The following is a 104,532-nucleotide window of genomic DNA, read 5'->3' on the forward strand; positions in this document are numbered from 1 at the left end:
TGCGCACAGGACCTGTGATGAAGTCACAGGATGGGAGGAGTCAGGGGGTCACATGATCGGGAGGACCTCCGTGTACAGGACTCTGCTGGTTGTCATGGCGTTGGAGGAGGGTAAGCGTATGTGTGAGGTCAGGAGGTGTTTACAGTGTGGATGTAGCAGAGCCGTGTGTGTAAGAGGCGTATGGATCGGAGCAGCGTGTGAAAGGTGTATGGAGCGGAGTCGTGTGTGTACAAGGTGTATGGAGCACAGCCGCGTGTGTACAAGGTGTACACAGCGGAGCAGCGTGTGAAAGGTGTATGGAGCAGAGCCGTGTGTGTACGAGGTGTACAGAGCAGAGCCACGTGTGTGCAAGGTACACGGAGCGGAGCAGCGTGTGCAATGTGTATGGAGCGGAGCCGTGTGTGTACGAGATGTATGGAGAGGAGCCGTTTTTTTGTTTATAATTATTGTTTATGAAACATTGTGATCAGAAGTGCTAAATGGGTGTGGTTGGGGGCGTGACTAGTTGTGAAATGGGTGTGGTCAGAAGTGTGGCCTAAAATTTGCCGTGGGCCGCTAACTTTGTCCCTCTTTCTCTTCCTCGAAAGTTGGGAGGTATGTTGTACACACGCGGCTCCGCTCCGTACACCTCGTACACACGGCTCCGCTCCATACACCTCATACACACGTGGCTCTGCTCTGTACACCTCGTACACACGCGGATCCGCTCCATACACCTCATTCACACACTGCTCTGCTACATCCACCCTATAAACCCCTCCTGACCCCACACAGAAACTTCCCCTCATCCAGCACCATGACAACCAGGAATGCAGAGTCCTGCATACACTGAGGCCCCTGATCATGTGACCCCTGACTCCTCCCCTCCTGTGACCTCATCACAGGTCCTGTGCGCACAGAACAGCCATATATGTGGTGTGCAGCTCTGCAAGTGGAGGTAGGTGCTGGAGATTCCCCATTACTGGGCGGGGGCAGGAGACAGTAACCCTTTCACTACCAGAAAATTTTGTTTTTGGCCTTTCGTTATTTTCTCCCATTCTTCTTGGTTATTTCCCGCCGTATCAGGGCTCGTTTTCTTTGGCGCGAGTAGTTGTATTTGTGAATGACTCCATTCATTGAACTGTAGAGCACGCTGAATAAAGAAAATTCTGACTGAGGTGAAATAGTGAAAGATATAAAATTCTGCCATTGGGCTTTGTTTTTGCGACGCTCGATGTGCTGTAAATACGACCTGGAATCCAGATTGTCCCGGTCAGTGTGATTCCACCATAATTACACCAGAACTTGCATTTTTTTCTTGTGGTGAACAAAAAAGCGCAGAAGTTTATAAAACACATTTGTTATGTGTTTCCATTTTCCCGTCACGTTTTTACTTTTCCATCCATTGAGCTGTGTCAGTGTTCGGTCTGTGTGCGGCGAGCTGACGCTTTCATTGATACCATTTTGGGGTCCATAAGATATATTGATCGCTTTTTATTGTATTTTTTAGGGAGGTGCAGTGAACGTGAAGCCAGGAGGCGGGGAGCTGTACGCTGCTGCTGAATAAGGTGAGACAACTCCTTTAAGTAATTTTGCTAATTTGGAATGCACAGATATCTTCTGAGGTGCCCGATGCGGTGTTCACAACCACTAGAATGATATTAAGGTAATTCTAAGCACAATTTTCCCAGTATGGGAACCAACTTGTGTTTCACCTCCCCTTGTATGAATTCCCTTGCTACTCCTCTGATTAACCTGATTAAGTTCTGGACAAAATACTAACATTTTTGGATTTCATTTCTGTCATTCTTGGGTACGCATAACATTGATCTGTAGTAATGAGAGAACGTGCTCAGATAAGGTGTTATCCAGCATGCCCGGGTGCTAATAGTGTCTTCGGCGTGCTCGAATAATATGTTCATCAGCCGCACAGTGGCGTAGGAAGGGGGGGCGGGGGGGGCCGTCCGCCCCGGGCGGCACAATGCGGGGGGCGGCCGGCGCTGCAGGAGAAGAGAAAAAAAAAAAAAAAAAGACGCCCCTTTAAATCTTCGGGCGGCGCCGTCCGCCGCCACGACCAGGGCCAGCTCCCCCCACCCCCGCTCCCCGCTCCCCGCTCTCCGCTCTAATACTCACCTCTCCTGGTTCCTGCGGCTTCAGCGTCCTCTGACTCTGCGACGTCTCAGAGCAGAGGGCGCGATGACGTCACTACTGTGCGCGCCGCTCAGCCTCTCTGTCCTGAGCATCGCAGAGCCGGAGAGACGCTGACTGGCTGCACCGGACCTGCGCTAGGAACGGGAGAGGTGAGGATTTTACTTTTTTTTTTTCTTTATGTCTGACTGTCTGGGGGCAATGCTGGACACACTGGGGCAATACTGGAGACCATGGGGCAGATTGCTGGACACACTGGGGCAATACTGGAGACCATGGGGCAGAATGCTGGACACACTGGGGCAATACTGGAGACCATGGGGCAGATTGCTGGACACACTGGGGCAATACTGCAGACCATGGGGCAGAATGCTGGACACACTGGGGCAATACAGGAGACCATGGGGCAGAATGCTGGACACACTGGGGCAATACAGGAGACCATGGGGCAGAATGCTGGACACACTGTGGCAATACTGGAGACCATGGGGCAGATTGCTGGACACACTGGGGCAATACTGGAGACCATGGGGCAGAATGCTGGACACACTGGGGAAATACTGGAGACCATGGGGCAGAATGCTGGACACACTGGGGCAATACAGGAGACCATGGGGCAGATTGCTGGACACACTGGGGCAATACTGGAGACCATGGGGCAGAATGCTGGACACACTGGGGCAATACAGGAGACCATGGGGCAGAATGCTGGACACACTGGGACAATACAGGAGACCATGGAGCAGATTGCTGGACACACTGGGGCAATACAGGAGACCATGGGGCAGATTGCTGGACACACTGGGGCAATACTGGAGACCATGGGGCAGAATGCTGGACACACTGGGGCAATACAGGAGACCATGGGGCAGAATGCTGGACACACTGGGGCAATACAGGAGACCATGGGGCAGAATGCTGGACACACTGGGGCAATACAGGAGACCATGGGGCAGATTGCTGGACACACTGGGGCAATACAGGAGACTATGGGGCAGATTGCTGGACACACTGGGGCAATACTGGAGACCATGGGGCAGAATGCTGGACACACTGGGGCAATACTGGAGACCATGGGGCAGAATGCTGGACACACTGAATACTGGAGACCATGGGGCAGATTTCAGGACACATTGAGGCAATGCTGGAGACCCTGGGGCAGACTTCTGGACATACTGGGGCAATACTGGAGACCATGGGGCAGATTGCTGGACACACTGGGGCAATACTGGAGACCATGGGGCAGAATGCTGGACACACTGGGGCAATACTGGAGACCATGGGGCAGAATGCTGGACACACTGGGGCAATACAGGAGACTATGGGGCAGATTGCTGGACGCACTGAATACTGGAGACCATGGGGCAGATTTCAGGACACATTGAGGCAATGCTGGAGACCCTGGGGCAGACTTCTGGACATACTGGGGCAATACTGGAGACCATGGGGCAGATTGCTGGACACACTGGGGCAATACTGGAGACCATGGGGCAGAATGCTGGACACACTGGGGCAATACTGGAGACCATGGGGCAGAATGCTGGACACACTGGGGCAATACAGGAGACTATGGGGCAGATTGCTGGACGCACTGAATACTGGAGACCATGGGGCAGATTTCAGGACACATTGAGGCAATGCTGGAGACCCTGGGGCAGACTTCTGGACACACTGGGGCAATGCTGGACACTGGGGCAGATTGCTGGACACACTGGGGGTAATATGCTGGACATACTGGGGCAATGCTGGACACTGGGGGTAATATGCTGGACACACTGGGGCAGACTGCTGGACACACTGGGGAAAGGCTGGACACTGGGGCAGATTGCTGGACACACTGGGGGCAGTGCTGGACATACTGGGGCAGATTGCTGGACACACTGGGGGTAATATGCTGGACACACTAGGGCAGATTGCTGGACACACTGGGGGTAATATGCTGGACACACTGGGGCAGATTGCTGGACAACATGGGGGTAATATGCTGGACACACTGGGGCAGATTGCTGGACAACATGGGGGTAATATGCTAGACACACTAGGGGCAGGACTTGAGGCATGGGCAGAATGTAGATACGGGGCATGATTGGTGACACGGGGCAGGATTGGATCATGGGGCAGGATTGGATCATGGGGCAGGATGGATACGATGGAGGCTGGTGGGGCAGGATGGGGAGATCATATGGGGTAGAATGGATACTCATGAGGGCAGGATGCGAGAACATATGGCTGGAGCCAGGAATGAGATAAACGGGGCCAGGGTGGGGAATAGTGTTACCATAGGCATAATAGGGGATAATTAAGGGATATTATTACTGCAGTGATGTATTTATTTTATTTTTTGAGTATACTGTTTTAAATGGGGGGGCGGTCCTGTTACTGTGCAGAGTGACACTATATCGCCTTTTTTTCTTCATGTGATGTAATGTAGAAGTTGTGAAAAATTAAGTAATGTGTTCTGCAAGCGGAGCTCGAGATAACTGTGTTATTTCCTGCAGAAACGAGTCCTGGCTGGAAGGAATGATGGCGGTCTGTGCTGGATGAAAGATGAAAGACTTCACCTAGAGACGTCACTGGTGAGTCAGTGTTACCTATACACTGACACTATACACTGTATACTATATAGAGGTCCTGTGTATAATGTCACCAGTGATCTCTGTATTACCTCTACACAGACACTGTATACTAAGTACAGATCTCCTGTGAATACTGGCACTTATGGTGATAGTATTGTGGGTTTTTTTTTTATTACTGATCAGTATTGTAGTATTCAGTCACTATGTGGTGGTAATATGTGGTCTGGAAATGGTGTTGTGGTATTTGTCCCTTGTATGTAGTATTATTCGGTCACTATGTGGCCTGGTCATGGTGTGGTGGTATTAAGTCACAGGTGTGGCATGTGGGGGTGACACCATTAGGCCCAGTTTAAGTTCTACAAAACAGGAAAACCATTTTTGGTAACTTTTGTGTGTATTGAGCCGGGGGGGGGAGGGGCGCCAAACTCGGGAACAGCCCCGGGCGGCAAAAGCTCTAGCTACGCCTCTGCAGCCGCAACACATGCATGGATTGCCTAACAAACAGACAATCCCTGCATCTGTTGCGGCTGATTAACAGCCTCAAGACATGCAGCCGCTGGGAGTCGAGCATTTTGTTTCGAGTGTGCCGATGACACTTGGTTAGCACCCAAACATGCGGGATAACACCTTATCTGAGCACGTTTGTTCATCACTAATTATCTGTTTAACTTTCTAGATTTAATGTCTCCGCATTCCAACTTTTTCTTTCTGTTGAAGTAAAAGACTGCTCACGCTGCTGTCCTCCCAGTCTATCTGATCTAATACTAGAGATATCTGGAGTGCTTAGGTAAGGAAAAACTGCTCCCACTGTGTCTTTCTGAATGCTGAGTGGCTGATTTAACCTGAGGAAAGCTTACGTGATATAGATTGTGCTCTCAGTATCTGGGCTTCATCTTGCACATGTAACATACAGTCATGGCCAAAAGTATTAACACCCCTGCAATTCTGTCAGATAATACTCAGTTTCTTCCTGAAAATGATTGCAATCACAAATTCTTTGGTATTATTATCTTCATTTAATTTGTCTTAAATGAAAAAACACAAAAAAATTAATTGTCCTAAAGCCAAATTGGACATAATTCTACACCAAACATAAAAAAGGGGGTGGACAAAAGTATTGGCACCGTTCGAAAAATCATGTGATGCTTCCCTAATTTGTGTAATTAACAGCACCTGTAACTTACCTGTGGCACCTAACGGGTGTTGGCAATAACTAAATCACACTTGCAGCCGTTGAAATGGATTAAAGTGGACTCAACCGCTGTCCTGTGTCCTTGTGTGTACCACATTGAGCATTATTATGAACAGGTAATTCAGAACCACAATGGACATAGAAGTTCAGAGCACACAAAGTGACCTGACAATTACCAAAAACAAAGGACGAGCTCTGAGACGTGGGAACTCTGCTGACCGCAATCCCTAATCCTAACACACCACACTAGAGGTCGCCGTGGATTGCGCCTAACGCTCCCTATGCAACTCGACACAGCCTGAGAAACTAACTAGCCCTGAAGATAGAAAAATAAGCCTACCTTGCCTCAGAGAAATTCCCCAAAGGAAAAGGCAGCCCCCCACATATAATGACTGTGAGTAAGATGAAAATACAAACACAGAGATGAAATAGATTTAGCAAAGTGAGGCCCGACTTACTGAATAGACCGAGGATAGGAAAGATAGCTTTGCGGTCAACAAAAAAACCTACAAACAACCACGCAGAGGGGCAAAAAGACCCTCCGCACCGACTAACGGTACGGAGGTGCTCCCTCTGCGTCTCAGAGCTTCCAGCAAGCAAGAAAAACCAATAAAGCAAGCTGGACAGAAAAAATAGCAAGCAAAAATAACACAAGCAAAACTTAGCTTATGCAGGATAGACAGGCCACAGGAACGATCCAGGAGGAAGCAAGACCAATACTAGAACATTGACTGGAGGCCAGGATCAAAGCACCAGGTGGAGTTAAATAGAGCAGCACCTAACGACTTAACCTCATCACCTGAGGAAGGAAACTCAGAAGCCGCAGTACCACTCTCATCCACCAAAGGAAGCTCATAGACAGAACCAGCCGAAGTACCACTCTCGACCACAGGAGGGAGCCTGGCCACAGAATTCACAACTGTACCCCCCCCTTGAGGAGGGGTCACCGAACCCTCACCAGAGCCCCCAGGCCGACCAGGATGAGCCACATGAAAGGCACGAACCAGATCGGCAGCATGGACATCAGAGGCAAAGACCCAGGAATTATCTTCCTGACCATAACCTTTCCACTTAACCAGATACTGGAGTTTCCGTCTCGAAACACGAGAATCCAAAATCTTCTCCACTATATACTCCAATTCCCCTTCAACCAGAACCGGAGCAGGAGGATCAATAGATGGAACCACAGGTGCCACGTATCTCCGCAACAATGACCTATGGAACACGTTATGGATGGAAAAAGAAGCTGGAAGAGTCAAACGAAAAGACACAGGATTAAGGACCTCAGAAATCCTATATGGACCAATGAAACGAGGCTTAAATTTAGGAGAGGAAACCTTCATAGGAATATAACGAGATGACAACCAAACCAAATCCCCAACACGAAGTCGGGGACCCACACAGCGCCTGCGGTTAGCGAAACGTTGAGCCTTCTCCTGGGACAAAGTCAGATTGTCCACTACATGAGTCCAAATCTGCTGCAACCTATCCACCACAGTATCCACACCAGGACAGTCCGAAGACTCAACCTGCCCTGAAGAGAAACGAGGGTGGAACCCAGAATTGCAGAAAAACGGCGAAACCAAAGTAGCCGAGCTGGCCTGATTATTAAGGGCGAACTCAGCCAAAGGCAAAAAGGACACCCAATCATCCTGATCCGCAGAAACAAAACATCTCAGATATGTTTCCAAGGTCTGATTGGTTCGTTCAGTCTGGCCATTTGTCTGAGGATGGAAAGCCGAGGAAAAAGACAAATCAATGCCCATCCTAGCACAAAAGGCTCGCCAAAACCTCGAAACAAACTGGGAACCTCTGTCAGAAACGATGTTCTCTGGAATGCCATGTAAACGAACCACATGCTGGAAGAACAATGGCACCAAATCAGAGGAGGAAGGCAATTTAGACAAGGGCACCAAATGGACCATTTTAGAGAAGTGATCACAAACCACCCAAATGACCGACATTCTTTGAGAGACGGGGAGATCCGAAATAAAATCCATAGAGATATGTGTCCAAGGCCTCTTCGGGACCGGCAAGGGCAAAAGCAACCCACTAGCACGAGAACAGCAGGGCTTAGCCCGAGCACAAATCCCACAGGACTGCACAAAAGAACGCACATCCCGCGACAGAGACGGCCACCAAAAGGATCTAGCCACCAAATCTCTAGTACCAAAGATTCCAGGATGACCAGCCAACACCGAACAATGAACCTCAGAGAGAACTTTATTCGTCCACCTATCAGGGACAAACAGTTTCTCCGCTGGGCAACGGTCAGGTCTATTAGCCTGAAATTTTTGCAGCACCCGCCGCAAATCAGGGGAGATGGCAGACAAAATTACCCCCTCTTTGAGAATACCCGCCGGCTCAGACAAACCCGGAGAATCGGGCACAAAACTCCTAGACAGGGCATCCGCCTTCACATTTTTAGAGCCCGGAAGGTACGAAACCACAAAGTCAAAACGGGAGAAAAACAGCGACCAACGAGCCTGTCTAGGATTCAACCGTTTGGCAGACTCGAGATAAGTCAAGTTCTTGTGATCAGTCAAGACCACTACGCGATGCTTAGCTCCTTCAAGCCAATGACGCCACTCCTCGAATGCCCACTTCATGGCCAGCAACTCTCGATTGCCAACATCATAATTTCGCTCAGCAGGCGAAAATTTCCTGGAAAAGAAGGCGCATGGTTTCATCACCGAGCAATCAGAACTTCTCTGCGACAAAACAGCCCCTGCTCCAATTTCGGAAGCATCAACCTCGACCTGGAACGGAAGTGAAACATCTGGTTGGCACAACACAGGGGCAGAAGAAAAACGACGCTTCAACTCCTGAAAAGCTTCCACAGCAGCAGAAGACCAATTGACCACATCAGCACCCTTCTTGGTTAAATCAGTCAACGGTTTAGCAATGCTAGAAAAATTAGCGATGAAGCGACGATAAAAATTAGCAAAGCCCAGGAACTTCTGCAGACTCTTCAGAGATGTTGGCTGAGTCCAATCATAAATGGCCTGAACTTTAACAGGGTCCATCTCGATAGTAGAAGGAGAAAAAATGAACCCCAAAAATGAAATCTTCTGAACACCAAAGAGACACTTTGACCCCTTCACAAACAAAGAATTAGCACACAGGACCTGGAACACCATTCTGACCTGCTTCACATGAGACTCCCAATCATCCGAGAAGACCAAAATATCATCCAAGTATACAATCAGGAATTTATCCAGGTACTCTCGGAAGATGTCATGCATAAAGGACTGAAACACTGATGGAGCATTAGAAAGTCCGAATGGCATAACCAGGTACTCAAAATGGCCTTCGGGCATATTAAATGCTGTTTTCCATTCATCGCCCCGTTTAATACGCACAAGATTATACGCACCTCGAAGATCTATCTTGGTGAACCAACTAGCCCCCTTAATCCGAGCAAACAAATCAGACAGCAGCGCTAAGGGGTACTGAAATTTGACCGTAATTTTATTTAGAAGGCGGTAATCAATACAAGGTCTCAGCGAACCATCCTTCTTGGCCACAAAAAAGAACCCTGCTCCCAATGGCGATGATGACGGGCGAATATGACCCTTCTCCAAAGACTCCTTCACGTAACTCCGCATAGCGGCGTGCTCAGGCACAGATAAATTAAACAGTCGACCCTTAGGAAACTTACTACCAGGAATCAAATCGATAGCACAATCACAATCCCTATGCGGAGGTAGGGCATTGGACTTGGGCTCATCGAATACATCCCGGTAATCAGACAAGAACTCTGGGAACTCAGAAGGGGTGGATGATGAGATAGACAGAGATGGAACATCACCATGCACCCCCTGACAACCCCAGCTGGACACAGACATTGATTTCCAATCTAATACTGGGTTATGGACTTGTAGCCATGGCAACCCCAACACGACCACATCATGCAGATTATGCAACACCAGAAAGCGAATATCCTCCTGGTGCGCAGGAGCCATGCACATGGTCAGCTGGGTCCAATACTGAGGCTTATTCTTGGCCAAAGGCGTAGCATCAATTCCTCTCAATGGAATAGGACACTGCAAGGGCTCTAAGACAAACCCACAGCGCCTAGCAAACTCCAAGTCCATCAAATTCAGGGCAGCGCCTGAATCCACAAATGCCATGACAGAATAGGAAGACAAAGAGCAGATCAAAGTAACGGACAAAAGAAATTTCGACTATACCGTACCAATGGTGGCAGACCTAGCGAACCGCTTAGTGCTCTTAGGACAATCGGAGATAGCATGAGTGGAATCACCACAGTAGAAACACAGACCATTCTGACGTCTGTGTTCCTGCCTTTCAGCTCTGGTCAAAGTCCTATCGCACTGCATAGGCTCAGGTTCATGCTCAGATAATACCGCCAAATGGTGCACAGATTTACGCTCGCGCAAGCGTCGACCGATCTGAATGGCCAAAGACATAGACTCATTCTGACCAGCAGGCATAGGAAATCCCACCATGACATCCTTAAGGGCTTCAGAGAGACCCTTTCTGAAAATAGCTGCCAGCGCACATTCATTCCATTGAGTGAGCACGGACCACTTTCTAAACTTCTGACAATAAATCTCTATCTCATCCTGACCCTGACACAGAGCCAGCAAATTTTTCTCTGCCTGATCCACTGAATTAGGTTTGTCGTACAGCAATCCGAGCGCCAGAAAAAACGCATCAATATTACATAATGCAGGATCTCCTGGCGCAAGGGAAAATGCCCAGTCTTGAGGGTCGCCACGTAATAAAGAAATAATGATCTTAACTTGTTGTACTGGGTCACCAGAGGAGCGGGGTTTCAAAGCCAGAAATAGTTTACAATTATTTTTAAAATTCAAAAACTTTGCTCTATCGCCAGAAAATAACTCAGGAATAGGAATCTTAGGTTCTAACATAGGATTCTGAACCATTAAATCTTGAATATTCTGTACATTTATAGCGAGATTATCCATCAAAGAGAACAGACCTTGAATATCCATGTCCACACCTGTGTTCTGAATCACCCTGATGTAAAGGGGAAAAGAAAGACAGAACACAGTGCAAAGAAAAAAAAAAATGGTCTCAGAACTTCTCTTTTCCCTCTATTGAGAAGCATTAGTACTTTGGGCCTCCAGTACATCACCTGAGGAAGGAAACTCAGAAGCCGCAGTACCACTCTCATCCACCAAAGGAAGCTCATAGACAGAACCAGCCGAAGTACCACTCTCGACCACAGGAGGGAGCCTGGCCACAGAATTCACAACAGAGCATGGAGAAAAGAAAGAAGACCAAAGAACTGTCTGAGGACTTGAGAAACCAAATTGTGAGGAAGCATGAGCAATCTCAAGGCTACAAGTCCATCTCCAAAGACCTGAATGTTCCTGTGTCTACCGTGCGCAGTGTCATCAAGAAGTTTAAAGCCCATGGCACTGTGGCTAACCTCCCTAGATGTGGACGGAAAAGAAAAATTGACAAGAGATTTAAACGCAAGATTGTGCGGATGTTGGATAAAGAACCTCGACTAACATCCAAACAAGTTCAAGCTGCCCTGCAGTCCGAGGGTACAATAGTGTCAACCCGTACTATCTGTCGGCGTCTGAATGAAAAGGGACTGTATGGTAGGAGACCCAGGAAGACCCCACTTCTTACCCCGAGACATAAAAAAGCCAGGCTGGAGTTTGCCAAGACTTACCTGAAAAAGCCTAAAACGTTTTGGAAGAATGTTCTCTGGTCAGATGAGAGAAAAGTAGAGCTTTTTGGGCAAAGGCATCAACATAGAGTTTACAGGAGAAAAAAAAGAGGCATTCAAAGAAAATAACACGGTCCCTACAGTCAAACATGGTCGAGGTTCCCTGATGTTTTGGGGTTGCTTTGCTGCCTCTGGCACTGGACTGCTTGACCGTGTGCATGGCATTATGAAGTCTGAAGACTACCAACAAATTTTGCAGCATAATGTAGGGCCCAGTGTGAGAAAGCTGGGTCTCCCTCAGAGGTCACGGGTCTTCCAGCAGGACAATGACCCAAAACACACTTCAAAAAGCACTAGAAAATGGTTTGAGAGAAAGCACTGGAGTCTTCTAAGGTGGCCAGCAATGAGTCCAGACCTGAATCCCATAGAACACCTGTGGAGAGATCTAAAAATGGCAGTTTGGAGAAGGCACCCTTCAAATATCAGGGACCTGGAGCAGTTTGCCAAAGAAGAATGGTCTAAAATTCCAGCAGAGGATTGTAAGAAACTCATTGATGGTTACCGGAAGCAGTTGGTCGCAGTTATTTTGGCTAAAGGTTGTGCAACCAAGTATTAGGCTGAGGGTGCCAATACTTTTGTCTGGCCCATTTTTGGAGTTTTGTGTGAAATGATCAATGTTTTGCTTTTTGCTTCATTCTCTTTTGTGTTTTTTCATTTAAGACGAATTAAAGGAAGATAATAATACCAAAGAATTTGTGATTGCAATCATTTTCAGGAAGAAACTGAGTATTATCTGACAGAATTGCAGGGGTGTGAATACTTTTGGCCAGGACTGTAGTTGGCAAGGCCGAAAAAAGACATCTGTCCATTAAGTTCAGCCTATATTCCTTCAAATTAAATCCCCGGATCTACATCCTTCGAAAGACCCTAATAACTGTAAGATACAGTATTGTTATGCTCCAGGAAGACATCCAGGCCTCTCTTGAACCATCACCACCTCAGGCAAGGAATTCCAGATTTTCACTGCCCTAACAGTAGAGAATCCTCTTCTATGTTGGTAGAAAAACCTTCTCTCTCCCAGACACAGAGAATGCCCCCTTGTGCCCGTCACCTTCCTTGGTATAAACAGATCCTTGGAGAGATATTTGTATTGTCCCCTTATATACTTATACATGGTTATTAGATCTCCCCTCAGTCGTCTTTTTCTAGACTAATTAATCCTAATTTTGCTAATCTCTCTGGGTATTGTTGTTCCCCCATCCCCTTTATTAACTTGTTGCCCTCCTTTGTACTCGCTCTAGTTCCATTATATCCTTCCTGAGCACTGATGGCCAAACCTGTACACAATACTCAATGTGCGGTCTAACCAGGGATTTGTACAGAGGCAGTATAATTCTCTCATCATGTGTATCCAGACCTCTTTTAATACACCCCATAATCCTGTTTGCCTTGGCAGCCGCTGCCTGGCACTGGCTGTCCAGGTAAGTTTATCATTAACTAGGATCCCCAAGTCCTTCTCCGTGTCAGATTTAGCCACTGGTTTCCCGTTCAGTGTGTAATTGTGATATTGATTCCTTATTCCCATGTGTATAACCTTACATTTATCATTGTTAAATTGCATCTGCCACCTCTCGGCCCAAGTTTCCAACTTATCCAGATCCATCTGTAGTAGAATACTATCTTCTCTTGTATTGACTGCTTTACATAGTTTTGTATCCTCTGCAAATATCGATATTTTACTGTGTAAACCTTCTACCAGATCGTTAATAAATATGTTGAAGAGAATAGGTCCCAACACTGACCCCTGCGGTACCCCACTGGTCACAGTGACCCAGTTAGAGAATATACCTTTTATAACCACCCTCTGCTTTCTATCACTGAGCCAGTTACTAACCCATTTACACACATTTTCCCCCAGACCCAGCATTCTCATTTTGTGTACCAACCTCTTGTGCGGCACGGTATCAAACGCTTTGGAAAAATCGAGATATACCACGTCCAATGACTCACCGTGGTCCAGTCTATAGCTTACCTCTTCATAAAACCTGATTAGATTGGTTTGACAGGAGCGATTCCTCATGAACCCATGCTGATATGGAGTTAAACAGTTATTCTCATTGAGATAATCCAGAATAACATCCCTCAGAAACCCTTCAAATATTTTACCAACAATAGAGGTTAGACTTACTGGCCTATAATTTCCAGGTTCACTTTTAGAGCCTTTTTGAATATTGGTACCACATTTACTATGCGTCAGTCCTGTGGAACAGACCCCATCACTATAGAGTCCCTAAAAATAAGAAATAATTGTTTATCTATTACATTACTTAGTTCTCTTAGTACTCGTGGGTGTATGCCATCCGGACCCGGAGATTTATTATTTTAATCTTATTCAGCCGGTTTCGCACCTCTTTTTGGGTTAGATTGGTGACCCTTAATATTGGGTTTTCTTTTTCTCTCGGCATCTCACCAAGCATTTCATTTTCCACCATGAATACCGTGGAGAAGAAGGTGTTTAATTCTGTATATTAGCTTTTTCCTCATCATCTACAACCTGTCTTTCCTCACAATTTTTTAAGGGCCTACACTTTCACTTATGATTCTTTTAGTAATTATATAGTTGAAGAACAGTTTGGGATTAGTTTTACCCTCCTTAGCAATGTGCTTCTCTGTTTCCTTTTTGGTGGCTTTAATTAGTTTTTTAGATGAAGTATTTTTCTCCCTATACTTTTTTTAGAGCTTCAACGGTGCCATCCTGCTTTAGTAGTTTAAATGCTTTATTTTTACTGTTAATTGCCTGTCTTACTTCTTTCTTTAGACATATTGGGTTTTTCCTATTTCCTGTCCTTTTTTTGTCCTTTTTTTTACATGATCAGTATCACCTGTCCTATTAACACTCTAGGACAGGTTTCTGTGAAACATGATGGCAGCCATTTTAATTCTATAATTTTTATCTCCTTAGACAAAACTGTTTCTCCCCCTTTTACCAAAAGCCATAACTTTATTATTTTTTCTATTTTTACGTAAACAGCATCTGAATGATTTTTTTGTAATTGTATAATCACCCATGGATATTTATGATTTTACATATGCTTATCTTCTCCCCATTCAGGTCCCTACAATATTGGATCCTCTCAGTGGAGATCTTCTATATAAGAGAATTCTCCTGAGTGACCGTACAAGGATGGATAGGGACAGGGACAAGATGGCGGAGAGGATGTTACACCTCACCCTAGAGATCCTCTTCCGGCTTACTGGAGAGGTGAGAGATTCTGATGACATCACATTACATCATTCTTATCTATGGGAATAACAGATGGACAGAACTGGAGAGGTGAGGACTCTGGAAATGTCTGTAGTGAGGTTTATTAATGTGTCTCTCCATAACCAGGATTACACAGTAGTGAAGAAGACCTCTAGTGAGCGCTGTCAGGCCCCTGTGTCTGAGGGATGGGGAAGACCCCTGAGCCCAATCACGAGGCCTCCACCTCACCCCCTGATACATGAGGACATCAAAGACCAGAAGATCCTAGAACTCATCTACAAGATGATTGAGCTGCTGACTGGAGAGGTGACACTGCTGGGAATGCTGGGACATTATACAGTAACGCTATGGAGGGATCGGGGGATGACGGTATCTTTGTATGTGTCAGGTTCCTTTAAGGTGTCAGGATGTCACTGTCTATTTCTCCATGGAGGAGTGGGAGTATTTAGAAGGACACAAAGATCTGTACAAGGATGTCAGGATGGAGGTTCCCCAGCCCCTCACATCACCAGGTAATAGATTGGACTAAATACACACGGCCTATAATTATCTGTATGTAAAGAATGAATTCAGTCCCTTTGTGTTTCCTCCAAGTTCTATCCAGTAAGAGGACAACACCAGAGAGATGTCCCCGTCCTCTTCTTCCACAGGACTGTAAACAAGAAGATCCCAATGTTCTTCAGGATAATCAGGTAGATGAAGAGAAGGTGTCATGAAATCTCCCTATGATGTTTAGACAACTATGAAGGTCTTGTATTATACACTGTACGGCCAATTTAGTAGAGACACGTTCAATTTATGATTGGAGCTTCTCTGTATGGAAATTAGATCTATCATCTCAGAGTGCAGAAGAAACTGAAGTTTTCTGTAGATCAGTTTACATATGAATCCACATTATAATAGAAAAATCAAACAATCTGAAAGATTTTGACCGAGACAGAGTCATCAGTGCTAGAGTAGCCAGGGACCATATTTCAAAAACTGTTGACCTTGTGGGTTTTTCCGTACATTGGCATCAAGAGTTTAGAATATTGTAATCAAGTAAAATCTTCCAATATAAGTGGATTGTGTGGCCATAACTCGTTGGTGAAAGGGGTAAGAGAAGGATGTCAGATGTCAAGAATGAACCAGCGGGAGACAGGGGTGACCAACAAAGGTGTCCAAATTAAAAAATCATTGGTTTTTAGCTTAGATGGGCTACAACAGTAGACCACCAGTTTGAGAGAGCGTTGCTGTCTAGAGCAGAAAAAGGCGACTCCAGTAGGTGAAATAGTGGAGAAATTGGATCATTGAGCAGTGGAAAACGTCTGGTCTGATGAATCTAGATTTCTGTGACACCATTCTGATGGGAGTTTCAGAATTTAGCCCCAATTTTATGTACCAATTTAACCCATTTTATCAGGCTGGTGTACATGGAGAACGATGTGGGGAATGTTTTCTGAGTACATTCTAGGTCCTCCGATACAGTAGATTGATGTTTGAACACTAAGGCTTACCTAAGAATTGTGGTCAACCATGTTCCTCCTTTTTTGGCAGCTGTTTACCCTATGACAGAAGGACTATTCTTCATGTCCCATTTATTGTATAGTGATGGTTGGTTCCAAGTACATGACAGCGTGTCTACTAAATCTCGGTGTCTGTTTCCAGTCGGCATATATGCTTGAAAATGATGCATGGCAGAGTACACATTCGCTCTGCTGGCAGCATTAGGCTATGTGCACACCTTGCGTCGGGTCCCTGCGGGTTCTCCCGCAGCGGATTTGATAAATCTGCAGGGCAAAACAACTGCGGTTCTCCCTGCAGATTTATCGCGGTTTGTTCCGCGTTTTCCGCTGCGGGTTTCCGCCTATACTATTGATGCTGCATATGCAGCAATATGCAGCATCAATAGTAATGTTAAAAATAATAAAAATTGGTTATACTCACCCTCTGATGTCCGGATCTCCTGGGCGCTGCACCCGGCGTTCTGGTTCCAAAGATGCTGTGGGAGAAGGACCCTTCGTGACGTCACGGTCATGTGACCGCGACGTCACCGCAGGTCCTGGTCGCACAGCAACTCTGACCGGACGGCCGCGTGCAGCGCCCAGGAGCTCCGGACATCAGAGGGTGAGTATAACCAGATTTTTTATTTTTTAACCCCAAATATGGTTCCCAGGGCCTGGAGGAGAGTCTCCTCTCCTCCACCCCGGGTACCACCCGCACATTATCCGCTTACTTCCCGCAACGTGGGCACAGCCCCATGCGGGAAGTAAGCGGTTCAATGTATTCCTATGGGTGCAGAATCGCAGCGATTCTGCACAAAGAAGTGACATGCTGCGGGTTGTAAACCGCTGCGTTCCCGCGCGGTTTTTCCCGCAGCATGTGCACAGCGGTTTGCGGTTTCCATAGGGTTTACATGTTACTGTAAACGCTATGGAAACTGCTGCGGACCCGCAGCATCAAAATCGCGGCGGTTCCACGGAAAAAAACGCTAAGTGTGAATATAGCCTTACAGTCTATGGCTCCTTCGGCGCATACTCTCAAATTCCGTATTGCCAATGGGGTTCAGACGCAAGACCCCAACAGTACCCATGATTTTGAAGATAAGCACAATGTGCGAGAACCATAATACATTGCCCATTCAGTATTTTTATACCTGGTGGAGATGACCGGATAAAGCTGATAATAGACATTAGATGTTGTCTGGATCTTCTCACAATTTCTGGTTATGGAGACTGCAGGTTAGAAATAGAAGCCGACAGGTTGGGTTCGTGCAGGAGACCTGCAGCTATGTGATATTTAGTGATGTCATTTCAATTTTGGTCGTCACATTAAAATATCTCTTCTGTCCTTAAAAATAATTTCACGCAACTTCTGCATCGATCTTTGACTTTTATATTATTTTTAACAGGGTAAAGAGCTGACCCATATTAATACTACAGAGACATATGTGAGGGGTAATGAGCGGTGTAAAGCGGAGATTCCTACAGGTGAGTAGGGACCACTAAATTCAACAATTATTTTGTTGAATTTTAGGGTTTGTACAGAATTTTTGTTATTTACATAAATTTTACTGGCAGAATTATTGGAAGCATAGATGAAAAACACAATTTTTACACTCCTCATTGATATTGTAACTCCAAGAAGGAAAAGTTGTGAAATTATGGAAAGCACAGGATGGATAGACATATTAATGATATGTACATGATATAAAAATGGAAACAACGTTTTTAAAACATCTCGATTTATTTATGATGTATGAGCAACCGGTCCTAATCCTGGGTTTATTGTGTGGGGTGGCATACTGTATGGTAGTTGGACCCCTGTAGTATTTATTGCAGATACACTAACGGTTTGGCAATACATTGATTTGTTCATGGACCAAGCCGTATGGCCATTTTTCCAAAGTTTCCCAGAAGCTGTTTTTCACGACAACAACACCAGGCGACATGTTTCTCATGATAGTATGATAAACCTGCATCGCCTTAATGTGCTACCATGGCTGGAGCATCTTCGGACTTCCATTGAGCACATCTGGTACATTATTGATCAGTAATTGGAAAAGGGAGTTGCCAGCAGCAGAACTTGATGATTTTCCTAAATAACAGAACATTCCTCATGCGAACATTAATAACCTCATTGACTACATGCCAATGTGTGATGGCACTCAAGGTCAATAGTGAATAAATTAGAGTTGTTTTTGAACATTTTGTTTTCATTTCTTCATCATTTTGATATCATTAACATGGTCCCATGACTTTTCCTTGTTGATGTTGCAATTTTAATATTTTCCACATAGAAATAAAACATAATTTACATTTTTTACCTTTGGACTATAGGTTAACCAAACTGCAGGATTCTAGTTTTCCTCTGAATCTTTTAACATTCAAAATTTATTTGACCTTGAATTTATCATGAATGTTAGGAGAGGACTGTCAGGTAACAAAGGGACTTCTGCAGAAACAATTGAAAATCAGTGGCTTAGAAATGGACGCTTCAAAAATTTGGGAATCTGCAATGATGCTGGTATCTGCAGCTTAATGCTGATCTGATTGACCTGCCTCAAAAATGCTTTAGCAAGGTGGAGAACCCCCGAAACATTGGCAATTTGTACAGGTGTTCTGTCCCTGACTATGTCTCTGCTTGACCCAAACAGGAACAACGTTTTCTGCCTCTTCCACAGTGTGGTATTTTGGACTCTTTTTATCTTGGTGAAAGTGGTGACATTCTGACCATTGAAACAGCAAGATGGATGTATATTTCTATATATTATAAGAGAAGCTGTGAAATGAAAATTATTCTGGTATCATCGATTTTCATTATACACTGCTAAAAAAATAAAGGGAACGCTTAAACAACACAATGTAACTCCAAGTCAATCACACTTCTGCAAAGTCAACCTGTCCGGATATGAAGCATCACTGATTGTGAATCAATTATTCCTGCTGCTGTGCAAATGGAACAGGCAACAGGTAGAAATGATAGGCAATTAGCAAGGCAACCCCTTTAATGGAGTGGTTCTGCAGGTGGTGACCACAGACCATTTCTCTGTTCTCATCCTTTCTGGCTGTTGTGTAGGTCACTTTTGCATGCGGTCATTGCTCTTACCCCTATACGATACGATACGATACGATACACTTTATTGATCCCGTGGGAAATTATGGTATCACAGCAGCACAACTTAAATCATAAAAATCATAAAGGAATTACATAGTTGACATGACCGTTTGTTGACAGAAGAACATTATACATTAGAATAGGACATACACAACGAGTGAACTGAAATGTAGAGAAATAAGTAGACATTCACCTTGGTGGTTTAATCCTAATGTTATTCTTGTACATCCCCATGGCAGTTGGCACAAACGATTTCCTATATTTTTCCTTCTTACACCTCAGAAGTATTAGCCGGTTGCTGAAGGTGCTCTTCTGTCTCATGAATAGCTCATATAATGGATGTGCATTATTGTTCATAATTGTCATACACTTTTTCAGAGTTCTTTTCTCCACTACCTCCCCAAAAGAGTCCAGATTACAGCCGACAGCAGAACTTGCCTTCTTAATAATCTTATTCCGCTTATTAGCATCAGAGGCCCACACACTACTACCCCAGCACGTGATTGCAAAAAAGATGGCACTTGCCACCACAGATTGGTAGAACATTTCTAACATTTTGCTACACACATTAAAAGACCTCAGCTTCCTTAGGAAATACAATCTGCTCATCCCCTTCTTGTAGACAAACTCTGAGTGGCATCTCCAGTCCAGTTTGCTATCCAAATGGACCCCCAAATATTTGTAACTCTCCACCTGCTCGACCTCCTGACCAGCAATAGTGATCGGTAAGCATTCCAACTTAATCCTGCTATAGTTGGCCACCAACTCCTTAGTTTTCTTAACATTTAGTTGTAGATAGTTACCATTGCACCAATCCACGAAATTCGACACCACCCTTCTATATTCCTCATCCCCCCGATCTCCCCTAATGCATCCCACAACCACAGAGTCATCCGAAAATTTTTGAAGGTGGCAAGTTCAGATTTATACTGAAAGTCTGAAGTATACAGTGTGAATAGAAAGGGCGCAAGCACCATTCCCTGGGGGGCACCAACACTGCTCAATAATCTGCTTGACACCACTGCTCCCATCTGTACAAACTGTGGCCGATCTGATAGGTAGTCAGTTATCCAATTTCTCATCCCCTCCTCCACCTTCATATCAGTCATCTTTTTGTGTAGTAAAAGTGGCTGCAGGGAGTTAAATGCACTCGAGAAATCAAAGAACATCGCTCGCACCGTGGTTCCGTCAGTCTCCAGAAATGAGTGTACCCTATGTAACTGAGAAAGAATAGCATCATCCACCCCCAATCTATGTCGGTAAGCAAACTGAAGGGGATCGATAAAAGCATTGACCCTCGGTCTTAAGTGAGCAAGCACTAATCTTTCCATGGCCTTCATAGCGTGAGATGTTAAGGCTACAGGACGATAGTCATTTAGGGTTGCAGGAGAAGAAGTCTTGGGTACCGACACCAGACAGGAAGTTTTCCATAACACAGGTACCCTCTGTGTTTGAATACTTCCATTAAATAGGCGCGTAAAGACAGTACACAGCTGGTCTGCACACACTTTAAGGACACGTGAGCTGAGTCCATCTGGTCCTGCTGCTTTACCAATGTTAAGTGATTTAAACTGCCTCCTCACATCATTTTCGGATACTCTAAAATTAGTCTGCTCATCCTTCAATATCGATGTTGCAGAATTTTCACCCAATTCCCATCCACTATCAGTTGGCAATACACATGTACTGCTAAATCTATTGAAATACTCATTCATCTCATTAGCCTTGTCCATTGTTCCTGGATCATTTTCAGGCCTCAGCTTAAGCCCAGTCAAAATTTCATTCCTGACCAAACCTCCCTGGTATTATTGTGGGACAGTTTCTTTTCAAGTTAGGTAAAGGTAGGTTAGGTTAGGTTAGGTAAACTAGCGTGAGGCGGTCTAACGACAGAAGTTGCTCAGGTAGTGCAACTCATCCAGGATGGCAAATCAATGCGAACTGTGGTAAGAAAGGTAGCTGTATCTGTCAGCACAGTCTCCAGAGCATGGAGCAGATCTAAGGAGACAGGCCAGTACACTTGGAGACGTGGAGGGGGCCGTAGGAGGGCAACAACCCAGCAGCAAGACTGCTACGTCCTCCTTTTTGCAACGGGTAACAGGAGAAACAGTGCCAGAGCCCTGCCAAATGACCTCCTGCAAGCCATTAACATCTATGTGTCTGCTCAAACTGTCATAAACAGACTCCATGAGGGTTGTATGGGGGCCTAACATTCACAAGTGGGTGCTGGGCTTACAGCCCAACACCGTGCAAGGCGATTGCCATTTGCCAGAGAACACCATGGTTGGCTGATTTTACGTTAGTACCCTGTGCTCTTCATGGATGAGAGCAGGTTAACACTGAGCACATGTGACAGACGTGACAGAGTCTGGAGACGCTGTGGAGACTGTTCTGCTGCCAGTTTGTCAGTGGGTTAGTTATGGTGTGGGGAGGCATTTCTTTGAAGGGCCGCACAGCCCACCATGTGCTCGCCAGAGTTGCCCTGACTGCCATTAGGTACCGGGATGAGATCCACAGACCCATTGTGAGACCTTATGCAGGTGCACTGGGCCCTGGGTTCCTTTTGATGCATGACAATGCTAGGCATCATGTGGCTGAAGTTTGTCAGCAGTTCCTGCATAGTGAAGGCATTGATGGTATGGGCTGGCCTGCACATTCTGCAGACCTGAATCCAATTAAGCACATCTTGGACATCATGTCTCGTTCCATCCACCAGTGCCACGTTGCACCACAGATCGTCCAGGAATTGACTGTCCTATAATCCAGGTTTGGGAGTAGATCCTTCAGGAAACCATCCGCCACCTCCTGAGGAGCATGCCCAGACATTGTATAGAGGTCATAGAGGCATGTGGAGGCCACACACACTGCGGAGCATAATTTCCTTCTCTTCAGGCATTTCCACTGAAGTTGGATCACCCTGTAATTTGATTTTCCACTTTGATTTTGAGTATCATTCCAAATCCAGACCTCCATAGGATATTAATTTGGATTAACATTGATAATTTTTATGTTTTATTGTTCTCAACACATTCCACTATGTAATGAATAAAGATTTGCAACTGGAATATTTCATTGTGATATCTAGGATGTGGTATTTTAGTGTTCCCTTTAGTTTTTGAGCAGTGTATATATTTTGTGAAGCAAATTTCTCAGTTCTTCCATAGTGATGAAACCAAACATTGAAAACTGTTCTTCAAAATGTGATTAACTCATTCGCTTTGTCCTTTGGAATGAGTGATTGGCCACAGAGAAATCTTACCAAATCTCCAATGCTACACGGAGTGCATTCCAAAATTTTAATGAAAGCTGTACACCACTGTATAATACAAAATGCATTTGTAATCCAAGGACAGACAAGCTCACCAGGGAAAATACAAATGAATTCATCTACGAAAATCGGTCTACTGTTATCCAAATATCTGTCCAGAAGGTCCATGGAGTATTAGGAACAAGCAAGGTAGCTTGGTGGGTTTTTGATGAGAACGCGCCAAAGTTCTCCACCTAATGTCGACAAATGTTAAAAAATAACATATGTCTTGTGCACACCTGGATATCAACCAGCTTGTAGAAATGTCCCTGGGGTAGAAACTGATGTCTGTTATTCGATTCAGTGAAGTTCTTTTCAAGAATCGATAACACAAATGCAAACTGCAGCCACTAGTTGGAGGGGTCAGGTGAATGGAAGATGGAGGCAGAGAAGGAAACCCATATTTACTCTAAAAACACAGCTTCAGCCTGAGAAGTCCCATTCTTTGGGTTAGCACTTTTTTTGGTTAATGCACGATAGACCCACCTGTGAAAAAAGAACCTTAGGATAAGGCTGCAGAAAACATTTCACATGAAAGGCAGTTGTATTAATGATTTCTGTAATTTATACAAGTGTGTGTATATACACACGTGATCAAAATTGTTGGTACCTCTCATTTAATGACAGAAAACCCACAATTGTCACAGAAATAACTTGAATCTTACAAAAGTAATAATAAATAAAAGATCTATGAAAATGAACAAATGAACGTCAGACATTGCTTTTCAACCATGCTTCCACAGAATTTTTAAAAACATAAAACTCATGAAATAGGCATTTGGTAGGAAGTTGGGGATTGATTTGTCTTTTTCTTCTGCTTATCACCCTGAAACAACAGTCAGACAGAGAGGACAAATCAATCTCTAGAACAAATTTTAAGATGTTTTGTAGCAGAGCAGCAGGAGAACTGGTTCTCATTTTTGCCTCTTGCTGAGTTCGCCTTTAGCAGTCGGGTCAGTCCACTAGAACCTCTCCATTCTTTTGTATCTATGGTTTTCATCCTCATTTTTGGTGAATTCTCTAGGATGAGATTCTGGATGCCCTGGAGTGGAAGTGACCATTCAGATGTTTGGAGGGAGGTTCAGAGGAATATTGGGGTGGCTCAGTTTTGGCAAAAACGTAAGGCTGAAAGGAAACGTTTGGCTGTTTCCACTTTCAAGGTTGGGGATAAAGTTTGGTTATTGTCCAAGAACATTAGGTTAAAAGTACCTTTGACAAAGTTGGGTCCTAAATTCATTGGCCTGTACGAGACTCTGGAGGTAATAAATCCAGTTGCCTTCAGATTAAAGCTTCCGCAGTCCCTTCGTGTCCCCAATGTTTTCACAAATCCCTGTTAAAGAAGTTTGTTCCTTCTGTGTTGCCTTTCTCTTCCCTTCCTCCTCCAGTCTCTGTTGATGGAGGTTTGGAATACGAGGTGCAGAGGATCGTGGATTCTCAAAGGGTCCGAAATTCCCTCCAATAGCTTGTCCACTGGAGGGGATATGGATCCGAGGAGAGATCCTGGGTTCCGGCTCACTCTGTGAAGGCTGATCGTTTGGTTGGAGCTTTTCATCGTAGGTTTCCTGGGATACCTGGGGGTCCCGTGGCCCCCCCTTGAAGAGGAGGTACTGTCACGATTCCTCTGCTCAGAGTGTCTGGGACTCAGTGTTGGACAGCTCTGTCATCCTATCCTGTGCTGGGGCATGCTGAGCTGTCAGGGCTTTGATTGACAGCTCGGTGTTACGGATCTGCAACTCAGGACTAGGCTAGAATGGGGAACAGCTGACCCTGTACTAGGACTAGGCTGAAGCCCCATGATGGAGTGGGCAACCTATTCATTGTGAATAGACCCACCAACGTTTCCTAGGCTAAACAGGTAGGGGGGAAGGGTGTACCTGATCGATCTAGGAACTGGGAACAAAAACAGGTAGGTAGGAAAATAGAGGAAGCTGCAGAAACGAATGGAAAGCCAAAAACAAAACTAGCAGAACTAGAGATTCCAGAACTGCACAATATCAAACATCAAAAACTAACAAAGCACCAAGCCAGAACAATAGCTGATTAACACTGTTGTCCAGCAAGGACTGGGAGGCAGGTGCTGGGTAATAAAGGGTGATGCAATAACCTGACCTAGGACAAACCCAGCACCAGAGGAAAAAGACCAGTAGCCTGAAAACCACAACAAGATGGCGGATCGTCAAAACAAAATAGATTCTAACAGTACCTCCCCTTTTACGAGGATCTCCCGGATCCTCTTGGCCGAGCCTTTTTTAGAAATCTGTGAAAAGCCTTAATCAGCCTTGAGGCTGAGACGTCCTCACTCAGCTTTCACCCAGGAATTATCCTCGGGACCGAAACCGTTCCAGGACACGAGATACTGCAACCTTCCTCTGTGCCACCTGGAATCTAGAATGCGAGAAATCTCAAACTCGCCGTCCTCATCAATTGGAGGAATAATCGGCATCGTCTCCTTATCTGGCGTGTCAACTCTCTTCAGTAAAGATACATGAAAAACTGAATTAATTCTCCAGACGAGTGGATGTCCAATCTCACCGCTGCCGAGTTGACAACCTGAACCACTTTGAAGGGTACTACAAACTTGGGCCCCAGTTTTTCAGAAGGGCATCTTCAAACGCAGATTCCTTGAGGACAACCAGACCATGTCCCCCAACTGCAGACAGCGCCTCCCTTGTTTTCTTGGCAAAATATTTCTTTGACCTCCTATTCGCCTCTTTCAAATTATGGTGTACACTGGTCCAAACCCTTTCCAAATTTCCAGAAAAACTCCCCTCCTCAGGCACCGCCACCCCAATCTTAGACAACAGGCCAAAAGATGGATGTCTCCCTGTACAGCAAAAATAAAAAGGGGAAAACCCAGCCGAGGAAGACATATAATTAAGAGCAAGCTCAGCTAGTGGTAGATATTCCGACCACATCTGATTGTCCGCTACAAAACATCTCAAAAACTGCTCGACGTCCTAGTTCTTCCTTTTGGTCTGTTCATTGGACTCCGGATGATAACATGACGAAAATGACAAATGAACCTTTAACCCCTTACCGGCATCGGACGTACTATACCGTCCGATGCCGGCTCCCCTGCTTTGATGCAGGGCTCCGCGGTGAGCCCGCACCAAAGCCGGGACATGTCAGCTGTTTTGAACAGCTGACATGTGCCCGTAATAGGCGCGGGCAGAATCCCGATCTGTCCGCACCTATTAACTAGTTAAATGCTGCTGTCAAACGCAGACAGCGGCATTTAACTACCGCTTCCGGCCGGGCGGCCGGAAATGACGTCATCGCCGACCCCCGTCACATGATCAGCAGATCGCTGCTATGTAGCAGAGCTGATCGTGCTATGCCTGCTTCTAGCCTCTCATGGAGGCTATTGAAGCATGGCAAAAGTTAAAAAAAAAAGTTTAAAAAAATGTGAAAAAAATAAAAAAAACATAAAAGTTTAAATCACCCCCCTTTCGCCCCAATCAAAATAAATCAATAAAAAAAATATCAAATCTACGCATATTTGGTATCGCCGTGCTCAGAATCGCCCGATCTATCAATTACAAAAAAGTATTAACCTGATCGCTAAACAGCGTAGCGGGAAAAAAATTCGAAATGCCAGAATTACGTTTTTTTGGTCGCCGCGACATTGCATTAAAATGCAATAACGGGCGATCAAAAGAACGTATCTGCACCGAAATGCTATCATTAAAAACGTCTTCTCGGCATGCAAAAAATAAGCCCTCAACCGACCCCAGATGATGAAAAATGGAGACGCTACGAGTATCGGAAAATGGCGCAATTTTTTTTTTTTTTTAGCAAAGTTTGGAATTTTTTTTCACCACTTAGATAAAAAATAACCTAGTCATGTTTGGTGTCTATGAACTCGTAATGACCTGGAGAATCATAATGGCAGGTCAGTTTTAGCATTTAGTGAACCTAGCAAAAAAGCCAAACAAAAAACCAATGTGGGATTGCACTTTTTTTGCAATTTCACCGCACTTGGAATTTTTTTCCCGTTTTCTAGTACACGACATGCTAAAACCAATGATGTCGTTCAAAAGTACAACTCGTCCCGCAAAAAATAAGCCCTCACATGGCCAAATTGACAGAAAAATAAAAAAGTTATGGCTCTGGGAAGGAGGGGAGCGAAAAACGAACACGGAAAAACGAAAAATCCCCCGGTCATGAAGGGGTTAATCTGTCGCAAAAAGCACACAAAAATCGAGCCACACACTGTGGCTATAACTATCGGAAACAATGTCCGTGGGAACACCATGGATCGTGACAATCTCTTTCAGAAATGCCTTAGCTAGAGTCTTGGCGCAGGGTAATTTATTGAACGGAACCAGATGACACATCTTACTAAACCGATCCACAACAACCCAGATGACAGAAAAACCCTCAGAGACTGGCAGATCGCTGTTAAAATCCATAGCAAGATGCGCCCATGGTGAACTAGGAACCTTCAAAGGGCAAAGCAACCCTGCAGCCAGGGCATGTGAGGCCTTTGACCTAGCGCATACGGTACACTGACGCACCCACTTGATAATTTCTCTTTGCCACCCTGGCCATCAGAAACTTCGACCAATCGACTTTCTAGTTTCCGAAATCCCTGGATAACCCGCCAGACGAGACTCCTGACATTCAGCAAACAAGGCTCTCCTCAACGCTCTAGGCACAAATAATTTACCAAACGTAGTGTTCGTTGGTGCAGCATTCTTGGCTTCTAGGATGCTATTCTCCAACTTAGAACCTAATGCTGCCACCACCACCCCTCTCTGAAAAATACATTCCTCCTTCTCAGTATTAACAGCTGGAGAGAAACTACGAGACAAAGCATCCACTTTGACATTCTTTGTCCCAGGGGTATAAGTTACAGAGAAATGTAAGCGGGCAAAAAACAGTGCCCACCTAGCTTGACGGTCATTCAAATGTTTAGCAGCATCCAAATATATCAGATTCTTATGATCAGTAAAAACCTGTATTGGATGTCTAGCCCCCTCCAAATAATGTCGCCATTGCTCAAACGCGAATTTAATAGCCAGCAACTCTCGGTTCCCAACATCATAGTTGAGCTCAGTCTCCGAAAAATTTTTAGAAAAGAAAGCACAGGGATGCACCACATCCTCATCCTCCTAGGACAGACCTGCCCCCATCCTTACTGATGAGGCATCCACCTCTACCAGAAACGGCTTGGTTTCATCTGTCTGGATCAAAACAGGAGCAGAGCTAAACCTTTCCTTGAGATGCTCAAAAGCCTTAACAGCCTCAGTACACCATTGTACAGTATTAAAACCCTTCTTGGTGAGGTCAGTTATAGGTTTAGCGATAACAGAAAAATTCTTTATGAATTTTCTATAATAGCTAGCAAATCCTAAAAATCTCTAAACTGACTTTAAGCATTCAGGCCTAGGCCACTCCCAAACTGCCTGAACCTTCACTAGGTCCATCTCAAACCCATCATTGAAGACAAAGTACATCAAAAAACTAATTTTCGCACTTCTCCAATTTAGCAAACAGTGTGTTTTTGCTCAGAATCTGTAGAACTTTGCAGACTCTCTGCCAATGCGACTCCAGATCAGGTGAGTAAATAAAAATATCATCCAAATAATAACACTTCTAACGATCAACCGCTTCAGAATGTCATTAATGAAATTTTGAAAAAACGCAGGCGCATTAGTAATTCCAAAAGGCATCACTAGACACTCAAAATGACCTTCCGGGGTATTAAAATCTGTCTTCCATTCATCGCCCTCCTTCACCCGCAGCAAATTATATGCGGTTAGGTGCGATCCGCACACTCAAATCTGCAGTATCAATTTACCTGTCTGCCTATTCACTTCTACTATTCCAAGGTGCACTCCGCATACTCGATTATGCTATTTCAAGATTCCTGTCTATATCACCTGCTGTGCTGATCAATGTACAATTCAGTATTCCAGCTCAGCCAATCCTCAAGCCGTTATGCATTTCCGGCTCTACTAGTTTTTGCTGTTTCATGCGCCAAGTGCCTTTCAGCTTGTCCATGTCTATTATATATCACCCTCTAAAAGTATCCAAGTTTGCTGCTAATCAGTACTTAAACTTTCTCCAAAGCCAAAGTTTTTGTGTATGACGATACTTCTCCTCCCCTGTGTCTCTTTTGTTCTAAAGTGCATGTAATGGTAAGGGATTGTGTGAGAAAGACACCACCTAATAGCAAGAGTCTTTTCTAAATATTTCATTTAAAAACATATTCTATAAGTCCCTGTTTTGAAGCTAATGTTGCCACCACTGTCTCATTGATATTTAAATTTCCTTCAATTTGTGTAGAAATATTATAGAATGTATAATAATGTATTATAATCAGTAACTAAATTTTAAGTACCGAATTTTCTGGTGTATAAGACGACTGGGCGTATGAGACGACCCCCAACTTTTCCATATAAAATATGGAATTTGGGATATACCCGCCGTGTAAGACGGGGGTCATCTTATACGCCCAGTCATCTTATACGGCGTGTGGTTCCCAGGGTCTGGAGGAGAGGAGACTCTCCTTCAGGCCCTGGGATCCATATTCATGTAAAAAATAAAGACTAAAAATAAAAAATATGGATATACTCACCCCTCCGACGGACCCTGGCTCTCAGCGCTGCAAGCGTCTGCCTTCGTTCCTAAGAATGCAGTGAGCGAAGGACCTTCGATGATGTCGCGGTACACGTGAGCGGACGCGTGACCGCAACGTCATCGAAGGTCCTTCACTCACTGCATTTTTAGGAACGGAGGCAGACGCTTGCGGCGCTGAGAGCCAGGGTCCGTCGGAGGGGTGAGTATAGACCCTGGGAACCATCCAGGATCGCTCCGTGCACCCGTACCCGGCGTATAAGACGACCCCCGACTTTTGGGACAATTTTTAGGGGTTATAAAGTCGTCTTATACGCCGGAAAATACGGTAACTGTTATTGGAAAAAAAACACTCAGTTTTATTCCTGATAGATGCCTGTACAAGGAGCTCAAAAAGACATCTGACATTCTCAGTTTTTAAAGATGAAGATCACGGTATTCCACCAAATACAGATGAAGAGCATGCCTTTATTCCAAATATACCTCCTGCCCTTCCCAGCAAAAAGTTATCTGATACTTTTCAACAGGTCCTATCCACTAGTTTATCAGAGACTGTTAATCAAAATGAAAATAGCAGAAAAGATGTTAAATATAAAAAAACTCACAAAGGAAAGAATCTATTTTCATGCTCAGATTGTGGGAAATGTTTTACAGTAAAATCGCGTCTTGTTAGACATCAGAGAAGTCACACGGGAGAGAAGCCATTTTCATGTTCAGATTGTGGGAAATGTTTTACAATGAAATCACATGTTGTTAAACATCAGAGAAGCCACACAGGGGAGAAGCCATTTTCATGTTCACATTGTGGGAAATGTTTTACAGTGAATTCAACTCTCCTTACACATCAGAGATGCCACACAGGGAAGAAGCCATTTTCATGTTCAGTTTGTGGGAAACGTTTTACAGTGAAATCATCTCTTGTCGTACATCAGAGAAATCACACAGGGGAAAAGCCATTTCCATGTTCTGAATGTGGAAAAAGTTTTAAGGTGAAATTATCTGTCATGCATCAGAGAAATCACACAGGGGAAAAGCCATTTTAATGTTCTGAATGTGGGAAATCTTTTATAATCAAATCACATCTTGTAACACATAAGACCACTCACACAGGGGAAAAACCATTTTCATGTCCTAAATGTGAAAAATGTTTTATACGGAAATATCAACTCATTCAACATCAGAGAAGTCACACAGGGGAGAAACCATATTCTTGTTTAGAATGTGGGAAGGCTTTTAGGGATAAATTAGAACTTTCCACACATCAAAGAACTCACACAGGGGAGAAGCCATTTTCATGTTCAAATTGTGGGAAATGTTTTAATCGGAAATCAAATCTTGTCAAACATCAAAGAACTCACACAGGGGAGTAGTAATTTTTTTTTTTTAAATCGAGACTTGCTAGACATCAAAGGATTCACACAGCTGAAAAGCCATTTTCATGTACAGAATGTTGGAAATGTTTTACATTGAAATTCTATCTTGATACACATCAGAGAACTCACACAGGGGAAAAGCCATATTCATGTGCACAATGTCAAAAGTGTTTTTCAGAGAGATCTCGCCTTGTTATTCATCAAAAAAGTCACACAAGGGAGAAGCCATTTTATGTTTTGAATGCCGGAAATGTTTTAGAGGGAAATAAAGTCTTGTTACACATCAGAGAAATCACACAGGGGAGAAACCATATTCATGTTTAGAATGTGGGAAATGTTATAGTGTTCGATCAAAACTTGCTAGACATCAGAGAAGTCACACAGGGGAGAAGCCATCTTCATGTTCTGAATGTGGGCAATGTGTTACACTGAAAGCAAATCTTCAACATCAAAGGACTCACACAGGGGAGAAGTCAGTGTTAGATTAGATGGCTGTCCCTCTGGAAGCTGTTACTTAGCACTGGTTGGAAAGCAGAATAACATCATACAGAGAAAGATGTGAAGTGTATAATGCTCTAAATTATTCATTTCAGTTTCACATATCTGTGATTAACACAGTTCCTGATGTAAACAACCATCCCAAGCATAACTTGTCTCAGCTACTTTGCAGGGTATCCTATTAAACAGATGAGAAAAGTAAAGAATTGGATGGTTGTTTCGGAAAGTGTCCCAATCACGTACAACAATGTCTTTCCACACATCTTCTCAGGCCAGGTTGAGACGCTTTGAATATCCTCTTTAAAAAAAAATTACCAATCAATATTAAACATTTTATTTTAAATTCTTGTATTTGGATCTATATATCTTAATTGTTTAGATATTAAAATATTGCCTTGGAATATATGAAGTTAAAGGGAATCTGTCAGCAGGATAACGCACAGTAACCTACAGACACTGTCAGGTCGGAGCCGTTATACAGATTAAAATTACATCTTGGTTGATGAAATCCATCTTGTGGTTGTTTTATATTTATTTTCAGTTTTGAATTAATGATATGCTCGTGCTCCAGGGCTGCCTGTGGTGGGGGAGGAAGGCTTCTGTGGTGCTCTTCTTAGGTATTCATGTGTATGGCTTTATATGTACTAAATATCCAGCTGGGGGTCTGCATGTGAAGGAGAGCAGCGGACACGATTAGCATTCTCCCCTGATGAATCCATGAGGAAGAAACGCGTAGGGAGACGCTTTCCACAGCACTAAGTTTCAACATAGAGGTCCGGTACAAGGTGGACAGGGACAGAGGAATGGCTGGGGATGACCAGTGTGTGGTGAGATCTACCCAGGCGCATGGGTTCATTTAATACATACTGTCTCATGCATATCAGCTTCCAAATGTATTATTCCACTGATGTTAGCCTCTGAGCACAAATTGCCATGAATGAATCCATAGGGGACACTCATATTGTGTAAATGAGAAAACTGAATCCCATAAATATATGGACGGATATTCATTTGTCAATGGCATGTTGAAACGCTAAGGAAGTGCTACGTTTTTGTACTGACAGAGCTTCAAATTTATACTTATATATGGCATTTATTTTCTCTATTGGTCATATAAGTAGAACAATAGTATGTGGTGTCCTAGAAATTGTGATGAGACACATAGCCTATTTTTGCTTCATTTGTAAATTGTATAAAGGCAAGTTTGAAAGGCCAAAATTAGACAGGCCTGGTTGTTAAGATACAACTGCAAAGTTTGACTTGGTCTAAAAAGTGTGAAACTCAATTACATATACCCATACTCTTTGAGTGGTATTTACCTATATCCAGTTGGCCTATGTCCAAACTGGACAGTAGAAGCATTTAGGTTGGAAGTATTTTCAGCACTGTCAGTGTAGTTTAGTCTCTAATTGTTGTTTGTCTTGTTCTTGTTTCCCTATTCTGTTTAGGTAATAGGGCACAAAGCACACCAGGGTTTTCATATTTTTCTTTTTGTTTATACATTGTGCCAATAATTGGCTTTTAATATACCTAAATAAAGGTTATTTTTTATCCAGTTGCTAAATACGTACAAAAGCTTAGAAAACAGATGAATTCTCATCGCCACACAATAAAAGAAAAAATAATAGATATATACCTGTGATCAAACATTTTTGTATCCCTGATCACAGCATCATGGACATGAAATTACTAGTATTAAAAAGTAACTTCAAGTCTCATTAGAGACAGAATAGTCTGTGAGTACAAACTTATGACAAACTTTGACACACTCAGTGCAGGAATGTATGTGTCACATGGATTTATGTCTTTCTATATCAACTAAGGAATGTGCTCCTCAGACCTTGTGAGGCATTACAACCTGACCAGACCTCAATCACAGGACAATAAAACTGTCACACTCCTTATCTATAAACAGTTCCATTATTTACAGCCACTATGGTTTATGGCTCTCCCAAAATGACAGTTCTGCTTCACTTCACTTGTCTTGTCTATTTCATTATTCCTGTGCCCTGTTGTGTATAAATATGTGACTCTTCAGGTTTTGTATTATTCTATGCCTGATGAAGAGACCTGAGTAGTCTCGAAAACTTGCAATTTGTTACCATCTTTTCAGTTAGCCATTAAAAGGTATCAACCACTGAGGACTCTCAAATCTTAATATTTTTGACAAGGCTAGGGATTTTATGTTTATGGTTTTGTTTTTGTACTTTATAACCAGTGGAAATAAACACTATTCAATATGTGGCATAAAAAACCCTTGTGGCTTTGTGTTCCAAGCAGCTAACCAAACAAAAGAGTGAACCCGTTCAATTGGTGTTTGAATGTGGGCTAGTGATGAGCGAGTATGCTCGTCACTCGGGTTTCTCCAAGCATGCTCGGGTGGTCTCCGAGTATTTCGGCGTGATCAAAGATTTAGTTTATGTTGACACAGCTGCATAATTTGTGGCTGCTAGACAGCTTGAATACATGTGGGGGTTGCTTAACAAACAGGCAATCCCCACATGTATTCAAGCTGTCTAGCAGCCGCAAATCATGCAGCTGTTTTGACATAAACTAAATCTCCGAGCACGCTAAAATACTCAGAGACCACCCGAGCATGCTCGGAGAAACCTGAGTAACGAGCATATTCGCTTATTTATCACTAATGTGGGCCAGATATCCCAAACAGTTCAGGTGATTACAGTTTAAAAATTGAATTTCCTATGTAAAGGCAGCTGCAGCATTAAGAACACAGTCTGAAAGCATGGAGGAGCTTGATAAGCAACTGGTTCTGACTAATATGCAGCAGCAGCAGTCGCAACAACAGGCCTAACCAACAAATTCCTGATTCAGCAGTTGCAATAACAGCAACACGCCCAACAAGAAATCAATAAACTTCTGGTCATGCAGTTGCATCAGCAGCTAATGGCTCTCTTGGCAGAGACTGTCTAGTTCAGGGAGGCGGTAGTTTCTGCCAGTCAGAGTGATGGTATCCGTGGCTTTCCTGACTGTTTTTCAGAAAGTGGCAGACAGGGAGAAATTGCCCACACAGCAATGGACAGAGGTCCTAACTTCATACCTTACTGGGAAACCACAGAAAACATGCTAAGACCTTGCCCTGCAAGATGCCAAAGAGTACGGCAAGCTCAGCATGTAGATTATGGCATGTGTAGGACTTACCATCTTCCTTGATCAAGGAAGCTTGAGGTCACCTTACTGGTATACGCAAAAGAAGAAACCAAATACCAGGTCTGAGGGGCACCCAAAGACATAGGAGAGGGGTTGGGTCAGAGCCAGGTTCAAGATGTACATCTCGTACCATTGTTTGTTGGAGATGTCAATCCTCGGGCTGGTGCTCATTGTCCATTGGTCTCAATACTAATGCACTGCAGTATAGGCAGGTAACATAGTAACATAGTAACATAGTAACATAGTTAGTAAGGCCGAAAAAAGACATTTGTCCATCCAGTTCAGCCTATATTCCATTATAATAAATACCCAGATCTACGTCCTTTTACAGAACCTAATAATTGTATGATACAATATTGTTCTGCTCCAGGAAGACATCCAGGCCTCTCTTGAACCCCTCGACTGAGTTCGCCATCACCACCTCCTCAGGCAAGCAATTCCAGATTCTCACTGCCCTAACAGTAAAGAACAGGTACTACTACTACTTTGTCTGCAGTGCTGTTCCTCATTTTGCTGAGGCGCATCAAGCATGTCAGGTGACTGTGAACGGTATCCAAATGACGAGACTCCTGGACCCAGGGAGTTTGGTGACCCTGGTAAGGGCTACACATCCGCATCTGCTTGTCCTTGGGAAGGGACTTGGACTAAGGTGTATCCATGGAGACACCAAGAACTAGCCCATGGCTCAGGTCGACATATGCACAGACTGAGGTTTTGTGTCCCAAGAAGTGGGAGTGGTCAAGGACTTATTGCATTCTATTGTTATTGGATGTGACTTTCCATTATTCTGGGACTTATGGGCTAAAGCTGTTGCACCTAGTATTCCAGTGTACAGCCAGGAGTCCGCTATGGTAACAAGGTCGCAGGATGTGACCAATGAATTTCCTTTCACTATACTGGCTAGAGAGGAAGATGATGAAGCATTCTCTGAAGCTAAGGTCCCAGCCCTGGACAAGTCCCAGGACAAAATTAGGATTGCTCAGCTGAGGAAATTTACGATAAGGTACACTTGAAAATATAAGTGTGTTAAATTGTGTTTCCCGGGAGCCGGGTGCCATAAATCATTTACTGCAATTGGCCAGGCATAATGATCTGTTGTGTCGATGGACCAAAGTGAAGGGACAAATAACAGACTGCCTCCTCAAGGCCCAAGAGGCAAAATCCAGGGGGGTATAAATGGTCGACTCGAATTAGATAATTTATTGGGTGCTTGTGTTGGTGCCCACAGTTGAGAGCAAGTTCCTTGTCAAGTGGAAGGGATTCTATTTGGTGCCGAAAAGGTGAGAGAGGTTAACTATAAAGTACACTGACCAGAGAAAAAGAAGCCGTTCTCCATATATTATGGCAATCTGCTAAAACCCCGGAAGTATAGGGAACAACAAAAAAACAGTGAAATTGGACATACTTTCACCCAAAAAAATGGCCAGGACAAAATTGTTGGCACCCTCAACTTAATATTTGGTTGCAAAAAAATTTAAATAACTGCAATCAGTTGCCTCCTATAACCATCAACAAGCTTCTTACACTTCTCAACTGGAGTTTTGGACCTTTCCCATTCAGTTCCCTGACTTGGGCTTCGGGAAAATAGCCAGCGGACGCGTCGCATGAGCAGATTGAGTATTAGGGTTGGCGGATTGCACTAAATAAAAATAAATAATAAAGTGCAATTGAAACTCGGGATCCACCATGCAGGAATGGATAACTGCTGCTAGTGAACAACGGCGGAATGAAGCAGTAAGCGTTAACCTTCAACAGACTGTGTTTACTCCGCACAGTATGAATGGAATGCAAAGTATCAAGCTCAGTTGCTTCACTGATATTGCCCTCAATATGCTGAGTACTATACCCTGTTAAACGTCACAGGGATGATAGCACATGGGTTTTGCTAGCTCTGCAACTAAACTGTGCAAATCACACACAAGAATGAAGCAGATGCTGAGCCAAAGGAAAGAACTAATGTGACGCTAGGTGCAAAGCCCTGATGCTTTCCCTGAGAGGTGTAGCCTGAGGGTTGGGCTTGCTCTGTAACTACGCTGTGCTAACCGCACATATGGAGGACACAGATGCTAAGCCAAGGGGCACCTACCCAGTCCTAACCCTACCTGCCAACCAGGTACGGACTGGGGCTGAAGTTCAGCCCTGGCATTTGAAATCACATAGGCTCATGCTGTCCCCATCCTCAAGCACTAGATGGGATATATTACTAATATTACCCTGGATAGAGGAAAGCAAGATTTACTACAAGACCAATATTTCTAATGATACCCATAGCATGCTGGGGTAAGTGACGGAGTCAGCGACTTTGTGCTCCGTCACAACTCTTAACAGTATGGGTGTCTTGAGAACACCAATTCTGTTAACAAGGTTGCACACAAGGCAGCCCACAAGCAGACAGGCCCTTCTGGCATTTGCCAGAATTGCCAGATGGCCAGTCCGCCCCTGCTGGCAACATAAAAACTCAGTTTATAGAGCGTCACGTGCAAACAGAGTGGTAGAGTATCCAGTCACAAACACCACACATAAGTGATACTAGCTGTTATGCTCTCTGAGGCAAGAACAAGAGTGGACCCTCTGGACCGTGGAAAGGTCCAACCTCCGGGTGAGCTGACCTGGTGTTAACCAACCCCTATACAGGGGCTGTCAGGAGCAGGCCCAGAGATCAGCAAAAACCGTAGCAGATACCAAGAGGGACGGCTCAGAAGAAGGAGAACAAAAGAAGAAAACAAAAACAGAGACACAGGAACGAGGAAGGTGGCATTAACAGCGGTGGACACGGAGAATGGACGTCAGGCTTGTACTGAGGAAAAGCTGAGACGGAGGCAAAACTGTAGAGAGAGAGCTGGGTAAGTGGAGGCACAAAAGCGCGAGACAGAGTGAAGAGCACAGAACTAGCACAGAGGTACAAAGCACGGGGCGAGAAGAGGCCGGAGGCAAAAGCAAATGACACTCAGGCACCTCCTAGCAGGGGAGGTGGCCTGAAATACCGTGGTCCTTACCAGGATTGGCTGCTGAGACTCTCCGGATCCCAGCACCCGGAAGCAGGAGATCCAGGACTGGAGCGCAAGCGCCCATCGCAGAACTCTGCAGATGCCCGCGCGCTGGCGCAGATGCCGAACTCCTCCAGCAGGATGTGGAGGAGGAGCCCGCCGAGGACGAGCGCGCCGTCCCCCGGAAGCAGGACAGCGGGGACGAGCAGCGGCAGAAGGAGTTGGCGCCGCCAGAGAGGGAGAGAGAACAGCACGGCGGGACCTGAAAGAAGAGCGGCCAAAGCAAGCAGGGACAGCGCGCCGGCAGCCAGGAGCGGAGCGACGAGGGTGAGTAGCAGCAGTAACAGTACCCCCCTCTTTAAAATCCCTTCTCCCAAAACTAGATAGGAATTTGTTTAGAAGACGAGGTGCATTAATATTCTCCAGCGGCACACACGATCTCTCATCAGGACCAAAACCCTTCCAATCCACAAAGAAAAATTCTCTCCCTCGAACCCTCTTCATAGCTAAAATATCCCTCACCTCAAAAATGTTATCAGCACGAACAGGCAGAGGAGAGGTACAGGCAGGAAGAAGGATGGAAGCGGTTAAGAATAACAGGTTTGAGCAGAGACACATGAAAGGTATTGGGAATACGGAGCGAGGCGAGCAACTTCAGCTTGTAGGCGGCATCGTTGACTCGACTCAGAATCTCAAAAAGACCGATGTAGCAAGGACCAAGTTTATAAGATGGAATCTTGAGTCTAATGTAACGTGAGGAAAGCCAGACCTCGTCGCCGGGTAAAAACGGAGAATAATCTAAACGTCTCTTGTCATTATGTCTTTTCATCCTAAGAGATGCCTTACTGAGTGCCTCTTTAACCTCTCCCCATATAGAAGAAAAGTCCGAAGTCACCGAATCAGCTGCCGGTACTCCAGATGTTGAGGAAATCGGATGTTGTCCAAACACGATGAAGAAAGGAGATTTTGCAGAGGATTCATGGGAGTGATTATTATAGGCAAACTCAGCCCAGGGCAGAAGACTGACCCAATCATTTTGGTGGGCATTAGAAAAGTGACGTAGGTAGGCAGCCACAATTTGATTTGTTCGTTCTGCTTGACCATTAGTTTGCGGGTGATAGGCAGATGAAAAATCTAGAGACACCTTCAAGAGTTTGCATAACGCCCTCCAAAAATGTGACGTAAATTGTACTCCTCTGTCGGACACGATGTTTTGAGGAAAACCGTGAAGTTTGAAGATATTCGAGATAAAGATCTTCGCCAATTCTGGAGCCGAAGGTAGACCGGGCAGGGGAACAAAATGAGCCATCTGGGAGAACCGATCTACTACCGTAAGAATTACTGTACAACCTGAGGAACTCGGTAAATCGGTAATGAAGTCCATGGCTATATGCTGCCACGGATTAGAAGGAACGGGAAGAGGAAGCAGACCTCCACGAGGTAACTGTCTTGGCACTTTGTACCTAGCACAGGAAGAACAAGAGGTGACAAACTCTTCGATATCTTGACGTAACGTAGGCCACCAATAGTAGTGGGCGATGACAAGGTAGGTCTTTATCCCTGCATGGCTTGCCAATTTCGAGGAATGTCCCCAGCGAAGCACCCTCTCTCTGTCACCCTCTACCACAAGGGTTTTACCCGGAGGACAGATAATGCTTAAAGGAGCCACCGTGACAACCTTGCAGGGATCCAAGATATGTGCAGGTTCTTCGTCGACGTCCGCTGGCTGCGAAAGCCTAGACAGTGCGTCAGCCTTGATATTTTTGTCGCCTGGCCAGAACCGAAGCTCGAAGTCAAAGCGGGCAAAGAACAAGGACCATCGAGCCTGCCGTGGATTAAGTCTCTGCGCAGTCTGAAGATAGGCCAAATTCTTGTGGTCAGAGAAAATTACGAATGGATGAACAGCTCCCTCTAGAAGATGCCTCCATATTCCTCCAGAGCCAGCTTTATGGCCAAAAGTTCTCGGTCTCCAATGGTATAATTGCGTTCTGATGCAGAAAACGTTTTAGAGAAGAATCCGCAAGGAAGCAGTCGACCCACAGGGGACCTTTGGAAGAGCACCGCTCCGGCTCCCGTGGAGGAGGCATCCACCTCGAGAACAAATGGCTTGTTAATTTCGGGATGGTGCAGTACAGCAGTGGAAGAAAAAGACTGCTTCAGGAGCACAAAGGCGTTCTCGGCCTCCGGGGTCCAAATCTTTGGGTTGGAACCCTTGTGGGTGAGAGCTGAAAGAGGCTGAATTATAGAGGAAAAGTGGGATATGAACTGCGTGTAGTAGTTAGCGAATCCCAGAAACCGCTGGATGGCTTTTACTCCATAGGGACACGGCCAATTGAGAATGGCATTCACTTTCTCAGGGTCCATCTCAAGACCAGAATCCGAGATGATGTATCCAAGAAAGGGCAAAGAAGTTTGTTCGAAGAGACACTTCTCATACTTAGCATAAAGACGATTCTCTCTCAAACGCTGCAAAACCAAACACTTCTTCTGTGGGTCGGCAACTCTACCGAGAAAACTAGGATGTCATCTAAATACACCACAACACAGGAGTAGAGGAGGTCACGGAAAATATCGTTAGCGAATTTCTGGAAGACTGCTGGAGCATTGCAGAGACCGAACGGCATGACCAGGTATTCATAATGACTGTCTCGGGTGTTAAAAGCGGTCTTCCATTCATCACCGGTGCGGATACGGACTAGGTTGTAAGCACCCCGAAGATCTAACTTAGTGAAGATTCGCGCCCCTCTAAGTCGATCAAAGAGCTCTGGAATGAGAGGTAGAGGGTACTTGTTCTTGACCGTGATGTTATTCAAACCTCTTTAGTCGATGCCGGGTCGAAGCGAACCGTCCTTCTTCTTGACAAAGAAAAATCCCGCACTAATAAATAAATCCTTTAGTTAAGTTTTCCTGGATGTATTCGGACATCGCTCTGGTCTCAGCAGGGGAAAGTGGGTAAATTCTCCCTCTTGGTGGGGTGGAACCGAGAAGAGGCTCGATCGGGCAATCATAGGAATGATGCGGAGGAAGACTCTCAGCCTCTTTTTTATCAAAAACATCTGTAAAAGACCAGTATGGAGAGGGTAATCCGGAGGGAACAGAAACTGCCGGTGGAGGGACAACAGGACAAACAGACTGTAGGCATTGTTTTTGACAAGTAGATCCTCAACAGAGCACGTCTCCCGAACACCAGTCAAGAGTAGGTTCATGAGTTCGGAGCCACGGTAACCCAAGTAACAGAGCATGGGCGAGGTGAGGCAGGACGTAGACGGTGATCTTTTCACGATGTAGAGCCCCGATCCGTAGTTCAACCTCCGCCATAACCAGGGAGATGGCGTCTTGCAAGGGTCTCCCATCTACAGAAGCAATCAGATGAGGAGTGTCCAAAGAGAGAACTGGAACGGGAAGCCTCCGAACCGCCTCAAGGCTAATAAAATTGCCCGCCGCGCCTGAATCCACATACGCGACCTCGGAAAAACGCTTCAGATTAAGAACATGTAAGACAGACAAAAACAAGGGTTGAGAGGAATCAGAAACACCTAGGGAGGCCTCTCTTACCTGTCCTAGGCGGAGGAGTTTTCCGGTCTCTCAGGGCAGGATCGCAACAAGTGAGAAGCGCTACCGCAATAAAAGCAGAGTCCTTGGGAACGTCTCTCCCGACGACGCTGCTCTGCCATCTTTACACAATCTACTTGCATGGGCTCAGGTACGGATGCAGTAGGGGACATCAAAGGCCGCGGACTCCCAGACCTACGAACAGATAGTAACATAGTAACATAGTAACATAGTTAGTAAGGCCGAAAAAAGACATTTGTCCATCCAGTTCAGCCTATATTCCATCATAATAAATCCCCAGATCTACGTCCTTCTACAGAACCTAATAATTGTATGATACAATATTGTTCTGCTCCAGGAAGACATCCAGGCCTCTCTTGAACCCCTCGACTGAGTTCGCCATCACCACCTCCTCAGGCAAGCAATTCCAGATTCTCACTGCCCTAACAGTAAAGAATCCTCTTCTATGTTGGTGGAAAAACCTTCTCTCCTCCAGACGCAAAGAATGCCCCCTTGTGCCCGTCACCTTCCTTGGTATAAACAGATCCTCAGCGAGATATTTGTATTGTCCCCTTATATACTTATACATGGTTATTAGATCGCCCCTCAGTCGTCTTTTTTCTAGACTAAATAATCCTAATTTCGCTAATCTATCTGGGTATTGTAGTTCTCCCATCCCCTTTATTAATTTTGTTGCCCTCCTTTGTACTCTCTCTAGTTCCATTATATCCTTCCTGAGCACCGGTGCCCAAAACTGGACACAGTACTCCATGTGCGGTCTAACTAGGGATTTGTACAGAGGCAGTATAATGCTCTCATCATGTGTATCCAGACCTCTTTTAATGCACCCCATGATCCTGTTTGCCTTGGCAGCTGCTGCCTGGCACTGGCTGCTCCAGGTAAGTTTATCATTAACTAGGATCCCCAAGTCCTTCTCCCTGTCAGATTTACCCAGTGGTTTCCCGTTCAGTGTGTAATGGTGATATTGATTCCCTCTTCCCATGTGTATAACCTTACATTTATCATTGTTAAACCTCATCTGCCACCTTTCAGCCCAAGTTTCCAACTTATCCAGATCCATCTGTAGCAGAATACTATCTTCTCTTGTATTAACTGCTTTACATAGTTTTGTATCATCTGCAAATATCGATATTTTACTGTGTAAACCTTCTACCAGATCATTAATGAATATGTTGAAGAGAACAGGTCCCAATACTGACCCCTGCGGTACCCCACTGGTCACAGCGACCCAGTTAGAGACTATACCATTTATAACCACCCTCTGCTTTCTATCATTAAGCCAGTTACTAACCCATTTACACACATTTTCCCCCAGACCAAGCATTCTCATTTTGTGTACCAACCTCTTGTGCGGCACGGTATCAAACGCTTTGGAAAAATCGAGATATACCACGTCCAATGACTCACCGTGGTCCAGTCTATAGCTTACCTCTTCATAAAAACTGATTAGATTGGTTTGACAGGAGCGATTTCTCATAAACCCATGCTGATATGGAGTAAAACAGTTATTCTCATTGAGATAATCCAGAATAACATCCCTCAGAAACCCTTCAAATATTTTACCAACAATAGAGGTTAGACTTACTGGCCTATAATTTCCAGGTTCACTTTTAGAGCCCTTTTTGAATATTGGCACCACATTTGCTATGCGCCAGTCCTGCGGAACAGACCCTGTCGCTATAGAGTCACTAACAATAAGAAATAATGGTTTATCTATTACATTACTTAGTTCTCTTAGTACTCGTGGGTGTATGCCATCCGGACCCGGAGATTTATCTATTTTAATCTTATTTAGCCGGTTTCGCACCTCTTCTTGGGTTAGATTGGTGACTCTTAATATAGGGTTTTCATTGTTTCTTGGGATTTCACCTAGCATTTCATTTTCCACCGTGAATACCGTGGAGAAGAAGGTGTTTAATATGTTAGCTTTTTCCTCGTCATCTACAACCATTCTTTCCTCACTATTTTTTAAGGGGCCTACATTTTCAGTTTTTATTCTTTTACTATTGATATAGTTGAAGAACAGTTTGGGATTAGTTTTACTCTCCTTAGCAATGTGCTTCTCTGTTTCCTTTTTGGCAGCTTTAATTAGTTTTTTAGATACAGTATTTTTCTCCCTATAGTTTTTTAGAGCTTCAATGGTGCCATCCTGCTTTAGTAGTGCAAATGCTTTCTTTTTACTGTTAATTGCCTGTCTTACTTCTTTGTTTAGCCACATTGGGTTTTTCCTATTTCTAGTCCTTTTATTCCCACAAGGTATAAACCGCTTACACTGCCTATTTAGGATGTTCTTAAACATTTCCCATTTATTATCTGTATTCTCATTTCTGAGGATATTGTCCCAGTCTACCAGATTAAGGGCATCTCTAAGCTGTTCAAACTTTGCCTTCCTAAAGTTCAATGTTTTTGTGACTCCCTGACAAGTCCCCCTAGTGAAAGACAGGTGAAACTGCACAATATTGTGGTCGCTATTTCCTAAATGCCCAACCACCTGCATATTTGTTATTCTGTCAGGTCTATTAGATAGTATTAGGTCTAAAAGTGCTGCTCCTCTGGTTGGATTCTGCACCAATTGTGAAAGATAATTTTTCTTGGTTATTAGCAGAAACCTGTTGCCTTTATGAGTTTCACAGGTTTCTGTTTCCCAGTTAATATCCGGGTAGTTAAAGTCCCCCATAACCAGGACCTCATTATGGGTTGCAGCTTCATCTATCTGCTTTAGAAGTAGACTTTCCATGCTTTCTGTTATATTTGGGGGTTTGTAACAGACCCCAATGAGAATTTTGTTACCATTTTTCCCTCCATGAATTTCAACCCATATGGACTCGACATCCTCATTCCCTTCGCTAATATCCTCCCTTAAAGTGGACTTTAGACAAGACTTTACATAGAGACAAACCCCTCCTCCTCTCCGATTTTTACGATCCTTTCTAAACAGACTGTAACCCTGTAAGTTAACTGCCCAGTCATAGCTTTCATCTAACCATGTCTCGGTTATTCCCACTATGTCAAAGTTACCTGTAGATATTTCTGCTTCTAGTTCTTCCATCTTGTTTGTCAGGCTTCTGGCATTTGCGAGCATGCAGTTTAGAGGATTTTGTTTTGTTCCAATCTCCTCACTGTGGATTGTTTTAGAAATGTTCTTACCTCCCTTCTGAGTATGTTTTCCTGGGTCGTCTTTGTTCGAGTCTAATGTTTTTCTTCCCGTCCCTTCTTCTTCTAGTTTAACGCCTAGATGGGACCTATCCCAAGCAGCTGGAGAATCCTGATGCCTAACACTGAGTTCTTGGGAGAGGTTAAAATGGACTATAAAATGCACCACTGTTTTATTTAAAACATTTCAGTTCTTTTTCTCCTTGACCCAGGTAAGACACTTCTGGTGTTGTCTATTTGTCATGAGTGGCTTGACACATGGAATGCGACACTTGAAGCCCATGTCGTGGATAGGTCTGTGTGTGGTGGCTCTTGAAGCAATGACTCCAGCAGCGGTCCACTCCTTGTGAATTTCCCCCAAATATTTGAATGGCTTTTTATGAACAATCCTTTCAAGGCTGCGGTTATCCCGGTTGCTTGTGCACCTTTTTCTACCACACCTTTTCCTTCCACTCAACTTTCCATTGATATGCTTGGATACAGCACTCTGAATAGCCAGCTTCTTTAGCAGTGACCTTTTGTGGCTTACCCTCCTTGGGGAGTGTGTCAATGACTGCTTTATGTCAAGTCAACAGTCTTCCCCATGATTGTGGAACCTACTAAAACAGACATGAGACCTTTTTAAACACTTAGGAAGTCTTTGCAGGTGTTTTTGTTAATTATTCTAATTTACTGAGATAATGACTTTTGGGTTTTCATTGGCTGTAGGCCATAATCATCAACATTAACAGAAATAAACACTTGAAACAGGTCACTCTGTTTGCAATGACTCTTATATACAGTGGGGCAAAAAAGTATTTAGTCAGTCAGCAATAGTGCAAGTTCCACCACTTAAAAAGATGAGAGGCGTCTGTAATTTACATCATAGGTAGACCTCAACTATGGGAGACAAACTGAGAAAAAAAAATCCAGAAAATCACATTGTCTGTTTTTTTTAACATTTTATTTGCATATTATGGTGGAAAATAAGTATTTGGTCAGAAACAAAATTTCATCTCAATACTTTGTAATATATCCTTTGTTGGCAATGACAGAGGTCAAACGTTTTCTGTAAGTCTTCACAAGGTTGCCACACACTGTTGTTGGTATGTTGGCCCATTCCTCCATGCAGATCTCCTCTAGAGCAGTGATGTTTTTGGCTTTTCGCTTGGCAACACGGACTTTCAACTCCCTCCAAAGGTTTTCTATAGGGTTGAGATCTGGAGACTGGCTAGGCCACTCCAGGACCTTGAAATGCTTCTTACGAAGCCACTCCTTCGTTGCCCTGGCGGTGTGCTTTGGATCATTGTCATGTTGAAAGACCCAGCCATGTTTCATCTTCAATGCCCTTGCTGATGGAAGGAGGTTTGTGTTGTGAATTCTGTGGCTGAGTTCACTTCTGTGGTCACAAGTGGTATTGCAGTCTCTGGGCTTCCTCCCTCAGGTGTTTTGGTGAGCTCGTTGGCTGCCTTGCTATTTAGCTCCACCTGAGTCTGTCTTCCTTGCTCCTTGTCAATGTTCCAGTGTTGGATCTGAGCTACTGCATCTTTCCTTGGGCCTGCTGCTCTGCTAGATAAGTGCTTCTAGTTTGTTTTCTGTTTTTTTCTGTCCAGCTTGCTATTGTCTTTTGCTGGAAGCTCTGAGAAGCAGAGGGGTGCACCGCCGTGCTGTTAGTTCGGCACGGTGGGTCTTTTTGCCCCTTTGCGTGGTTTTCGTTTTAGGGTTTTTTGTAGACTGCATAGTTCTCTTTGCTATCCTCGCTCTGTCTAGAATATCGGGCCTCACTTTGCTGAATCTATTTCATTCCTACGTTTGTCTTTTCATCTTGCTAACAGTCATTATATGTGGGGGGCTGCCTATTCCTTTGGGGTATTTCTCTGAGGTAAGTCAGGCTTGTATTTCTATCTTCAGGCTAGTCAGCTCCTCAGGCAGTGCCGAGTTGCATAGGTAGTTGTTAGGCGCAATCCACTGCTGCTTATAGTTGTGTGAGGATAGATCAGGTACTGCAGTCTACAGAGATTCCACGTCTCAGAGCTCGTCCTATTGTTTTTGGTTATTGCCAGATCTCTGTATGTGCGCTGATTACTGCACGCTGTGTTGCCTGATTGCCAGCCATAACAGGTTTGCACTCAAAATCTCACGATACATGGCCCCATTCATTCTTTCATGTACCCGGATCAGTCGTCCTGGCCCCTTTGCAGAGAAACAGCCCCAAAGCATGATGTTTCCACCACCATGCTTTACAGTAGATATGGTGTTTGATGGATGCAACTCAGTATTCTTTTTCCTCCAAACACGACAAGTTGTGTTTCTACCAAACAGTTCCAGTTTGGTTTCATCAGACCATAGGACATTCTCCCAAAACTCCTCTGGATCATCCAAATGCTCTCTAGCAAACTTCAGACGGGCTCGGACATGTACTGGCTTAAGCAGTGGGACACGTCTGGCACTGCAGGATCTGAGTCCATGGTGGCGTAGTGTGTTACTTATGGTAGGCCTTGTTACATTGGTCCCAGCTCTCTGCAGTTCATTCACTAGGTCCCCCCGCGTGGTTCTGGGATTTTTGCTCACCTTTCTTGTGATCATTCTGACCCCACGGGGTGGGATTTTGCGTGGAGCCCCAGATCGAGGGAGATTATCAGTGGTCTTGTATGTCTTCCATTTTCTAATTATTGCTCCCACTGTGGATTTCTTCACTCCAAGCTGGTTGGCTATTGCAGATTCAGTCTTCCCAGCCTGGTGCAGGGCTACAATTTTGTTTCTGGTGTCCTTTGACAGCTCTTTGGTCTTCACCATAGTGGAGTTTGGAGTCAGACTGTTTGAGGTTGTGCACAGGTGTCTTTTTATACTGATAACAAGTTTAAACAGGTGCCATTACTGCAGGTAATGAGTGGAGGAAAGAGGAGACTCTTAAAGAAGAAGTTACAGGTCTGTGAGAGCCAGAAATCTTGATTGTTTGTTTCTGACCAATTACTTATTTTCCACCATAATATGCAAATAAAATGTTAAAAAAAACAGACAATGTGATTTTCTGGATTTTTTTTTCTCAGTTTGTCTCCCATAGTTGAGGTCTACCTATGATGTAAATTACAGACGCCTCTCATCTTTTTAAGTGGTGGAACTTGCACTATTGCTGATTGACTAAATACTTTTTTGCCCCACTGTATGTTTCACTTTTTTTGTATTGAAAAACTGAAATAAATAAACTTTTTGATGATATTCTAATTTTGTGAGAAGTACCTGTATATACATGCATTAATCTCTGTTTAATCATGCTTACCCCTGAGGAAGACATACTCATGTCGATTTGTATGCGGTTTTCTCCCCCTTCTTTAACCAGACTGTGCACATAGGGGTAGATGTATATACAGCAGTCCCAGCATCTCTTATATGATGTATATAAAGCAGTCCTAACAGCTCCTATATGATGTTGTAACAACCCTGACGGCATCACTGCATGGCCTTCCATTCCCCACCTGCCTATTACATCTACTCACTCACCCTGTGCCATGCTGTGAGATCTGTCTGCTGCCGGCTTCATGCCATGTGCTCCATGGCCGCTTACTCTGTGTACACTTTGCGACGGGGTGTACGGCAGAGCAAGAAGGGACAACAGGCCGAGGGATGATTCAACAGATTTATTATCAAGAACGCTGGAACAACACATGCAGGTAGATCTACAGAGTCCACAATTAGTCCAATGGAACAGGTTCGGAGGCACCTCCCGATAATCCTTGTGCCAGGTAACAAAGCAATAGTCCACAATTAGTCCAAGGGATCCCAAAACAATCTCACGAACGACGAGATATGTCCTCAGCTCAAGTCTCGCCCCGTTCGCTTCCACAGTCCTAGATGGGCGTGGGGTCTTGCCTCAGCTAAGAATCCCCACTCCTTCTCCTTCAAGGATCAACTCACATCTGATCTCAAAATAAGAATGGATTGTCTGAGCTCCTGGGATCCGCCCATGAAGGGGGGTTAGGGGTCACACCTTCTATTCAATGGTTGGGTCCAGCAGAAGATTCTAGACTGGTTGGCTCCACTTAGTCTATTCATTATGTGCATTTGACTAGCCACCTGCTGTGAGGAAGAATGGCTATTCCTTCCCTAGTGGTGTGGACAAACCTTAATTACATTATAGCTCAGGGCTGCAAGTATTGGGGGAAGGAGACAGGTTAGTTACATACACCCCATGACATTGCAAAATGTACAGTAAATACAACGAAAGAGAAGTCGCATCACATCATGACATATTATACAAAATACAGGACAGGGAAAAAAGTACATATCATGACAATCCCTTCCCCTCCCAATTTGTGTACGTACCAGGGACCTCTACAGGTCGCTGGTTAAGTACACACAGGCAGAGTGTAACTTACATGTGGCTTCATGCAGCCACGAATTGGCATCGTAGCTCTCCCACATCATTGCCCAGGAGAACATCTGCAGGCAGACCACCCATCACCCCAACCACACATCGCCTGACCCCAAAACCAAAGTTCAGATCCACAGTGGCTGTGGGAATAGTCCTCCATTGTCCACCAGCCAGTTCAATGACAATCCCAGGTCCTCGATGGATTGCCTCAGGCCGAACCACTCGGGGATCAGCCAGTGTGAGGAAAGCCCCTGAGTCACAAAATCCAATAAGTCTCTATCCATCCAGCACGACCTTCTGCAAGTGCTTACCTCAATGAGCAGAAGTCGTCATAGCTGCGGGTCGCACACCATAAACTCCTAGTGGTGCAAAATGGGTGGGTGAGGCACTAGGCCAGTCCTCACGTAGTGGTGACACGTCGTCCTCCATGGCACTTGGGTGTACATAATTAATAATACCACTGGGTACAGGATTAATCCTCATTTGAACAGCTGGGCAGGAGGCTTGCAGATGTCCCGGCTGTCCACATCGATAGCATCTCTGCTGGGTCTCACTCCATCCAAGGCGTCCTCTTGGGCGAGGGATAAGGGAACCTGGAGGCCGGCTTCCACCTGAAGGTGCTGTAGGGGTTTGAGGACGACTTCTCCATGAGCTGGCTGGGCATGAGACCTGCAGATGCCCCAGATGCCCACAACCATAACACTTGCACTCTGCTACTTTCTCTCCTCGTCGTATTCCAGAAAACGCAGTAGAAGCAACTGGAGGCACATTTACACGGGTATCGGCATGAGGTGGTGGCTTAGAGGAACGGGGAACAATGGGGACAGAAGAACAGGGGGCCACCGGTGTTGTGGAGCTGGTAGGCCTCTCTCCATCCTCCAACAGAACCCTCCACTGAGGCTTGATGGTGAGAGCCTCATCAGCTAGAGCTGCAGCTTCCTCCACAGTGGCTGGTCTCTCACGCACCCATTCCCGGATCTCAGCAGGGCACTTGAAGTAAAACTGCTCTTTTAGGATAACCTGGAGGAAGGTCTCCCAGGTTAAGGCCTCATCTGCCTCCAGCCAGCGATGACATATCTGTTTGAGTCTGTGGCATACATCTTGAAAGACACTTCCTCATCACAGGCTAAAGTACGGAACTGAGTCCTGTAAGTGTCTGGGGTAACAGCATAATGTTCTAGAATAGTCCGTTTAATCTCCGCATACTCACAGTTTCCCTGAGGGTCCATAGCTCTATAGGCTGCGGCAGCTACACCCTCTAAGAGCCCCACCAGATGTCGGACTCGGTCCCTTTCCGGGACTTCCATTAATCGACACTGATGCTCAAAGTCCTGGAAGAAGCCCTCAATGTCGCCTGCAGCCTCATTAAAGGGCTTGAAGTCTTTGCGGGACACTCTGGGGAGTTCCCTCATGGTGGGTGCTGGGGTTACAGTCTGTCTGGAGCTTCTAGCTGCTTCCAAAGCGATCTGCTTCTCCAGCAATGCCATCTCCTGAGCTCTGTGAATGGCCTCCCTCTCCTCGGCTCTGTGAATGGCCTCCCTCTCCTGAGCTCTGTGAATGGCCTCCCTCTTATTGTCTATGGTGGCCTCTTCTCCCAGCAATGCCAACTCCTCCTCGTACCACACAACCCACTGACTTTTTTGGGTATTTACCTCCGGCTGCAGTCTTTCCTCCATTTGCTGTGAGGATCCTTCCTCAGCGTCATCTTGCAGGCGAACTCCTTCCAAAGCCTCAATAAGCTGCTCCTTGGAGAGTCCTTTAAAACGGACTCCTACTTCACGGGCCTTTGATTGTAGGCTCCCCAAAGTCCAGTTCTTGTACTCTGCGGTGTTGGTTCCCGATGTTGGGCCTTTGTCCTCCATTCCTTCTGCTCTGGTCCCACTGCTTGCCACCAGTTTGCGACGGGGTGTACGGCAGAGCAAGAAGGGACAACAGGCCGAGGGATGATTCAACAGATTTATTATCAAGAACGCTGGAACAACACATGCAGGTAGAGTCCACAATTAGTCCAATGGAACAGGTTCGGGGGCACCTCCCGATAATCCTTGTGCCAGGTAACAAAGCAATAGTCCACAATTAGTCCAAGGGATCCCAAAACAATCTCACGAACGACGAGATATGTCCTCAGCTCAAGTCTTGCCCCGTTCGCTTCCACTGTCCTAGATGGGCGTGGGGTCTTGCCTCAGCTAAGAATCCCCACTCCTTCTCCTTCAAGGATCAACTCACATCTGATCTCAAAATAAGAATGGATTGTCTGAGCTCCTTGGATCCGCCCATGAAGGGGGGTTAGGGGTCACACCTTCTATTCAATGGTTGGGTCCAGCAGAAGATTCTAGACTGGTTGGCTCCACTTAGTCTATTCATTATGTGCATTTGACTAGCCACCTGCTGTGAGGAAGAATGGCTATTCCTTCCCTAGTGGTGTGGACAAAGCTTAATTACATTATAGCTCAGGGCTGCAAGTATTGGGGGAAGGAGACAGGTTAGTTACATACACCCCATGACATTGCAAAATGTACAGTAAATACAACGAAAGAGAAGTCGCATCACATCATGACATATTATACAAAATACAGGACAGGGAAAAAAGTACATATCATGACACACTTCCTGGCTGTGTGCATAGGGGGGGGGGGGGGGCGCCAGCAACTCCGGATTCTTATTGAGACTGTGTGCACCTCCCTAAGGTGCTCCTGGCCAATAGCCTTGAGGCCTCTGATACTTAAGGCATTCTCACCCATTGAAGGATGCCTGAGCAAACTATTTCCCCCAGTTAGCACTTGCTACTGAGCTGCCAGGTCATGTCTGTTTCCTGTCTCTGAGGGCTGCAATTGCAGGCCTTAATCTGTGTTCTGTTTCTATGTCCGTTCCTGTCTGAACTCTGGTCTATGTCCATTCCTGCTCCTCCTTTGTCATTAGTCATTTCCCACTCTGCTGTGTGTACCTCCGTCTTATCTTTCTGCTCTGTTCGTCACTGTCTGTAGCTCTGCTTCTCTCTGCTCAGTTCTACCACAACCTGTGGTTCTGTGTCTCTCGGCTTTTCTCTCTGTAACCTTGCTCTGCACTCTGTGGCTTTGCTCTGCGGCTCTGCTCAGCTCTCGCTCTGCAGCTCCGCTCCTTGCGGTTCTACGTCTCTTGCTCTTGGCTCCGCCTCCTGTGCTTCTGCACGTGGCTCCGCCTCCAGCTCTTAGCTCTGCCTTCTTCTCTGCTCTTAGCTCTGCCTTCTCCTTCTCTGCTCTTAGCTCTGCCTTCTTCTTCTCTGCTCTTAGCTCTGCCTTCTCCTTCTCTGCTCTTAGCTCTGCCTTCTCCTCTGCTCTTAGCTCTGCCTTCTCCTTGTCTGCTCTTAGCTCTGCCTTCTCATTCCTGCTCTTTCTCTGCCTCCTGTGGTTCTGCTCTGCATCCGCTCTTGCTCTATCGCTGTTCAGCAACTTGCCGTACAGATCTCTACCTGTTTTCATATACTCTCCAGTCTGAACAGGTCCTTACCTGTTTTCATACACCCGCCTGTATACCAGTTCCTACCAGAGTTTCAACCTGCCTGAGTGCGAGCCGTGCCCGCCTGTCTGCCTGAGTGCCAGCCGTGCCCATCTGTCTGCCTGTATTTCCGTCAAGCCAGTCTGCCCATCAGGGCCTCTGCAGTACCCATCCGTCAGCCAGTGTCACAGTCGTGCCTGCCTGCCTGTGTCTCGTCCCCGGTGGTATCAGCATCCACAGTCAGACTCCACCCTGGAGTGGCACCTGGTAGCTTCCTATTGCACAAGTCTGACCTCACCATCAGAGGCTCCAGCGAACACCTAGGAAGCTACTTAGTTACGCCCCTTCCAGGGAAGATTGGTCTGTGGTCCAGTGGGGCCACACCCCCAGACGCCCGCGCCAACCAGTCTCGGCGCGAGCGTTACAGATGTATATACTTTACAAACCTAATTATCACAAAGTGTTGTTGGCACTTTAGACACATGCTCAATATCACCCTCTTTCTGACCACAAACTACTTACATTCTCTTCTCTCTCTTCTCCAGGTCCACAATTAGCACTCCACAAACTTGCACACTCTCGCAGAAATCTTAAACACCTCGATCCACACTTACTCTCTAAATCCATTCTCCCTCTTACAGACTTAAGTTCCTTACACAATGTGGACTCTGCTGTTGCTTTATATAACACCATAATAGCTGTAGCTCTTGAATTGGTCGCCCATCTCACACATACCAAAGCTCGCAAATTCAACAGACAACCCTGGCACACCAGCCTGATCAAACAACTGAGATGGGCTTCTAGGGATACTGAGCGGAGATGGAAAAGATCCCACTCCAACGAGCATTTCATCGCATTCAAACAGTCCCTCACTACTTTCAAGACCACACTCGCCACAGCTAAACAAACCTACTTCTCATCTCTCATATCCTCCGTGTCTCACAACCCTAAACAACTATTCAACACTTTTTCAATTCTCTGCTCTGTCCCCCAGCACCTCCTCCCTCTCCACTCATCTCAGCTGAAGACTTTGCCTTCTTCAAGCAGAAGATTGATAACATCAAAGAAAGCTTTGGCCTACAACCCCCACAACCTCTCTACCTAACTATTAATCCCTCCTCCTCCAAAATCAACTTCTCTACTTTCAAGATCACATCTCACCACCTGTGCACTTGACCCGCTCCCATCCCACTTCATCCCAAACCTCACTTCATCCCCACCCTAACCCATCTCAACCTATCACTAGCAACTGTTTTTTTTCGTCATGCTTCAAACATGCCTCAATCACACCCATCCTCAAAATGCCCTCTCTTGACCCATCCTCTGTATCTAGCTTTCACCCCATGTCACTTCTCCCCTATGCCTGAAAACTACTAGAACACGTCCATTTTTAACTGTCATCCCACCTCTCTTCCTGCTCCCTCTTTGACCGCTTACAATTTGGCTTCCAAATGCATCACTGAAACTGCCCTGACTAAAGTCACTAACCGCCAAAGCCAAGCGACACTACTTTGTCCTCCTTGTCCTGTACCTGTACTCTGCCTTTTACACAGTGGACCATTCCCTATTACTACAGACCCTCTCATCTCTTGTCATCACAGACTGGGCCCTATCTTGGATATTGTCATACCTATTGCACTGGACATTCAGCACCTCCCACTCACACAGCACCTCCTCACCTCACCCCCTACCTGTTGGAGTCCTGCAAAGTTCAGTCCTAGGGCCCTTGCTCTTCTCCATTTACACCTTTGGCTTGGGACAGCTCATGCAATCTCACATATTTCAGTATCACCTCTATGCTGATTACACACAGCTCTACCTCTCTGGACCAGATATGACCTCCCTACTAACCAGAATACCACAAGGTATGTCTGCTATTTCATCCTTCTTCTCTGCTAGATTTATAAAACTTAATATGGACAAAACAGAATTAATCATCTTTCCCCCATTTAACTCGACTACCTGTTAGGAGTCGAGTTTCCTCTGCTGCACAGGGGGAATCTCGATCCGTCTCCGCTGCGGTCTCCCATTCTTCTCCAGCCGCAGTGGAGTCTGCTCAGCAGGGACGTCGATCCCAGCGTCTCGCTCAGTCTGACTCTGTGCGAAGAGTTACTGCTGCTTTTCCTGCTTCTGCCATTGAAGCCAGTGCTGGGCAGCGGCGAGTGGACGTTTCTGGATCTAAGTCCTGCTTTTTTCTGTCTGAGCATGCCCAGGGCAGGATCTCCCGTTGGAGTTCGAGGGTCACATGCTCAGGTACTGCAGCACATCCCATTGGTCCTTTTGGCAGGTCCTGAAAGGGCAAAACTTCTGTAGCTGTTTCCTGTGCTGCAGCTATATAAACTGCGCATGACCGCACGGCCATGCGCTAGTATTGTCTTGTAAATATGTGTGTGTGTTGTGAGTGAAAGTCGCTGTTTCAATAACCCTCCCTATTGAATGTCTGTTCGCGGAAGGTGTATGTTTGCTATCTAGCGCCCGACTTATCCAACAGCACGACACACAATACAGCTACCAGTTGCTGTGTCCGCCAGTACGGCGCTGTGCGCTTGCTCTGCGCTTTCCTGACCCAAGCCTGGGTGGTTAGTGGCGTCCGTCAGTGCGGCACCGCACGCACTCTTGTGCCTTAATATTATTATTTATGTTCCTCTGACACACCCAGTTGTGGTGTTGTGCCAGCAAGTGTCTAATCGGACTTCAATCCTGTGTAGGGGTTGAGTCCGCTGACTTCTTGCTCGCGCTTTATGTGCGGTACTGCGGTCCTGTGACGCAACAGGATCGCTTCCTTCACGCAGGGTGAAGTTAACCCATGTGTGTATACTTAGTACCGCCATATAGTCCGTCTTACTAGCAGCAGGGTCTTTTACCTGCACGGTGGACCTCGGACTGCGAACGCACCTAATACCATAACATCTGATTCTTGGTGCGTTCCGCCAGTCCCTAACAGAATACTAGCGCCAAGGTCTGGCTAGTAATGACGGACGATCAGCGTTCACAGCGGTACATCCAACAGCTGGAGGGTAGGTTGGCGGCTCTAGAGCGTGCAACCTCAGCTGTGGACGTTACTGCTGTCGCTGTTCAGGCTGCAAGTGCAGTTGCAGCCAGTTTGTCCGCTGCCACCCCTGCTCCGACCTTATCCCATCTCCCGCTTCCAGACAAGTTTGCTGGTGACAGTAAGCTATGTCGGGGATTCGTGAGCCAGTGCTCCATACATCTCGAGCTGCTGGCTGCACGTTTTCCTACGGAACGGGCAAGGGTGGGATTCATCTTGTCTCTTTTGTCGGGCAGGGCGTTGGAGTGGGCAACGCCGCTTTGGGAACGTGGTGATTGTGTGGTACAGAGTGCTCCTATCTTCCTGGACACTCTGAGGCAGGTCTTTTTGGGACCCCGTGTCACCCATGATACCGCGCTCCAATTGTTGGCAATTACTCAGGCTTCGTCCATGGTCAGCCAGTTCGCCTTCCTATTCCGGACTCTAGCTTCTGAGCTGGAATGGCCGGATAAAGTCCTTATTCCGGTGTTCTGGAAAGGACTGGCAGATCATGTAAAGGACGCCTTGGCCACCAGGGAGATTCCCGCCACACTGGAGGAGCTTATTACTATAGCTACCCGCATCGATCTCCGTTTTAACGAGCGGAGGTTGGAGCGGACCCAGTGTAGGCAGAGGTTTCGGCTGGCTCCCACCTTTGCCAAACCTCTAGAATCTCCTGTTATGGCGTCTGACTCCCATGAGGCCATGGAGGTTTCTCGAGCGGGACCTAGATCTCAGACCGCTCGAGTACCTGTGGTGTGTAAAAATTGCCAGCAACCGGGACATTACGCTAATAAATGTCCACGGCGGTCGGGAAAACGATCTCGTCTAGTGACCATTGGAGGAGGTTCACTGGACACAGCGGCATTCTCCTCCAAATTGTCCTTTAAAGGGACAATCCTGTTAGGCACATCCACTCTTACAGTAGAGCTTTGTGTGGATTCAGGAGCAGAAGGAAATTTTATGTCTTCTGCTTTTGCTCTGCGCCACGCAGTACCTCTGGTTATGCTTGCCAAACCAGTAACCGTTAGAGTAACATAGTAACATAGTAACATAGTTAGTAAGGCCGAAAAAAGACATTTGTCCATCCAGTTCAGCCTATATTCCATCATAATAAATCCCCAGATCTACGTCCTTCTACAGAACCTAATAATTGTATGATACAATATTGTTCTGCTCCAGGAAGACATCCAGGCCTCTCTTGAACCCCTCGACTGAGTTCGCCATCACCACCTCCTCAGACAAGCAATTCCAGATTCTCACTGCCCTAACAGTAAAGAATCCTCTTCTAAGTTGGTGGAAAAACCTTCTCTCCTCCAGACGCAAAGAATGCCCCCTTGTGCCCGTCACCTTCCTTGGTATAAACAGATCCTCAGCAAGATATTTGTATTGTCCCCTTATATACTTATACATGGTTATTAGATCGCCCCTCAGTCGTCTTTTTTCTAGACTAAATAATCCTAATTTCGCTAATCTATCTGGGTATTGTAGTTCTGCCATCCCCTTTATTAATTTTGTTGCCCTCCTTTGTACTCTCTCTAGTTCCATTATATCCTTCCTGAGCACCGGTGCCCAAAACTGGACACAGTACTCCATGTGCGGTCTAACTAGGGATTTGTACAGAGGCAGTATAATGCTCTCATCATGTGTATCCAGACCTCTTTTAATGCACCCCATGATCCTGTTTGCCTTGGCAGCTGCTGCCTGGCACTGGCTGCTCCAGGTAAGTTTATCATTAACTAGGATCCCCAAGTCCTTCTCCCTGTCAGATTTACCCAGTGGTTTCCCGTTCAGTGTGTAATGGTGATATTGATTCCCTCTTCCCATGTGTATAACCTTACATTTATCATTGTTAAACCTCATCTGCCACCTTTCAGCCCAAGTTTCCAACTTATCCAGATCCATCTGTAGCAGAATACTATCTTCTCTTGTATTAACTGCTTTACATAGTTTTGTATCATCTGCAAATATCGATATTTTACTGTGTAAACCTTCTACCAGATCATTAATGAATATGTGGAAGAGAACAGGTCCCAATACTGACCCCTGCGGTACCCCACTGGTCACAGCGACCCAGTTAGAGACTATACCATTTATAACCACCCTCTGCTTTCTATCACTAAGCCAGTTACTAACCCATTTACACACATTTTCCCCCAGACCAAGCATTCTCATTTTGTGTACCAACCTCTTGTGCGGCACGGTATCAAACGCTTTGGAAAAATCGAGATATACCACGTCCAATGACTCACCGTGGTCCAGCCTATAGCTTACCTCTTCATAAAAACTGATTAGATTGGTTTGACAGGAGCGATTTCTCATAAACCCATGCTGATATGGAGTTAAACAGTTATTCTCATTGAGATAATCCAGAATAACATCCCTCAGAAACCCTTCAAATATTTTACCAACAATAGAGGTTAGACTTACTGGCCTATAATTTCCAGGTTCACTTTTAGAGCCCTTTTTGAATATTGGCACCACATTTGCTATGCGCCAGTCCTGCGGAACAGACCCTGTCGCTATAGAGTCCCTAAAAATAAGAAATAATTGTTTATCTATTACATTACTTAGTTCTCTTAGTACTCGTGGGTGTATGCCATCCGGACCCGGAGATTTATCTATTTTAATCTTATTTAGCCGGTTTCGCACCTCTTCTTGGGTTAGATTGGTGACCCTTAATATAGGGTTTTCATTGTTTCTTGGGATTTCACCTAGCATTTCATTTTCCACCGTGAATACCGTGGAGAAGAAGGTGTTTAATATGTTAGCTTTTTCCTCGTCATCTACAACCATTCTTTCCTCACTATTTTTTAAGGGGCCTACATTTTCAGTTTTTATTCTTTTACTATTGATATAGTTGAAGAACAGTTTGGGATTAGTTTTACTCTCCTTAGCAATGTGCTTCTCTGTTTCCTTTTTGGCAGCTTTAATTAGTTTTTTAGATAAAGTATTTTTCTCCCTATAGTTTTTTAGAGCTTCAATGGTGCCATCCTGCTTTAGTAGTGCAAATGCTTTCTTTTTACTGTTAATTGCCTGTCTTACTTCTTTGTTTAGCCACATTGGGTTTTTCCTATTTCTAGTCCTTTTATTCCCACAAGGTATAAACCGCTTACACTGCCTATTTAGGATGTTCTTAAACATTTCCCATTTATTATCTGTATTCTCATTTCTGAGGATATTGTCCCAGTCTACCAGATTAAGGGCATCTCTAAGCTGGTCAAACTTTGCCTTCCTAAAGTTCAGTGTTTTTGTGACTCCCTGACAAGTCCCCCTAGTGAAAGACAGGTGAAACTGTACAATATTGTGGTCGCTATTTCCTAAATGCCCAACCACCTGCAGATTTGTTATTCTGTCAGGTCTATTAGATAGTATTAGGTCTAAAAGTGCTGCTCCTCTGGTTGGATTCTGCACCAATTGTGAAAGATAATTTTTCTTGGTTATTAGCAGAAACCTGTTGCCTTTATGGGTTTCACAGGTTTCTGTTTCCCAGTTAATATCCGGGTAGTTAAAGTCCCCCATAACCAGGACCTCATTATGGGTTGCAGCTTCATCTATCTGCTTTAGAAGTAGACTTTCCATGCTTTCTGTTATATTCGGGGGTTTGTAACAGACCCCAACGAGAAATTTGTTACCATTTTTCCCTCCATGAATTTCAACCCATATGGACTCGACATCCTCATTCCCTTCGCTAATATCCTCCCTTAAAGTGGACTTTAGACAAGACTTTACATAGAGACAAACCCCTCCTCCTCTCCGATTTTTACGATCCTTTCTAAACAGACTGTAACCCTGTAAGTTAACTGCCCAGTCATAGCTTTCATCTAACCATGTCTCGGTTATTCCCACTATGTCAAAGTTACCTGTAGATATTTCTGCTTCTAGTTCTTCCATCTTGTTTGTCAGGCTTCTGGCGTTTGCGAGCATGCAGTTTAGAGGATTTTGTTTTGTTCCAATCTCCTCACTGTGGATTGTTTTAGAAATGTTCTTACCTCCCTTCTGAGTATGTTTTCCTGGGTCGTCTTTGTTCGAGTCTAATGTTTTTCTTCCCGTCCCCTCTTCTTCTAGTTTAACGCCCTCCTGATGAGTGTAGCGAGTCTTCTGGCGAATGTGTGTTTCCCAGGTTTGTTGAGGTGTAGTCCGTCTCTGGCGAGGAGTCCATCATACCAGTAATTCACACCGTGGTCCAGGAATCCAAATCCTTGTTGTCTGCACCATCGTCTTAGCCAGTTGTTTGCATCAAGGATCCTGTTCCATCTCCTGGTGCCATGCCCGTCTACTGGAAGGATAGAAGAAAAAACTACCTGTGCATCCAGTTCCTTTACTTTCTTCCCCAACTCTTCAAAGTCCTTGCAGATTGTCGATAGGTCCTTCCTTGCCGTGTGGTGAATGGGTGTGGTGAATGGGTCGACACTTCCGCTACAGATCACACATCAGACTGTCCCTTTCACGTTAGCCATGTCCCCATCCCACCAGGAGATTATTTCCCTTCTTGTCCTTCCCGAGGGAATGGATGAGATTCTGCTGGGAATACCCTGGCTCCGTTTCCACTCCCCACATATTGAGTGGACCTCTGGGAGGATATTGGGTTGGAGTGAATCCTGTAAGGGCAGATGTGTGAAAGAGTGCGTTCAGGTTTCCACCACTGAGATGCCCGCAGATCTCTCTACTCTCCCCAAATACTATTGGTCTTATGCAGACGTCTTCTCCAAAAAGGCCGCGGAGACCCTTCCGCCTCACCGTCCCTATGACTGTCCTATAGATCTCTTGCCTGGAGCAGAACCTCCTCGGGGACGTGTCTATCCCCTCTCTCTCCCGGAAACGGAGGCTATGTCCCAGTACATCCAGGAGAATTTGGCAAGAGGGTTTATTAGGAAGTCAGTGTCACCAGCAGGGGCAGGGTTCTTCTTCGTACAGAAGAAGAATGGAGAGTTGCGTCCTTGCATAGACTACAGGGGTCTTAACGCCATCACCGTTAAGAATAAGTACCCACTGCCCCTGATTTCTGAGCTTTTTGATAGGCTACGGGGAGCTAAGGTATTTACCAAATTAGACCTGCGGGGAGCTTATAACCTGATTCGCATCCGTGAGGGGGACGAATGGAAGACGGCGTTTAACACCAGAGATGGGCACTATGAGTATCTGGTGATGCCCTTCGGGCTCTGTAATGCCCCAGCCGTTTTCCAAGACTTTGTCAACGACATCTTCCGGGATATGCTTTCCACCTCGGTCGTAGTCTATCTGGATGATATTCTCATCTTCTCTCCAGATATTGACTCCCACCGGAGAGATGTTGGCAGAGTCTTCGACCTCTTACGGGCAAACTCTCTTTACGCAAAGTTGGAGAAGTGTGTGTTTGAGCAGGAGTCTTTACCTTTCCTGGGCTATATCATCTCTGCCCAGGGATTGGCTATGGATCCTGCCAAACTACAGGCTGTGATGGACTGGCAAGAACCCCATTCACTTAAAGCGGTGCAGCGCTTCATGGGGTTCATTAATTATTACCGCCAGTTCATTCCCCATTTCTCAACTTTGGTAGCTCCCTTGGTAGCCCTCACCAAGAAGGGAGCAAATCCCAAAGTGTGGTCTGAAGAGGTCTCCAAGGCCTTTTCTTCTACTAAATCTCATTTTGCTAGCGCTCCCATCCTACATCGTCCCGATGTCGATAAGCCGTTTATAATGGAGGTGGATGCCTCTTCCGTTGGTGCTGGAGCAGTCCTCTTCCAAAAGGATGCTCAAGGTCGGAAGCATCCGTGCTTCTTCTTCTCCAAGACCTTCACACCAGCGGAGAGGAATTATTCCATCGGGGACAGGGAGTTGCTAGCGATGAAATTGGCTTTCTCAGAGTGGAGACATCTCTTGGAGGGGGCTCGTTTTCCCTTTCAAGTTTTTACAGACCACAAAAATTTGCTCTATTTGCAAACAGCCCAGCGGCTAAATTCTCGCCAGGCCAGATGGTCCTTATTCTTCTCCCGATTCCACTTCACCCTCCATTATCTCGCTGGGGAGAAGAATATTCGAGCTGATGCTCTTTCTCGCTCTGTTGTGTCATCTGAGGAGGAGGAAGGAGAGCCTCGGCTTATTGTTCCTTCTGAGAGCTTGAGAACCGTGGCTCCGGTGTCGCTTGAGTCTGTGCCTCCGGGCAAGACTTTTGTGCACATAAATTTGCGACCGGAGGTTCTCTCTTGGGCTCATTCCTCCAGGGTGGGTGGACACTTTGGGACAAAAAGGACATCTGAGCTGCTGGCGAGGACGTACTGGTGGCCGCATATGTTCCGAGATGTCAGAGATTACGTTCTGGCGTGTGTCTCATGCGCCAAAAATAAGTCTCCTCGACAACGGCCGTCTGGGTTACTCTATCCCTTGCCGGTGGCAGACAGGCCCTGGGAGATGGTCGGGATGGACTTTGTAGTGGGTTTGCCCAAGTCTCGCGGCTGTACCATCATTTGGGTTATTACCGATCATTTCTCGAAAATGGTGCATTTGGTGCCGCTCCCACGGTTACCTTCTGCACGGGACTTGGCAGCGTTGTTCATAAGACACATCTTCCGCCTACACGGCATGCCAGACAAAATTGTCAGTGACCGGGGTCCCCAGTTTGCGTCTCGGTTCTGGAGAGAGCTTTGTCGTCTTCTCAGCATTGAGTTAAATCTCTCTTCCGCATATCATCCTGAGACGAATGGGTTGGTAGAGAGGGCCAATCAGACTCTGGTCACATATCTACGACATTTTGTTTCTGCCAGGCAGGATGACTGGGCATTTTTATTACCATGGGCAGAGTTCGCCCTTAATAACGCTGTAGCCGACTCCACCGGTCAGACTCCTTTCCTCCTTAATTACGGCCAGCATCCGCGGTTTCCTGTGCCTATGCCCGTGTCCTCTGCTGACTCCAGGGTGGCAGACTGGGCAGTGGAGGCACGGGACATTTGGGACCGCACTCAGGATGCCATTCGGGCCTCGAAGGAGAGAATGAGGTCCTCCGCCGATGCACATCGGTGCCCTGCCCCGACCTTTGCTCCTGGCGATTTAGTGTGGCTCTCCGCCCGTAACATCAGGCTGCGAGTTGAGTCCACTAAATTTGCTCCTCGCTACTTGGGCCCATTCAAGGTCCTCGAGCAGGTTAATCCTGTGGTCTATCGTTTGGCCCTTCTGCCACGCCTGGGTATCACCGACACCTTTCATGTGTCCCTCTTGAAACCCGTGTATATGTCCCGGTTTTCCGAGTCATCTGCTGGGACATCGGGTTCGTCTACGGACGATTATGAGGTGAATGCTATTTTGGGGTTCAAGGTGGTACGTGGCAAAAAATTTTATTTGGTGGACTGGAAGGGTTATGGCCCCGAGGACAGGTCCTGGGAGCCTGTTGAGCACATTCGGGCCCCGCAGCTCATTGCTGCCTTCGAACGTAGCGAGGCCCAAGGAGGGGGGGGGGGGGGTAATGTTAGGAGTCGAGTTTCCTCTGCTGCACAGGGGGAATCTTGATCCGTCTCCGCTGCGGTCTCCCATTCTTCTCCAGCCGCAGTGGAGTCTGCTCAGCAGGGACGTCGATCCCAGCATCTCGCTCAGTCTGACTCTGTGCGAAGAGTTACTGCTGCTTTTCCTGCTTCTGCCATTGAAGCCAGTGCTGGGCAGCGGCGAGTGGACGTTTCTGGATCTAAGTCCTGCTTTTTTCTGTCTAAGCATGCCCAGGGCAGGATCTCCCGTTGGAGATCGAGGGTCACATGCTCGGGTACTGCAGCACATCCCATTGGTCCTTTTGGCAGGTCCTGAAAGGGCAAAACTTCTGTAGCTGTTTCCTGTGCTGCAGCTATATAAACTGCGCATGACCGCACGGCCATGCGCTAGTATTGTCTTGTAAATATGTGTGTGTGTTGTGAGTGAAAGTCGCTATTTAAATAACCCTCCCTATTGAATGTCTGTTCGCGGAAGGTGTATGTTTGCTATCTAGCGCCCGACTTATCCAACAGCACGAAACACACAATACAGCTACCAGTTGCTGTGTCCGCCAGTACGGTGCTGTGCGCTTGCTCTGCGCTTTCCTGACCCAAGCCTGGGTGGTTAGTGGCGTCCGTCAGTGCGGCACCGCACGCACTCTTGTGCCTTAATATTATTATTTATGTTCCTCTGACACACCCAGTTGCGGTGTTGTGCCAGCAAGTGTCTAATCGGACTTCAATCCTGTGTAGGGGTTGAGTCCGCTGACTTCTTACTCGCGCTTTATGTGCGGTACTGCGGTCCTGTGACGCAACAGGATCGCTTCCTTCACGCAGGGTGAAGTTAACCCATGTGTGTATACTTAGTACCGCCATATAGTCCGTCTTACTAGCAGCAGGGTCTTTTTCCTGCACGGTGGACCTCGGACTGCGAACGCACCTAATACCATAACATCTGATTCTTGGTGCGTTCCGCCAGTCCCTAACACTCCCTCAATGGACCAATCCATTAAAGTAAATGGTTGCACACTCTCCCCAGACCCACAAGCTCGTTGCCTTGGGATAATCCTTGACTCTGATCTCTACTTCAAACCAAGCGCTTTCCACTTCCTGCCGTCTTCGACTCAAAAATATTTCTCGGATCCGTACATTCCGCAACCAAGAATCTACAAAATCCCTAGTCCATGCACTCATCATCTCCCATCTTGACTAGTGCAAGTGCTCCCCATTACCCAAAGAATCCAGTTCAAAACCCTAACTATGACATACAAAGCCATCCACAACCTGTCTCCTACATACATCTGTGACCTAGTCTCCTGTTACTTACCTGCACGCAACCTTTCATCCTCACAAGATCTCCTTCTCCACTTAACTCTTATCTCAACTTCCAACAACCGCATACAAGATTTCTCCTGCGTATCCCCCCATACTCTGGAACTCTCTACCACAACATATCAGACTCTCACCTACCATGGAAACCTTCAAAAGGAACCTGAAGACCTACCTCTTCTGACAAGCCTACAACCTGCAGTAACCACCAAACCACCATGACCAGCTCTACCCTCACCTACTTTATCACTTGTAGATTATGATCCCTCGCGAGTAGACTCACTCCTCCTGTACCAGCCGTGATTTGTATTGTTTAAGATTATTGTACTTGTTTTTTTATTATGTATACCCCTTGTCACATGTAAAGTGCCATGGAATAAATGGCGCTATAATAATAATAATAATAACATAAATAATAATAAATAATAACATAAAAACATAGAGAATCAACTCCAGACATCACATTAGGGGTGAGTTAATGAATTGTTTGACCAAATATAGTAGGGTCATTTTCAAGTTGATAATTTTGTGAGGCCCCCGAATAATGTTAGAAATGGAAGGAAAAAGTTTTCCCACCCCTACGTTAAAAGGTATCAACTATTTAACAATCACGAGACCGCGACTTATTGTGAGATTTTGCAATGTATTACTAGGGACGCTAGCTGCCGGGAGCATCGCTGCGCGGGACCCCGGTAGGTGAGGATACTGCGATTTTATTTTTTTTTAACCTGGTTTGTGTTGTGTATGCATTTTTGCAGCGGAAAACTGCTGCAAAGACGCATACACAACAGGTGCACATAGCCTCGACGGGCTCGTCAGAAAGATGGGCCCAGTGCACCCGTCACATACGTTTTGCCTCGGCGACGCAGCAGGACGGGAGCGTCCTGACGGAAGTGTGAAAAAGGCCTTAATTTCAGAGATATGAAATCTTAAAGGAAACCTGTTAGGTCCCCCATGGACTAAATGTATATTGCTTTGCCTTTGAGGCCTAGATATAAAACATCACAGTACAAGTAGTTTTAGGTTATGGAGGGTTGTACCAATGCTTATAGGTAATCCAATAAATAACCACTTGTATGTAAAATATATGTCATGCACCACTAAAATTGAATCATCCAAAACAGAAAAGTGCAATACACAGACACAGTATTAAAATAATTTTTATTGATAGTAATAATAATATTTAAAAAATAGTACAGTACATAATGAAGCTGATAAATATCAAAACACTACAATAGTATGATGGAGCACCTCAACATATATCAAATGTAAATTATAGACCCTATATTCATATAATTCATTTATATTGCACTAAAAAAGGATTAATGAATACAAATAATGAAAAAACTAAACAAGTGTATAATAAAAATTCACAAAAAAGTGAAAAATAGTGTATTATAGTAAATATTGCAAATAATGTGCAATGTATATATATGATAAAATTTATATGTGACAATAAACTAAAGTAAATAGCGCTAAATATACCCCATAAATTGCACTCAAAAAATATATATAAAATAAATAGTGCAAGATGTAAAACCAAAAAAAATTATATGTAAACGTGTATGATAACTAGAAAGGGATAAAAAACGCTAATTGTATCTTATATATTGCACTACCCAAAATACAAAAAATATATATATATATATGTGCACAGTGGTGCTATGAAGTGCTAAATAAATAACTATAAATAACAAAGGCAAAGGAAAAAAGAGATTATAACAAAATTTGTATTCAATGTAGCAATCCCTGCATATAAATAAGGTATACCGCTAAAAAAGTGCACATGTGCAAATGCTAATGACCAGTACTGAGTCTCTATATTGCACCAATACCACACTGGGCCACAGAACAAGTAGTGCAGCACAAAATAGGGCAACCGTAAACTGCTAAAGTAAAGTGCAAATAGTAGTTGACTGGGTCCGCTGCTATAAAAGCAGCATAGATATAATAAAAACAAATTACTGACAGAGGCTCCACATACCTATAGGTGCTCTGTCCCTACGTACGTTTCGGCTAATGCCTTCTTCCGGGGGCGTGTATTATGGCTTAATTAGGGTCTGTTTATATAGCGTCCTGATAACTCCTGAGCCGACACAGCTGAGCGGCACGTCGGCGCATGCGCAGTCGCCCAGCCCATGGCCCCATCCACCCGGCGTCATCCTAGCAACGCGCACGCCACCAAACCCCGCCCACGTGAATCACGTGATCGGGGAAGGCGGCGCACACGTCGCCAAGGAGAAAGACGCCGGGCTGAATGAGGGCACGGACAAGAAAAACCGCGCACGCGCACAACCGCCAAGCTGCAGCCACAGGAATGCAGGATACCGCAAGATAAAGACTAATATTACAATAACACTGTGCTCAAATATATTCTGAAAAAAACAAGAGAATAGAATAACTCTAACGATTTGCACTGTGCACATTCCAAAAAGAATTTGGTCCGAAGAGATCATGTATTACGATTACACTGTGCTAAAATATATTTTAACAAAAAAAGAATAAAATGGTTGTTATAATTTGCACTGGGCACGCAGTATACATTATTAACAAAATAATCATATACACATATATACAATAACACATAGGATAATTAGCTATATAAGCGGAATATAATAAAAACACATGCCAATATATAATACAGTATTGCAAAACTGGTCCATCCTCCAACAATTTTCTTTTTATTCTCATGAAAAGGTTTCCAATATTATTCCTGCATAGACAAACGATCCAATGTATCACATTAGGACAAAACACTGTAAAATATATAAAATAGGAATTATTAGCAAAAACATATATGAACGCATTGAATTTAATATAATAAATAAAATCACAAATGACAAAATAAAAATAAAATAAAATAAAAATAAATATAAAAATAAATATAACAGGATGATCAGAGAAATGATGAATAACTTAATGCCTCATTGAGACCCAGAGGTTGAAGGGTACGGAGAGTCCATATCCATCTACTCTCTTTTTGAGCTAGCCTACGACTAATGTTCCCTCCACGTAGATCAGTAATGATCCTATCTATACCCACCACACGAAGACCAGTTGGATCACATCCATGATGGATCTTAAAATGCCGTGGTAACGTCTTTAGGTGTTCCACAGTTTCTTCCTTCTCTGCTGCTTTAATATCTCTTACATGTTCACGCACGCGTAATTTCAATGGTCTAGTAGTAAGCCCAATATAGATTTTCGAACTGATCTACGTGGAGGGAACATTAGTCGTAGGCTAGCTCAAAAAGAGAGTAGATGGATATGGACTCTCCGTACCCTTCAACCTCTGGGTCTCAATGAGGCATTAAGTTATTCATCATTTCTCTGATCATCCTGTTATATTTATTTTTATATTTATTTTTATTTTATTTTATTTTTATTTTGTCATTTGTGATTTTATTTATTATATTAAATTCAATGCGTTCATATATGTTTTTGCTAATAATTCCTATTTTATATATTTTACAGTGTTTTGTCCTAATGTGATACATTGGATCGTTTGTCTATGCAGGAATAATATTGGAAACCTTTTCATGAGAATAAAAAGAAAATTGTTGGAGGATGGACCAGTTTTGCAATACTGTATTATATATTGGCATGTGTTTTTATTATATTCCGCTTATATAGCTAATTATCCTATGTGTTATTGTATATATGTGTATATGATTATTTTGTTAATAATGTATACTGCGTGCCCAGTGCAAATTATAACAACCATTTTATTCTTTTTTTGTTAAAATATATTTTAGCACAGTGTAATCGTAATACATGATCTCTTCGGACCAAATTCTTTTTGGAATGTGCACAGTGCAAATCGTTAGAGTTATTCTATTCTCTTGTTTTTTTCAGAATATATTTGAGCACAGTGTTATTGTAATATTAGTCTTTATCTTGCGGTATCCTGCATTCCTGTGGCTGCAGCTTGGCGGTTGTGCGCGTGCGCGGTTTTTCTTGTCCGTGCCCTCATTCAGCCCGGCGTCTTTCTCCTTGGCGACGTGTGCGCCGCCTTCCCCGATCACGTGATTCACGTGGGCGGGGTTTGGTGGCGTGCGCGTTGCTAGGATGACGCCGGGTGGATGGGGCCATGGGCTGGGCGACTGCGCATGCGCCGACGTGCCGCTCAGCTGTGTCGGCTCAGGAGTTATCAGGACGCTATATAAACAGACCCTAATTAAGCCATAATACACGCCCCCGGAAGAAGGCATTAGCCGAAACGTACGTAGGGACAGAGCACCTATAGGTATGTGGAGCCTCTGTCAGTAATTTGTTTTTATTATATCTATGCTGCTTTTATAGCAGCGGACCCAGTCAACTACTATTTGCACTTTACTTTAGCAGTTTACGGTTGCCCTATTTTGTGCTGCACTACTTGTTCTGTGGCCCAGTGTGGTATTGGTGCAATATAGAGACTCAGTACTGGTCATTAGCATTTGCACATGTGCACTTTTTTAGCGGTATACCTTATTTATATGCAGGGATTGCTACATTGAATACAAATTTTGTTATAATCTCTTTTTTCCTTTGCCTTTGTTATTTATAGTTATTTATTTAGCACTTCATAGCACCACTGTGCACATATATATATATATATATATATATATTTTTTGTATTTTGGGTAGTGCAATATATAAGATACAATTATCCCTTTCTAGTTATCATACACGTTTACATATAATTTTTTTTGGTTTTACATCTTGCACTATTTATTTTATATATATTTTTTGAGTGCAATTTATGGGGTATATTTAGCGCTATTTACTTTAGTTTATTGTCACATATAAATTTTATCATATATATACATTGCACATTATTTGCAATATTTACTATAATACACTATTTTTCACTTTTTTGTGAATTTTTATTATACACTTGTTTAGTTTTTTCATTATTTGTATTCATTAATCCTTTTTTAGTGCAATATAAATGAATTATATGAATATAGGGTCTATAATTTACATTTGATATATGTTGAGGTGCTCCATCATACTATTGTAGTGTTTTGATATTTATCAGCTTCATTATGTACTGTACTATTTTTTAAATATTATTATTACTATCAATAAAAATTATTTTAATACTGTGTCTGTGTATTGCACTTTTCTGTTTTGGATGATTCAATGCTTATAGGTGTTTGGGTGGAATTAGATGTTTAACTTAGGCAATGTTTCTTGATGAATAATGGATGAGTCTGAGTTTTGAATGGTTGTGTTTCACAGATATTGAAGTGTTTAAAGGGACTCTGTCACCTGAATTTGGCGGGACTGGTTTTGGGTCATATGGGCGGAGCTTTCGGGTGTTTGATTCACCCTGTCCTTACCCGCTGGATGCATGCTGGCTGCAATATTGGATTGAAGTTCATTCTCTGTCCTCCATAGTACACGCCTGCGCAAAGCAATCTTGCCTTGCGCAGGCGTGTACTATGGAGGACAGAGAATGAACTTCAATCCAATATTGCAGCCAGCATGCCGCCAGCGGGTAAGGAAAGGGTGAATCAAAAACCCGAAAACTCCGCCCACATGACCCAAAACCAGTCCCGCCAAATTCAGGTGACAGGTTCCCTTTAATTAGAAGGTTGCCATTTTGCTGTTAGGCGCTGACCTGTGGCCAAAAGAACTTCCATTTTATCCAGGCTCAGTTTTATTCAGCTGGCATTCATCCATTCCTGTAATTCGGCTAAGTCACTGAATCCTGGCTCGAATGTCAGGTATTTTGGGCATTGTTGGCACTACAGTGTTATGGCACACCGTATCTGTGGATTTGCTTAATGGTAGCATGTGTCTATGGGTGGCAAGAAGAGCAATCAAATCAATTTTGGAACAAAGCAAGCCAGACATGACACACAAAGCAAAGATCACCAAGCTACGACTTGTCCACTGTGGACACATCCTACGAAGAGAAGGACATCATGATAGGAAGAACAGGAGGAAGATGGCTTGATACCATCAAAATAACAGCGGAGAAGACCCTGGTGACCTATCTAGGCTGCACAAGATCGATCTCCCTACAGATCGTTCATCCATCAAGTCACCATGGCTCGAGATCGATCCAAAGGTTGTTAAAAAAAAGCATGTGTTCAATTTTTTTGTCCATGTAGAATGTGTATATAGATCAAAATGCACACGCCCTGTGTAAGTGACATAGTCGTACACATGGTCTCAAACACAGCTCTGCTCCGTACACCTCATACACACACGGATCTGCTCCGTACACACACGGCTCCGTACACCTTATGCACACAGCTCCGCTCCGTACACCTCATACACACACGGCTCCGCTCCGTGCACCTCCTACACACACGGCTCCGCTCCGTACACCTCCTACACACACGGCTCCGCTCCGTACACCTCATACACACACGGCTCCGCTCCGTGCACCTCGTATACACACGGCTCCGCTCCGTGCACCTCGTATACACACGGCTCCGCTCCGTGCACCTCGTACACACGGCTCCGCTCCGTACACCTCGTACACACACGGCTCTGTTACATCCACACTGTAAACCCCTCCTGACCCCACACATAAACTTCCCCTCATCCAGCACCATGACAACCAGCACAGCAGAGCCCTGCAGACACTGAGGCCCCTGATCATGTGACCCCTGACTCCTCCCCTCCTGCGACCTCATCACAGGTCCTGTGCGCACAGAACAGCCATATATGTGGTGCGCGGCTCTGCAGATGAAGGTAGGTGCTGGAGATTCCCCACTACTGGGCGCAGGGGACATTAACCCCTTCACTACCAGACAATTTTGTTTTTGGCCTTTCGTTATATTCTCCTATTATTCCAGAAGCCTTGTTTATTTTCCCGCCGACCTCACCGTATCAGGGCTCGTTTTCTTTGGCGCAAGTAGTTGTATTTGTGAATGACTCCATTCATTGAACTGTAGAATGCGCTGAATAAAGAAAATTCCGACTGCCGTGAAATAGTGAAAAATATAAAATTCTACCATTGGGTTTTGTTTTTGCGACCCTCGTTGTGCTGTAAATACGACCTGGAATCCAGATTGTCCTGGTCATTTTTTTCTTAAGTGGTGACCAAAAAAAGCGCAGAAGTTCATAAAACACATTTGTTATGTTTCCATTTTCCCATCACGTTTTTACTTTTCCATCCATTGAGCTGTGTCAGTGTTCGGTCTGTGTGCGGCGAGCTGACGCTTTCATTGATACCATTTTTGGGTTTATAAGATATATTGATCACTTTTTATTGTATTTTTTAGGGAGGTGCAGTGAACGGGTAGTCTGGTGTTTTTTTTGTTATGCCGTTTACCGATCTGGTAAATTAATTTTATATTTCAATAGATTGGACTTTTGCTAACATAACGATACCAAATATGTTTGTGGGGGGTTGTTTGTTTTTTTAAGGAGGAAAAAATTGGGGTGATTCAATTTTTTTTATTCCTATTTTTGAAAATTATTTTTACCTTATTTTTTAGTCCCCTTAGTAGACTTGAGCCTGTAATTGTCTCATCCCTTTTACTGCAATACAAAGCAATGCTGTTGGTGTGAAATGTCAGTCCAGCAAGAGTTTGCTGCCCCTCATGTAGCCAGGAGGCAGGGAGCGAAAAAGATGAGACAACCACTTTAAGTAATTTTGCTCATTTGGAATGCATAGTTATTAGAGATGAACAAATATTTCAATGTTCTGGTCGGATTACTATTGCCGAATTTGGAATGTTCTCCAATTGATTTGTCGAATATTAGCCGTACATAGTCAAACGCCATTGGAGTCGGTGAGAGGCAAAAAACAAACTCATACACAACACCTTAAACAGGCCCAAAAGCTGCCAAAACACATCAAATTAGGGGCAGACATAAGGAAAGTGGCCTCAATTCACCCACAGTACAAATTGCAGCATGGCACTGCAGCAATCAGCCAGGCATGTGGTATCGGGGTCTGGGCAAGCATTTACAGCTTTGAATTGAACTTCAAATTAAGACAAGGTGGGTGTAGGTCTCCTGTACTGAGAGCCCTGATATCACATGTAACAGCTCAACCTGCTTTCATGCTCAGCCACACTCATGTGGCACAAATATCATAAACATTTCGTAGATGCTATTGTCAGAAAAATCTAAGGATAGTAACACAGGTAGTTGACTCAAAGGAAGTGGAGGCCTGAAGGTCTCAGAGGCCTACTGCTACAGGCAACACACATGGATGAGACCCAACCAGGAGTCCCCACATTTACAAAAATTACTGGCAGACACCAACAAAGTGGCATCAATTTCACCACACTAGAAATAGTATAATAGGGACCGACACCTCTTACACTACAGCTAACCCAGCAGATGGAGAACCAATCCGGAGTATTTAAAATAATTAAGGGCAGATACCACCAAAGTGGCATCAATTTCAGATATAGTATAATGGGGAGCATATATCTTCCACTACAGCCAACCCAGCAGATGGAGAGACCCAATCAGGAGTGTTCACATTTCAAACAATTATTGGCAGACACCAACAAAGTGGACCGACAGTTCTTCCACTACACCCAACCCAGCAGATAGAGACCAACCATGACTGTTCACATTTCCACAAGTTTGCAATGTTTTCTAATGTTTTGGCGTTGACTAAATGATGTGCCGGAGGTTAGAAGTGTAGAGCTGCGATGCACACTGTGTGCCTCACTTCTGTTTTGGGGAAAACCTCTCAAGGTTGTGTACAAGCATGTTTCGATACTCCAGCATTCGCTGGTCACTTTCCAGGGCGGGAAACCTGGATCTACCAGAGTTGCAGCCCAGTAGTCAGCATTATTTCGAATCATAACTATATGGGGATCATGGTTCAGATAGTGCAGCAAAAAGGCACTCATATGTCAGGCTCTTCCATGCTGTATTGGTGGCTGGGTAACACTGATGCTTGTATCCTCCGTCCCCTCCTGCTAACGATGAACAACAGAGAGTGGATGATTATCCTCTTCATCTCCTGACAGTTGCTCGCCCATCACCTCTTCCTCCTCCATTTGTTCCTCGGCTCTTGCACCTTCACGAACAGTTTGTCTGGTATCACCAGCCCCCCTCGATCACAGTAATCCACCCTCCCTTGTCACCCGCCTGTGTGCCGAAAGTCTGAAACTTTGAGACAATCTTATCCCTTCTGTATCCTCCTCTGCTTCCTCCTCTGGGACCACCACCTCCTTCCGCAGGCTATTCAATGTCTGCTCCAGATTAGTGATGCTGAAGACGGCAACGACAGTGATAATGATCATAGTAGTTTCGGAACTGTGCAGAAGGGGTGTAGAGGTCCATAATCTGTACCCACTCCATAAACATGATAAGCGCCGCATCTGTACTCTGTTGGCCCAGGCTATATGACATGACATACTGCGTCAGGGCTCGTTGCTGCTACCTCAGTCGTTGCAACATGTGCAGAGTGGAATTCAACCGTGTCGGCACATCGCATATCAACCCGTTAACTGTCATGTGCAAAGACCTCTGTATCAATGCAAGTCGATGACCTGAGGGGTGTGAATGGCGGAAGTGAGCACACAGCTTCCTGCTTCCTGCAGCAGCTCACCCAGGCCAGGATAGTGGTGGAGAAAACGCTGTACTACCAGGTTAAGGACGTGAGTTATGCAAGGCACGTGTGTTAGCTTGCCTCTGCGTAGGGCTGTCACCAGGTTCGCACTGTTATTGGACACGGCCTTCCCTGGATGCAGGTTCAGTGGAGACAGCCATTGAACAAACTCAGCCTGGAGAGCTGTCCACAACTCTTCAGCTGTATGACTGCGATCTCCAAGGCATATCAATTTTAACACCTCCTGATTGTGGTGAGCCCTGGCTGCACAGTACGGGGGTGGTGGAGATTTGCTCTGCACTGTTGGAACGCACGTCACATTAAGGCAGAGGTTGAGGGCGCAGGTGGAGATCCTAGAGGAGGCAGAAGCAGCGGAGGAAGTTTGAAATATAGAGGTTTGTCTTGCAAGCCTTGGGGATTTGAAGACTTGTGAAGCAGCACCTTCCCCGCCTTCCCCCACAGCCACCAAAGTCACTCAGTGCCCAGTCAGCGAGATGTAAAACCTTTGGCCATGCTTACTCATCCAAGTGCCTGTGGTGAAATGCATCCTGACAGACATAGATTTAGTCAAGGAATGGGTGATGTTGTCTGCAACATGCTGGTGTAGCGCAGGCATAGCTTTCTTAGAGAAGTAATGGCGACTGGGCATCTGGTACTGGGGGAATGCGACGGCCATCAGCTTTTGGAAATCATCTGTATCTACCAGGGGGAAAGGCAGCATTTCCGTGGCCAACAGATTGGAGATGTTGAAGTTCAATCTCTTAGCTTTGTCATGTGTAGGAGGAAATAATCTTTTACGTGACCACAATTGTGGGACCGTGGGCTGGCTGCAGTGCTGAGAGAAGGTGGAGTACAACAAACTGCTGGATCGTGAGGGAGGTGAAGGCGAAGATGTTGGACGGTGGATTGATAAAATTGTGGTGTGCTCATTCTCTGAGATAATTCAAAAACAGCAGGCATGTGCGCTTGCATTACACCTGATGGGCTCTCACTCTTGCCTGACTGGAGCGGGTAAAGGACCTGCAACACCGTACTTGGCATGGTAACAGAGGAGGAAGAAGCAGCAGATCCGATAGAGGCGGCTGATGGTTGTTGAGATCCGCTGGTCTGCATTTTTGCACAGTGGGATTCCCAGAGTAACTCATGTTGATTGCGCATGTGAAAGTTCATGCATGTAGTAGTCAAATTATTGCACTAAAAGGCCCAAGCTAGGCAACGCTTGCCGCCACTGCGAGCTGAATCTGTGAATGCTGTGGGCCACAGCCACAGTTGTGGGTGAGGATGCATTGCTGGTCGTGGCTGTATCAGTACGTGTCTGCGCCATACAGCACAATGTAACCTCATCGCCTTCCTCCTCCTCCACCTCCTCAGATGACCTACTCAGCTGTGTGCCTCTGTGTTCACGCCAATTCGGATCTACCACCTCATCATTATCCTCTATGTTATCACATTCCTCGCCCTGAGAGTCACCCTCCTCCTCTTCCTGCCCTGATAGCACAGTACAGTCCGCGTGAGCCTCAGATATCTGAGTCTCATCTAGATCTCCTCCCCCTTGGAGGTTAATGCCTAGTGACGAGGGTCAGGATTCTGCTCGGACCCTACTTCCTCATGCCCTGGATCCAAGCAAAAAATATTTTGGGCATTGGCGTAGATGATTTCCTCCTCTTTACTCTGTAAAACTTTTGAGCATACCTCTGATGCCCATGGCATAGAATGTGCGAACAGCTCTGCAGACTCACCCATCTGTGGTTCCCTACAGTCAGCTGGGCAGTTGGAGAGTTGTGATGTGGAGGGAAGCAAGGGTATTGGGGTGTCACCTCTGTGGTCTGTACTGGGTCTGATGTTGAGGTGGAGGAAGAGGAGGAGAGGCCACGCGAAGATGCGCTTGCCATCCACTCGATCACATGCTCTTTCTCGGCCTCATCAACAAGCAAAACCGCTTTGCATCTGCTAAAGAAAAGTAGTGGAGTAGCCTGTCCAGTAACAGAAGTTGTCAGTTGTATTTGTATAGGATGTGACGTTGTTGGTTCACTAGTGCTTTCACAAACATTACCACCTATCCAATGTACACCTTGAACAGGAAGTCTAATCCCCCTTTCACCATGACCTCACTTTTTCCCAGTCATGCCGCTCAGATAGTGTGGTAGGAGTACAGTAATAGCAACAAAAAATTAGATTTTAAACTCTGCACAACCTCTACACACAGCTGAATTTGAGTGGCACTAAAAGAGAAGGTGAAATATGGCATGCTGAATTGCATTTGTCACAGAAATAATTGTTTGAATGTGGATGAGGCCTGTATGACAAAGAAGATTGCTCCAAACAATTTCAGACTGAGATCTCCACTATTGTATCACAATAGTAACAGAACATATCTGTTTTTAGTGTGGATGAGGCATGTATAACCTAGAAGATATGCTCCAAACAAATTCAAACTCGGATCTAGCCTGCAGTATCACGTTTGTAAAAAGAAAAATATATATATTTTTATGTGCAACAGCTCTGCACACAGAACAATTTCACCACCACTAAATGACAAGGTTGGATATGGTGGGCTGTATCACGTTTAGCAACAGAATTTTTTATTTTTTTATTCTGCATGAGCTATGCAGACAGCTGAATTTCACTGTCATTAAATGACAATGTGATATATGGTGTGCTGAATCATGTTTGCAACTGTTCCCAATCTTTTTTTACGGTGCAACAGCTCTGCATCACAATTTCACCGCCACAAAATTACAAAGTGGGATATGGCAAGCTGCATCACATTTGTAACAGAAAAAAATATTTTTTTTTAATCTGCAGGAGCTATGCAGACAGCTTAATTTCACCGCCACTAAATTACAAGGTGGGATATGGCCTGCTGAATCACGTTAGCAACAGCCCCAAAAATAATTTTTTACTGTGCAACAGCTCTACAAACAGAACAATTTAACCACCACAAAATTACAAAGTGGGATATAACGGGCTGTATTACGTTTAGCAACAGATTTCTTTTTTTAAATGTAACCGCTATTAAATGACATGATATGTGCTGAATCATGTTAGCAGCTCTACACACACAACAATTTCACCGCCACCAGATAACAACAAGGGATATGGCGGGCTGTATCAGAATTAGCAACTGCCAAAAGAATTATTTTTTCCTGGCCAACAGCTCAAATCACAGAACAATGTCACCACAACTAAATTACAAGGTGACATATGCTTTGCTGTATCACATTTAGCAAGTGAAAAAATAAGATTTAGAAAGATGGTGCACAATAGAAGCAGTGCACAACACACTTCTATGAAATGTGCCCTGCTGTCTTTGTCTGTGGACCTCAGTAATGGCACCAAGAAAATGTTGGAAGCTCGATTTCACAGCTGCACAGGTCACAAGCTATCTAAACTATCTCACTTAGAAACAACCGCCTAGCTAACTAGCAAAAATATATCAGCAACCAGTCCCAGCATCAGGAGCAGCCTCTCTGCGCTGTTATATTGTCAATATTTCCCCAAAACAAGATGTCCAAAGTGCTCAAAATATTTTAGTGGCAGCACAAATATTTTTACGTACTTTTTACCGAATGTTACCAATTTTTTTTTTTTTTTTGCTCGTGTTTCAGATCACGATTCCGAGTGTGCCATATTCATGCCGAATTTATGTTTTGTGATCGTTTTCCAAACAAATTAGCTCATCTCTGATTCTTATCGTCTGAGCACCCACTGGGGTGTTCACAACCACTAGAATTAAGTTAATAATAAATAAATATTAGTAATTAATAATTCTAAGCACGTTTTACCCAGTTTGGGAGCCAACTTGTGTTTCACCTCCTTGTATGAATTCCATTGCTACTCCTCTGATTAGCCTGTTAAGGTCTGGACAAAATGCTAACATTTTTGGATTTCATTTGTACCATTCTTGGGTACACATTACATTGATTATCTGTAGTAATGAGTGAACGCGCTCTGATAAGGTGTTATCCGTGCCTGCTTGGGTGTTAACCAAGTGTCATCGGCGTTCTCGAATAACATGTTCAAGTTCCCACAGCTGCATGTCTCGCAATTGTTCGTCAAAAAGCCAATTCATGCATTTGTTGTGGCTGACGAACAACCTTGAGACATGCAGGTGCGGAGACTCTAATATATCATTCGAGCATGCCGAAGACACTGAATTAGCCCTTGAGCATGCTTAGATAACGTCTTATTTGTGCACATTCACTCATCACCAATTATCTGCTTAATTTTCTAGATTTAATATCTCCGCGTTCCAACTTTTTTTTTTCTTTCAAGGTGAGGAGAGACTGCTTACACTGCTGTCCTCCCTGTCTGTCTGAGCTAATACTTGAGATATCTGGAGTGCTTAGGAAAGGAAAGACTGCTCTCTCTGCTCTCCGCTGTGTCTTTCTGAATGTTGAGTGACTGATTTGACTTGAGGAGAGATTCCGTAGCATAGATTGTGATCTCAGTATCTTTGCTTCATATTGCACATGATTAGTGTCACCTGTACATATTAACAGGAGAGGACAGGACAGATTTTTTTTCTGTGAAACATGATGGCATCCATTTTAATTCTATAATTTTTAACTTCTTAGATAAAACTCTTTCTCCCCCTTTTTCAAAAAGCCATAACTTTATTATTTTTACATAAACATAGCGTCTGAATGTTTTTTTTTTTTTTAACTGTGTAATCACCCATGAATCTTCATGATTTTACATTGGCTCATCTTCTTACCATTTTCAGATCCCTACAATATCTGATCCTCTCAGTGGAGATCGCCTATGTAAGAGAATTTTCCTGATTGACCCATCAAGGATGCATAGGGACAAGGACAAGATGGCGGAGAGGATATTACACCTCACCCTAGAGATCCTCTTCCGTGTTACTGGAGAGGTGAGAAATTATGATGATGTCACATTACATCATTCTTATCTAGGGGTATAACAGATGGACAAAACTGGAGAGGTGAGGACTCTGAAAATGTCTGTAGGGAGATTTATTAATGTGTCTCTCCATAACCAGGATTACACAGTAGTGAAGAAGACCTCTAGTGAGCACTGTCATGCCCCTGTGTCTGAGGAATGGGGAAGACCCCTGAGCCCAATCACGGACTCCCTTATACATGAGGACATCAATGACCAGAAGATCCTAGAACTCACCTACAAGATGATTGAGCTGCTGACTGGAGAGGTGACACTGCTGGGAATGCTGGGAGATTATACAGTTAGGCTATGAAGGTATCAGGGCATGACGGTATCATTGTATGTGTCAGGTTCCTATAAGGTGTCAGGATGTCACTGTCTATTTCTCCATGGAGGAGTGGGAGTTTTTAGAAGGACACAAAGATCTGTACAAGGACGTCATGATGGAGGTTTCCCAGCCCTTCACATCACCAGGTAATAGACTGGACTAAATACACACGGCCTATAATTATCTGCATGCAAAGAATGAATTCAGTCCCTTTATGTGTTTCCTCCAGTTCTGTCCAGTAAGATGACAACACCAGAGAGCTGTCCCTGTCCTTTTCTTCCACAGGACTGTAAACAAGAAGATCCCAATGTTCCTCAGGATGATCAGGTAGATGGAGAGAAGGTGTCATGAAATCTCCCTATGATGTGTAGAAGTATTCTATTATCCATCAGTATTTTACACTGTACGGCCAATTTATTAAACACTCCTTCACTTTATGATTGGAGCTTCTGGAAATTAGGCCTATGATCCGGGAGTGCAGAAGAAACTTAAATGATAAGTTTTCTGTGGATCAGTTTACGTTTGAATCCACAGTATAATAGAAAAATCAAACAATCTGAAAGACTTTGACCGAGACAGTCATCAGTGATAGAGTAGCCATGGAAGATATTTCAAAAACTGTTGACCTTGTGGGTTTTTCCGTACATTGGCATCAAGAGTTTAGAATATTGTAATCAAGTAAAATCCTCCAATATAAGTGGATTGTGTGGACATAACTTGTCAATGAAAGGGGTAAGAGAAGGATGTCAGATGTCAAGAATGAACCAGCCGGAGACTGGGATGACCAACAAAGGTGTCCAAATTAAAAAATCTTTGTTTTTTTTTAGCTTAGATGGGCTATAACAGAAGACCACCAGTTTGAGAGTCATTGCTGTCTAAGGCAAAAAAAAGGAGACTCCAATAGGTGAAATGGTGGAAAAATTTGGTCAATGAGCAGTAGGAAACGTCTTGTCTCATGAATCTAGATTTCTGTGGCACCATTCTGATGTGTTCAGAATTTAGACCCATCATTATGTATCAATTTAACCTTTTTTATCAGGCCGGTGTAGGAGGAGTAATGATGTGGGGAATGTTTTATGAGTAGGTTCTAGGTCCTCTGATACAGTGGATTGATGTTTGAACACTAGGGCTCACCAAAGTACCTAAGAATTGTGGTCAACCATGTTCCTCCTTTTACAGTAGCTGTTTATCCTTTGACAGAAGGACTATTCTCCATGTCATACGTGTCATATAGTAATGGGTTGGTTCCAGGAACATAACAGCGAGCCTACTAAATCTGTGTGTCTGTTTCCTGTTTGATGCATGGCAGAGGGCACAGTCGTTCTGCTGGCACCATTATAGTCTATGGCTCCATCGACACATACGCCTGAATCCTGTTTTGCCAAGGGGTTCAGAGTACCCATGAACGTGAAGATAAGCGCAATGTGCGAGAACCCTAATATGTTGCCCATTCAGTGTATGCTTTATACTTGGTGGATATTACAAGATAAAGTTGATAATGGACATTAGATGTTGTCTGGATCTTCTCACAATTTCTGGTTATGGAGACTGCAGGTTAGAAATAGAAGCCGACAGGTTGGGTTCATGCAGGAGACCTGCAGCTATGTGATATTTAGTGCTGTCATTTCAGCTTTAGTCATCACATTAAAATATTTCTTCTGTCCTTAAAAATCATTTCACGCAACTTTTGCATCTGTCTTTGACTTTTATATTATTTTTTTTCAGGATAAAGATTTGATCAGTGTTAATACTACAGAGACATATGTGTTTGAGCAGTGTAAAGAGGAGATTCCTACAGATAACCGCACAGGTGAGTAGTGACCACTAAATTCAACAATTACGGTATTTTGTTGAATTTTAGAGTTTGTACAAAATTTTAGTTGTTTACATAAATTTTACTGACAGAATGATTAGAAGCATAAATTAAATACACTATTTTTACACTCCTCATTGATATTGTAACTCCAAGAAGAAAAAGTTGCAAAATGTTGGAAATCACAGGATGGATAGACATATTGATGATATGATATGCACATGATATAAAAATGGAAACAACATTTTCAAAACATCTCAATTTATTTACTTTAAAGCATGAGCATGTTTAGGTCACACAGGCTGCTTACAGATGTATGAGAAACCGGTCCTATTCCTGGAATTATTGTGTCTGGTGTCATAATGTATGGTAGTCGGACCCCAGTAGTATTTATTGCAGATACACTAAAGGTTGGGCGATTACATTGACTTGTTCATGTTACAAGCAGTATGACCATTTTTTACCACAACACCAGGCGACATGTTGCTACTGAGCAACCTGCATCGCCTTAAGGTTCTACCATGACTAGAACATCTTCGGATTTATCTTCCATCCAGCACATCTGGTACATCATTGATCGGCAATTGGAGAGGTGATTTGCCCAATTGACAGACCATTCCTCAGACAACCATAAATAACCTAATTGATTGCATGCAAAATGAGTGACGGCACTCAAGTTCAATAGTGAATAAATTTGAGTTGTTTTTGAAAATTTGGTTTTCATTTTTTCATCATTTCGATATGATTAACATGCTTCCACGACTTTTTCCATCGTGTTGCAATTTTAATATTTTCCACACAGAAAAAAAAATACAGGGCTGATTTACAATTTTTACCTTTGGATTATAGCTTTAACCAATCTGCAGGATAATAGTTTTCCTCTGAATCTTTTAACATTCAAAATTTATTTGATCTTGAAGTCACCATGAATGTTAGAGGGCTGTCAGGTAACAAAAGGGACTTCTGGAGAAGCCACTGAAAATCAGAAATGGACACTTGAAAAAATTGGGAATCTGCAAATAATGCTGGAATGTGCAGCTTTATGCTGATCTGATTAACCTGCCTCAAAAATGCTTGAGAAAGGTAGAGGACCCCCAAAACATTGCCCATGTGCAGGTGTTCTTTAACTGACTATATCTCTGCCTGACCCAAACTGGAACAAAGTTTTCCTCCTCTTCTACAGTGGTATTTTGGACTCTTTTCATTCTGACCATTTAAACAGCAAGATAGATGATGGATGTATACTTCTTTATATTATAAAAAGAAGCTATGAAATGGAAATGATTGTGGTATAGTTGATTTTGATTATACACTGCTCAAAAAAAGGTAACACTTACCACAACATACCTCCAAGTCAATCACACTTCTGTGAAATCAACCTGTCCAATTATGAAGCAACACTGATTGTGGAGCAGTTTCTCCTACTGTTGTGCAAATTGAACAAACAGGTAGAAATGATAGGCAATTAGCAAGACAACCCCTATAAAGGAGTGGTTCTGTAGGTGGTGACCACAGAACATTTCTCTATTCTCATCCTTTTTGGCTGTTATTTTGATCACTTTTGCATTTTGTAATTGTTCTCACCTCTAGAGGTGCAGTAGCATAAGGCGGTGTACGCTCAGGAAGTGCAGAACATCCAGGATGGCACATCAATCTGTGGCAAGATGGGTAGCTGTATCGTTGAGCACGGTGTCCAGAGCATGGACCACATACTAGGAGACGTGGAGGGGGCCATAGCAGGGCAACAACCCAGCAGCAGGACCACCACTTCCTCCTTTTTGCAATGAAGAGCACTGCCAGAGCCCTGCAAAATGACCTCCAGCAGGCCACTAACATCCATGTGTCCGCTCAAACTGTTAGAAACAGACTCCATGAGGGTGGTATGAGCGCCCAACTTCCACAAGTGAGTGTTGTGCTTTAAGCCCAACACCGTGCAGGGCAATTGGCATTTGCCAGACAACACCAAGATTACTAGATTCAACATTGGCTCCCTGTGCTCTTTACGGATGAGAGCAGGTTCACGCTGAGCACACGTAACAGACGTGACAGAGTCTGGAGACTCTCTGGAGAACATCCTGCTACCTACAGCATCCTCCAGCAGGACCGGTTTGGCAGTGGGTCAGTAATGCTGTTGGGAGGTATTTCTTTGGAGGGCCGCACATCCCTCCCATGTGTTGTGCTAGCCAGGGGTACCCTGACTGCCATTAGGTACAGTGATGAGATCCTCAGACCCACTGTGAGACCATATGCAGGTGCAGTGGGCCCTTGGTTCCTTCTGATGCTAGGCTTTATGTGGCTGAAGTGTGTTAGCAGTTCCTGCATGATGAAAGCAGTGATGCTATGAACTGGTCTGCCTGTTCTCCAGACCTGAATCCAATCAAGCACATCTGGGACTTCATTTCTCATTCTATCCACCAAGGACATGTTGCACCACAGACTGTCCAGGAATTGACTGATGATATAATCCAGGTCTGGGAGGAGATCCCTCAGAAGAACATCCGCCACCTCATCAGGAGCATGCCCAAGCGTTGTAAGGAGGTCATACAGGCACGTGGAGGCCACCCACACTACTGAGCATAATTTCCTTGTCTTGTGGCATCTCCACTGAAATTGGATCAGCCTGTAATTTGATTTTCCACTTTTGATTTTGAGTATTCCAAATCCAGACTTCAATAGGATAATAATTTTGATTTACATTGGTCATTTTTATGTTTTATTGTTCTCAACGCATTCCACTATGCTATGAATAAAGATTTGTAACTGGAATATTTCATTTAGTGATATCTAGGATGTGGAATTATTTAAGTGTTCCCTTGTTTTTTTTGAGCAGTGTATAAATTTTGTAGAACACACAGAAGCAAATTTTCTCAGTTCTCTAATAGTGATGAAACCAAACACTGAAAATAGTTCTTCAAAATATGATCGACTCATTCTCTTTGGCCTTTGGTATGAGGGTGATAGAACAGAGAGAAATCTGATCAAATTTCCAATGCTACACAGATTCCATTCCAAAATTTTGATAAAAGCTGTGCGCCACTGTTTAAGACAACACACAGTTGTAATCCATGGACCGACAGGCAGCTGTAGGAACACCAGGGAAAAGAACAAAGTGATCCAACTTCGAGAATCGGTCTACTATTATCTAAATATCTACAATATGAAGTTTTGGATCAATCTACTATAAAGTCCATAGGTCCATGGAGTATTAGGAACAAGCAAGGTAGCTTGGTGGGTTTTTGATGAGAACGCTTGTTTCGTGCAGACCTAAAGCGTGCCCAAATAACTTTCCAAACTTCTCGACCTAATGTCGACAAATGTTAAGAAATAACGTATGTCTTGTGCACACCTGCATATCAACCAACTTGAAATGTCCCTGGGATAGAAACTGCTGTCTGTTATTCGATTCAGTGAAGTACTTTTCAAGAATTGATATCACAAATGCGGACTGCAGCCATTAGTTGGAGGGGTCAGGTGAATGGAAAATTGAGGCACAGAAGGAAACCCATTTTCACTCTAAAAAAGCAGCTTCAGCCTAAAACTTTTTTTTGTTAATGCACGATAGACACACCTGTGGAAAAAGAACCCTAGGATCAGGTTGCATGAGAGGCAGTTGTATTAATGATTTCTGTAATTTGTACAAGTGTGTGTATATACAGTACTTGGGCCCAATGCAGAAGAAGATACAACCTCCAGCACAATAATTATACCTTCTCTCATAAGGAGATTCTCATAGATCGCCTCTGAGTCAGTTTCTTTCTTCTGTGTATTACCAGCGTTTTTGTTTTCATTGTACTTTTTGTCACAACAAAAGCATCTGGAATATAATCCTCTAGAATAGAGGTTCAACCTTGATTTGGTTATTAATCAGTTTAGAACATCATTCAGGAGAACAGAGATAAAGGTTACAGACATGAGCCACAGACATGCTCACTTACTGATTAGTCTGATAAAGCATTCTGCATTGCACAGAACAGAGCAAATAACCCCAGTCTGCATTGCTAAAGGGTAAATAAACTTTTTCTTTTTACTATTAATCTGCTTTTGCAACATTATGAATTTTTGTGATATTCTCCATACTCTCCATAACCTTATTTTGCTACTTTCGATGTCTTTCTATCTTCTTAGGGTATGTGTCCACATTCAGGATTGCATCAGTATTTGGTCAGGATTTTATGCAGGTAAAATCCTGACCAAATCTGCACCTGAGGTCACTGGCAGGTCACCTGCGCTGTCCTTGCGTTGTTTCTGCAATGTAAGGACATGCTGCGTTCTTAAAAGACGCGCCACGTGTGTTTCCGCGGGTCTGCCGCATGAGTCTTTTAATGCATAGTGAAGACAGGATTTCATGAAATCCCCTCCTCTATGCTGTAACATCTGGACGCTGCGTTTTTGACGCTGTGGCTCAACGCAGCGTCAAAAACACAGCGTTTCCTGAACGTGGAAACATACTCTTAGAGTGCCGTTTTAGGTGCCAGTCCATGCTCTTTCAGGAACTACTATGAACTGCAAAAATCTGTATTCAGATGCTGTTTATATACACTTCCTTGAGGGATGAGAGCACAGAAGCTCACAGGGCCTGTGATTGGCTAAAGATTCTTGCTAGAATATTCAGCGTTGTAAACTTGTATGAACTAGGAAGATAAACCAACACTATCAACATGGTGTTGAAGATATAAGGAAGTAAAATGAGGGAATGGGGTATATCTTAAAGATTCGTGATTTTGCTAATTTTGGAAAAAAAAGGTTTTAAGAGTTTTGCAAATTACAAACGCACATACTTATGATTAAGAAGTGTGCACAGAACATCATGAATAAGCAAAAAAGTGTATTGTAAATAACATACCAAACAACACACAAAAAGTTACACATAGATCAAACAGCCATGCATATTCTGTTGCCTGATTAATAGTGAATTACCCATAATAAGTTCAATCTGAAGAGAAAACGTCACGGCACCGCTGTACTCAAATGACCAATGTACCATACAGCTACGTGCAGCTGCTCATGCCAGTTTTGCCCAAACGAAGGACCCTCGGGTGCATCAAATCCAGCAATATAAGCAATAGTCCATAATAGAAAAAAATAGGAGTGCACTCACCGGTCCTAAAAATAGCGATCCTTTATTGAGACATGTGCACTGTACAGCAGCCAGAACGTGGACAGAGACGGACGACGGCCGTTTCGTGCTACCGCGCTTCCACGGGTCCTGATAACGAAAGGAAGTGGGAAGGCACCTTTTACCTGCTGGAATCACAGGAGCCTCCCATCTCTTCATCATCATCATTCCCCCATCTCACGCGACCCCCCCCAACGAACCTATCCATTACAGTAAATGGCTGCCCACTCTCCCCAGTCCCACAAGCTCGCTGCCTCGGGGTAATCCTTGACGCTGATCTCTCCTTCAAACCACATATCCAAGCCCTTTCCACTTCCTGCCGCTTTCAACTCAAAAATATTTCACAAATCCGTTCATTCCTCAACCATGAATCTGCAAAAACCCTAGTCCATGCCCTCATCATCTCTCGCCTTGACTACTGCAACCTCCTGCTCTGTGGCCTCCCCTCTAACACTCTCGCACCCCTCCAATCTATTCTAAACTCTGCTGCCCGACTAATCCACCTGTCCCCCCGCTATTCCCCGGCCTCTCCCCTCTGTCAATCCCTTCACTGGCTCCCCATTGCCCAGAGACTCCACTACAAAACCCTTACCATGACGTACAAAGCCATCCACAACCTGTGTCCTCCATACATCTGTGACCTCGTCTCCCGGTACTTACCTACCCGCAACCTCCGATCCTCACAAGATCTCCTTCTCTACTCCCCTCTTATCTCCTCTTCTCACAATCGTATACAAGATTTCTCTCGCGTATCACCCCTACTCTGGAACCCTCTACCACAACACATCAGACTCTCGCCTACCATCGAAACCTTCAAAAAGAACCTGAAGACCCACCTCTTCAGACAAGCCTGCAGTAACCACCGATCGACCAAACCGCTGCATGACCAGCTCTACCCTCACCTACTGTATTCTCACCCATCCCTTGTAGATTGTGAGCCTTCGCGGGCAGGGTCCTCATTCCTCCTGTACCAGTTATGACTTGTATTGTTTAAGATTATTGTACTTGTTTTTATTATGTATACCCCTCCTCACATGTAAAGCGCCATGGAATAAATGGCGCAATAACAATAAATAATAATAATAATAATAATAAATAATCTCTTGTGGTCATGATGGTACAATATACCCACCTCCCAGAATGTGAATATACAACAAAACACTTGAACAACATAAATATAAAGAAACCCCATCGATAGAGCACAAAAATCTGAAATACAAAACACAGAATTCATTGCCACGATATTTACAAAAAGACTGCCATATATCGATCTTTTCATTCAAGCCTAATGGGCCTGTTGCATCTGTTCGTAAGATCCACTTTCCTTCACTTCTCAAGAGCACTCTATGAAGGTCACCACCTTGCTGCTGTAAGCTCACCTGTTCTAAACCCGCAAAGCGAAGTGTGTTTGTGTTACCTTCATGAAATTGCCTTACATGACTAATAAGCCGAGGGGCTCCTTTCCCTGTTCGAATTGAATGAAAGTGCTCTCTTACTCTTATAAACAACGGGCGAATAGTTTTACCTATATAGAAAAAAACGCACGAGCAGGTAATCATGTACACTACATGTGTAGTCCTACAGGAAATAAAATGCCGTACCTGATGGTAAATCGCCCCAATTTTTAACTTGTTACCCGTTATATGGGAAGAACAGAAATTGCAATGGCCACATTTATAATTCCCTTTTGGGATTCCAGCTTCCAACCAATTCTCTTGGTCATTCACAAAACAATTGCGGACTAGTAAATCTCTTATATTTTTACCGCGACAGCATGCAAATAAGGGGCCTTTTCAAACATCTCTGCTAAATCTGCATCCTTACCTAAAATGTACCAATTTTTCCTAATAATGGATCTGATGTACCCATCCATAGGACCAAATTTGAAACAGAATATGAACTTTTTATCCTTACCCCTTCTATTATTTCCATCTACCGAGAAACCATCACCCTTATTGTCATCGGACCCTTTTAAAGCCGCATCCAATAGTGAACGGTAGTAACCCCGTTCCTCAAACCTCATATAAAGTTCTTGTGATTGTCTTTTAAAACCGCTTGCCCTACTGTTAGTTCTCTTCACTCTTAAAAACTGGCTGTATGGTAAAGCCTGTTTTGTGTAATGCGGATGGAAACTATTGTAATGCAATAAAGAATTTGACGCCGATGGCTTACAGAAAACCTCTGTGTGGACTTGACCTTCTTGTACTGTTAATTTGACATCTAAAAACATCTAATAAGGTTAGACATGTACATTCAGTATATATGTTGTTCAAATATCAAAAACAAAGAAAAAGAACTCTGTCAATGTGCAATATAATGCATTTACAAAACAATATATCTATAAATTAGAAAGTAGCAGTATAAAGTTCAGTGTGCAGTACAGTGGGCTACATGATACTTAAAAAAATGCAGAAACTATATTGTTGCTTGCCCATCCTGGCTCCAGAGCCTGACTATGAGTTTTTCCTGTGTTGTGACTGGCTCTCTCTGCTCTTATTTGTGTCAAGTTATTATGCTAATCCAGCATGCACCTCTGATATCTTCTCCGTAGACCTTATAGTGCACACTCAGGTGGCTTTTCGCAGCTTGAGTACTCAGGTAGTGTGCACACACCATTAACACAGGAGTCCCAGTACATTGTCAGCTAATTAGGTTAGCTCTATGCATGTGTCATGACTGTCACACAGCCGTGACACATGCAGCTGCGGAGCTGAACAGCTGATCAGCCAGTGCGATTCAGGAAGCCGAATAAGCAGGGACCCGAGCAAATTCGCTCAACTCTACTTACAAGCCCTTGCAAGGGTATCGCCTAAATATTTCATTAAAACATGGACTTATGAAAAAATTGGGTCCAACAGAGAAATTAAACAATTAAAGGGCACATGCTGGTGTCCTAACAACATAAACTATCAGTCCCTGTTTTGATGCTAATGTTGCCGCCACTGTCTTAGTTGATAATAAAATTTCCTTCAATTTGTATATAAATGTTATAGAATGTATTATAATGAGTAATGAAATTTTAAGGCATTTTTATTGGAAAAAAATATTAAGTTTTTTTCTCGGCAGATGACTGTACTAGGAGCTCAGAAGAATATCTGACATTCTCAGTTTTTAAAGCAGAAGATCATGGTGTCCCACCAAATACAGATGAAGAGCATGCCATTATTTCAAATATACCTCCAGCCCTACACAGAAAATCTGATACTTTTCAACAGGTCCTATACACTAATTTATCACAGACTGTTAATCAAAATGAAAATAGCAGAAAAGATGTTGAACTTCAAAAAATCTACAAAGCAAAGAAGATATTTTCATGTTCAGATTGTGGGAAATATTTTACAGTGAATTCGCATCTTGTTACACATCAGAGAAGTCACACGGGAGAAAAGCCATTTTCATGTTCACATTGTGGGAAATGTTTTACAGTGAAATCAACTCTTCTTACACATCAGAGAAGTCATACAGGAGAGAAGCCATTTTCATGTTCAGTTTGTGGGAAACGTTTTACAGTGAAATCAAATCTTGTTACACATCAAAGAAATCACACAGGGGAGAAGCCATTTTCATGTTCCGAATGTGGAAAAAGTTTTAAAGTTAAATCATCTCTTGTCATACATCAGAGAAATCACACAGGGGAAAAGCCATTTTTATGTTCTGAATGTGGAAAATCTTTTATAATGAAATCACATCTTGTTACACATAAGATAACTCACACAGGGGAAAAACCATTTCCGTGTCCTGAATGTGGAAAATGTTTTACACGGAAATATCAACTCATGCAACATCAGAGAAGTCACACAGGGGAGAAACCATATTCATGTTTAGAGTGTGGGAAATGTTACAGCATGAAATCAAGACTTGATAGACATCAGAAAATTCACACAGGAGAAAAGCCATTTTCATGTACAGAATGTGGGAAATGTTTTACATTGAAATTCTATCTTGATACACATCAGAGAACTCACACAGGGGAAAAGCCATATTCATGTGCACAATGTGGAAAGTGTTTTTCAGAGAGATCTCACCTTGTTAATCATCAAAAAAGCCACACAGGAAAGAAACCATTTTCTTGTTCAGAATGTGGGAAATGTTTTACAGGGAAATCAAGTCTTGTTACACATCAGAGAAATCACACAGGGGAGCAACCATATTCATGTTTAGAATGTGGGAAATGTTATAGTGTTAAATCAAAACTTGCTAGACATCAGAGAAGTCACACAGGGGAGAAGCCATTTTTATGTTCTGAATGTGGGAAATGTTTTAGAGGGAAATCAAGTCTTGTTATACATCAGCGAAATCACACAGGAGAGAAACCATATTCATGTTTAGAATGTGGGAAATGTTATAGTGTTCGATCAAAACTTGCTAGACATCAGAGAAGTCACACAGGGGAGAAGCCATTTTTATGTTCTGAATGTGGGAAATGTTTTACACGGAAAGCAAATCTTCTTCAACATCAAAGTACTCACACAGGGGAATAGTCATTGTTAGATAAGAGGGCTGTCCTTCCTGGAAGCTGTTACTTACTGTGGGGTAAAAAGGTATTTAGTCAGCCACTAATTGTGCAAGTTCTCCCACTGAAAAAGATGAGAGAGGCCTGTAATTGATATCATAGGTAGACCACAACTATGAGAAAACAAATCCAGAAAATCACCTTGTCTGATTTGGCAAGATTTATTTTGCAAATTATGGTGGAAAATAAGTATTTGGTCACCTAAAAACATGCAAGATTTCTGGCTCATAGACCTGTAACTTCTTCTTTAAGAGGCTCCTCTGTCCTCCACTCATTATCTGTAGTTTTTAAGTGGGAGAACTTGTACAATTGGTGGCTGACTAAATACTTTTTCCCCCCACTGTAGTACTGGCTGGAAAGCAGAATAACATCATACAGAGATAGATGTGAAGTGTATAATGCTCTGAATTATTTACTTCAGTTTCATATATCCATGATTAACACAGTTGGTGATGTAAACAACCATCCCAAGCATAACTTGTCTCAGCTACTTTGCAGGGTATCCTATTAAACAGATAAGAAAAGTAAAGAATTGGAAGGTTGTTTCGGAAAGTGTCCTTATCACGCACAGCAATGTCTTTCCACTCTTCTCATGTCAGGTTGAGATGCTTTGGACATCCTCTTTAAAAAAATAACCAAGCAATATTAACCCCTTCACAACATGTGCATGTTGAAGCCACATCTTTTCCTGCACATGTAAGCTGATTTCAACAGCTGACATGTGCCCCTAACAGTCACTCGTGGAATCACGATCCACCCACAGCTGTTAACCTGTTAAATGCCGCTGTCAATCTCTGACAGCGGAATTTGACACGGTCATGCCAGAAGCGCGTCACTAATCCTGCATGACAATCCGGGGTCTGCAGCAGAACCTTGTGGTTGTAATAGCTGGATAGCTATGAGCGCCAGCCAGCAGTCGGCGCTCATACCGAGTGAAACTCTGCTCTGTGTAGCACAATCGATTAGATGATCACAGCTTCTGGTCTCCCATGGAGACTATTGAAGCAAGTGTAAAGTAAAGAAAAATGTTTTTAAATATATTTAAAAAAAAGGTTAAATCACCCCACCATTCGCCCAATTCAAAATAAAACAATTCAAAAAAATACACATATTTGGTATCACCATGTTCATAATCGCCCAAATCTATCAAAATATAAAAAGAATTAATCTGATTGGTAAACTGCATAACGGGAAAAAAAGTCAAAACGCCAGAATTGCTTTTTTTTGTCTCCGCAACATTACATTAACCCCTTTGCCCGAAGCCTGTTTTCACCTTCCTGACCAGGTAAATTTTTACAAATCTGACCACTCTCATTTTATGAAGTCATGACTCTGGAACACTTCAACGGATCCTGGTGATTCTGAGATCGTTTTCTCGTGACATATTGTACTTTATGATAGTGGTAAAATTTCTTTGACATGATCCTTGCATTTGTTTGCAAAAAAAACTGAAATTAGGCGAAAATTTAGCAATTTTCAAATTTTTTATTTTTATGCCCTTAAATCAGAGAGTCATATTGCACAAAATAGTTGAAACATAACATTTCCCACATGTCTACATTACATCAGCACAATTTTGGAAACATAATTTTTTTTGGTTAGGAAGTTATAAGGGTTAAAAAATTTGCAAAACCATTATTTTTATAAACCACCTCACACTTGAAGTGACTTTGAAGGGCCTATATGACAGAAAATAGCCAAAAATGACACCATTCTAAAAACTGCACCCCTCAAGGTACTCAAAACCACATTCAAGAAGTTTATTAACCCTTTTGGAATGTGGAAAGAAAAATAAACATTTACTTTTCTTTCACAAAAATTTTACTTTAGTCCTAATTTTTTTTCCTTTCACAAATCTACTGTTTGGGAACATGGCAGGGCTCAGAAGGGAAGGAGCACCATTTGACTTGTTGAATGTAAAATATGCTGGAATAATTAGCGGCTGCCATGTGGCGTTTGGAGAGCCGCTGATGTGCCTAAACAGTGGAAACCCCCAACAAGTGACACCATTTTGGAAACTAGACCCCTTAGGGAGCTTATCTAGATGTGTATTGAGCACCTTCAACCCACAGGTGCTTCACAGAAGTTTATAACGTAGAGCTGTGGAAATAAAAAAAAATCAAATGTTTCCCAAATAAATAATTTTAGCTTCAAATTTTGCATTTACATAAGGGTAAAAGGAGAAATTGTGCTATAGAATTTGTTGTGCAATTTCTCCTGAGTACGCTGATACCCCATATGTGGGGGAATTCTACTGTTTGGGCGCACAACAGGGCTTGGAAGGGAAGGAACACCATTAGACTTTTTGAAATAAACATTTGATGGAATCATTAGCGGACACCATGTGGCGTTTGAAGAGCCTCTGATATGTCTAAACAGTGGAAACCCCCCACAAGTGACTGTTTTGGAAGCTAGGCCCCTTTTGGACCTTATTTAAATGTGTGTTGAGCACCTTGAACCCCCTGGTGCTTCACAGTGTTAAGGACTGGCGGAACGCACCAAGTATAGAAGATATGAAACTAGGTGCGTTCGCAGTCCGAGGTCCACCGTGCAGGTAAAAACCCTGCTGCTAGTAAGACGGACTATATGGCGGTACTATAAGTATACACGCACGGGTTAACTTCACCCTGCGTGAAGGAAGCGATCCTGTTGAGTCACAGGACCGCGTTACCGCACATAGAACGCGAGCAAGAAGTCAGCGAACACAACCCCAACACAGGATTGAAGTCCGATTAGACCACTTGCTGGCACAACACCGCAACTGGGTGTGTAAGGAAACTATAAAAATAGTATATAAAGGCACGAGAGTGCATGCAGTGCCGCACTGACGGACGCCACTAACCACCCAGGCTTGGGTAAGGAAAGCGCAGAGGAAGCGCACGGCGCCGTACAGGCGGTCACAGCAACTAGACGCTGTTATGTGTGTAACGTGCTGTTGGATAAGTCGGGCGCTAGATAGCAAACATACACCTTCCGCGAACAGTCATCCAATAGGGAGGGTATTTTAAAGAGCGACTTTCACTCACAACACACACACATATTATCAAGACAATACTAGCGCATGGCCGTGCGGTCATGCGCAGTTTATATAGTTGCAGCACAGGAAACAGCTACAGAAGTTTTGCCCTTTCAGGACCTGCCAAAAGGACCAATGGGATGTGCTGCAGTACCTGAGCATGTGACCCTCGATCTCCAACGGGAGATCTTGCCCTGGGCATGCTCAGTGTGTGCAAATAAGGACTTAGTCCCAGGGAAGCCCGCTCGCCGCAGATCAGTGCAGGGTACAACAGGAGAGCCGGAAAAGGCAGCAGTAACCCTTTGCACAGAATCAGTCCCAGCGAGACGCTGGGAGCGACGCCTCTGCTGAGCAGAGCCCACTGCGGCCGAAGCAGAATGGGAGACCGCAGCATACACGGATCGAGATTCCCCCTGTGCAGCAGAGGAAACTCGACTCCTAACATTTCCCCCCCTCCTAGGGCCCCCCCTCCTTGGGCCTCGCTACGTTCGAAGGCAGCAATAAGCTGCGGAGTCCGAATGTGCTCAGCAGGCTCCCAGGACCTATACTCAGGGCCGTAACCCTTCCAGTCCACCCAAAAAATTTTTTTGACACGTACCACCTTGCACCCCAAGATAGCGTTCACCTCGAAATCGTCCGTAGACGAACCCGATGTCTAGGCAGATGACTCAGAAAACCGGGACATGTATACGGGCTTAAGGAGGGACACATGAAAGGTGTCGTTGATACCAAGGCGTGGAGGAAGGGCCAGACGGTAGACCACAGGATTAACCTGTTCGAGGACCTTGAAGGGACCCAAGTAGCGAGGAGCAAACTTAGTGGACTCAACTCGCAGCCTGATGTTACGGGCGGAGAGCCACACCAAGTTGCCAGGAGCAAAGGTCGAAGCGGGGCGCCGATGAGCATCGGCGGAGGACCTCATTCTCTCCTTAGAGGCCCGAATGGCATCCTGAGTGCGGTCCCAAATATCCCGTGCCTCCACAGCCCAGTCTGCCACCCTGGAGTCTGCGGAAGACACGGGCATAAGCACAGGTACCCGTGGATGCTGACCATAGTTGAGGAGGAATGGGGTTTGTCCAGTGGAGTCGGCTACGGTGTTGTTCAGCGCAAACTCTGCCCACGATAGCAAGGATGCCCAGTCATCCTGCCTGGCTGAAACAAAATGTCGCAGGTATGTGACCAAGGTCTGGTTGGCCCTCTCTACCAACCCATTCGTCTCGGGATGATAAGCGGAAGAGAGATTCAACTCAATACTGAGAAGACGACAAAGCTCTCTCCAGACCCCGGTCACTGACAATTTTGTCAGGCATACCATGTAGGCGGAAGATGTGTTTAATGAACAACGCTGCCAAGGCCCGTGCAGAAGGTAACCGTGGTAGCGGCACCAAATGCACCATTTTTGAGAAATGATCGGTGATGACCCAAATGATGGTACAGCCGCGAGATTTGGGTAAACCCATGACAAAGTCCATCCCGACCATCTCCCAGGGCCTATCTGCCACCGGCAAGGGATAGAGCAACCCAGCTGGCCTTTGCCGCAGAGATTTATTTTTGGCGCAGGAGACACACGCCAGAATATAATCCCTGACATCCCGGAGCATATGCGGCCACCAGTACGTCCTCGCCAGTAGCTCAGATGTCCTCTTTGTCCCAAAGTGTCCACCCACCCTGGACGAATGAGCCCAAGAGAGAACCTCCGGTCGCAAATTAATGGGCACAAAAGTCTTGCCTGGAGGCACAGACTCCAGCGAAACCGGCGCTACGGTTCTCAGGCTCTCAGAAGGGACAATAAGCCGAGGCTCCTCTTCCTCCTCTTCAGTTGACATAAGGGAGCGAGAGAGAGCGTCAGCACGAATATTCTTCTCCCCGGCGAGAAAATTAAGGGAAAAGTGGAACCGGGAAAAGAACAAGGACCATCTGGCTTGGCGAGAATTTAGCCGCTGGGCTGTTTGCAAGTAGACCAAATTTTTGTGGTCCGTGTAAACTTGGAAGGGAAACCGCGCACCTTCCAGAAGGTGTCTCCACTCTGAAAAGGCCAATTTCATTGCTAGCAACTCCCTATCCCCGATGGAGTAGTTTCTCTCCGCTGGCGTGAAGGTCTTAGAGAAGAAGAAGCATGGATGCTTCCGACCTTGAGCATCCTTTTGATAGAGGACTGCTCCAGCACCAACGGATGAGGCATCCACCTCCATTAGGAATGGCTTATCCACATCGGGACGATGTAAGATGGGAGCGCTAGCAAAGTGGGACTTAATAGAAGTGAAGGCCTTGGAGACCTCTTCCGACCACAATTTGGGATTCACTCCCTTCTTGGTGAGGGCTACCAAGGGAGCTACCAGAGTTGAGAAGTGGGGAATGAACTGGCGGTAATAGTTAATGAACCCCATAAAGCGCTGCACCGCTTTAAGAGAATGGGGCTCTTGCCAGTCCATCACAGCCTGTAGTTTGGCAGGATCCATAGCCAATCCCTGGGCGGAGATGATATAGCCCAGGAACGGTAAAGACTCCTGCTCAAACATACACTTCTCCAACTTAGCATAAAGAGAGTTTGCCCGTAGGAGGTCGAAGACTCTGCCAACATCTCTCCGGTGGGAGTCTATATCTGGAGATAAGATGAGAATATCATCCAGATAGACTACAACTGAGGTGGAAAGCATATCCCGGAAGATGTCGTTGACCAAGTCTTGGAAAACGGCTGGGGCATTACAGAGCCCGAAGGGCATCACCAGATACTCATAGTGCCCATCTCTGGTGTTAAACGCCGTTTTCCATTCGTCCCCCTCACGGATGCGAATCAGGTTATAAGCACCCCGCAGATCTAATTTAGTAAACACTCTAGCTCCCCGAAGCCTATCGAAGAGCTCGGATATCAAGGGCAAATGATACTTGTTCTTAACGGTGATAGCGTTAAGACCCCTGTAGTCTATGCATGGACGTAGTTCCCCATTCTTCTTCTGCACGAAGAAGAACCCTGCCCCAGCAGGTGACACTGACTTCCTGATAAACCCTCTTGCCAGATTCTCTTGAATGTACTGAGACATGGCCTCCGTCTCCGGGAGAGATAATGGATAAACTCGATCCCGGGGAGGCTCCGCACCAGGCAAGAGATCGATAGGACAGTCATAGGGGCGATGGGGCGGAAGGGTCTCCGCCGCCTTTTTGGAAAACACATCTGCGTAAGACCAATATTGCTTGGGGAGAGAGGATAGATCTGCGGGTACCTCAGTAGTAGCAACCTGAACGCACTCTCGGTGACACCTACCCCCACATGATTCACCCCATCCCAGAATTCTGCCTGAGGACCACTCGATGTGAGGAGAGTGGTACCGTAACCAAGGTATCCCCAACAGGACCTCATCAATCCCCTCAGGAATGATGAGCAGAGATATAATCTCCTGATGGGATGGTGACATGGACAGAGTAAAAGGGATGGTCTGATGTGTTATCTGTGCGGGGAGTGTCGACCCATTCACAACTCGTACCGTTACTGGTTGAGGTAGCATAACCAGGGGTATTGCGTGACGTTGGGCGAAAGCAGAAGACATAAAATTGCCCTCCGCCCCAGAATCCACGCAGAGCTCTACCGAGTGGGAGGATGAGCCAAAAGTAATTGTCCCCTTAAAGGACAATTTGGAGGCAAACAGCGCAGTGTCTAGTGCACCTCCACCTACTACCACTAGACGCTGACGTTTCCTTGACCGCTGATGACATCTGGTGGCAAGATGTCCTGACTGTTGGCATACATGGCAAACCTGGGGTGCACGAGTGGTCCGGGACTTAGATCCCGCTCGTGACACTACCTTAGGTTCATGGGGCTCAGGAGCCTGGACTGGAGATTCCAAAGGTTTGGCGAAGGTGGGAGCCAGCCGAAACCTCTGCCTACACTGGGCTCGCTCTAACCTCCGCTCGTGAAAACGGAGGTCAATATGAGTAGATACTGTTATTAATTCTTCCAGTGTGGCGGGAATCTCCCTAGTGGCCAGGGCGTCCTTAACGTGGTCAGCCAGCCCCCTCCAAAATATAGGGATAAGGGCTTTATCCGACCACTCCAGCTCAGATGCTAGAGTGCGGAAGTGGACGGCAAAAAGGCTGACCATGGACGAGCCCTGAGTCAATGCCAACAGTTGGAGCACCGTATCATGGGTGACATGAGGTCCTAAAAAGACCTGTTTCAGAGTGCTCAGGAATAACGGAGCACTCTGCACCACATGATCGCCACGCTCCCACAGCGGCGTAGCCTTGTCCGACAATAAGGATATGATAAAGCCCACCTTAGCCCGCTCTGTAGGGAAACGAGAGGCCAGAAGCTCGAGATGTATTGAGCACTGACTCACGAAACCCCTACAGGACTTACTGTCACCAGAAAATTTCTCTGGTAGCGGGAGGCGAGATAGCGTCGGTACAGGGGCGGCGGTGGACAAGGTAGCTGCAGCCACACTTGCAGCCTAAACAGCGACAGCAGTAACATCCACAGCTGAGGTTGAACGCTCTAGAGCCGCCAACCTTCCCTCCAGCTGCTGGATGTACCGCTGTAAACGCTGATCGTCCGTCATTACTAGCCAGACCTTGGCGCTAGTATTATGTTAAGGACTGGCGGAACGCACCAAGTATAGAAGATATGAAACTAGGTGCGTTCACAGTCCGAGGTCCACCGTGCAGGTAAAAACCCTGCTGCTAGTAAGACGGACTATATGGCGGTACTATAAGTATACACGCACGGGTTAACTTCACCCTGCGTGAAGGAAGCGATCCTGTTGAGTCACAGGACCGCGGTACCGCACATAGAACGCGAGCAAGAAGTCAGCGAACACAACCCCAACACAGGATTGAAGTCCGATTAGACCACTTGCTGGCACAACACCGCAACTGGGTGTGTAAGGAAACTATAAAAATAGTATATAAAGGCACGAGAGTGCATGCAGTGCCGCACTGACGGACGCCACTAACCACCCAGGCTTGGGTAAGGAAAGCGCAGAGGAAGCGCACGGCGCCGTACAGGCGGTCACAGCAACTAGACGCTGTTATGTGTGTAACGTGCTGTTGGATAAGTCGGGTGCTAGATAGCAAACATACACCTTCCGCGAACAGTCATCCAATAGGGAGGGTATTTTAAAGAGCGACTTTCACTCACAACACACACATATTATCAAGACAATACTAGCGCATGGCCGTGCGGTCATGCACAGTTTATATAGTTGCAGCACAGGAAACAGCTACAGAAGTTTTGCCCTTTCAGGACCTCCCAAAAGGACCCATGGGATGTGCTGCAGTACCTGAGCATGTGACCCTCGATCTCCAACGGGAGATCTTGCCCTGGGCATGCTCAGTGTGTGCAAATAAGGACTTAGTCCCAGGGAAGCCCGCTTGCCGCAGATCAGTGCAGGGTACAACAGGAGAGCCGGAAAAGGCAGCAGTAACCCTTTGCACAGAATCAGTCCCAGCGACGCCTCTGCTGAGCAGAGCCCACTGCGGCCGAAGCAGAATGGGAGACCGCAGCAGACACGGATCGAGATTCCGCGTGTGCAGCAGAGGAAACTCAACTCCTAACACACAGAAGTTTATAACGTTAAGCCGTGAAAATAAAAAAAATCACAATTTTCCCACAAAAATCTTTTTTTAGCTACAAATTTTTTTATTTCAAAAGGGCAAAAGGAGAAAATTGACCCCAAGGTTTGTTGTGCAATTTCTCCTGAGTTCACCGATACCCCATGTGTGGTTGAAAGCTACTTTTTGAGGCACAGTGCAAAGCTTAGAAGGAAAGTAGAGCCATATTACAGTGCAGATTATGCTGCAGTGGTTTGAGGGTGCCATGTTACATTGACAGTGCCCCTGAGGTGCTATAACAGCAGAACCGCCCATAAATGACCCCATTTTACCAAATAAACTTTTCAATGAATTCATCTAGAGGTGCAGTGATTATATTGATGCGGCGCCCCAGTGTCCTGGTCGTCGCAGTGATGTCATTATCCTTTCAGGGGAGAAGTGATGTCATGTCTGAAGGCAATGAAAGACAACCACATTCAGGTATTACACAGATGCAACATGTTCACACTCCAGACCAGAAGGGGGAGCTCTAAGCCTGTTTAGGGTGAACTCCCCTATTTAACATCCTGATCTGGAGGGAGTCAGTTCCTGTCAGGCAGACAGAAGAAGAGGAGCTTTGCTGGCATGACGTGCTGTAACTCCTAGGAAAAGACACTAAAAGGTGAACATACTGCAGAGAGTGTGCTGGAAAGCAGGGCACAGGAGAGAGAAATTCCAGAGGGAGATCAGCCAGGAACAAGCTGCTCCTTTCTGAAGCGCAGGAGCCGGTAGCCAGGGACTCCGAGGGAGCAACTGTCTTTAAGCCTTGCTCCAGAGACTGGCAGGGCAGTCAATTCCAAGTTAGCTGTCCGACCTAAACACCTAAGAAGACACGGTGGCAACTTGTGGGGATCAGGGCGTCTATAGTGTTCCTATAAACAAGCCTCAGGCCATCAGTCATATGGGTTTGTCCTATCCACACCACCTGGGGGACAGAGAGGAAGAAACTACATCCAGAACATCTACAAGAGTTGTGAGAACCTTACCGAGAAGCTCAGCAGGGAGGTACTACAACACCCAGGCGCTAGTAGGAAGGCTACTGATTTCCACCTGGATAAGGGGACTCTGGAATTGCCTTCAGACCGACCGGACTCTGCCTGCCCTGTCATCTGGCGCTCCGGGCTGAGGATACCATCTGAAGTTTTCAGTAAACAAGGTAAAAGACTGCAAACCTGTCTCCTCGTTCTTTACTGCACCTCGCCCCTATATAACCTCTTTTACTGGACACCCTTGAGGGCCATGGACCGGATCAGCCACCGTGACATCCCCCGAACTGCAGGACCCGGTGCCGAGTACCCCATTGTCCTACTCTGGGGGCGATCCATTGACACCACAGGTGTGTCACAAACTTTTATACCATGGGACAGTGAAGAAAAAATAATTTACATTTTTACCACCAAGATTGTGTTTTGGCCCAGTTTTACATTTTCACATTGGGAAAAAATGATGCCAGAATTCGTCCCACAATTTCTGATCAATGTAGAAATAACCCATATGTGGCTGTACAGTACTACTTTGCCATACGGAGAGACTCAGGAAGGACAGAGCGCTATTTGCCTCCTGGAACGCAGATTTTCCTAGACTAGTTTGTGGATTCCATATAAAGAGCCCCTAAGTGTTAGAAAAGCAGAATCTCGAGGGGACGTGGCTTGCAGAGGAAAAGGAGCAGTCGCATTTTACAGGAGCTCCTGCTATTCCCTTCAAAAAGCAACAAAAAGCTTACTAAAAACTGGAAATATTGGTCTTATCTAAGACCAAACCATGACCAGACCTAGCCACAAGCAGAAAAAAACAACCCTGGGGGAGAAAAACCCCTTTCCAGGCGGTGAGAAGATCAGGGTACACAGCGGAGTCATGCAGGCCGCGGAGAAAAACCGGAACAAGCCTGTACTCCCAGGGCTGGCTCACAGCCAGCTCCAAGCTAAGCGGGGATCACCCCAAACCCAGCTGTTACACCAGATGCGGAGCGGCGGGGGGATCTCGGCTTCCAGGTACCATTGAAGCGGCAGGGACGGCCGGAGACCGGAGATCTGCAGAGGATCAGCGCGACAGCAGCCGGAGGGGAGGAGCTGTAATCAGAGCGGCGGCTACAGAGAGAGGAATGCCCACCGGCAGAAAACAGCAGCCTGCAGGATCCCGGGGAGCGGCGGTGAGCAATCGCAGGGCTGCGGTGGACACATCCACACGCACAGATAATCGGCGGGAGGGACGTGGAAACGAGGAGGAAGCAGCGGTCACACAGGGACAAGCGCTCATGAGGACTACCGCAGCTGGATTTCAGCAACAAGGAGGACTAAATTACAACACACAGGTATTTGTGCCGAGGTCGCATGTGGTGCAGGAATCTGGGGCATTGGGGGAGACAGGGGAGGAGAGGGAGATTCCCTCGCTGGAGCAGCATCAGTCTGATAAACTTAGCCCACACCAGGCTGAGTGAATTGTTCAGCTAGCAGCAACACAAAATGACAGAGAACAAAAGCTCGTGCAAACAAACAGTGAGGCAATATTACCCCCGGCCCTGGAAAATATATCACAGCTAACCTTGGAGGCTCTTCACATTACATCTAGCAGTGCTGACATAGTTTATAATAATCAGCATCACATTAATTACTCCAACTCTGGGGAAACCGGGGATAGAACGATGTTTTTAAGGTCAGTGCATCAAAAATTCCCTCGGTGTGCTTCACCTCTTGCTGACCAAAATCTGGGGGTTAGGTGGGAAAATGGCACAATTAGAAGATTAACCCCAAATGAGCCTCTGAGTCTCACCAGGGACACATCTGGTACTCCCTCTACAATAGATAAGAATTTAAGGCAGCTGTGCTTTGATTTCTTTAGGGAAATTAACTCCCTACATACAAATAATGACCGAAGCACCCCTGTTGATATCAGGGATAACGAGACTTTAACAGACAACTCGGGTAATTCTATGACATCATCAGTCAGTTTGGAAAGCGTACATTCTGAACAATTTTGTGAATTTACAGACTTTTCTCAATCCGGAGAAAGTGACTTTTCTGACTCTTCCCCATCCTCCTATTCTTCCACAAAGAAGGAAGCCATATATGCAAACTCTAGTTCAACTGGAAGGCTTATTGACAGTGGGTCACCCGCCCACCTACTACAGATTGACAACATTCCTGCATCCGACAACCACACTACAGTAGGATTTATGGTTAACATACTTAAAGCCCTTCTAGCCTCAGTCAAACACATGGGAAAACAGGTCTTTAAAGAAGGCGAAAATGATTTTCTGATAAGTCTTGAGACTCAGTTCTCGGAGCAAGAGGGAAGCAACAATACGATTGCTTCAGAATCCTTTATTAAAAATCTTTTTAGAGACTCATTATCAAAAATGGTTGACGTCACTCATTCAATCTCTGCTGGAGTCTCGGCTGATTTGGCTTCCGATCCTGACTCGCCAAACGCTTTAAAAAAAGACCTCAACCTCAACGTTGTTCAAACTATAACACCAATTTCTGATCCACTAGACAAAATCAAAAAAGATATGGCTTATCTCAGAACCAGCTTACTTGACTATGAAGATTTTAAGAGAAAGAACAATGTAAAAATCAGGGGGATCCCTGAGTCAGTTCAGAATCATCAACTAAAGGGATATATCTTTTCAATGGTTACTTTGTTTTTCCCTAACATTGGCAAGAACTGTCTGATTGAAAAAGCCTTCAAGGTGTGTAGACCACCTTCCCTACCACAAGATATAGCAAGGGATGTTGTTGTTTCGTTCTACCCAAATTGGATAAAAAAACGCACTTTTCGGACTATCAAATGACCCAAAATTCCTTGCATCCCCATACAGCGGCTTAGTCTTCTTTAAGGACTTATCAAAAGACACCTTAAGAAAAAGGAAAGCTCTTGTCCAATTTACATCTGACCTTCGACGAGCTGGGATTTCCTACATCTAGACTAGATCCTCGACTCTCCAAGTCAAATATGCGATGAATCTCTTTTATATTTCTTCTCAAGAAGAAGGAAACGACTTCCTTGGCTACATCGGACTAAAATTCAAAGGCCTCTCTTGAGGTATCTTCCTCACAAAGCAGGTCTGTTGACCTACCCAAGAAAATGTAAAAACAAATCTTCAATATTTCATAACCGCAGGTTAGGGCGGTAAAAACTTCATTCTCCATTTCCACTTTCATAGCATTTTTTTTTTTTGATTGAGCCGAACTTTTACCCCACGAACACTGGATTTCTAAGACTCTTCCAGTGGAAGGTCTGCGATTACTGAAGGGAGACCCGAGGCAAGGCAGATTTACACTTACTAACGTCTATATATATAGTGTTATTTAAGCCTTTGACATTTCTTTAGATTTCTTAGATTTGAATATACAGCATATTCTAAGCTTTTCAGATGTTTTATAGATTGTATAGTATGCTACTGATCTCTTTTTTTTCCTGCAAAATTTGGTGTGTGCATATATGTTTATCTGCCTTTTCTTTTAGGTATGGACCCTAAGCAACCGACACTTGTCTAAATATGTTTTTTAAAATGATTACATACATACCTATTTTATTTATCTTACCTTTCCCCGTACCCTTTTCATCCCCCTCCCTCCCTCTTCCTTTCCCTAATTTCCCTAAAAGCGAAACATACTACAAGCTACTGAAAAATGCACGGTAAAAAGTTTTAAAATGTTAATAAAAATATTTGAAAGAAAAGCAGAATCTCCCCACAAGTGACCCCATTTTGGAAATTATAGCCCTTTGGGAATTTATCTACAGATGTAGTGACAATATTGACTCCATGGGTGTTTTCCAGAAACAAGAAGCAATGGATGTTGCTGAGTGAAATTGCAAACTGCCTTTGTAGTGACCAGTACCTTATGCCCAGCGTGTGCTTCTGGAGACACGCGCCTGTAAATTAGGTCGCTCTCATCACTACAGAAATGCCAATGTGGGTGCTAAATGTTGTTTAGGCACGCTGGGGCTCAGAAGGGAATTGGGGGGAATTTGGATTTAGGATCAGAGAATTTGTTGAATTTCTTTTGGGGAGCGAGGAGCCATTTAGCTTTTCCAGTAATGTGGAAGACCTCTGTGCTCTGCTTTACGGCCGGCCGGCGCTGACACAGTCAGTGCGGGAAGCTGACGCCGGGGGACGTGACAGATATCGGAATGTGAGTATGTACTGTTTGTTTTTTTAACTTTTACAATGGTAACCAGGGTAAACATCAGGTTACTAAGCGCGGCCCTGCGCTTAGTAACCCGATATTTACCCTGGTTACCAGTGAACACATCGCTGGATCGGCATCACACATGCCGATCCAGCGATGACAGCGGGTGATCAGTGACCAAAAAAAAGGTCCTGATCATTCCCAGCGACCAACGATCTCCCAGCAGGGGCCTGATCGTTGGTCCCTGTCACGCATAACGATTTCGTTAATGATATCGTTGCTACGTCACAAAAAGCTTGTTAACGAAATCGTTATGTGCGAAGGTACCTTTAGTACTAAAAGGTCATTTTAAGGACCACAGGGAAAGAAAAATTTGGGAATTCAAACAAATGAAGATGTTTAATTGGTTGACACTAGGACTCAATTTAACACCTGGATTTATGAGTCACTACATGGATACAATTCACACATCCACCAGACAGACTCCAGATAAGTAAGAACATTATTCCCACTGCATCTCCATTTGTAAGAAAATTCCTAATTTGATTACCTTGGCTTATCTTTCAGAGGCATCACACTTTCCCACCTCCCTGAACAAATGTCCTGCTGTAGTATTCTCTAAATGTTGTGCTTGTTTCTTATTAATCTATTTGTAATATTGCCTGAAGAAGGAGCCACTGTGCTCTGAAAGATTGCAAACATTATTTTCTGATTAGCCAATGCCAATAAAGGTATCACTCCTAGAATACTTCTGTCATCATTGGGCAGAAAATTATTCACATCGGTTTATATTGTAGGAAAGCCAACTAGGACAGGGTTAAATCTTAGCACTAGATGTACTAATTAGGTGAACCTGGCTAGCTGAGGCTACAACCAGGTCATGTGTTTACTGGAGGCAGTCAGCTGGAGAACCTGAGAAGAGTGAGT

The 104,532-nt window shown here is 44.6% G+C and overlaps 1 pseudogene; it reads left to right on the top strand.

Annotated features, from left to right (window-relative positions):
* The first annotated feature begins 879 nt into the window (after nt 1-879).
* LOC138666670 (zinc finger protein 850-like) lies at nt 880-89,953 on the top strand (annotated as a pseudogene).
* The last annotated feature ends 14,579 nt before the right edge of the window (nt 89,954-104,532 follow it).

Source organism: Ranitomeya imitator, chromosome 2 (genome assembly GCF_032444005.1).
Source record: "Ranitomeya imitator isolate aRanImi1 chromosome 2, aRanImi1.pri, whole genome shotgun sequence".
Taxonomy (NCBI): Eukaryota; Metazoa; Chordata; class Amphibia; order Anura; family Dendrobatidae; genus Ranitomeya; species Ranitomeya imitator.